At 44.0% G+C, this 144,179-nt stretch overlaps 2 protein-coding genes across 4 annotated transcripts; one reads left to right on the top strand and one right to left on the bottom strand.

The window, feature by feature from the left end:
- Positions 1–3,206: 3,206 nt before the first annotated feature.
- Positions 3,207–39,385, bottom strand: Dtl (denticleless E3 ubiquitin protein ligase homolog). 2 transcript variants are annotated; one of them, XM_041635329.1, is made up of 15 exons: positions 39,182–39,385; positions 33,136–33,261; positions 32,246–32,344; positions 31,486–31,547; positions 31,286–31,406; positions 26,657–26,722; positions 25,382–25,494; positions 23,351–23,424; positions 21,759–21,859; positions 21,421–21,525; positions 17,387–17,499; positions 11,631–11,720; positions 9,250–9,385; positions 5,517–6,355; positions 3,207–4,408 (listed from the first exon to the last, which is right to left on the bottom strand). In XM_041635329.1, the coding sequence occupies exons 1-15, from the start codon at positions 39,231–39,233 to the stop codon at positions 4,310–4,312; spliced, it is 2,196 nt and encodes a 731-aa protein (XP_041491263.1). In that variant the 5' UTR covers positions 39,234–39,385; the 3' UTR covers positions 3,207–4,309. The 2 variants fall into 2 exon arrangements, with proteins under 2 accessions (XP_041491263.1, XP_041491264.1); XM_041635330.1 differs by having other exon boundaries at positions 33,136–33,278; positions 39,182–39,244.
- Positions 39,386–39,589: 204 nt separating this feature from the next.
- Positions 39,590–97,036, top strand: Ints7 (integrator complex subunit 7). Of its 2 annotated transcripts, none has more exons than XM_041635457.1 (20): positions 39,590–39,798; positions 43,688–43,817; positions 44,518–44,664; positions 50,245–50,382; positions 58,448–58,494; positions 60,405–60,604; positions 61,023–61,145; positions 65,956–66,073; positions 69,609–69,743; positions 71,026–71,123; positions 75,259–75,498; positions 80,855–80,992; positions 82,172–82,378; positions 86,453–86,647; positions 87,749–87,852; positions 89,242–89,310; positions 90,964–91,096; positions 92,304–92,342; positions 94,103–94,288; positions 95,830–97,036. In XM_041635457.1, the coding sequence occupies exons 1-20, from the start codon at positions 39,705–39,707 to the stop codon at positions 96,124–96,126; spliced, it is 2,838 nt and encodes a 945-aa protein (XP_041491391.1). In that variant the 5' UTR covers positions 39,590–39,704; the 3' UTR covers positions 96,127–97,036. The 2 variants fall into 2 exon arrangements, with proteins under 2 accessions (XP_041491391.1, XP_041491390.1); XM_041635456.1 differs by having other exon boundaries at positions 39,591–39,798; positions 92,244–92,342.
- The last annotated feature ends 47,143 nt before the right edge of the window (positions 97,037–144,179 follow it).

The raw sequence follows: 144,179 nt of genomic DNA on the forward strand, positions 1-144,179 counted from the left end.
ATAAAACCCTACACGCGAACTGTTGCATGGCCTTTTCTCTCACACCGCTTTTTGTTTGGTTGGGTTTTTGAAACAGAGTTTCTCTGTATTGGAGCCTGTCCTGGAACTAGCTCTTGTAGACCATGCTGGCCTAGAACTCACAAATAACTGCCTGCTTCTGCCTCCCGAGTGCTGGGATTAAAGGTGTGTGCCACTACCACCCTGCCTTCACGCTGCTTTTTAAAATTACAGCAATCTCTGGAATCCCAATGTGAATGTGGTAGGACAAAGCCAAGACCTCAAGCACCTGGTGGGTGGAGTGCACTTCTTTGACTGGAGTGGGGTGTGGGAATCTGGGACTGAGACCAGCTTCCCAGCTGATTCTGCCTTAGTACTTACACCTTTACAGATGGAAACAGGACAGGACTGTCCATCAAATGTGGGCAGTAATAGTTGCCCTTGTTGCCTTTTGAGAATAATGGCGATAGTAACTGTTCAGTAAATGTTTGCTATTGTGCACTAGGCACCATCTTAAAAGCTTTATGCTTAAGAGCCATATAACCCACCATAGAGACAGGACATAGCCCAGAGCCAACAGTCAGGGTTTGGATTCCAAGCTAGGAAGTGATCATGTTATAAAGAACATAATAAAAACATGCAGAAAAAAAAACACATTAGCTTTTGTTGCTGTGACAAAATACTTAGGGCATTTCAACTTTCACAGGAGAAAAGGTTTGACTCAGCTTCAGAGGTTTCAGCCATGGTCGCCTGGTCTACTTCTGGGTCACTGGTAGCCAAGAAGCAGAAGACAGGAAAGGCCTGGGATCTGAGTGTCTCCTTCAAGGGCATGCTCCCTTCCCAAACTTCTTTCCACTAGGCCTGCCCTTTATCTCTTTTGTTTTTCCAAGACAGGGTTTCTCTGTGTAACAGCCCTAGCTGTCCTGGGAACTCAACTCTGAAGACCAGGCTGGCCTCAGACTCAGATCTGCTTGCTTCTGCCTCCCCAGTGCGGGCACTGTGCCCGGCTAGGCCTGCCGTTTAAACGCCAGTCCCACCTCAACAGGACTACAGCTCCACTGCTAACAGCTCAGCCTTGACCATCAAGGTCAACAGGAACATTTCAGGTACACGGACTATAGGTACCATAAGCAGCAAGGAATTGAATTCTAAATTCTTATAGAGAAGAAGAGACCAGTCCTTGAAACTAGCTCTCTCTCTCTCTCTCTCCCTCCCTCTCTCTCTCTCTCTCTCTCTCTCTCTCTCTCTCTCTCTCTCTCACACACACACACACACACACACCCCTCCTCTCCACAATGTATTTGAAAGTCTTAGTGCAGTTTTGCTAAGGGATAGGATAGAGGTTGTAGGCTGACCCCTTTTTTTCAACACAAATGCAGTTACAGTTTTTTCATCAATAGTATGTGCAGCCCACATTAAGAGATATTGCAAGAGACTAATTATTCAATGGCCACAAAAAGTCTTGAAATAGTCAAAAGAAACCAGAAGGTGGTAGCACACACTTTTATTTATTCCAGCACGCAGGAGGCAGAGGCAGGTGGATCTCTGAGTTCCAGGTCAGTCTGGTCGATAGAGCAAGTTCCAGTACAGTCAGTCAAGGCTACACAGTGAAACCCTGTCTTGAAAAACAAAACAAAAAGCCAAAAGAAACTAATATCAACATAGCCAGACTGCTTGGAATGTACCCAAATGGGCAAGTTTGGGACAAAAGTACTTATTTGGACAAAGAACTACTTTACCCATGTTCTTTTACCAAGTGTAGACACTGTTCTGTTGCTGCCAAGAGACACCATGACCAAGGCAACTCTTATAAAAGAAAGCATTTAACTGGGCTTACAGTTTCAGAGGCTTGGTCCATTATCACGGCAGGAAGCAGAAGAGCTGGAACAGTAGCTAAGATCTGAGAGCTACTGATATACAGGCCAAGGTAGGGGGAGAAGGGAGGAGAGCCAGACTGGCCCTCACACAGGCTTTTGGAACCTCAAAGCCCACCCACAGTAACATACTTCTTCCAGCAAGGCCTCACCTTCTAATCCTTTCAAACAGTCTCATTCCCTGGTGTCTAAGCATTCACACAGGAGACTAATGGGGGCCATTCTTATTCAAAACAGTGTACTAAGTAACCCAAGCCATCTTAGAAGTCCAAGTCTGAGGAAAACGTTTATTAGAACCTTTCAGTTTGAATTAGATTGTATCTTTGCAAACAAACAGATTTTATTTCACAAGCAAGCAAAGGGACTCTAGATTATTACTCCTTTTTGTGTGGATTGTGTCTTGGCCAATGTAAAAGGCTTGGGAAAGGACATCAGACAAGATACAAGGCTTATTATTTAGTCAGCTCAAAGTCCGATACTAAAAAAGGCAGGGATAATTACTAATTTGTTCTGTGTGACTTTTGGCACCCATTTGTGGTACTAGTTTCCCAAGCAGAGCCTGCAGTTTCTGACAGCCACTGACTCCAGCTTCACTCTGCGGCGCTGCCGGACACGGAAACAAATCACCTGCTTTCCTGACTACTACTGTCTTTTTTTTTTTTGGTTTTTCGAGACAGGGTTTCTCTGTGGTTTTAGAGCCTGTCCTGGAACTAGCTCTTGTAGACCAGGCTGGTCTCGAACTCACAGAGATCCGCCTGCCTCTGCCTCCCGAGTGCTGGGATTAAAGGCGTGCGCCACCACCGCCCGGCATACTACTGGCTTTCAAAGCAAGAGATATCCAACATTATTAGCAGGGATGCATCATTAAAACTACCTCCCTATTGCTTAACAGTTAACAAGCAAACATCACTGCAGATTCCTCAACACTCAGCTAAAGCTACAACACGTGTGCTTTTGACTGTAATCTGACTTCTTTTAATTTTTTTTTTCAAGACAGGGTTTCTCTGTGTAAATAGCCCTGGCTGTCCTGGAACTAGCTTTGTACACCAGGCTGGCCTCGAACTCAGAGATCCGCCTGCCTCTGCCTCCCAAGTGTTGGGATTAAAGGCATGCGTCAACACTGCCCGGCAAATTAAAGTTTTAATAAAAGATTTAAAAATCACAAAAATAGAAGTTTAACCAGTCCTCTTTCCTAACCAGGGGCCACCTTCCGTGAACATAAAGTTTCTTTCTAAAAGGCTAAAGCACCTCACATAGTATTTCGGGTCATCTGACACAACTTGTGCACTCTTTACATAAAGTGCTATCACATTTTGCTAGAGAGCTGGAGCCTTCTGTAAAAATGAAAAACCAAAACACAAGACTTATTTTTCCAGGTTCTGGATTTTCAGTTCAGAGCTAACATCTTTTATAAAAACACCAGTAAGAAATTATCTTAAAATTCTGATGACATTAAAAAGTCACAAACCTCAGAACTGAGAACTCTCCTCTACATCCCTAGCTGCCAGCCCTGGTTTCAGTGAATAACGACCGATTTTTATTTATTTATTTATTTATTTATTTATTTACTAAGTATACAGTGTTCTGTCTGTATGCATTCCTGCAGGCCAGAAGAGGGCACCAGATCTCATTACAGATGGCTGTGAGCCACCATGTGGTTGCTGGGAATTGAACTCAGGACCTCTGGAACTCAGGCAGTGCTCTTAACCACTGAGCCATCTCTCCAGCCCAATAACGACCGATTTTACAAAGCATCTCTCTCAAGGAAGTGCTTTACAACTCCCTACCCCCACACCAAGAGCAATGCTGGTCTGTGACAGAAATCTGGTTTAAAACAAAATAAAAACCACGGGACCCCCACAGCTTTCACAGAAACAGTCCAGCTTTCTGTTTTCTCCTACTTTCCTCTTAGCTGACATTTATCACTGTATTTAAAATAATCATGACTTCAACTGAAGATACTGTATATTAACATGGAAGCAATATGAATGCAGTTACGTGAATATCACATTTTATACAGTTTGAAAAACACACAAAAGTAGAGTGAACAGATTATATATTTCAGATAGGACCATGCTCACTTAAGGCATCTTGTGCAGAGGATGTCTCCAGATTGGCCTTCACAGGTGGGCCCTGAGCTGGACTACTCTCCACTAAACAGAAGTTTCAGGATAACTAGAGGCGAGCCTTGCTTTCTGCTTCCATAAGCTGGATGTCAACATCACAGACAGCCGGAAAAGGCTACAGATGACAAATCATCCCGTGAAATGGAAACAGCACTCACCCAGGAAGCTGTGTACACTAGACGGTGGGGGGGACCTAAGTCTGCTAAAATTTCCAAAATGAAAAGATGACCACTTTCTTAAAGAGCAGAATTATAAAGTCGCTTTCACCGCCATCGTTGTAGACCCAAGTTTAGTGAACTTTCAGATTAGAATCTATAATTCAGTAGAGTGTTCAGGACTACAGAAGTCATCTTGAGACTTTCTACGAAAGTACGTACAGATCTTCCTCATGGAGCTGGGAGTAATGGTGACCTAGAAGAAAATGGAGAGTTAAGAGACTTCCCAAGTTCAAAATTATCTCAGTAAGTGTCTCAGTTATAGCTGCCATTCTCTTGAGAAAATCAGCCCCCTCCACTGATAAACCAGATAGATAGCTTCTCCATTGGCTCCCAATAAAGCAGCATTGTTCTAATAAAGAAACATTAGTTGTATATAGTTGAACACTCCCATAATCACAGCAACTGAGAGGCTAGGGCAGGAAAGTCTCAAATTAAAATCTACTCTAGACTATACAGTGACAACCTGCAAGTCAATAAAATGTAAAAACAAATCCCAAAACTTAAAAAGATTAAGATTAGCACACCATTCTTAAAGCTTTGAGATTTATATTATTAGTGAAAATAATTTTCACCTCACCCTTGGTCATGAGGGTCAGGGAAAACCTAAGTTCTGCCCTTAATTATGGGCTGTGTTCCCATCATCTTCCTTTGCTAGACAGAGTGGAGCCCAACCCCCCTCCTGTAACTGCACACTGATACACAGCACTCTGTCCCTCTGTTGCTGTCCATGGCTCACCCCATGCTCACTTCCCTCTTCACCACTCTAAGTCATATGCTTTGCAAGGTTCACTTATTTCTGCTACACCATCCATTTAAATGTCATGTCAGTCAGTGAGACTTAAAAAGATCAGTAACATTATACTGAATTGCTGAATGTTAAGAGAGCAGACACAAGTATTCAGAATATTGGTGTATGCAAGACAATCACAAACTTGGGGAAAAGCCATAAAAATCAAGGAATCTGTAATTTAATTGCTTTGAAATACCTAAGTTCCATTTTGATCATAAAATTCATTACAAGCTGAACAATCTACTTATGGGTATTGGCAAGTTTCCTGAGAAAAACAACTTTACTTAAAAAAGAGATGCCATGCTGTATCCCAGGAGAGATATTTCTGAACTGACACCCCGGATGGTGAGAAGGCTTCAGTGAATCAAGCAGTAAAGACCGAGGAGTATGAGCAGATGAAGGGTTTAATGGAGTAAAAGGGCTGCCAAATAATTCAGCACAAAGTTCATCTTGAGAACTGCCTTTGGCCCCCTTCAAATAGGACATATATCCTCCCACCCTGAAGGCTTACCGGGCCTGGTGACGTCTTTCCACTCTGTCTCCTGGAACTGGGTGTCTGGGATGATGGACTTCGTGGAGATGAATTCTCAGCCTTCCGTTTGGCTGCCATGGCTAACAACCAGTTCTTATTCTCTGGGGAGCTATTCTCCTTGCCCACCATCTCAGACCCTTCTCCACAAGGTCTCAGAGGAAGAGGCAGTGTTCCACAGCCTTCTGAAGCATAAGGACTGACAGGCGAAGGAGGCTCCGAGATGCTTGCAGCAGCAGTGCCTTCAATCTTGCTTGATTTGGCAGGACCTGTGGAGTCCTTGCTGAGGGCGTCCTGGTTGCTGGAGAGGCAGCAGCACAGATCCAGATGGAGGCTCTCCACCTGGCCGTCGAGCTCGGTGACACAGCTGCAACTCTTCACACACTTCTGCTTCACGCTCTCCAGACAGCTCGAGTCTAGACGCCTCTTCACTCTATTTCTAGATTCACAGCAAGCATCTGCTTGGGACGACTTCTGGCTCACAGGAATGAGGGCTTTTCTTGGAGATGAGATCTTTGTCTCAGAAGCAGGTGGAGTGACGGGAGGTGACGAGGAAGGTGTTCGGGTCACCCAGTTTCTAAGAGACATCTTGAAAGATGAGAGGGGCTTGGGAGACACAGAAGAGGTGGAGCCTCTTCTGCCAACTGGAGACCGGGTCTTGGCAGGGGTAGTTTTGACTGGGAATGTGGGGGTATTTGAAGGAAGAGGGAGGTCTCCAGTACAGCTTGGAGTACAAGCTGCTGCTGATGGAGAGGAAATGGATGGACTGCTCTTGGCTTTGGGGGCTTTGGCAGGAGTACTCTGGCTATTCGATACCATTACTGAAAATGAAGAGAAGCATGAAAATCAGAAAGAAAATGATGCACAGGCCTTGGATGCTCACCCAGGGAAATCATGTCCCTAAAAATCATCCCATCTCTACCACACCCTCCCAGCATTTTTCCTACGCCTTTTCTAACTGACTGCTCCCCAAACACCCTGAAGTAAAACACACACTTGCAAAACCCAGGAAAGATAAAATCATTAAAGCACCAGCAGACCACTCCGAACAGTTTCAGTGTTTGCAAGTGGTGTGGGAGGTCCTTCTGTCCATGCGCTGCTTTCATTGGTTAATGAATAAAGAAACTGCCCTGGCCTGTTGATAGAGCAGAACTTAGGTAGGTGGGGAAGACAAAACTGAATGCTGGGAGAAGGAAGGCAGAGAGAAACACCATGGAGCTGCCAGAGACAGACATGCCGAACCCTTCCCGGTAAGCCACTGTCACGTGGCGATACACAGATTAATAGAAATGGGTTAAACTGAGATGTAAGAGTCAGCCATTAAGAGGTCAGAGTCATTCCTACACATACTACTTTAGGCTCTGCAATAGGGAGGACGCACTGCTTTTCTCAACAGGCTGTGCACTACTCCACCCCTGTCTCAGTTCATGTGTACTTTTAGCCTCTTTCTTGTTAGGCAAAAATCCCCATGTTTGAAGAATCCAGTAGCCCCATATTCACAGACTCTTCCTAACCCAGCTATCCTGTCACAGAAGACAAGGGTTCTCAGAGCCCTTCACTAGGATGGCCAGGAGAAATGGTTACAGTAGTCACTATATTGTTTTGCACCTGCTTCCTAAGCTAGCTAGTGAGCCCAGAGGAGGGGGGGTGAGGATTTAGTGTTTAGTAAGGAATTATTAAACAACGTGGAACTTCATGGCTGTCAACAATAAGGCAGTGATAGAAGCACTAGGAAACTGACAGTAACTATCCTGCTGTCTAACCAAACGACAACACCTGAGCTTGAACAGGTGAAAGTTATCTTGGCAATTAGGATAATCATCCTGTCACTCAATGCCTAGACCAGTGTCTCAATTTTGGCTGCATAACAGACTTACCCAGAGCTTTACGAAAACACAAACACTTGACCTCTACACAAAACTCACAAAATCCATGACTGACAATGTATACATTTTTCAAAAGCTCCACAAGTGGTTCTGATGCCTACCCAAGACTGAGAACCTCAACAGTGCTGTGAGATCTCCAACTAGAGTACAGTTACACAACAGTAAGCAATAGAGCTGGTGCTGGCTGGACAAAGTAGGTCAGAGGGAAGAAGTTTATGCCTTTGCAGATAGCATTAAAAAAGACAGCATTCTCAAAAATGGTAGCGTGGTCAACAGCAGCCAGTCTATTCTGGAAGCAGGCGTAAGGGCCAAATGGCAAGTGTACCAGCCATTGGCACCTAGATCAGGTTGTTATTCGGCAATCCTCTTTGGAGTAATGTCACCATCACCCAAGGACTGAAGGCTGTTCAACTGAACTGCACTTGCTATGTGGAGTCCTAAAGGAGACAGCACAGCAGAGCAGTCCGTGTCTACACTGCTCAACGACTGGACGGAGAGAGCACTTGAGCACTTTACAGGGTGGAACCGTCAGCAACTCTCATTTGATTCCACCCAATCAAACATCATCTTCTCCTGAGCTGCTCTCCTTTCCTTTGTAATAAACCCCTCAATTAAAGGGTGGCAATCAGTGTCTCGAGATCTTTCCTCACTGTCCTGATAGACCCAGGTAGGCCATCATAGGCCATCATCACTCCAGCAAGGTTGGTTGTTCCATAAGCTCCAAACTGCAAAAGCTCATAGGTCTTTTTTTTTTTTTTAATGTTGGAATCATCTGGTCAAAGCCACGCCCATCATTTCCTTAGTTTACCCTGTTTCTAGCATAACACTCTGCTGGGTCTCCTGCTCGGGCAGTGTCTGTCCAATAGTCTGTAGCACCACCTCCTCTAAAGAAACGCTGGTGTCTAATAGCTCAGGTCCTTCCTTGCTCTATTTGCTTTTCTAGCTACAGCTGTTATCACAAGTTACCCCAAATTTACTACTCCCATCCTAAATTGCAGAATTAAAACTGTCTCCTTGACACCCTTTGGATGTGGAACAATGTCATGGTACATTAAAATCAAACTCTAGCTTCCTTCCTAAATCTGTAGCAATTTAGGAAGGAATCTGAATCTTCCTTCCTAAATCTTATCTAGATTAGGACAATTCCATCCTGTGTAGCTTGAAGTAAAAGCCCTCAAAAGCATCCTTAAAAATTCTCCCTTAAACTGTACATGTTATCCTTTGGCATATTCTGTGGGTTCTTATAAATATTGTTAAATAGATTCTTCTGTGCTTTGCCTTTTGTTCTTGAGACAAGGTCACACCAGCCTCAAACCCACACTTTTCCTGAGTGTTGGGAGTAAGGCAAGTGCAAGTTTGATGACTTCAGCATCAGGCAGGAACTTTCCCGCTGTCCCTCACTGCTTCTGTGCCAGCATTACCCTTCTAGAGGCCGAGAACATGCCAGGTGCACTCCTGCTCCCTAAGTGAGGCCACGCGATCACAGAGACACTTGACAGCACATTTTCATTCTTCTCCTTTACTTGATGTATTTTACTTCAGCTTACTTATCGCCACCCACGAGTAAGATGTTTGTACCTCATTGCTAAACAAAACTAAGAAGAGTGCACAGCCCATGACTATCTGCTGACTAAACCCGTTACTATACACGAGACCTTCCACAGATGATGAACAAAGCAGGGCAGTTCTCTCTAAGAAATGCCAGGGTGGTACTTTCCTTTAAAAATACCACAAAACAAGGGCAAATCTAGCCTCCCATAGCACTCAGTATAACTCAACTAAGAAAACCAAGAAACCTTGGAAAATGCATGCTACCCTTACCCCCTTACCTAGGCCAGCTTTCGTCTCTCTTTTCTTCTGAGAGGTCCAGCCCACCATGGAATGTTTATCGCCTCCGGGTTTCTCTTCCAGACCTCTATTCAAGCGCCAGATTTTCAGTGTATTATCATCAGAGCAGGTAGCAATCTAAGAACCAATAGAAGAATGATGAAGTTTCAAAGATCAAGAACAAAATCTAAAGCAGTTGTGCCCTAAGGAAGGGATCATAAACGACCACTTATTTTGTCTGCTGCGACACAGCACAGACAACGACACCCCTTGTTTCAGAGAATCACACCAGCTTCACAACGATGCAAATTTCAGTTTCTTTTTAAAATGTATTTTCCACTGAGAAACTTATTAGCAGTAATTCATTTTTAAAAAGATTTGTCTTTTTCTGTGTGCTCTGCCTGTACACATGTGTCAGCAGAGCCCAGAAAAGAGCATCCTATCCTATGGAAATGAAGATGCTGTGTGCTGGGTGCTGAGCCTGTGTCCTCTACAGGAACAGTAAAGGGCTCTCAAGTACAGTCAGTAGGCTCATTTTCCTTTTGGTCTCTCAAGAAGCCAGGCAATTCACGTCTTTAACATTCTTTACATAACCATATGTAATTAAGATTTCCTTTTATTCTTTCTGTGAAATGATCAATTAGTACATATCATCACTATTTAATTTCTACAATTTTCTTCTAAATTCTGCGTTCTTATCTTATTGTTAAAGCAATGAGGACATTTCCCAGATCAGACTTAGCTTGTGACTCCAGCAGGCCACAAGAAGAGTACAGTAAACCCAAACCTCTGAGATGCTTTTTCAGATAGGTAAAGGAGAAATGCAGGAAAACAAAAGTTCACTAGGCTGAAAGAAGTTAAAAATAACCTTTGCCCCTTTAAAAATATCCGACTATTCCTGATCTTGGTCCCGAGCCTTTTATGGCAGAGAAAGTCCAGCTTGAAGAGCTAGAGGCAAATGGCCACTGCTGCCAGAGCTGTTCCCCAGCATTTGTTTATATCATTTCTCTATTTCAGTCACTAACACAGAGGAAAAAAGAACACATGTTCTTTTAAGTCGTGGCCCCCAAGAGACAGGCAACATTTTCCTTCCCTTACTGGGAGGCCAAAAGATGACACACACACATTTCACTTCTCAACGAAAAATAATGGAATGCCACAAGTGCTACAGTGACAATAATTATATTTATAGGCATCTTTAATATATATGGGCCTTCACATTGTCTTTGTTTTTTGAGACAGGGTTTTTCTGTCTAACAGTCCTGCTGTCCTAGAACTCACTTTGTAGACCAGACTGGCTTTGAACCTCTAAGTGTTGGGATTAAAGGCGTGCGCCATCACAGCCCGGCTTCCTTTACATTCTTTATCTTATTTAGAAACCCTTAAAAGCTGAGCACAATGATGCACATCTGTAGTCCTAGCACCTGGGAGACTAGGGCAGGGCAGGAAGACAGCGTTCAAAGCTCTGAGCTATATAGCAGCAAGATGTTCTCTCTGAACAAAAATCCACAAAACTGAAAAAAAAAAAAACCCCAAACATAAACAAACAAAATACAATGGTTTATCTGATAACCCATGGAAAAAGCAGGCATTCCGTTAGAAATTACATGGGATTTTGAAGAGAATGTCAGAATATTAATTGACACCTAAAGCAATAAGTTTAAGAAAGGTCTGTATGAGCAAGAACAAGGCTCTAAGTACATGAAAGCATCACAGTGAAATCTGTTCTTGTGTATGCTTATAAAAAAGAGCTTTCCTGAAGCTAACCAAAGAAATGCAGTAGGGATACAAACAAGCAAGTCCTAGGAGCAACCCAGGAGTTCTGAATGCCAACAGTATTCCAATGCACTAGACATAAATTCTCTGGAAGACTAGAAAACACCTAAAGTCAAGAACAAGACAAGCAACAAAACTTTCCATATGCAGACATGGCTTCTATTTCTGGTGTTATTATAGTTTAAGCTGTGTGTGTATCTGCGCTTGTGAGAACAGGCACACATGGAGGACAGATGCATTGGTTCCCCCTGGAGCTGGACTACTAGCAGTCACCTGATGTTCATGTGGATGCTAGGAACCAAACTCAGGTTCTCTTCAAGCTGAGCCACCTCCCTAGACCTTCATTTCAGATTTTAAAATGAATCTTCAGTTCAAAATTTCATTCTATATATAAGAAAAAGAATGACTTAGTGAACTATAAGTCCAACTTTACTTCTTTAGTATATAATAATTCCTCGTACTGGTGAAAACAGCAGGGGAAAAGTGTGTGTGAGTGTGTGTTGAGAAAGAGATACATGTCCTGGATTCTTTTAAATGACTACACATAAAAGCCTGTATCATTTTCAAATAAACCTAGGGAAAATATACAAATCTAGCATGCACAAACCTTGGTGAAGTCCGATGGACACCAGCACACAGACGTGACCTCTTGAGAATGACCCAGGAGTACAGTAGGAGGATGCCAGGGCATGGAAACCTGGCCAAACCAGAAAGAACATGTCAGCACAACAGTGTTAGTCCCCAAAGCAGTCAGGACCTCTTTAACTATGTCTCAGGGCTTTAGGGTTGTCAATAACAGGGGAGCTGTCGAGTTCAACAGTCAAACTCAATTAAGACTATGGGTCCAAACACAGGACAGCTCTTATTTCAACTAAAATGCAATTCTGGCACTGTCCCTCAGCCACTGGGCTTTCTGGGCCAAGATTCAGTTCCAGGTATTTCTCTTCAACCCAGTCCTGTTTATACACCACATAGACATGTTTAGATCTTCTATAGTCAGCCACTTGGAGGAATATTAAATCAACTGAGTCCTGAAGGTACCTGTAACAGGCAAACAGCTCTTTTAGAATAAGAGGCCAGTTTGTCCCCAAGGCAAGACATACTTACTATGACAAAATCCAAAATATCATCCTTCATTTTGAATGTGACAACCTTCAATTTGAAGATGTAAGCCATAATTTTTAATTTTTCATTCAAACTTTTCAGTCAATTTGTTTGAAGGACAATTTAATAATGTCTTTAATGTATTGAGAGGTCAGACTGTACACATCACCGAGAATCCTATCACTGGATGCTTCCAGTGATAGGCACTTGATAGCACTGTACAGCCGACTCATTCCAGAGCTATCAATACCTTTCAAAGCACACAGGACTAGAGGACAAGCTCACATTGCTATTATTAGTACATGTATTTGGAGAACAAGGACCTTAGAGAATGCATTCTCTATTTTCCCAAGGCTCTGAATCATAGATCATTTGCATGAAGTGGAGGCAACTTTAGAAAGAATATTTGTGACAGTGACTAAGTTAGCTTAACAGGTTTCTCAAATTACAGCTAAGAGACTTGATACTGATTCATGGGGTTATCTAACTCAACCATTACTACTCCTTATCTTTGCTACCTGGCAAATGTGCAATGGTTAAAATGGCAAAAACAAAGGACAGAGTTCAGTCTGCCTCGTTTAAGTTAAAGTTTAATGTATTAACAGATTAGGCAGCTTTCCCTCAACCTGCATGGATATTATTGCCAAGTTCTACAATACCATAGACTATAATTCATTCACTCAAAGAAAAATATACTTTAGAAAGGACTATAAAAGATAGTTTCTTACTATCGCAGCAGTCAGAATTTTTCCTTCCTTTCTGAAGACCCTAGTCCCCTAAGTTTCTCTTTACTCAAGGTTCAAACAGATTAAAGGGAGGGAAATCCTCGTCTGTGGACATCTCTGGTGAACATTACTTCTTCCTGCCATCCTATGACCCCACCTATTCCTTAGCTTCTCCATCACAGCACTGAGGAGAATCTAACTGTATATACAAAATATTAAAGTTAAGAAAAACCAAGTGCCTGCCAACAGCATGTACCTAGTTCTGTCTACAGGGCCTCAAATAAAAAGAATCCTTGTAAAAACTTCCTAAAGAAGCAATATTAATAGTAATAAAGTTGGCATTTATTCATTGAATACATAAACCAGGTACTTTACATATAAAAAATAGGTGGAAGGGCCTAAAAAAAAAATCAGACATGTACTTTAAGTATCATATGGTTTACTAACTCTATTCTTTGGCATATACCTCCTCAGAGAATAGAAAATACATGCAAGTAAAAACATACAAATGGTGACAGCAGAGTTTAAATAGCAGAGTGAAAAACTCTGAACATCTAAAATGACCACCAACTGGTAAGCAGATAAAATATGGCTTGCCTATAAAGTAGAATATTCTTCAGCACTTGAAAGAAATGAAGTATTGTGCAATATGTCTGAACCTGAAAAATATGCTAAATTAAGGTCAAACACCAAATGCCATATATTATGTGACACAGTTTATATAAAATGTTTCAAATACACAAAAATCCAGAGAGGAGAGATAAAGAATATACAATGTGGCAATTGTTAAGGAGTGACTATGAAGACAGACTTACAGGATAATGTGGTTTCTTCCTGTGTAACATTCAGGAATTAGTGCAAAAGGTTGCCCAACAGTGTGTATACTGAAGTGTACACTTTAATATTATTTGGTGATGCTAGGGAACCAAACACAGGGTCACATTCATGCTAGGCAAGTATTCTAACACTGTTCTATACTTTCAACTCTTAAATCCGTCTTTGTATTTTCTTGTAAATAGTCTTGCCCTGTCCAAGCTCTCCTCAAACTCAAAATTCTCCTGTGTCTAATTCCTGGGTGCTGCAATTACAGGTGTGCACAACTATACCCGACCTCTAAATTCTCTTTTAATAAAAAGGAGAAGGGACAGAAGTGGTAAACTTTGTGAATTTTGATGACAAGAGCTTCGATAGCTCAGGACTATCTTAGGTACAATACTTGCTCTTTGACTACTTTAAGTAAGATGAATTTTTCCCTTGTGAAATTCAAATGGCTTTGAATTCACTTTAACTCCAGTAACTTTTAAACTTCAATTTACTTTAAAAACCATTACTATAATTATTTCATTTAATTTTTAAAAAGCTTCCATTTTGAGTAGTAAGGAAACTTATTTAAAAAAACAACCTAAACATTTTGGGGTGGTCAATACAGAAAACTGTCCTCTTTTACATATTCTACCTTTTGTAGAATGCTTAAGGCATAGGAACCCCAAAGTTAAAATTATGAGACACCTCTCAAAGCAAATGGCTCTAACCTTAAGAACTCATAGAGCACTTTGAGTACTTAGGCATACAAAAAATCCATCAGCACTTTCCCTCACAAAATCTCCTTACTCTGCCCAATTGGAAACCAAATCTAATCTTTATTTTTGCCATGAGATCATTTACACTTCCTAAAGTGTCAGGCTCAGTGTTCCACTGGTCAGCGGCAGAGTGGCCGTGCCAAATCAGTTTATTTATAACCACTTCAGTACTATTCAGTGGATGAACCAGGGACAGACAGGGGAAGCGGGGGTGGAGGGACAGGAAGAAACTAAAAAGCAGAATGCTCAATGTTTGTGTGTGTGTGTTTCCACAGATGGTAATGTGGCGTGAGGCATCTACAAAGGCCGTCCTCTTTTGCTGGAAGACACAAACTCCTTCCTTATTCTTTCCTTATGGGCAGGCTTCAGCACAGAACAGATGCAGTACGAAAGCCCAAGCTAACCCATTAGACATGAAGCAGAGTCACAAGACACCTCAGCGGTCTGGACACTCAGCCTGCATGGACTCCTGTTTAAACTCCTCCTCCTTTAATAAGAGAAAAGAGAAACGACATCTCACTGGGCAAATTCAATTTTAAGAGCAGTAAGCTTGCCAAGATCTCAAATATCAGGGCCTGCACACTGAGCTATGTGCGGACAGGCAGGAGGACATCCTGTCTGAACCACGACACTCAGTGGTGACCCGGAACCAAGCCTGGGAATTCAGTTAGGGTCAACCATGTGTGGTGGCCATAGATGGGATCTCTAGTAAGAATAGGCTAGAAACTCAATCAAGTACCTGGTGTGCAGCCCCTCGATTCCCATTTTAAAAGGACCCCGTGCTAGAGAAATTTTAAGAACTGGCAAAAAGATTTAAATGTATATATTTAGTTACATACATAATCATGTGTACTTTATGGAACTAGCCATTTTATTATGTTATCTGATACATCTAAAATTTCAGTTGTTTTCTTGCAAAAAAGAAACCCCAAATGACAGGCTTGTGGAATGAGTAAAATTCTGTAACAAAGTAGGGAGTTAGAGAAATAAAAGTAGAAAGACAGTGAGGAAAAAACAGAAAGCACAAAGACTTAAAACTTTGAAACTCAAAATTTTAAATACAAACAAGAGAGAAGCAATTATAACTAGTACTACACAGAGACATTTAAAAAGAGTAAAGAAAACAGGTAAAAACTATTTTTGTAAGATACATACTTATATATACATCTTAAGTATTTACTCATAAGAAAATTCTCATTTAAAACTCCAATAAGAAATATGCGTATTAGAGAGAAGCCCAGCACAGGTGGCATCTCACCTTGGGAGCACTGGGAAGAGGTCACTGAACGCTGTCAGTGGGGAGCAGTCCCTTTCCAGCTCCAGTCTAAGAGTCGTTCGTTTGCACTTTCCCCAGGACTTTTCTATTAACATCATCTAAGTTTCTTGGTTTATGGAAGATTGTTTTAGAATATGAATATATAAAATATGGTTTTTAAGATGAACACAATGACTTAAACAGTAATGGACACTCTATAAAATAAGAAAATGAGGGGACTGGAGAGATGGCTCAGTGGTTAAGAGCACTGTCTGCTCTTCCAGATGTCATGAGTTCAATTCCCAGCAACCACATGGTGGCTCCCAACCATCTGTAATGAGATCTGGTGCCCTCTTCTGGCATGTGGGAATACACAGAGGCAGAATGTTGTATACATAATAAATAAATTAAAAGAAAAAAAACAGAAAATGAATTGTCTTAAAATATCTGCTAAACATTTGCTGTGGGACAATGGTCTGTACCCTGTCACTTGTATTTTAAATAAACACTGATTGGCCAGTAGCTAGGCAGTAAGTTTAGGCGGGACAATGAGAATTCTGGGGAGAGTAAAGACTCAGTCTGAAGTCATCGCCCAGAGAGGAAGCCAGACACAGCAAGATGTGACTGCCTCACTGAGAAAGGCACCAAGCCATGTGGCTAACACACAGACAAGAATTATGGGCTGATGTAAGTTATAAGAGTTAATAAGAAGCCTGAGCTACTAGGCCAACCAGTTTATGATTAATGTAGGCCTCTGTGTGTTTCTTTGGGACTGAATGACTGCAGGACCAGGTGGGACAGAAACCTCAGTCAACAAACATTGAACATGCTTAATGGCCCAAGGGCCAGATATTGCTATAAGAAAAAGGAGTAAGAAAAGCAGTTATTATACCAAAAGTTTTGAGCAACTGTTCTGCAGGCAGCTCTATGGAAGTCCGAGTATGGGATGTGACACTTAAGAAAGTCTGATAAGATAGAGCAGAACGGGCAGTTGTACGTAATGGTTTCTGTGAAGCAGGATTTAGTGATCTTTCATTTGTATTTTAATAAATAAAGCTTACCCGAAGATCAGCAAAGTAAAACAGCCACACTGGTCAGCATTACAGACCAGGCAGCAATAACACACACCTTTAATTCCAGTAGCCACTCTAGCTTGCCATAGAAACCAGGTGGTAGGGGTGCATATCCTTAATCCCAGAACTAGAGAGGAATACAAGACAGGAGGAGACAGCTCTCAGTCTCCGTCTCATTCTGAGGTTTCCTGGAGGCAGGATTGCCATTTCGGACTAAGGTCGAGGTAAGAGCCAATAACTGGCTGCTTTGCTTTTCTGGCCTTCAGGTTGAACCCCAATATCTGTCTCTGAGTTTTTATTAATCGTGCTACAGCAGGACACAGAATGCCATTTTTGAAATAAATGATATTCAGAAAAGGAAGCACAAAGCAAGAAATGACCTTGCGAACAGTTGGTGCAGAAAGTCAGCAGTGTGTGCTTGTACTAAGTACACCTCATACTGGACAAAGGCATCTATCTGTGGATACTTGTACTAAGTACACCTCATACTGGACAAAAGCATCTATCTGTGGATATTTGTACTAAGTACACCTCATACTGGACAAAAGCATCTATCTGTGGATACTTGTACTAAGTACACCTCATACTGGACAAAAGCATCTATCTGTGGATATTCGAAAGCTTACCTTCCAGATGTAGGCAGCTTCATCACTCGAACCGCTGATTAAAAACTGGTCATCTGGACTAAGACTTGATTTTACATAAAAGGTAGAATTCTGGTGTCCATTGAAGACAGCCACTGCCGGAGGAGAAAACCAAATCACTTTGGTTTATATCATTTCCAGTATTCCAATGAATGCAAATGACACGCACACACAATCATACAAGTGTTATCATTGCTTCAGCCTGCTACCATATAATAGGGAGCTAAGTCCTAAACACAGAACGAGAAGGTTGTGCTAGACCAGTCTAGTGAATTCAATAGGAACAAATGACAGATGACAATGTCATGAGCAAGAAAGCTGATGTCTAATCCTATAGTAAATGTAGACTGTGCCCATATCCTTATCCTACAGGAGGATTTTCTCCATTGAAAACACTGATCTTATTTCTCCACTGACTGCAAACTTCTTGAGAGTACATACATCTCACATCATGCTAGATCTTACTTTAAACAGTATAAAACTTCAAATATTTGCTGCACAAAAAGGTAAAAGTCAGTGAAAAGAATTATTTGATTCTGGCTGAGATGCAGTTTTTTTTTTTTTTTTTTTTACCTCAACTCTTTTTAACAGGCAGAATGACAGGAAGACCTAGAGGGGCACAATGTATGTTCATCTGTAAGTCACTCAATTTGGGTTAGGTGTCTCATAGAGAAAGAGTAAGTAACCATACCTTATATAATGTGCTCTTAAGACTGCTGGCATCAACACATTACAGAAAATTTAAAGGGGAAAGCTCAGTTACCAGAAAATTTACAGATATATCAGAAGTAAAAATAACATTTGAATGCTTAACAGAGGGAACGAGGCAGCCGTAGGAACTTCAGTGGCTTTTGGTTGAGTGCTCACAGATATCCATTCTATTTCTAAATAGAAAAACTGTTTACTTATACCTTTTAAAGAAAAACAAAAACAACACATGGTTTTGCAGAAATGGCTCAGAGTTAAGAGTATTTATTGGCTGCTCTTCCAGAGGACCTGCGTTCAATTCCCAGCACCCACACCAAGGCTCACAATTGTGCAGAACTCTGTAGTGTGCATGTAGACATAATACCTATACACACTTAAAAACAGAAACCCTATTATCAAAAATTCTCTGCATCAGAGATTTTTACTATAAAATAAAGTTCAACAGCAATCAATTTAGATATATCCTAAACACACTATGATAGCTAGGTAGTGCTGGCACATGCTTTAATCTCAGAACTCAGGAAGCAGCAGGCAGATCTCTAAGGTTGAGGCCAGCCTGGCCAACAGATTGAGTTCTAGGACAGCAAGGGTTACACTGTGAACCCTGTCTGAAAAAAAAAAAAAAAACCCACACAAAACTAAGAAAAGAAACTCTCACTATGATAAAGACCTAAATAAAGAGGCTCCTTCATTCTGAATACTGTTCCAAAACAGAAATTAGTCATTTTCTATATTAAATTATGAACAGAAAATTATAAATTGAATTTCCCACAAACCACGTTTTTATTACCCTCTGCTGGCCTAGGAAAAGCTGGTATGAAACAAATTGAAAATATTTCAAATATGGCATAAATTCTCCTAAAATCTTACAATAGCTTAAATTATAATTCGATCACTTTGGTTTTCTTGTTGTTTTGTGGTGGAGACAGAATTCCTGCTCCTCCTGCCTCAGTGTCCCAAAGCTGCGATTAAAAGCATGTGCTATTATGCCTGGCATTAACTTAGTTTTTCTATGCTGAACTGGGCATGGGATATAACTATTACTTAATACACTATAATACTAAAAAAAAAAAAAAAAGAAAATCACTCAAGCATGAAGTTCTGGTTCTTTCTAAAGTCTTGAGAAGGGAAGTAATTACCAGATGTTTTTTAAACACACATTTAATATATTCTCTCTCTCTAACACACACACAGAGACACACACTTTTTTTCAGAAAGGGCCTCTTTATTACATAGCTCTGGCTGTCCTCAAATTCACAGAAATCTGCCTAACCTACCACCTGAGTGCTTAAACTAAAAGCCTGTGCCACCACATGTGGCTAGCATTCTAAAAAACAATTCTATCCATAAAATAAAGGGGCAGAAAAAGGTTATCAAACTATTAGCAAGTATTTCATGGCAGAAATAGCAAACTACAGTCAAGATCCTTTCCTGTGCTACACTATAGGAAAATATGCATAAGACTAATATATGCCCGGTAATGAAGCAGGATTAGATTTTACCTTGTGTGCTGTAATACAGTGTCGAGGCAAGGGCAATGACATCAGAGGTTCTCCTCATTACTCCACCTCTACCCTAGCCAAGCCTCTCACTGAACCCGGAGCTCACCGATTCCAGGACTCTTCTACCTCTGCCTCCCCAGCAGACATTAGAGGAGGGTGCTAGAGATCCAAACTCAGATCCTCATGTTTGTGCGGCAAGCACTTTACCAGCTGAGTAGCCATTCTAGGCCATGGCAGTTTTTCTTTCATTTCTTTCTGTGTGGTACTGGGAATTGAACCCAGGACCTTGTGCACATTAGGCTAGCACTCTACCAGAGAGCTAGATTCCCTGACTGATTTTAAAGGTCCACTGCTCCAGAGGGAATAATCCTGGAAGATAGTTAGGAAAAATATTTGGAAATTTCTCTAAAAGCACAACCAAAGTGACCCAAGTTCCACAGTATTTCAAGATTTCTTGTTTATTAGTCCATTTGGGAACCAAGTAGCTCTGGGAATGTCGTGTGGAATTCAGACTTTTAACCAAACTAAACTTGAGGAAGAACCATGGCATTAATACATTTGTAGATTGCTTAAGTAACTATTATCTTAAAATAATGCAATCTACAACCCCTTATGGTATGCTTTAGAAACATGAGTTTCTTATGAAAAATATTTACTAGTCTCAGATTCAATTCTTATATTCCTTTAAAAAATATTTACTTATTTTTATTTTATGTGTATGAGTGTTTTGTCTGCAAGTTTGTATACCTTGTGCATGCCTGGTATCTTACATAGAAGCCAGAGAGGGCATCTCTGATCTCTTGAAACTGGACAGAAGTGAGCTGCCATGTGTGTACTGGGAAGTGAACCTGCGTCCTCTACAAAAGTAACAAATGCTCTTATCTTAACTGCTGAGTCATCTCTTCACCCCCCCCCACCACACTTGCCCCCCTAATATTATATTCATGAGGGAGAGAAAAGAAGAACTAAAAAAGGTAGGCTAGGGAAGAAACCTCCCAGGAGATAACGGTCTTCACCCAGAATTGAGAGGGTGAAAACTATCAGGAAGTCTATAAAACCCAATCCTCTAATTTTAACAAGACAAAAAGTTGAGAATAGTTTTCTTTATTCTCCAAGTTTATTAAACAGAAAATAAAGATAATCTTAGGGGTTCAGTGGTTTACAGCAATGCTTCTTAGAGAGGACCCAGCAACCATTTGGTGGCTGACAACCATCTATAACTTAAGTTCTAGGGGATCTGATACCCTCTTCTAACATCCACAGACACTACGTATGTACTGGTATATAAACATGCAAGCAAAAAATGCATACATATAAATAAGTAAACCTGGGGCAGGAGAGATGGCTCAGCGGTTAAAAGCACTGACTGCTCTTCCAGAGGTCCTGAGTTTAAGTCCCAGCAGCCACATGGTGGCTCACAACCACCCATCTGATGCCCTCATCTGACCTGCAAGGATATATGCAGGCAGAACATTGAATACATAATAAACAAATAAATCTTCAAAAATAAGTAAGTAAACCTTAAAAAGAGGCTAATGATAACCCTAAACATAGGCCAAAGGACATGGCTTCAGGAGATTCACTACTCTCCACACATGGTAGGAGTCTGTTTACTTGTGAAACGGTCACAGGAACATACACTCCTGAAAATACCACAGGAACTAATTAAAGATGGCAGAGTCCATCATTTTGTGGCTAATGTTTATTTTGGGAAAACATGACAAAAACAAAAACCACTACTGACATCATAGCAAAAGAGCAAGTATTAATTACCCGATAAGAGAATCTGAATGACTAATACCTTACCTGGAGAAGTCTTTAGGCCAGTCATGTTGAACATATAGATGTTGTCATCTGTGCAGTTGGCAAATAAAGTAGAGCCAGTAGAATCTAAAACCAAACTTGAATACCCTGGAAAAAGTTAATAGGAAGTCAACGAGGCTAAACTGTGGGGACAGAAACAGTTCATGCCATAGGATAATTATTTCTAAAGCATATAGAAATCAAAACTATATTGAGATTTTTATCTCACAACCATATATTTCGTTTCTTAAGTCTTTGCTGAAAATTAGCCTGGTATTAAAACAATTTTTTTAATTGAAATTCACATTTTACCCCCCAAAACCTACAAAGCAAAGGCTCACCTAGTTTTCGAGTGCTGGTACCTGGGTACAGGAAAGACTTGGACGCTAGGGGTTCTTGACGATTAGTATAATTCTTGCGTAAATCCCATACCTTGATTATCCTAAAAACCAAGATAAGTATCTTATAGATTATCTAGACCAGTGATTCTCAATCTTCCTAATGCTGCAACAGTTCCTCATGTGATGCCCCCAATCATACAACGATTTCGCTGCTACTTCACAACTGTAATCTTGCTAAGGGTATGAATCATGATGTAAATATCTGACATGCAGATGGTCTTAGATGACCCCGTGAAAGGTCATTTGACCCCCAAAGGACTCACAACCCACAGGTTAAGAACCACCGGTATAAACCTATTCCAACAATTTTATTTATGTGAGTGTGAAATGACTTTTAATCTGTCTTCTTGGGCACACTGCCCAGCTGCACTGAGGACATCTCACTGGTAATTCAACTTAACTGTCTCATGCTATTGTTTGCAATGTCAAGCTTACAGCTTGTACAAAACGGAAACAGATGTGATCTGACCCAGTGATGAGTCACTGGCACTTACTCCAGGGTAGCGGGAAAAGGAAAATGGAGTTAGATGCCGATTGTCGCTGTTTCATTGTTCCTCTAGAAAAAAAACTTCCTAAGTCATTTTCCCCTGAAATGCAGGGTGCATACTCCTATGCCCTCTTTCTGCACATAACTCCTTAACTAAATACTTTTTCCTGTGAAAGGGGAAAATGCTTTTCATTTCATCCACTGGGCTGTCTTCATCCTTATTCCTATTTTGTGGGTAATCAGAAATTATACACTTGTCATAAAACGGCAGCATCTTTAGAAATAAACTGCAAACTTTCATATTAATTCACAGACACAGAGGTAACTTTAGGTAACTCCCCAATCTTGCTTAAGAACTTGGTTCATGTAAGGATTTTAATGCCCACAGGAAATAATAGAAGTATTAATTAGTAAGACATTTTAAATCAAAATCTTGAAAGAACCAAGTGGCGGTGCACACCTTTAATCCCAGCACTCAGGAGGCAAAGCAGGCAGATCTGTTAGTTCAAAGTCAGCCTAGTCTACAAAACGAGTGCCAGGACAGTCAGTCAAGGCTACAGAGAAACCCTGTCTAGAAAAAACCCAAAACCAAATAAAACAAACCTTGAATATAATAATGCATTTGGAAATATAATTGGCAAAGAGGTACACTTTAAAGAGTTCCTGCACATAAATAACCTGTTTTCTACAGGACTTTGTAGAAAGAGAAATGAATAAGCACTACAGACTTACTTGGCCATCAAAATTTAGATCAATCATAGATAAGTATATAGAGATAGGTCTTAAGTGTACCATTAAAAGACAAGCAAGCTTTCACCACCCCCCAGCAGCAAACACTGCCCCTATGTGCTAAGCATAGCCCACGAATTATCACACTTATTTGAGGAGTTCTGGCCGTTTATTTTCTACTGTGACTTGTAAACTTCTTCCCAACTACAGCACCCACAATGTTGAGAGAAAGGCACATATATAATCAGTTTAATGAGACTAGGTACTACAGCAGCTCTCAAAAGGCACTGGGGAAAAAGAAGAAATAGTCTCTTACCCATCCACGGCTCCCGCTGAGACTAATGTGTTCTCATCCTGGAAGAGGACCACAGTAACACTCTGCTGGGAATCCTAATAGCACAAGAGAGAAAAAGAAGGAAATTCTGTTTTGGTCATCACAGCTTTCACCAGTTTGAGAAAAAGGTACTTAAAATTAGCTTTCCTGAAGCTGCTGTGAGATTGTGTCTTCTAGAAATGTCAGGAAGCCTCACTGTTAAGCATACCTTTATAATAAATATGACTGCCTAAAGAAGACCCCAAGCACAACACTACCAGACAGGCTAACATGGAAGGAGGAAATTTCACAGGGCCCCACACATAGACAAAGAACAAAGGCAATTAAGGAATGCTGAACGTAGGAGAAAGTCTCTCCTAGGAAGGACTCCTCTTCACAGTTATTCAATACCATGCAGACAGCCCTGAAATCACATACGCTAAACAAACCCAATAGGTTATACTTAAATATATTTAGGTATGTATGTATGTATATATATATACATGTATATATATATACATACATACATACCTAAATATATTTAAGTGCAGCAATAACAAAGACAAGGAAGCCATGATTTTGAGGGAGATCAGGGAGGAGTAGGGGAAGTAAAAGGAAGTGGAAAAAGGATGTCATAATTAAAACAAAAACAAAAAAAGGAAACATGCCTTTAATCCCATTGGGAGACAGAGGCAGGCAGATATCTTTTGAGCTTGAGGCCCACCTGTCTACAGTTACAGGACAGCCAGGGCAATGTAGAGATCCTGTCTCAAAAAACAAACAAACCACAAAAACAACCTTCACCAAACAAACCACACCCACACGTTCCCTAGGTTGGTAAGATGGTTCATGGGTAAAGGCAGCTGCTTGCTTCCAAGCCTGAAGAACTGAGTTTAATACTCAGAATCCACATGGTACAGGAGAACTGGTTCCTCTGATCTCTCCATGCAAGCCATTTGTTCCATGTGCAGGGAAGGTGCAGGTTAGGAGAGCCTTATCTCCCAAGGGCCACTGCCCCACAAGTTCTCTTGCAGTCAATCCAACGAAGGATGCAGCCTTCAGTCATAATAGTATAGCAGTTATACTTTTCGGTAAGTATTTATTCAGACCTTACATACCAGGAACATCAGAAAACTGCATTAATGAAATCAACGGCCATGTCCTTTTCTAGAAAAAAGATGTACCACGGGCATGGCTTGAGCTTCTGTCTACTTCATACCTTGTAGCAGTGTCAGGCTATAAGATGGTCATATTTGCAGGCATGTATGAGCCATCTAAGATAAAAAGGCCAGGCTGCTGCAGGGGGCTGGAGGGGTCTTATAAGCTGAACTTGACTTCCCACACATGCCTGTAGCTGCCCTCAATGCTGTAAGAAGCAACCAGTCACCTTCCAAAGCAGGGCAGTTCCCCCACCCCAATACTACCAGCTCCCGAGTGACTGCGAGTCACTCTTCCTAGGCTACATCCAGGGAACTGGGAAGACCCAGGTAGCCCAGAGTAAATAAGAGAGCTGCAGGCCATTCTCAGAACACTGGGAGACATGAGGCCTGCATACTCTGCAGGGAGCAAGAGTGCCAGCAAAGACTGAAATAAGGCATCATGCATGCCAAGGACTGGCTCTGGGTAGCTGAAACAATGTTAGTCAGCCTGCTTGTTAGTTCTGAGAGCCAGGGTACAGCCCCCACTCCCGGGTGACAATTCACTCACTTCCTCTGGTTTATCAAGCACTGTACCTACATCCTCAAGATTGGGAGAAGATCTTGCAGTTACTTAAGATGTTCATTTTAAGTAGTTAGCAATGACTCAGTTTGTTTTTATTTTTTAACCACTGTTTTAGAGCAGTGGTTCCCAACCTTCCTAACGCTGTGACCCTTTAATACAGTTCCTCATGTGAGCATAACATTATTTTCGTTGCTACTTCATAGCTGTACTGGGAAATGCTATGCTACTGAAGCCATGTACCTCATATTCCAGGCCAGCTGAAACATATACAACAACAAACCCTAGTTATATATATCCTTCTCTAAACCTTACCACAGAAGGAGCAAGTCCTCTTGAATTCTGTTTCTTCTTGGGTTTTGAAGGGGTTTGCTTGTCTGCAGTATTGTGAGCTCCACTGATCTGATTCACTTGTCTATAAAATCCATCTGAAAGGTTCCAAGGAAATTGATTTTAATGTTTTCTAATTTCAAACAGAACATAGCATTTGAACATTTTTACACAGGACCTTAAAATTTTGGCTAACTAGTAAAATATAAAACAGTTAATTAAACCACGGAGACAGGTCAAAAACAAAAATGGAGGCAAGGCTTAGTGAGGAAGCAGATATGAACACCAGAGCACAGACTTAGTTTAGGGTGATGAACTAGTCTATGTATTATAATGGAAGACATATCATCTACTTGTTAATATCCATATCATATATAACATGAAGAATAAACCCTAATGCAAATTATGGATTTGGGGTGATCAAGTGTCAATAAACATTTACCAGTTGAAAAATCTACGACCACCTGCATGTAGGGTGCTGATACTGCGAAGGCTGTGTATGTACAGGTGTTGAGCACTTCAATGTTGCTATGAAGCAAAAACTGCTCCACAAAATAGCTTATTAATATTTTTAAATCAATATGTAAACTAGCAGTAAGCACATCAATGACCACATGCTTTACACCACCACAGCACAATACACGCTTTAATTTCAACCACTTCTTTAAAAGTAAAAGGGAAAATGTATTTTTTAGTGAAGGGTGAGGGAGGGGAATATCCAATGGTGTCAGAGGACAACTTGAGGGACTTTGTTCTCTCCTTCTACCATATGAGAACTCAACTCAGGTAGTCAGGCTTTGAGGACAAGCACCTTTATTTGATGAGGTGTCTTGCCGGCCCCAAAATGAAAATTAAAAACAAACAAAATACCCTAAGCAAACCTTTATCCAGTGAACCTATGCATTAGTAGTTTCAATTCTATCAATAATTTAGGCAAATTGAATTATAATTCAGAGACAATATTAAGATTAAAAACACAAGTTTCAGGACAGCTATAACTGTTACACAGGGAAACCCCGTCTCAAAAAAATAAAACAACAACAGCAAAACAAACAAACAAAACAAAAACACGTAAGTTAATAGCTTTGTAATAATTATTATCTTGAGATTTGAGCAATGAGCAGAACAGTAGGACTGTGAACACAGTGCCCCCTGCTGGTGTCCGATGAGAACACTGACATGGCCATTCTATTGTGAGCATCTTATTATGTTACTATGCATAGGTGATACCACATTCATCAGAATCAATAGAAAACTAACCTTTTTTGTTGCACCTTGTGTCCCAGATCATAATGTTGCCATCTCTCCCACCTGTACAGAATACGGCTGTGGGAAAGAGTTCATCAAGATGTTGGCAAAACTAGTCAAAGACATATTTCCATTTAAATTTCTCCAAAAGTCCTGTATTTGGCACTACAGAGTCTAGTAAAATGATCAAGCAATTGTTAACACAGAGGAGAGCTTACTACCTTACATAATATAAACTATGCTATATGTTTTTCACACATTATCTTGATTTTTTTCTGTCAATCTAGTAGGTGGGCATTACTCTTCCTATTTTACAGATGAGAAATGGGCATTGAAAAAGATAACTCCCACAAGTATTCTTGGCAGCACGACTATAAAGCCCATACTCCAGTTTGGCAAGTGTATTGTCCAAGCATGAGAATATGCAGTATCATGCCATCTGTAAAAAGACTGCTCTGGGCACGGAAGGACGCACTGGGATGGAACAGAACATAGAGCTGACATCGATTTGTAAGGTTTTATTTTTTAAGTAAAAGTGAAAGTTAGGTGCATGGCTTCAGTAACATAGTATTCACCCAGTGTATACACAAGACCCTAGGTTCAGTGCAAAATGTGTGTATAAATAAAAAAAAAATTAAAAAGAAATTCTGCTTCTTATATGGGAAAGTGAGCATTTAACCAACTGACTCAACTATAATAGCTATAAATTGAACAAAGTACCAAAATAGCATGAGAGCTTTGTAGATGATGAACAAAAATACACAATTTTGTAGGAATTAACTAAATCAAGTGACTAGACCACAGCAAATGAGTCCGCCTTCCTTTGGAGGTGGCGAGGGCTCTGTCACAGGAAGAGCTGCTGGAGTAGGAGGCTGGAGACTTCTGTCTCCAGACTCAGTCGCGTCTCTGGATGATGTGATTGAGGTTAACAAACTAAACGAGTCACTGCCTTCCTGTATCAATTACTGTGCAGCTCTCAATAAACTAAAAAACTGTTTAAATAAGCAAATTCTAAGGTATGCGATACAGTTTCCAGTCAGGTAAAAGTGGTGTCCGCCCTCATCAAAGCAGCTCCTTTTTGCAGCAGATGCAAACTATTTAGAAACCATAGCTATCCGAAATGCTGTGTGCCCACCTCAACGGGTACACCTATAGCATAGCCCTGCACACAAGTCTAGTGAACACGACAGGAGCTGGAGTGTCAAAGGGCCAGACAAGCACAACAGCTGCTTTGAGACAGTGTCTTCAAGATATAATGGCTGCTGCACCTTTGAAATCTCAATAATGTGGCTGCCTAATCAAGGAGCACAGGACAGTACCAGCCAACACGAAGCATGTGTAGAGGAAATTTCACAAGACTTCATCCTTAGATGAAGACTACGGGAAATCAATGGTTGCAGAGAGAGGGAAATCAATTTTCTCTATGGACCAGCCCCTGATAAGTTTTTAATCCCCAGTGGTCATTCTTAAATACATGTATATACAAGCAACTCTCAAAGGACTCAGTAGGTTGTACTGTAACTACTGTCAGGTCCAAAGGAAACTCCCCGTCCCCCAAATCCAACAGGAAGAAGTACAAATGGCTGTCTGTGGTGTTATTAGCATGCGAAAGCCCATGCTGGCCTCCTCTTATACATTTTAGTCCATGATAGCATTCTAGCTCTTCTTACCTCCTCTACCCTAAACTTCCCCAGCGCAGGGGCTTCCTTCTACCCCCAGCTCCTCATTCCCCTTGTATCCCTGCTATTTCAGCTACGCTATCTCTGTCCACCCTCCTCTTACTTCACCTCTCCCTCTATCTCTGCTCTTGTGTCTCTGGCCATGTTCAGTCTACTACTTTCTCTGTTCTAGACTCTTCCAGAAGTCTTTCTGGCTGTTCTCTCTCCTATGTAGAATAAAGCTTTCCCCTTAATCATACCACAAAGCGGTCATATAGCCAGTTTGTACATATGGCCCACTTTCCTAGTCAACCAAAGTTCAAAATTCATAGAACTTTTTTTTTTTTTACTTTTGGGTCTTGTCTCCAAATGGCTATAAGCTTTATCATACTCGTGATTAATAATGAGGAAATCAAGAAACAAAATTGTCGGGAGGGTTGCCTATAATCAAGCAGAAATTGACTGTAAGATTAGCAGTGACCACACAGCTACAGAAACCTGACACATACATACATGTGTATGCAAAAATAATTTAAAAGATCATAAATTTGAGAAGGTGGAGTTATATGGGAGGAGTCGGAGGGGAAGGGGTAGAAATGATGTAATAAATGTAGTACTCAGATGAAATTCTCAAAATAAGTTTAAATTAAAAAGCTATAAAAACATTCCTCAACCTTAGCTGTGCAAGGTCCTAAATCCGTGATGAGGTCTTAAAAAAAAAAAAAAATCACCTGGCTCACTTCCCAGAGATTACCCTTTAATTAATTAGCATGTTTAAAAAATCTTCAGCTAGGCCGGGCAGTGGTGGCGCACGCCTTTAATCCCAGCACTCGGGAGGCAGAGGCAGGCGGATCTCTGTGAGTTCGAGACCAGCCTGGTCTACAAGAGCTAGTTCCAGGACAGGCTCCAAAAAAACCACATAGAAACCCTGCCTCGAAAAACCAAAACCAAAACCAAAACCAAAAAAAAAAAAAAATCTTCAGCTAACCAATGTTCACTGGTTGAGAGCCACTGACTTAGGGTGAGGAACTGGCTTCAAACTAAAGAAATGAGAAAGGTTCAAATATATACAAACTTTTAGAAGACTTAGTAATAAGTTTAGGTAATTTTAATTATCTACCAGAAATTCTAACGCTATCTTCTTCTGTCTGGCCAAACAAAGTAAGCGTACATATGTCTCATCTACCAATCTTTAGAAGGTAGCATCCAGGGGAGATAAACTTCATTAGCCATCATCATGGCCAGTTAGGATCACCTGCATCCTGTTCATTTAAGACTGAATGACTGGGCCAAGGAACTTTTCTACTACACTACTATAAAACTTAAAAAACAAAACAAATTCCATTCAAAATCTCTACTGGGCATTTATAGTCTCTAGGTTTTAAAAAGTGAGTTCACACCTCACCTTTTAATGCTCACAATTACTTTCATTAATTAAATGATATTAAATACTAACCAAACTGAATTAAGAAATGAAGACCCAATCAAAATGACATTGCAAAGTCTAAAAAAAAAAAAATGTTAGCTATAAGTCATTCTGTGCAGGCTACCACCTAACCTGTTCCACTGACCAAACTATGAGAACTTGTGGGCAGTTTCCAACTAGGCTAACTCATATACTAGCAGTCAGGAGAGAAGCCCATTAGCTCCATGTACAACCCAATGTCTTTTCTTTTATATGACACTGGCATACACTTATTCACATGTACACTTTTTTTTTTTTTATTTTTGGTTTTTCGAGACAGGGTTTCTCTGTGGCTTTGGAGCCTATCCTGGAACTAGCTCTGTAGACCAAGGCTGGTCTCGAACTCACAGAGATCCGCCTGCCTCTGCCTCCCGAGTGCTGGGATTAAAGGCGTGCGCCACCATCGCCCGTGTACACTTTTAAAAAAAAAAGCAAAGGCACTGAAAGATATAGTGCTTCCCTTTCTCGCTCTGTAGACCAGGCTGCCCTTGAACTCACAGAGATTTACCTGCCTCTGCATCCCGAGTGCTGGGATTAAAGGCATGCGCCACCACTGCCTGGCTGAAGACAGGCATTTTTAACTTCACACAACATACATGTTAATGAAAAGTTATGTGGCTACTGAAACTCATGACATACACCGAGTCTTCAGAATTTCAGCTTAATAGCAACTACAGCAGAATAAAGAAGCTTTGTGAACTGAGAGCAGAGGTGCACGCCTGTAATACTAACTTGGCAGGCTGAGGTGGGGGCATCACAAGGTTCTGGGTAGTCTGAGACTCTGTCTCAAGAAAATAATAAAAAAATTTAACTTTGCCAAAACCCAACTCAATAGCTCAGCTTAATATTCCTGAATATAAATGAAAATATTCCTTTTTTTAAAAAGGGTATTTTGCCAAGCACAATAGCATATGCCTTTAATACCAGTATGCAGGAGGCAGAAGCAGAGGAATCTCTGGGAATTACAGGCCAGGCTGTTTACATAGTAAGGTCTTCATGGCTACATAGTAAGACCCTATCTCAAAAAACTCAAATATTTAACAATAATACTATCTTATCCATCTTCAAAGTTGGCCATAGGAAAAAAAAAATCAAAATTGCTGTAAGACTTTTTAACTTCCTAGGACAAGCAGGAGAAAACACCTAAGAATGGAAACAAGGGGCTGGAGAGAGCTCAGAAGTTAAGAGCGCTGCTTTTCCAGAGGACTTGGGTTTGATTCCCAGCACCCTCATGGTGACTCATAACCTTCTTAGCTCTAGTTCCAGAGGATCCAAGCCCTCTTCCGGTCTCCACAGGCACAGAACATGCAGTGCACAGACATACATGCAGGCAAAACATCCATACACATTAAAAAATAAATGAAAAAAATTTAATGGGCCTTAACCAACTTCATTAAGATTTTTAGTTATACTAAAATCCCCAACCCCTAGCTAGATTAAATAGACAACTTTGACAGGGCAAAGACAGGAAGAACTGTGTCTCCCCACCTTAAGGAGATAAAATGATAAACAACCTACCTTTTTGAAACTTGGAAAAAGCTACAGACTTGAGGCTGCACTGGTGACCTTTGCATGTTCCCATCAACTCACCAGCTTTTACATCCCAAAATTTGGCTGTTTGATCACCCGCTGCTGTAACCTTCCAAAAAATGATATAGTTAAATTTAAGGAAGAAATCTTTTCTCTGCATCTACTCAGGCCTAATAAAAGTCACTTACAAGTTTAAATTCACCAGGGACCCAGGCCAAGTCAAAGACAGCATTCCAGTGAGCCATCCATTCTAAACAAAGAAAATATAGGTGTGACATATCCAGACTGTGTGCTATGACAGTGATACCAACAGAAGTTTCAACACCTTCAAGTGTCAACGATAAGACAGTGGCTAGTACTCTACTGTCAATGCACCAAAGTGCATTATGGAGTCACAGATATCACACGTCTCCCCGATACCTGTGAGAGCTGCCATCTAAAGCCACTGAAGCTGGGGAGAGGGCTCAGGTAGTAAAGCCCAAGTTCAAATCCCAGCACCCACACAGTATAATAAAACTAATGACCTCCAGTTCAATGGAAGACCTTGTCTCAAAAGGAAAGGCAGACTACTACAGGCAAACATGGAACTCCAACCTCTGGCCTCCAACTCAAGTAAACATAGCATGCATTTACCCAAAGCCCTCCCTGATATAAATAACTGTCTGAGTACTAGAAGCATTCTCTAAAGTTGAATCTTTTCAAATATTCCCTAGGCCTAAACCTTCAAGTCCTAACAAGGAAACAACTTTAGTCTGACATTCAAGGTGTGCATGTTCTCACCCCTCCTCCTGTGGAGGAACTTATGGCTCACTGATCTTACATGTGCATGTATTCCACCCAAGCCGGACCACAATCTTAATACTGTGTCCTAAGTTCACTACATCTACATTAATAGTAATTTACCAAAGGCTTTATGAATAAAAAAATGTCAAAACTTAAGAGACTTACCTTTGAAGCATGTCTTTTTGCTAGTTTGTGACTCTGTGTTATATAACCTGACGAAGCCTTCTTCATTGGCAACTGCTAATATATGCTCCATACTGGGAGCTGAATAGAAAAAAATAACACATGACGAGTTTCCAAATGAGCACAAATGTATTTAATGATTCAAAACAGGGTTGGAGAGATGGCTTAGAGGTCAAGAGCATTTGTTGCTCTTACAGTGAACTGGGATTTGATTCCCACATATACATGGCAGGTCACAATTGTGTGTAACTCCAGTTCCTAGGGATCCAAGGCCTTCTTCTGGCCTCTGTGGCGCACAGACATACACACACATTAAAAACAAACAAAAAACAACTCAAAAACCATCAAAATTGTCTCCAGATATTCTGACTTAAAAAGAGCTAAATCAAGAGTGGTACTGGCCAATGGCAAAGAAACGTAAGACACAGACCACCAGCTGATCAAGCCTGCTGGTGGTTTTCCCTTTTATAAACCATATTAAACTATAAGACTGGAGATAAGAATTTCTATTTCTGCTCACATTTTTAAGATGACTGAAAAACTCATTTTAAAAACCTCTACCGCCGGGCGGTGGTGGCGCAAGCCTTTAATCCCAGCACTCGGGAGGCAGAGGCAGGCGGATCTCTGTGAGTTTGAGGCCAGCCTGGTCTACAAGAGCTAGTTCCAGGACAGGAACCAAAAGCTACAGAGAAACCCTGTCTCGAAAATAAATAAATAAATAAATAAATAAATAAATACCTCTACCATATAAACCACAGTTGAACACTTAGAATAATTTTAATATCTATCAAAGTTACTTTTTTTTCCAAGTGTATTTTCCCTCTAAGTAGGAAATAAAGTTCTGCTCCGGTTTAGCGCGGTCATTCCCTTACCTGTACAGAAAGTACATCCAAAAGGAGGAACGGGAACTCCTGTTTCTCCATACGATGTGTGCTCGTCATTACAGTTGCACTGATAACCACTTAGAAGGGATTGCAGAGGGTAATGTGAAGACCACCCTAAAACAAGACAACTCCTTTAAGAATGAAAATGTAAACATGTTTTAGCATTTCCCACGTATCTGGAGAAAAGTGTTGTTAGTTCTGTGGCCTGTCTCCTGTTTCTGCCTCTCAAATGATGGGGATAATTGGTATGAGCTACCATACTTGGCTAAATATTCGTTCATATAGAACTTTACATATTTAACTTAGATCCACTCACTATCTATGACTCTCCAAGAAAAAAAAAGGGGGGGGGAATAATCAAAGCAAACTCTAACTTCTGTGGAGGCCAATTAGGTTAGAGTGTGTGTGTATGTATAGGTTTTCTGAGTCAGAATCTCACTACACAGAGCTCTGGCTGTCCTTGAATTCATAATGTAACCTACGCTTGCCTTGAACTCACAGAGATCCATCTGCCTCTGACTCCCAAGTGCTGGGATTAAAGGCGTGGCCACCAGTTTGGTTTTAGCACCTTAAATGTAGAAAATTAGTTATGATTATCACCAGTGTCCTTGTACATTAAAGAGACCTGACTTGTAGCAAAGAAACAGCCAAAATATTACCAATTAAATTGTAAAGCATTAACAATTAAACTGTTACTCCTTCCATGACAAGTCCATTTTGAGTCTCTAATGAGAAACTCTCAAGTAAATAGAAATCATATACAATCAACATTCACAGAGTTACTGTATCAACCTGCCTACTGTAGTTAGTACCATATTTGTTAGTAATTTAAACTTCTTTTTCCCTAAGAGTGAATTCTAGAATCCTATAATTCTAACAGGAACCCACTCATAGTATCTTAATACATGTGAGAATGACTTAAAAGAAGGTCAGGGAGGCTTTGGAAAATGACTTAAATTTTCATTTCATTCAGAAAGAAAGCAAGTTTCTAATGTACATCACGATCCTAAAATAGTAAGTCATCATCCAAAATTTAGTTTATATTAATATGTAAATTGGTTCATTTTAAGTATACAAAGGTTGAATATTCCTTTTGTTCTCTTACTAGTTTATCTTTTTACTTTCTTTTTATTTATTCAATCTGTCTTTCACATCATGCATCTTGATTCCATTCATTTCTCCGTCCCTTCGCATCTGCCATTTGCCTCTGCAATGCTCCCCAAAATTAAAAGAAAATTTAAAAGAAAAAGAGGAAAAAAAACCCTAACAATCTTGTCATGGAAGCCGCAGTATGTATGACACGACACAGGGAGTCACACAGTAAACCCTTTTGTCCATATATCTTTACTTGTAAGTGTTCACTGAAAAGAGTCACTGGTCTAGTTTGAGGCCTCTGATGCTGGGCACTCATTGAGCCGCCTTGGATACCCTGCTGTTGCCCTGTATTGCGGAGATCCTGAGCTTTGGGTCTGCAGACTGCTCCAGCAGACTACTTCTCCGTCCTCATCACCAAGTTAGTTCTCCAGCATCGCCCTGGCTAGTTCACCCTGACAGCAATGAGTGAGGGGCAGGACCGGTTCTTCTGCATTCATGTCCTCAGGGTTGGCTCTGTTGAATGTTCTTATCCAAAATACTTGAGGACAAGAAATGTTTCAGATTTGCATAGATTTTACCGCTCGGGCTTCTTGAAGCCCTGGAACGTATTAGCAGTCAAAAACTTTGATATTTTGTTTTCTTTGTGTAGTTCATGGCTGTCCTCAAACTCAGAGATGCACGTGTCTGTGCCTCCTGAGTGCTGCAGAGATTAAAGGTGTGCACCACTACCACCCATTCCATGTTCAGCCTCAGTAGGAGAAACATTTATTCAACAAGTAATTAGTAACTAAGGAGCAGAGAAGTTGAGACCACTGCTAAACTCCCATCTTAGGGCATTGCCAATTCTCACGTTTTTGTTCATTTAAAAATCTGTAATGGACACCCAGAAATTTGTAGATCTTGAGACATGCTGCAAGGTCTAAGATGGGGACGTATGACTGCCTTCCTTTGCACAGCAGAAGGACTTGATAAAGTGACGAGAGAGGGAACTCTTCTCACAGAGAAGACAGCTTAGCCCAGCAGGACCTCAGCCAAATCTAGTCTGAGAAGGAATGAGCAGAAAGTAGAAAAGGAACTTAAACTAGATTTAATAATTGCTCATGGGGACATTGCTCCATAATTTTAACAACAAATATCATTGTAAATAATTTGTGAAAGACCACAAAAAGAATGTTAGGTTCACAAACACCTATCTAAAAGAGTAAATTGGAAATTTTCCTAAAGAAATGTACACGCACGCGGTGTAGGATTTTAGAGTCTAATGGCTACAACACACAAATTCAAAAGGAAACCAAGTAAAACTGCAGCTACAGTATGCTCTGGAACTTCACAACTAAGCCAGCCCATCAGATCTGCCTCTCTACCTGCACTAATGTTCAAGCAACAAGCTACAGTGTGCTCTGGAACTTCACAACCAAGCCAGCCCATCAGATCTGCCTCTCTACCTGCACTAATGTTCAAGCAACAAGCTACAGTGTGCTCTGGAACTTCACAACTAAGCCAGCCCATCAGATCTGCCTCTCTACCTGCACTAATGTTCAAGCAACAAGCTACAGTGTGCTCTGGAACTTCACAACTAAGCCAGCCCATCAGATCTGCCTCTTTACCTGCACTAATGTTCAAGCAACAAGCTACAATGTGCTCTGGAACTTCACAACCAAGCCAGCCCATCAGATCTGCCTCTCTACCTGCACTAATGTTCAAGCAACAAGCTACAGTATGCTCTGGAACTTCACAACTAAGCCAGCCCATCAGATCTGCCTCTTTACCTGCACTAATGTTCAAGCAACAAGCTACAGTATGCTCTGGAACTTCACAACCAAGCCAGCCCATCAGATCTGCCTCTCTACCTGCACTAATGTTCAAGCAACAAGCTACAGTATGCTCTGGAACTTCACAACTAAGCCAGCCCATCAGATCTGCCTCTTTACCTGCACTAATGTTCAAGCAACAAGCTACAATGTGCTCTGGAACTTCACAACCAAGCCAGCCCATCAGATCTGCCTCTCTACCTGCACTAATGTTCAAGCAACAAGCTACAGTATGCTCTGGAACTTCACAACTAAGCCAGCCCATCAGATCTGCCTCTTTACCTGCACTAATGTTCAAGCAACAAGCTACAGTATGCTCTGGAACTTCACAACCAAGCCAGCCCATCAGATCTGCCTCTCTACCTGCACTAATGTTCAAGCAACAAGCTACAGTATGCTCTGGAACTTCACAACTAAGCCAGCCCATCAGATCTGCCTCTTTACCTGCACTAATGTTCAAGCAACAAGCGGCTAAAGCGACTTGTTGAGTTTCGGCCATCCCTCTGCAGCTCCCCAACAGGAACCTGTAGTGTTGCCCTGCCCCCACACTCATCTGGAAAAGCCCATTCCTTTCTCAATGGAAAGCTGACGAGGGCCATACAGGAAATACAAGAAATAAGGCCTCTTGTTTCCAGAGGGTCACCACTCTGACATTCCATAGCTTCCACACAGCATCATTTTCAAAACCTGGGAGGGTGGGGACTCCCTTTCCTGGCGCCTTTGCCTCTTCCCCTTCTGTTCTTATAAAGGAAGGTGGTCTCACACCTGCGTCATACACACCTTGCATTGTCGCAAGATAGACTTCTAAGTGTCCATGACATATTTTTAAATAAAAATTAGTGACATCTTAATCATGAGACAATTGATAAGACATATTTCTTATGATATCATAAATCCATTTCTTTAAAAGATGCATTTTTCAATAAATTTTTGCTTTTTGCTTAAAACATTGTAAAATGTTATTTAGCTTCTAACAATTGTCTACTGTTAGTATCTATGGTGATAATTCATACCAATGGAAACTTTCAGGACTCACTAGCATTAAAACCACAGAAAAAAGCACTATACTGGTTTTTTGATGGGGGTATGAAAGGGTGATAAGAACTTTTCAAGGTAGTAGAACACACTAGGGAGGCAGAGGCTGGCAGATCTCTGTGAATTCAAGGCCAGCCTGGTCTAAAAGAGCTAGTTCCAGGACAGGCTCCAAAGTTTCAGGGATACCCTGTCTTGAAAACAAACAAAACACACACACATTAAAAAAAAAACAACTTTTCAAGGACACATTACAATAGGATAAATTGGGGGGGAGGGGAGAATAAGAAATAAATTCAGAAGAAAATACAACCATGTAGTTAGTCTGTTCATTTACTAGGGAACACACCATCAAGTTGCTATGCTGTTTATAGTACCAGATGCAGTTAAAGTTTACTAGCATTTTAAATCTCAAGATGCTAACATTCAAAATAAGATTAGAAATCACACCTTTTTCGTGTTTAAGATTATACTAAAAACCTTTAGATGTGATTTAAAATCCACAAGAGTAATCATATTTCCATTTTACAAACATAAGTGGGGAAAGGAAATAAAAGCACATTTTGGAGGCTTGTTATAATACAGAGAGCAAAGTGTCAGGGTTCAATTTAGAAAAACGGTGAAAACGGGACAGGCTCAGGATGTGGTGGACGGTGAAAAGGAGAGTTTCAAGCAAGCTTAGGGGAAACTCTTTGAACATGTAATAGTAAGGAAAATGGAGTCTTTGAGTGACTCCCAAGCTTTGGCTGGGGATATTAGTTTAAAATAATATCACTCCCCAAAGTAGGTAACAGGTTTTAGGGAAAAGCCAACTCAGTTTGGGGCACTAAGATGTTTGTATGAAAAAAATCAACCCACAGTTTTTACAAAAGTTAATCTAAAATACAGGGAATGTAAGAGTGGGGGCTGCAGCAGAATCCCGAGGTGTGGGAGAAGGCTTAAGGGACCAGCGGTGGCACAGCGACATGGAGGGGAAGGAGAGGCACTGATTTCAGGAGGTAACAACACATGAATTCTGGTGCCTACTGCTGAACGAGTATTTGTGAAGAGGAGAGAAGTGGACAGAGAAAATGTACCACAAAGAAAGTCTGAATAGCCTTCTTTGGTCACATAAAAAGAAGGCGGCATTAAAACTCTAAAGACAGCTCACAGCCATTGTGTAGGGCGGCCATTCCCAACACGGGGAAAAGTCACTTGCGCGAAGTCCTAGGAAGAAAGAGAGGCAGAGCCTAACTACGGGGGTGTCCAGAGAAGAAGGACGAATACAAAGTTTCTGATGGGAGCAGGACGTTAAGGACCTTTTCATCTTCTCAACATTGCTTTCTTAGGCCCACTTCAAAGATTTAGTTTAAGGACACATTGCGTCTGAGCGCTGATGTTCTGTACGACTGCCTTAAGAACTGTAGGAAATGAGCTTTCTATACGCTAACACGAGAATATGGCCGAATTCCACCGTGGAGTGAAAAAACAAACTTAATCCCATTTCTGGATCTACCGCGTGCATCAAAAAAACCCATCTGGAACAATACCCTTCAGTCTGCTACCCGGGGTCACCTCGTGGGTGTGGCTACGGGCATCTTTTATTCCGGAGTTTAGAACTTTCCGGACCCCGCAGTGATGGGACCGGAGAGGGGGGGACTTTGGGTCTGGAAAAGCAGACCTTGCGTCTCCTCCGCTAGACTGAGTTCCCCAATTGGGGGCCATGCGCGCTGGAGCCTGATCTGACTTGCAGGGAGCACTCAAGCTCTGCAGGGACCGCTGCACGGCTCTGGCCCAGGGCGCCCCCCGCCCCCGACTGCCCCGTGCAAGCGCGCGAAATTGACGTCAGCAGCCAGGGGGCCCGGGAGGCCCGATCACGCAAACCGTCCTGACTTCGGCCTCCGCGCCGATTTCAACGAGCTCGCCCGCGGTGAGGAGCGTCCGCAGGGGACCAGGGCACCGTCTTCTTCGGCGGCCCTCGCTCCCCGGGCTCGCTCTCGCCGCGGGAGACCTCGAGGCCCCAGGTGGGCAGTGATCCAAGGGGGAGCGCCCGGGGGAGGTGATTCCCGCCGCGCCGAGCGAGCGGTCGGCCGGCGGCCGTTGGGACCGTTACTCACCGTTCCTCAGGACGCCGAGCTGCGGCTGGCGCAGCACCGAGTTGAAGAGCATCTGGCCCTGAGGAGAAGGCTCCGCCGAGGGAAACGCCGAGAAGATCGCCCCCGAGTCCCACAAGAGCCGCCGCTGGCAGCCTCCAGACAGCGACCCGTTTTTTGCCTCCAACTCCCGCCACTGGAAGCCCCGGCCGCCAAACTCCGCGCCAAACTGACGTCACGCCCTCTGATTGGCTCTCGCCGCCGCGTCCTGGCGCCTCGGAGGCCCCGCCCCCATCGAGGCCCCGCCCCCTCCTCGCTCGGCCGCGGGAACCCAGGGTTCAGGAGCTCCCTGAGCGCCTGCGCGGGGGGCCCCCACCGAGGCGCTGGCGAACCGCGGGGCGACTGGGGCGCATGCGTACATTGCCTGACGGCGCGCGGAGGGGGAGGAAAAAAAAAAAATCCGCGAGACCGCGGCGGGGGAAGATGGCGGTGCCTGGGCAGAGTTTGCGATCTTGGTGACGAGGCGAGTCGGGCAACTCTTCCGGTCATGGCGTCAAACTCAACCAAGTCTTTTCTGGCTGACGCCGGCTACGGCGAGCAGGAGCTGGACGCTAACTCTGCTCTCATGGAGCTGGACAAAGGTAGGGGCAGGAGCAGGCGGACCGTCGGCGGGGGGATGTGGCGCCACCCCGCGGCGGCGGCCGGAGACGCCCGAAGGGCGCGTGCGCTGATGTGCGGGGCGGGAAGCGCGGCGGCGCCTGCAGGACTGCTGGATTGGTCTGGCACAGCTGTACCAGGGGCCCGTGCCAGCGAGGACGCTTTTGACCACTTGGGGGCACAGTCTGCCCATTTCCCAAACAGTCAATGAGATCATTTCTACCAGTGATGATTTTTGAGGTGATTTTTAAAACGTCCACTGGAGATGAGGTCTTCATCGAGAGAGCCTTAAGAGTTCGTGGAGCGTTTTACAGCGATTTGTTTTGTGTGACTGCCAATTACGAGTTCTGAAACAGGTTCCACATGGCTGGGAACATCTGGCAAATATGACAAGTTCCACGAGTTAGCTTCTCTTGTGCAGGTAGCTAAGAGAAGAAACTTCGGGGTTAGGAGTTAAATTCCAGTTCTGCTAATGTGATTATGGAAAGCGACTTTATCATTTAGCCTCCCGAGTCCTACAGTTACAGGTGTTCACCACTATGCTTGGTTTATTCAGTGCCAAACACTTCACTAATTGAGCCGTATTCCTGGTCTGTTCTTGGATTCTATTTTTCCCCAGAATCAGGGAGGGTTTTAAGTGTGTAACAGCCCTGGCTGTCCTGGAACCAGGCTGACCTCGAACTCACAGAGATCTGCCTGCCTTTGCCTCTGCCACCGAATGCTGGGAATAAAGGCATACGCCACCACACCCGGTATTATTCCTAGATTTTTAAAGAAAGCCTTTACTTTCTTTTGATGTACCAAAAAAAAAAAAAAAAAGTCACCACTTTCAAATTGGGTGTACATACTCTTGAAACAAAAATTGATATTTTGCTGTTTTTTTGGCCTTTACTCTTACCGAGCTATAGGTCTTTTTGTCTCTAAAACATAAAGTTATAATAGGAACTTTATTCTTTAAATATTATATAATAATTTCCTTCTCAAAGGTATTGTATATCACTTTATTGTAGTTGGTCTTGTCCCATGCTAAGAGTAGATAACGTAGAACAGGGATCTGGATGGGGCATGGAAAAAAAAGACATCTAGCGTTACCTCCGAAAAATGTGCCGTCATGTCAGTGAGGTGGATTACCAGGTAAAACAGCTTGCTGGGCAAGCCTGACCCCCTGACTGAGCTCTGGAACCCGCATGGAAGAAGAGAACTGACGCCTGTGAGTTGTCTTCTGCCTGTTGTACTCCTGTGCCTGCAGTCACACACGCCTGTGTGCACAGTAAGAATGAGTTTCACGTTTTTAGAAACCTTGCTGGTGCTGGAGGGATGGGTGACTTTTTGAGAGGCCACACTGCTTTTCCAGGGGACAGAGTTCCGTTCCTGCCTGTAACTCCAGGAAGCTGAAAATGCACATGTGTCTCCCACCGCCCCCAGCATACACATAATGAAAATAAGAGTCTTTCAAAGAAAAGGCTGAAGTTATCCAGGGAAAGTTAATACAGCCTTTTTATAAGAAGAGTTGAAATAAAATACATACTTGTAAGCAGTAAATGGTGCATGTTTTACCGATGAGCCTCAAGCTCAGAGAGATAATGTACGAGCCAGGAACAGGGCAATGTGACACGAGCTCTTTTGGGCCCGGGGACATTGCTAAAGGCAGAGTCTCACATATTACTGTAATAAGCATAGCTTTTCCTAATGTAGATTCTTATCAGACCAAGGATTTTTTCCCTCAGTTGATTGGAAGTTGTCCATAAGCAAGGTCTCCTTCACACAGAGAGAAAGACTAAGTGACATTACTCAACCTGTGGCCTTCATGGTCGCTGGGCTCCGGAAAGGTGAAAGTGGGAAGTGGTGGTGACTCATGGCCTTTCTTGCTGCACATGCAGTGGGAGAGAGGGATTGTAGAGGATGCACTGGTGAGGCTGCTGAATTCAGTGACTTGTGAAAGCCCTGGTGGGGTGCCAGAGAGTCAGGAGGACTTCCCCTGGGATGTCTCCACCCGATTTCCCACATCTTAATCCTCCTGTGACAAAGACAACGGTTGTCCTGTAGCCCGTGTCGGCACGAATGTAGTTGGTGTTAGCAAGGGTGTGACTCCACAGTCCTGAGAGAAGGGCTTCAGCCACTGTGTGTGCCAGGTGATTGACTCCCCGGCATAGTAGCTGAGTTTACAAGTAAACAGGTAAACAGATAGGTGTGGTGGTGTGCGACTTTGATCCCAACGCAGGTATAAGCAGGCTGATCTCTGAGTTCAAGGCCAGCCTGGTCTACAAAGTGAGTTCCAGACCGCTAGCATTGTGACACAGAGAAACCATGTCAAAAGTATGGGGGGGGAATAAACATGCAAACCATATGGATTCAGATTATTTTTCTTGAGACTGTTTACCACCAGACTAAATTTACTCTGCCGGCATTGACAAGTGAACCTTTAAAGTTAGTAGAACTGGGACAAAGACAGGGTTCAGCAGCTAGTTCTCCACGGTACAGTCTGGTTGGTGACCCTTTACTGGACTAAATCACATGAAGTAATCCAAAATCCAAGGCCCCTTTTCAGTACTTACTGAAACCACAGCCTCACTTTTATATATGACTGTGATCTGTTTAGTCTCAAAAGCTCTTATTTGCTCTAAACCAGTATTTTCGCACATACAGACTGCATTATTATATGTCAGCATGTTACATTATAGCTTATTGGAATCTCTTCTTTCTTAACATGAGTATTTGATATAAACTGTATTGTCATTTTCGTTCTGTTAAAAAATTTTCTTCTTCTGAGTTGTTCTTTCCCCCTCTTTAGCAATGCACTGTTCGATTACCAAATACTCGGAAGATTTCTAGATCATGTTCTCTGTCTGATTGTTAATTCAGTTCCGTTGTGATAGAGAACATAAACTATGTGTGGTTTTGCTTGCTTGTTGTATTCTTTTGTATTCTCTTTTCTTTCTTTCTTTTTTTTTTGGTGCCAGGGAGTAGACAGAGCTCTGAGAGTGCGTGGCAGGAGCTCTACCATTGAACTATGCCTCAGTTCCCCCACCCCCTTTTTGAGGCGGGGTTTTTACTGAGGTGCTTCAGCCGGCCTGCACATAAGTTAGTTTTTAACTGTGATCCTCTTGCCTCAGCCTGAGCATCTAGAAATACAGACTTATACCATCAAACCTGTCTGACTTCAGTTCTTTTAAATTCACTGATGTTTATACTCTCGAATAGTCTTAAGACACTTTAAAAATTATTTTTCATTGCTGTGTGTCTAAGAGAATCAATTTAAGAGATGGTTCTGTAGCTAAAAGCATATGCAATTCTTCCAGACGGCAGGTTAGGTTGTTAGCACCCAAACCACCTGTGACTCCAGCCCCAGGTAAACAACATCTTCTGCCCTGCGCACCCACTTATGTGGACACATGAAATAAAAAAAAGTAAAGAGAAAGTTTGTGAAATTACTGAAGTATTTATTAGTTGTTGGAGGGCTATTTGGTGTTGCTTTTGGGGGTAGTTTTCTATTAAAGCACTTGTTTGTGTTTTTCTTTTTTTTTTTTTTTTTTTGAGACAGTCTTAAGCATTAAGCCCAGGCTGGCCTCAAACCTTGAACTGATTCTTTTGCCTCTTCCTTCCGCGTGACGTGATTATTGGTATGTGCCACTCTGCCCAACCTCCAAATGCTTGTTAGCCATTTTTATTGTTAACTGTTTTAAATTATCTGAGTTGCAGTCCTCCTGCCTCGGCCTCCTGAGCGTTGGTTGGAGGCACATGCGGTCTTGCCCAGCCTTCCATTTTCAGTTTGAATGGGAGTCACAGAGGTGCTTCTCTTGTGTAAGTCAGTGTTTGCTGTTTCTGCCTGGAGCCGCAGGTTTGTGATTAGTTCCTCCTGTGCTTTTTCACTAGGTCTGAGGTCTGGCAAACTCGGGGAACAGTGTGAAGCAGTTGTCCGCTTTCCTAGGCTTTTCCAGAAGTACCCATTCCCTATTCTCATCAATTCAGCGTTCCTAAAGTTAGCTGATGTTTTCAGAGTTGGGTAAGTCTTTGTAATGCCTGGCGTCCTAAAGAACATGTTTTGTGCTCTCTTTCCTTCTGGCCCATTAGGACCTCCTGCCACTGAGGTACTCTTGGTAGATGCAGATTGCATTGCACCGCACTTTGGTATGAGATTTAATGACATTTTTAGCAAAAATAAAAACCAAGGTTCAGAAAGTAATTTATTGTTTTTTTAGGGAACAAGATAAATCAGAACAACCTTATTCTAATATTGTATGTATATTTTATAAGAATCTGTGGGGTTTTTTGTACAGATTGTTTTAAGAAATTCCTATCTCATTTAGTGGTTTGCAGCATGAGATGCATGTGTGTGCAGTTTTTGAACTATGTAAGCAGCACTGAATAAAGGCTCGTTTCCTCGTTTCTGTTCCCACGCTTACCTCTCCCACTCCTTTCTCCTGTTGTCTGTGCACTCATTTGCCCGTATGTGTGTCAGGTCAGACCTGAGCAAGGAAGGTAGTGATGGGTTACCTGGGCGAGGAGGGCGGCCAGCCGTGCCCTGGCCTGGCATTACAGCAGTGCTGCGCTATTGCAGCTGCTTTAGGTTGGGATCCGTCAGGAACGGTTTAGTGCTCTTAGTGGTGAGGCAGTGACAGGCTGGAAAGCAGTGCCGCTCGTACTGCGCTGACCCTGTTACCCCTTTCCTAGAGTGAGCTCATTTCCTCCTCTGTGTCTTCTAGAAACAACTTCCTGAGGCTGTGTGTTCTCAAAGTCACCCAGCAGAGTGAAAAGCACCTGGAGAAGATTCTCAACGTGGACGAGTTTGTGAAGAGGGTCTTCTCAGTGATTCATAGCAATGACCCCGTGGCAAGAGCCATCACTCTCCGGTACTGTGTCACTGTGTGATCAAAGAAGCGTGGTAACCGTCCCTACCTGTAAATCCAGGTCCACATCTGTAATGCTGTTTTGGTTGTAAATTGCCTTGCTCGTGCTTCAAGCATCCCACTATGTAGGAGCTCTGACGTAAGAACGAGGTGGATTTCAGTACAGCAGAGCCTTGGCGCTTCTGAGCGTCTGGAGTTCCTCAGGCAGGCATTGAACTTGGCCTCCCAATAGCTGGGATTCCGTGTCTATGGCACCATGCCTGTCTTCGTTCTTTCAGTTCTATTTGTATACTCACATGTATAATTTGAGGGAAATTTTTGGAACTTGGTTAGTTGAATTATCAGTCTCCTTTCTAGCTTTCCCTGCCCATACAGTCCTCCTTGTAACCAGGATGTCACTACCTCCCTGAGTTTATTTTTCTGGATCAAAAATTTTTACTTCCTTGTTCAGAATTAGTTGCTTTGTCATTCTTCTGCCTTTTGATTAAGTCGCTTATCATGTGCTATTTTAAAGTCAGTTCTTGGTGCTGGAGATGCAGCTGTCTTGGTAAAAGTGCTTCCCTGTCCTTCTGAAGCTCTGGGTTCAATTCCTGGCTTCACAGACCTTCCTGAAACTGGGTGTGGTGTGCACAGGGTCACCCCAGCACTCGGGAAGTTGAGGCAGGAAGTTCAGGGTCATTACACTTAAACAGTAAGTTTAAGAGCAGCCTGAACTATATGAGACTCCCCCTCAAAAGATTGAGTGTTACCTTTAAGAAACCATCCAGCTTGCTGGACGGTGATGGTACACGACTTTAGTCCCATCACTTGGGAGGCAGAAGCAGGTGGACCTCTGAGTTCAAGGTCTACAGAACTAGTTCTAGGGCAGTCTAGGCTACACAGAGTAACTGTCTCAAAAACAAACAAACAAAAAACCCAAAACAAACTATCCAGTGTAGCATGCTTGAGGCAGTAAGTTCATCCCAGCATCACAAAACAGAAAAGGGCTGGGGAGCTGGAGACTGTAGCCAGTGGGAAACTTAAAATGAAGATATTGGGAGGATGGAGCTCTGAGTTTGAGTCCAGCCTAGGCTACATAGCAGGCGTCAGGCCAGAAAGACCCCATCTATCCAAAGAGAAAAAAGTTACTGTTTAGATGTATATGAATGATTGTCACATTATTTTTGTGTAATAAAAGGTTAGGAAGATTGTATCTCAATAGAATTGATAGAATATTGTGTAAATGAACAGTTTGTCTATATTAACACAGAAATGAATGTATTGTTAAAAATGATTGTGAGATTTTTATATGTATGTGAGTGCCTGTATGTATGTCTGTGTACCACATGCATGCCTGGTACCCTTTGGGCCAGAAGGGGATGTCCAATCCCCTGTGACTGCTGTTACAGTTTGATAGGACTTGAACTCAGGATCTTTTCAAGAGCAAGTGATGGGATCTCCTTCAGGTCCTTCCTGTTAGTGAGTACATCGTCTGTTACTTCAGAACAGTCCTCAAGGAACACTGTCCACAGTGATTATTTGGGAGGGGTCAGTGAGTTAAGGACTGGAGATACATGATGTTGAATTGTTCCCATGAGTATGTATGATTTTAGTTTTTATCAGAAGCAATGAAGGAGAATAATAGAATTCTAAAGTGGATTTTCCACCTCATTTGGAGGTAGTTTAAATATTTTGAGACAGTTGGCACTTGAGTGTTCACTCCATGTGCAGCCTTTCCTTCACTGAGTTCCAGCAGTTGGGCCCGTAGGGACTATTGCTGCCAATAAAATTGGCAATTTCTAGTAAACTTAAAAGAGATACATTTTATAGACATGGTGTAGGAGGGTCTTCTTTCTATGTGTTGTTTTCATTAGTTGAATAAAGAAGCTGCCTTGGCCTTTTGATAGGGCAGCCGTTAAGTGGGTGGAGTAGACAGAACTGGATTCTGGGAGCAAGAAGGCAGTGTGGCAGATGCCATGCTTCTCCTGCCCAAGATGGACGTTCATTAGACTCATGCTGGTAAGCCACAACCTCGTGGTGAACACAGATTAATAGAAATGGGTTAATTAAGATGTGAGAGTTAGCCAATAAGAGGCGAGAGCGAATGGGCCAGGCAGCAATTTAATTAATACAGATTTCCGTGTAGTTATTTTGGGCATAAGCTAGCCGGGTGGGCCGGGACCACCAGCAGCCCACTAGCCCCGGTTTAAGCCAGTCGGGCAGCAGGAAGCAGCCCACTCATTACTCGCCTGGCCCGCATCTGCCTACAACATAGACAAAATATCGCCTTGTAGTCTTCAAGAGTTGCACTTGAAACTTTTTTTTTTTGGTTTTTCGAGACAGGGTTTCTCTGTGGCTTTGGAGCCTGTCCTGGAACTAGCTCTTGTAGACCAGGCTGGTCTCGAACTCACAGAAATCCACCTGTCTCTGCCTCCCGAGTGCTGGGATTAAAGGCGTGCGCCACCATTGCCCAGCTACTTGAAACATATTAAGGAAAAGAAATTTGAGCTGAAATTTTGTAGTAGCCTTGGTGTTTGAAGAGCAGCAGAGGCCCTGTACCTGATCTGGAGACAGTCACTCAGTTGGGACCAGAGAGGCGCAGCTTGTACGCATCAAGGGTACTATGTATGGCTAGTGGCAAAGTCTCTCTCTAGAGAATAATTAATAGTCTTGAATTTTTTTCCACAAATTTCCAGAGAGTTATCTTTTGTCACATCGAGTTCCCCAGAGGAGCCACTGTTGTGACTTTCCCCTTAGGGAGCCTTATGTGTTCTTACAGCATGGATGTCTCTTAGTATAAGACGTCTCCCACTCAGCATTAACCCATCCGGGCATATCAGTAATTTTCCTCTTGGGGTGCTGGCAAGCTGAGACTGGTTCTCCCTTTGTAGCCCAGTCTGACCTGGACTACTACTGATCAGGAACTGCAGGTGTGCACCATTACAGAGTCATGCCTCTTTTGGTGATGAGTATTTAACATTGTATAACTATAGCCTAGTTTGTAGTCTGTTCTCTTGAAGAACACCTACATTGTTTCCAGTACAGCTATAAAGCTGCTACCAGCATTCAGCCTTTTTGTTTATAGACATTGCCTCCTGCATCCCAAACTGTCTTCATCTCAAATGTGGCTTTGTAGTCAAAGATAAGCTTTAACTACTGATCCTCCTGTTTCTGTTTCCCAGGTGCTGGGCTATAGGTGTGCACAACTATGCTGGATTATGCAGTGCCTGGGGGTGGGGTGGGGTCAAACCCAGGCCTTTGGGTATTGTAGGTAATCACTCTGCCACCTGAGCTCTGTCCCTAGTCCCTTGCACACCTTTCTGAGTAAAATCACAGGTTTTAGGTCTTATGTATTTGTTTGCTTTCTGTCTCTTAGACATTCCTGTGGTGCATAGGGGACTAAGTTTCTATTGCTCTGGTGGTGATGATCTGAAGCACTGGGTCATGTGCCTTTGGCCAATCATAAAGTGTGCGTGGATGTTTTATTCTTTCTACTCTTTTCTCTTTTGGGAAGCCCACCACTCAGCTCCCAAACAGTCACACACAGAGTCTCGGTGTTACTTGTAAACTCCCGGCCTTTGCTTGGCCTTTTTCTATCTCATGCCGACTACCTTTTGTCTCTGGGCTATTTCCTTGTCTCACTTCTGTGTACCTTACTTTCAGTCTTGCTCTGTGTCTTGCTCCTTTTCTTTCTCTCCAGATTTCTCCTTCAGTATATTCTCTCTGCCTGCCAGCCCCGCCTATCCTTTCTCCAGCCTCGCTATTGACCATTCAGCTCTTTATTAGACCATCAGGTGTTTTAGACAGGCAAAGTAACACAGCTTCACAGAGTTAAACAAGTGCAGCATAAAGACAGCACATCTTTACATTGTTAAACAAATGTTTGTAACACACCTTAAAGTAATATTCCCAAACAAAGAAGTGTCTGTTCCTGCCTTTTGGCCATTTTCCTTTGTTAGATTGTTTAGATTTTGTGGTGCTGTTTTATTTTAGATTGCAGATGTTTTGTTTCCTTTTGTATCTTGCATACCAGTCCTTTCACATGACTCTCTCACATAAATGACTGTTGCGGTCCTAACACACTGATGAACTGCCACAACTCTGTCTTGATGTAAATAGCACCACACGCATTTTCGTTTTTGTTTCTGTGTAGTTTTTGACAGGGTCTCACTTGTAGCCTTGGTTGGCCTGGAACTTGCCACATAGACCAGGTTAACCTTGAACTCTTAGAAATCTACCTCTTTCTGCCTCCAGATTGCTAAGATTAAAAGCGTGTGCTACCATGCCCTGCCAACTATTTTCTTAAAAAAAAAAAAAAAAGACAAGAAATGTGTGTGTGTGTGTGTGTGTGTGTGTGTGTGTGTAGTACGTACTGCATATGAGTGTGCACTTACACATGCCATGATGCATGTATAGAGGTCAGAGGACAACTCTTAGAAAACTGGTGCTCTCGTTCCACCGTACACGGGTTCTGAAGATGTGCCATCTCACCTGCTTCCATATGACTTTCTCATTGAAAAACAATTCAGTAGCATTAATAGGATTGTGTTAAGGAAGAAACCAAACTCTGTAGAGGACAGATGTTAATGAATGTGTTCTCTCTGAGGATGTCCTTGCAAAAGGTTTTGTTTCATGTGGTTGTTTTGTTTTTTTTTTTTTTTTTTTGACCTTTTTTTTTTTTGACTTTTTGAGGCAGGGTTTCTCTGTGTTGCACTGACTGTTCTGGAACTTGCTCTGCAGACCAGGCTTTAGACTCAGAGATCCACCTGCCTCAGCCTCCTCAGTGCTGGGATTAAAGGTGTGTACACTACCACTGCCTAACTTGGACTTTTTATTTTGTGCTAATAGAAGACAGATTTCAGGATTCAGTTCTTTTCTTCTACCACGTGGGTCCTAGAGACTGACTTCATGTTGCCAGCTATGGTGACAGGTCCCCACTGAGCTGTTTTTTCTAGGCTTTACTTTCCTCACTATTGCAAATACTGGCTTGAACTGCAGGGGGCATCCTCCACCTCTGGAGAAATCTTGATGTGGTAGTTTACAAAAGCATCATGCTGATATTCATTGATGTGGGATAAAGAAGCAGGCAAGTCTGCTGACTTTGTGATTCTGCTTAATAGCAGATACTTTGTGTTCCTAATATTTTGTTAAAGTGGATTTCTTTATGCAACATTGGAAGATTGACATTTGGATGCTTTAATAATTCAAAAGGTTCTTTTTGGGCTCCGATACCTGAGATGTACTTCAGAGTGATTTTTTGGAAATGTGGCTCTATGTGTCAGAGGCAGGGGAAGAGGGCATGTTTCTCAGTGGTGGGGCACTTGCCTAGCTTGGGTGAAGCTCTGAATTCTAGTACAGGGCCAGGAAGGAAGGAGGGGAAGGGGGATGGGGAAGGAAGTTTAGCTTATGTGAGGTGAGCTATTTTAATATTTCTGTTGTACTTAAGCTTTTGGATGTGCTTAGATTTGAGTTGTTGCTAGATTCCTAAAGTCAACCATTTTAGCCTGAAGTTTATAGAATGACCTAAACTTTCTGAGTCGATATCTAGCTTGCCCTCCTTTTCCTTCACTGTATTTCTGATCTTGGGTTTCTCTGTTTCTGTAGGATGCTGGGAAGTCTGGCGTCAATCATCCCTGAGAGGAAGAATGCCCATCACAGTATTCGGCAGAGTTTGGATTCCCATGATAATGTTGAAGTCGAAGCGGCTGTTTTTGCAGCCGCAAACTTCTCTGCACAATCAAAGTAAGTCCAGGCCTTTTAGTAATTTGTCTCCCAGGGGAGTTTTTGAAAGAATAATCAATATCTGTAGTCATTAAAGGATAAAGACATCTAAATGATAAGGTGTGTTTTCCAAGAAGACTTCAAACATATTAGGGAAGAAAATACAAATGTTGGTCCCAAAAAGACAAGGTCTTCGTAGCCTGGTTTGGGGAAGATGCAGTTGATAGCTTTGATGTCTACTGAAGAGCCTTCCACAAATACATCCATGATCCAAAATGGCTACTTTCTGATTGTCTTCTATTGCTCAACTATAAACTGACATTTTCAGGATATCATATGCTATACTTCTGTCTTAGAACAGGGTGTGTGTTGCATGAATGCCTGTGTGTACATGTGTATGGACTAGAGGACAACCTCAGGGTTGTCATAGTTCTTAAGTGATGTTTACCCTTTTGTTTTGAGACAGGGCCATGCGGGCCAGCCAACAGTTCCAAGGATCCTCCTGTGTGCCTTTCCCAACATTTACTGTTTTAGCTGGTAGAGTGAACCTGGGCAAGCAGGATCAGACTAAAGACTCATACAATAACCAACTCTATTCAGAGTATCAGACAATTTATATTCTGAGACTTAAGAGTCACCTGAATAAAGTGCAATCACAAGGACAAGCTGCACGTGACAAAACATGTTTTTCCATAGAGGCCTGTAAATAACAACAGCTGAAGTGAGCTCACTCCTACCTGCCCACTAGTTCCTATTATACACTCTGAGGCTCACTATTAATTACAGTCTGTTTAGACGATGGCTCAGGCTTATTATTAATTTTTACATCTTAAAGTATCCCATTTTCATTAATCTATGTATTGCCACATAGACATGGTATTACATCGTATCTTGCTCCTATGGCGGCTTCTGGCGTCTCCCAGTGTCTCCCAGACTCTTCCTTCCTATTTCCCTGTATTCAGTTGCCCACCTAGTTATATTCTGCCCTGCCATGGGCCAAAGCAGCTTCTTTATTAACCAGTGGTAAAAAATCATATTTCCAGCATACAGAAGGACATCCCACATCGGCTACCCACTAAACCTGGGAGGAGTGTGAAAACATTCCAAGAGCAAATTCTGTGTATTGAAGAAACTGGGGTTATAAGGCTCTTGTCTTGTTTTCTTGGAGTTTTCACACAAGTACTCAGAATTCCTCTCACACGACTCCATTCTTGGACTGTGTCATAACACCCTGTACTAGAATTGTAGGCATACCATGACTGGCTTTTTTTTAGCGTATCTTTAGGGGGTTTAGCTCAGATCCTCAAGCAGGACAGTAACCATCGGAGCTATATCTCCAGTTCAGTAGTATTTATTTATTATTATTTATGTGTTGTATGCCATATGCATGCAAGTACCTATGGAGGCAGGAAGAGGGCATCAGATCTCCTGGAGCTAAAGTCATGGGTGGTTGTGAGCCTCATAATGTGGGTGCCAAGAACTGAACTAGAGTCTTGTGTAAGAGCAATAAGTTCTTTTAACCATTGAGCCATCATAATTTTGTTTGTTGTTTTCTGAGACAGAGTCTCACTATGTAGCTCTGATTGTCCTGGAACTCAAATATATAGACCAGGCTGGTCTTAAACTCACAGAGATCCTCCTGCCTCTGCCTCTGCCTCTGCTCTCAAGTGCAAGGATTAAAGGTGTCAGTCTCTATGCCCAGCCTTGCACTGTCTCACCTGTCTACCACAGGACAGTTTGGGGTCAGGCAAGGGGCTGGAGATTGACACACACACACAGACAGAGACACTCAGGTCATCCTTGAAACAAGAGTGCCCCTTTTATTGTGTTTCATGGCAGCTTATAATAGGGCTCTCCTTGACTAATGGCCACACCCTAACTCTTGGGATTTTTCACTTGCAAGTCCACCAGAAACCACTCCCCTGCCATCAGGGGAAACCACTCTCCTGCCATCAGGGGAAACCACTCTCCTGCCATCAGGGGAAACCACTCCCCTGCCATCAGGGGAAACCACTCTCCTGCCATCAGGAACTCATAAGGGTTTTGTGCTCAGAGCAGCTGCAAGCATAAAAAAATCAAGTTGTTTACTCTGGCAGGTAAGGGGTCACAGAAAATTCAGGGTCTGAGGGTCTGCATTCCCCAACACAGCCTAGCCCTATAAATTTAAAAATAGAATGTTTACTATGGTATTATTACCATGTTGGACTTATTTGTAATAAAAAAAATATGTCGATAATCCCCTGACTGATAACCAAAACTAACTTTTTCTTTTTTTAAAAAATATTTATTTATTTATTATGTATACAATATTCTGTCTGTGTATGCTTGAAGGCCAGAAGAGGCCACCAGACCTCACTACAGATGGTTGTGAGCCACCATGTGGTTGCTGAGAATTGAACTCAGGACCTTTGGAAGAGCAGGCAATGCTCTTAACCACTGAGCCATCTCTCCAGCCCTAACTTTGTTTTCTGAAGACCATTTCTGGTGATATGTATGAAAGGCCATGAACACATGCATTCATTTCTAAGAACTTAGCTAAGAATGAACACGGTGCACTGATAACCTTCAGGGGAGCTAATTGTACTGTTATTTATATGGTAAATGTTTATTTTTATGGCTAGGCATCTCAGAATATATACCAAAGGTTTGTCTCTGTCTGTACTTTTTAAAAAGTTTATTCTTTGACAGCTTCATCCATGTATACAGTTGCTTTGGAAGAGCAGCAAACGCTGAACTGCCCGTCCCATCCCCATCTGTTTTTGTTACTGATGGTGAGTGAGTGATAGAGCAAGAACTTACATTGCATAGGGGCTGTGCTGTGAACACTTATCTTCTGATTAACACTGCCAGGGCAATTGCTCATCCAGTGGCTCCAAAGCAGCTTCTAAGTTCAGTCTGAGTTGGGAGAAGTAGATAACTTAGTGATTAAATTTATGTATGAGGGTCGTTTTCAGGTAAACATTTATTCATCCCAGATAGGACCCTGGTGACAGACAAAAAAATATTTCACAGACAAAAAAATAGTTTATTGGGATTACCTGTATGAGTGAAGGGATTACATACAAGAGCATAGGTAACTCGACTAGCATCCCCCAGAAAGCCCGCCCAAACTAGGGTGATGGTTCAGGTAAGCTGCATCCCTGGAGCATCCTGTGCCTGAGCCAGTAGGAGATCCAGCGAGTTCTGCTTATATAAACTTGATGTGTGCTTATGAATTTCCTGAGTTTCAGGAACTTCCTGATACTTGTCATTTGTATGCCTCCTGAGCTTTGTAAGTTTTGTTTACTTTCTTAGTCTTAAAAACAGACTGTTTCAGTTCAGAGGAAATCACTATATAACACTATTCTCAGTTAAGATATACTTGTGTATAATAGGAAATCCTGAAGCACTTATGTATCAGAGTGTAAATTAAGAAAATACATAATTTTTAGATCAGTTTTTGTCTCTTGGAGAAATTGAGATTATGGTTTTCTTGAAGATTTGAGATCATGTATCTCCATCAACATTGGTGGCTTTGTACTATTTCTGTCCGTTCTAGGTATTGCTGAAATCAGAGTAATGTTATATTTAACCTGGCATGGAGGTGTATGGTCTTTAATCCCAGACCATAGGAGGAAGAGGCAAGTGATCTATGTGAGTTCAAGATCAACCTGGTCTATAGGGCAAGTTCCAACCATCTAGAGCTACATAGTGAAACTCTATCTCGAAAAAGGAAGAGGAGGAGAACTTATTTAATCTGTGCTGCTGCAGCTGCATCTCACTTGCCCTCAAAGGGTTAAGATTGTGTGCTGTAGAAGAGTTCTTCCTGGCTTGGAAAGGAGGAACTGGCCAGCTCCAGGTACTTTTAGGGTTGAGGTGAACATAGTCAGAGTACTGACATCTTCCAGTCACTAGCTAACGAGCCTGGCTTTATCAGAAAGGGACAGCTGTCCATCCCACGGCCACCAGCCCACTGGTATGATACAGGGGTGTCTGCCCTGGTTGTCAGACCTGATTTGGTGGGGACATGGTGGGGTGTACAACTAGGCCAGAACATCAGGTGACTTCTTTAGTCTCAGCAGTTTTGTTTTAGTATTGACACTGAGAGTTTATTATTAGACCCAAAAAGGAAAATCAGCAGTCTCCTACTCTGCAGTGTTTGGGCTCAGAGGGCTGAGCCCAGACTTTTAAAGTTTGGAGTGTTATAAAATGTTTGTGTAGTTACTTCATATCCACTGTCGCTGCTCAAGAAGGGGTGGGACCTGGGAGAATAGAGCCGATAAATTAGGTGGACTGAGTCTCTTGCAATGGCCAACTTTATTCCGAGCTCCACACAGTTTATACCCTGAGGGTTAAAAGTCACCTGAATAAAGTTCTCATGAGTTCAAGCTGTGTACAATCACAAGAGTGAGTCGTACTTGGCTAAAGCCTCTTCCTCCATAGAGGCACATAAAGGATAGTTTAAACATCTAATTGAATAACAATGGCTGGCAATCTCAACTCCTATCTACTACACCTGGGAGGAGCATGCAACCACATTCTAGAAACAATTCCATGTTTTCAAGAAACACATCTCAAGACTCTTGTCCTGTTTTCTTGGTGTGTTCTTACACGTGCTCAGAATTCTCCTCATGAAACTCCATTCCTGAACCATGTTCCAACAGCCCACCATATTTAGATATCGTTCTAAACACTAGTAACAGATTTTTAAAAAATCAAAACTTTGGTAGCACAGTTACAATTAACTGGTGCTGTGGCCGTGGCCCCACAGTGGCCCCACGGGCTGCTGCAGGTCTGAAGCGGTGGCCAATAGCCAAAGCTGAGCAAAGAAGGGCTCCTTTATACTCTGAGACAGTGTCTTACTGTGTAGTCCAGGCTGACCTCAAACTCAGGAACGTCCTGCCTCAGCTCCCAATTACTAGAACTTCAGTGTGTTTGCTTTCATCTGGCCTGCCGCTACATTCTTAAAAACATGTGTTTGTAGATCTTACTCTATTAGAAGTTAAAGGAGCTGATTTTTAAAATGTTTACCCATCTGAAGATACACAATAGGTTAATATAAAATATCTTTGTGAAACTTTATTAAAAAAACATTTTGTGAGAAAAGTGTCCTTAACATTTTTACAAATTTCTTTAAGGCCTGGCTAAATTCTCATTCATCTACTTCTGCAGTACTATCTGTCAAAATACGTTATTTTGATTTAAAGTATGTGAAGAAAATCCAGTCTCCCAGATTGTAGTGGAAAAAGGAGAGATTTATGAAGGCCTTCCTAGGGTTGTGTGTGATTTAATACCTTGTGAGTTGGTCTGCTAGGAAAAATGGTTCACTTGTGTTACTCAGGTTTTGCAGATGTCCCTCGTATAAGCACTGCATTTGTGAAGAGCACCATCAGTTTCTAAACTTTCATGCTTGTGGTGAAAAGTACTTTTTCTGTAGTTGTAATTTTTGCTGAAAGCTAAAGTACTGTAATTGACATAAAAGATTCTCTTGTTATTTGCCTAAAGTTACCAGCTAACTTTATTTTTTTTTAAATATTTATTGATTTATTATGTATACAATATTCTGTCTGTGTGTATGCCTGCAGGCCAGAAGAGGGCAGGCACCAGACCCCATTACGGATGGTTGTGAGCCACCATGTGGTTGCTGGGAATTGAACTCAGGACCTTTGGAAGAGCGGGCCATGCTCTTAACCTCTGAGCCATCTCTCCAGCCCACCACCTAACTTTAATTCATCTTCCCAGAGAATTCTTTGGCCAAAAAGGCAAGTCCCAGGAAAACAATATCATAACCCATACAGTTGGTGTTTACAGTACTGTGCCTGTAGTATACCACTGTGTGTTTTTGAAATTTAATGCAATGAGCTGTTTCAGTCTTGCTAGGAACATTACATAGAGCTGGCTGTGCTCTTGAGTGTGAGTGTGCAGGGAAGAACCGTGACTGTGGCACAGGTGCCGCCTTTGCATCAGGATTGTTATCAGTGGCGTTCACCAGACATGGTGGATGGATGATGCCAGCGTTGTTCCTGGGTAGACCATGAGATTGAAACAATTGTTACTGATTGTGAAAAATTCAACACAAAAAGTGTTTGTTGTCAAGAATGCCTGTGAAAGAAAATATTTTGAAGTCAGGTAGTACAGATTCTGAAAGTCCACAAGCATCCTAGCCCCCAACTGGAGACGGGCAGTGCATGATTTCTTCATGGTGTTTGCTTGCATGGATGGGGCGCCCTGCCACTTTACCCTGCTGTATTCGCACGTGTGTGCCTGGAGCTCACAGAGGCCAGAAGAGGTCATCGGATCCCTGGAACTGTAAACTGCTGGGTAGATTCCGCATGGACTGAGTTAGGAACTCCGTTTCATCTTTACAGCTTTTCTGTCTCTAGTATAACCACGGGCTGAGAAAACAAATCTTTCTCTTTCAAACCAGTGATTCTCCCTTAATCATAACAAAATACTTTGCAGATATGTTCTCTCTTACAAGAAGGTTTTGTTTAATTGTTTTTTTTTTTTTTTTTTTTGGTTTTTCGAGACAGGGTTTCTCTGTGGCTTTGGAGCCTGTCCTGGAACTAGCTCTTGTAGACCAGGCTGGTCTCGAACTCACAGAGATCCGCCTGCCTCTGCCTCCCGAGTGCTGGGATTAAAGGCGTGCGCCACCACCGCCCGGCTTTTTTTGTTTTTTTTTTTTGTTTGTTTGTTTGTTTGTTTTTTTTGGAGTTTTGTTTAATTGTGCAAAGAAAAGTTTGAGAAAAAGATTTCAGTTTAACCACAAAGCAAGGCAAAGTATCTGTAGGAAGTTTCTCTCTGGTGGGGCTGGGCAGCATCTGCCCTCCTGTAAAGTCCCAAAGACAGTCCTAAGTTCGATTTCACCAGAGTCCCCCGAGGAACCACTCAGCTTCTTGGGCTTCCTTACAGAGCCTGGGCCAGGGCGGGACAGGAGTGTGGTGGCCCCAAAGGGACCACACTGAAAAGTCTCATCCAGTGGGGATGGTGGTTTCCCCATACCTGCAGATGGAGTCTCCTGCCCCTAATCTTCTCCCTGCATACACTCTAGCCCCTTGCTGAGGCTCCAAGGTCATGTGCAGTTAGGACAGAATTGAGTGTAACTGGAAGTGGTGGTTGGGTGCTCAGATAAAGATCCCATGGCCTTCCCTGTCCCACCTTTCTAGAGGGATGGCAGCAGGCACAGCCGAATTCTTGAAGGTGGCAGCAGTGGCTGAGTGACAAAGCTGTACAACTTGGTATGTTTTCGCGCTGACAGGGAAAGCTTCCTGAGACCAAATCTTATGGAATGGCGCATACCAAGGCTGTGCAGGTTAGGATAGGTGATCTAAGATAACACAAGTGTGCCTCATCACACAAGACATTTCTAGGACCAGGAATGCAGCTTTAATGGTAGAAGCCTTGCTCAGTGTGTGTGAAGTCCTAGGTTCCATTTCCAGCACCACAAAATAACAAAGAACATTCTAGAAAACAAAAAGCACATGTGGCATTAGCTGCCAAGAGACGAAGTCTTCACATTGTCTAGTATGTAGAGAACTCCACTGTTGGTGTAAATTCGACAGACTGTACCTTAGCATCAGGGAATACTTTGCTTAGTCTTGCATTGACTGCAAACTGTACTCCATGTCCAGCACATCACTTAGCCAAGTTTAATTATATCTTTCCCATATTACATAACATTCTATCCCAAGTGTTCTTGGTATTAAGTTTTTTGGGTGATATTTCTGTTAGAGGCAAGAAGCCAAGACTTGGAACATAGTTTCTTTTAAGTCGTTTGGTGTCTGAAGATTCTGTCTGTGTTTCCTAGTGCATCTCAGCCACTTCAGTGCTAGGGACTGGCTCTTTGTTAAAGATGCATCCTCCAATGTGTGGTAGTAGTGACCTTCATTCTCTGAGACAAGGTTGCTGAGACTCAGACTGAGGCACCGCCCACAGGTCTGTATCTCTCCCTAGAGCAAGAAGAACGCTGCCAGGGCCTGCAGTCTCAGCTGTGATTTTGAAGTATTGCTTCTGTGATAATTGTGTTCTTTGCACTTATAAAACTTAATCACATTTAATTTTTTGATTTAATGTTGTTGCCAATTGTCTCAATGTTCTCTTTCCAAAGGGATTTTGCTGTAGGAATATGCAACAAAATCAGTGAAATGATTCAAGGTATGTACATTTTATTTGGTAATATGAAGAGACTTAATAGGCATCTTGTTAATCATGGTTGTTTGTGTTTATTAGGTATTTACTGTGCTAGTCATTATTTAAAATAATACTAAGTATCTTCTATATGCCAAAAATGCCTGAGGTGCGTAGGGTACAGAAATAAAGCAAGGCCCTTTCTGTCAGGTAACCTGAGTTCTAGTCAGGAGGTTAGGAGCTGTGTGAGCCATGACAGGTACAGTAGACCGAATGTATCAAGTGCTGAGAGAAAACTGGACGGGAGAGAGTACCAGGCATAGGTGACATGGTGGAAGGCAGGAGAACTTGTGCTTTACCTGAGCTGATCACAGAGCCCAATGAAAGGAAACCTGAAGGAAGGAAAGGATGTGACATGTGGAAGGGGGTAGCAGTGCAGTGGAACCCAGAGCCTAGGGTTCTGTCCAGTGACACCCTCCAGGTGTCACTGTAACTAAAATCAGGTCCAAATTCTGTATCATGACCTGGTTTCACCTAAATGATAGCTCATGTGTTAATCCCATTTTATCTTTACAGCATTCTTAAGGCACCTCTGGCTATTGCATTGTGTGTCTCAGGAACACTGTTCTCTTTGCCCTCTGATAAAGGGGCATTGCTGTGCCCTGCAGCTTGGTGGTGCCTTAGATCTTCCCACACAAAGGAAATCTGTTCAAGGTTACACAGCTCAAGAGGATCAAGCCTTTGGTCTTAAGTCTATTACTTTTAACCCTTGTGCTGTCTAGCCTCTCTAGAGTATGCTCTAGGAAAGCTTTATTTTATATGTAATTTAAAGGTGGACAATTTGTTCACTTAAATAATTTTTAAAAGGACTCAGAGAACAAGAGGCATAGAACTTTAGCCTGTCCCTTTATTCTTTTGTCTTTTCTTCCTTCACCAAAATGGTGTTCCTGTGAGTCTAACTTTGTGACACGAGAAAGAATTAGCCATTCACTGAGCAGGTTTTTGTATTTTATATGTAAGAGTGTTAGGCCTGCATGGATGTCTGTGCACACCTGCATCCCTGGTGCCCATGAAGGCCAGAAGAGGGCATCAGATCCTGTAGAACTAGAGCTACAGAAAGCTAAGAGCCTCGTTTGGGTGGTAGGAATCAAACCCAGGTCCTCTGGAAGAGCAGCCAGTGCTCTTACCCATTGAGCCGACTCTACATCCCCTCAGCTGGTGGATATGAAATGCCTGCTGTGTTCCTGTGATCTCATATGAAGACAGGGCATACTTTCTGAGTTAAGACAATTCAAGGGGAGTTTTATAAAACTAAGGTCTAGGTAGCTTATGCTAGTGGCTAATGTTGCCCAAGTCCCAGTAATTGTTATAGCCCTCTAGGGCCCAGGGGCAGGAACTAAGCATCAGAACCATCTTGCTGGTCCCTACTGTGCCTTCCAAAGGCAATGTGCCAGGCATGGTGCACACAGCTTTAATTCCAGCACCAGGAAGCAGGGCAGATCTCTGTGCACTCAAGACCAGGCTGGTCTGTATAGCAAGTTTCAGGCCAGCCATGGCTGCATGGAAGACTCTGTCTCCAAAGACAGTTCCTGAAAAATCTACGGAGCTTACTCATTAGTTCTGGTACAATCATCCTAATGTTACAACCATTTTGATGTATTTTACTGTTTATTTTTTTTTTGAGACAGTTTTACTGTGTAGTCCTGGCCATCCTGGACCTTACACTGATCAACCTGGTCTACAGAAATTCCCCCTGCCTCTGCCTCCCAAGTGCTGGGATTAAAGGCATGAGCCACCACCACCTTGCTGTACTAATTGATTTTAAATGAAACTTTGCTAATTAAATCAGACCTTTCTTATTTTTACTTAAAAAAAAACAAACATGTGAACTGTCATTAAGTGATGATCAGACCCCCGAAACAATTTGTTGTACTCAGGCTTAGCTACGCCCGTGGACCTGAAGCTGAAGCTGATCCCCATCCTCCAGCACATGCACCATGATGCCATCCTGGCCTCCAGCGCCCGCCAGCTCTTACAGCAGCTGGTCACATCCTACCCCTCCACCAAAATGGTCATTGTGTCTTTGCACACTTTCACTCTGCTTGCAGCCTCCTCTTTGGTGGACACACCCAAGCAGGTAATTTCCATTCTGTTTCCCTGCTTATTTATAAATGTACACATTTAGTTTATGATAAACAAGAAGAAGCAACCCTAAGTTTTAGTAATGTTAAGGTCTCTTTGGTAAGGGCCAATTGAGTTTCTCTTTTATATTTATAGTCCTATTCATGTGAGCCCTGGAGGACAAAGCATCGGGAAATATGGGGAAGAATGTATTGTTGGTAGGAAAGAAAGGATGCCAGATCCTCTGCTAGAGCCTACAAGCCAAATGGCGCCATTTATGTATTACTAAGAGATTCTTAGTTTGGTCCTTAGCTGGTGGGGAGCGCTCTGATCTGAGGGGAGTCCTTTCTGTAAAATGTAAAATCTGCGCAGCACTCTCTCTGCTGATAGTCTCGGGCGTGAAACTGTTTAGAGTGACTTTGCTGTCTTTGCAGATTCAGCTTCTGTTGCAGTATCTGAAGAGTGACCCCAGGAAAGCAGTGAAGAGACTCACTGTTCAGGATCTGAAGCTACTTGCTAATAAGACACCACATACCTGGAGTAAGGAGAATATTCAGGTACATAGCACTTCAGAAAAAGAGATACTAAACCACCTGAGCCAGGGTGGCACCATGCTCAGGTGATGTTTCTACCCCTATGACTTCACAATGTGGTTTAAATTTCAACAAGCATAACCTCCAGAGACCCAAGCCAGAGCAAAATCTCTGTAAACTTGGGTCTTGCTGTGTGTATTTTATTCCCTCTGCCATCAGACAGTTGAGTGTTCACATGAGTGCAGATGACATGGGAGGCCAGAAGGCATCAGATCCTTCTGGAGCTGGATGTCCAGGAGTTGTGAACCACCCAGTGTGTGGAACCACACCCAGGTCCTCTGCAAGTTATTCCTAACTGCTGAGCCATCTCTGCAGCCCCACCCTTCCCCAAACAATGAGAAGGAAGGTTTTAACTTTAACATAGTAAAATCACATAGAGTTACAATATTTATATCTACTTTATCTTTCATCATAATGAAGAAAAAACAATAACTATATATATTTTTCAAATCCATCAAAGACTCCAGAAGGATATTATACCACCTAAGTAAACAGGAAGTGCATTGTAAGCAACTTCCAAAACTCTAGAATTGACAGAGACATCTCGCTACCTCGATAGTCACCCAAAGGTCTTCTGTACCGTTGGGGCATCCATCTGCAGCCTACAGGCCCTTAGTGTCCAGCAGATTTTTCCATGAATCAGGAGATTTCAAAGACAGGTCTGCCTGTATTGGCAGTTTGCCAGTCACTTTCTTCTGTGTCCTGCAGAATGTCTAGCAGACTCTTTCCTGAAGCAGGAACCCCAAAGGATCATCTCACCTTTAGGCAATGTTCAGCAGTCATTTCTCTGTGGGTCCTGTATGTCCAGTTCATATAGCATACCATCAAGCAGTCCAGGCAAGAGCAGCTTCTTGCCCAAATGGCTAACCAACGCCATAAGGAGCCTCTTTGATGCCCATCATCCTCTTGAAGTAGATTGGTGCTGCCAGGAGCAGATGTGTCTCACTGTCATGAAAAGTCCTAAGTTCTTAAATGTTTTAAATGTCATATTCTGTTGTCTTGAAGATCTGAAGAACACTTATCTATCTGAAATACATCTCTGTACATCTAGAAAAATCTAACTAACATGACTATAAGCTTGACTATTACACATGATTATCTATTAACTTATGTTTCTTAGTTATGCATTACATTTTTATTTTATTTATTTATTTATTTATTTTGGTTTTTCGAGACAGGGTTTCTCTGTGGCTTTGGAGCCTGTCCTGGAACTAGCTCTGTAGATCAGGCTGGTCTCGAACTCACAGAGATCCGCCTACCTCTGCCTCCCGAGTGCTGGGATTAAAGGCGTGCACCACCACCGCCCGGCATACAAAGCTGTCTCCTAAGTACTTGACTTGAAATATACTCTTGATTGGCTGCCTCCCCTTCCCCATCTATGCCTCCCCTGGTATGGCACCACTGGTCCGTCCTGGGGCCATCACATCTCAGTGTCTGCATTACATTTTTAAATGAACTGTACAATCACAATCTTCTTATTCAAGAGCAGAAATATACATATAACAAACTTGACCTAAAACTTGTACCAATAGAGCAATATTCATACCAATGCAAATCTCTATGACATATCCCCCTTTAAATGTAAAGAAACATTTATAAACAATATTTGAGGATTTGGATGTAGTTTTCTCCTAACTGCTTCCTGGTGAAGTAATTTTTGGGGGTGCGCACGGCGACCTTTCAGGAGGTCTTTTTTTCATCAAACCACAGTAGCCTAGAAGGATTCCACAGGTTCTCATCCTCTGTAGAAGCAAAAGACCTCTTTTCCAAAGCAACATATCCTTAGACTTAAATTTTGAAGTCAAGAAACCTTTAAAACATATATGTTGGTTTAGCTTAGCAGTCCCCAGAATCAAATGTCTCTCTGCAGTCAAAAAATTCAAAGAAAACACAATAATATACATAATCTAGTCTCTCTGTATATGTTCTTTTTTTTTAGACAGCTTATTTTTTCTTTACTCCTTTTAATCTATGACTGTCTGTACTCTGTCTCTTTAAAGACTTTACCTTTTTAAACCATTTACTTCTTTTTATAACTGTCTATATTATTTTCCTTCTCTCTCCCAAGCCTACGTTTATTTATTAACACTGTGACACATTTAAACATCTTTTCCATCTGAAGCTGTCTTTGTTGAGTATCTGTAACTCTTTTCTGACCAGAACGACTTCTTAAAATGCTAAGCACTTCTTAAAAATGTAAGTGGCGGCATTGCTAGGGGAAATACGGCCCTGCCTGCTTGCTCTGCCCAGTCCAACATGGCTGCACTTGCCAGGAACTTGGCTTTCTTGTGCTTTTCAAGTGTTTTATTTTCATTCTTCTTGCTTAATAATGAAAGCACTTAAAGCTATCAATTTCCTGTTTCACATGTTGACTGTATCCTAAAAATTATGTTGTGTGATATTATTGTTGCCATTAATTTGGAATGCATTTTTAAAACTTACTATGGTATAATTTATTTATAGATTGCTTTCTGGGTCCACAATTTGATTGCTTTTTTATACACTTACTCATTTCTTTTGCCACTGCTACAGACTGAAATACATAACATTTTCTTCTCTCCACTTCTTCCTCAGATCTGTCTCTACAGCCAGTCTTTCTCCAACCCCTGATAATATCCAATTTGATGTCTGTCCCAGTGCATAAAGCAGTTGTCTTGTAACTCTGACAACCTGAGTTCAGCCCCCAGAACTTGAATAAAGGTAGAAGGTGAGAACAGACCCTACCAAGTTGACCTCTCACCTTCAGACGTGTGCTGTGACACGTCCCATCCTTCATGTTACACATGTATGTACGCACATAATAATAAAGTTAAAACAGTTTTGTTATATATTCTATATAGGTGGGATTATGAGAAATGTAGCCTTTTAAAATATGTATCGGGGTGAAAGCTCTTATGCCATGGCATGAATGTGGAGGTCAGGATGGCTTCCAGGAATTGGGTTACCTCCTTCCACTGTGGGTTCTGGGGATTGAACTCAGGTCGTCAGTCTTGCTGGCACGTGCCCTTTCTTCCTAAGCCTTCTCACCAACTCTGATTATGATCTTTTTTATAAAATGTTTCTGGAACACGTCCCTGGTGGCCAGTCCCATTCAGGATAGAAAAGGGACCTGCATTTAGAGACTGATGCAAAGAACAGCAAATTCCACACAGGGCCTCTGCTGGAGCAGGGAGTTGAGCCAGAATAGAGGGGGATTCAGACCAGATCATCAGGAGAAAGGGAATAGGGTGAGTGAGAGATTCCATTTAAAGAGAATCGATTGTTTGACCCCTCTGTGGATATTAAAAATGATCCTGGTGAGAAGTATAAAGAATGTCTTTGAACTAGATATTGAACCATATTTTATCACTGAAATGTGATTGACGTGATATCTCTAAGGCACTTCATGATTTGCTCTGTGGAGCTGGTTTTTTTTTTTTTTCAATTTGGATCAATGAAGCTATAAGATATTTTGTACTTACTAAGACCATGGTAAGTATCTGATAAAGTGCTCCATAATAGATAAGATGGTAATATTGTAAGTCATTTTATCACAGTATATATTTTCTCATGTTTTCTCTTTAGTTTTTCAAATGATAGAATTCTTTTTAAAAATACATAAAATACGTCACTTGTCATGTTAATAGTTACAAAAGGTTAAATGTCTTCTATACACAGACAGAACTTTAAGGCATAACTGGTATACATACTAAAGCAAAATATAGTTTGTATCTTCTGGCACCCTAAGCTACAGCTGATGAGCGGGGTAGCGGGCAGGGCGGTGCAGGCAATATCAGTAAATGAGTGGGAATGCTCTAAGGGTCTGGATAAATAAGAAATTAAAACCATAGTTTTAAGCAGTAGTCACTTTTAAAAGTGTTTGATTTGGACTTCAAAAGCAGTATTTGTAAATTACTTCCTCTTCTCTTCTATATATTTGCATTTAGATCTCTTTCCCTGTTACTCTTGTTGAGACATTTAAAAAGGCCACCAGTATTCATAATATTAAATCATCTTTTCCTACCTTCGTCACTTTAGATTTTTAATGCGTCAACACAGCCGCTGCCCCTTCCCTTTCCTGACACTCGCGTGTTTATAACCACACCGTCTTCCCATTCTGTGACGTGTGCTTCCTCTGTACTGACTATCCCCTTATCTAGTATGAAGTTCTGTGGTTCTGATGGGTCCCAATACCGATTCTGACGGCCACTGGGCAGAAGGGCAGTGACACAGCCCTAGTTCACTGCAGTGAGAAAAAGATCTACATCATGTTTGTGCAGCACCCAGGCTGCTGCTGTCAGCGGAGTGATGGCCAGGCCAACCTGAGACCAGCAAGTTTTTCATGTACTGAATTATTGAGAAGGTAGTGCCCATACCCAGTGCCCCTTTATTGGTAATTCACATTAGTACAACACAGTTGTTAGGACTGGGCCAGTGTGGAGTGGAGTGGGAACTCAGCAGTAGAACACTTGTTTAACCTCAGCGCTGGAAAACTCTAATCAGCAAAAAAGAACAAAGAGGAAAAGAGAGATGGACTAATACTGACATTATCCTTGCTACCACACTGCGTTCTCTGGGTGTCTCTGGTTTTTACTCTTGTCTTTTTTCTGTTGTAGATTATCATGTCTTCAGAGGGTCCTCTAAGGGATTTTATAGTTTGATCTATTTTGTTTTTTATCATGAAAAAAAATGCCTTTATTTTTTTTAAGCTAGCAAACTTAGATAAGTTTGAGAGTATAGAAATAGGCATGTGTTGATGTGTTAGATTTTATGTTCCCTTCTCCCTTGCTTTCAGGCGCTCTGTGAATGTGCGCTCCAGACTCCGTATGACAGCTTGAAACTGGGGATGCTGTCTGTCCTCTCCACACTGTCAGGGACGATCGCCATCAGACATTACTTCAGTGTGGTTCCAGGTATGGCAGAGACGATGGCAGGATTTCTCTCTCTGTGAAGACTTCCCTTTGCAGCTGTCGCGTGCTAGGGATTTATTGAGGATGGCATCTTAACTAGCACCGATAGTAATAGAAACCTGTGCCTGGATCGGGCCTGCGCTTATTAAGACCTAGGGAGGGACTGCTTACCTTTTCTAATCTGTTGATTTGAACTGAATTAGATGACTCTAATATACACTTACTTGTTCCAGTCATGACTACATGGGTAGTTTGTTGTAAAGGGAGTTCCTGCCACACATCCTGACAGAAACGGAAAGCACGATGTTTCTGTTGCTCTCTGGGTGTTTGGCATCTCCTTTGCTGTGCTGATCCATCTGTGGTCTGGACGAGTGCTTCCCACAACTGTTGTAGAAGGGTCCCTTCGTTCTTCCCAACCACCCAGCTAGCTTAGCCCCTGAAATAACCACACAGGAACTGTATTAATCAAATCACTGCTTGGCCCATTAATTCTAGCTTCTTATTGGCTAACTCTCACATCTTTATTTAACCCATTTCTAATAATCTGTTTATCACCATGAGGTCTTGACTTACCAGGAAAGATTCGGCATGTGTGACCTGGCGGCTCCATGGCAGTTCTCTAACTCTGCTTTCTTCCAGAATTCAGTTCTGTTTTCTCCACCTACCTAAGTTCCGCCCTATCAACTAGGCCAAGGCAGTTTCTTTATTCATTTACCAATGAAAGCAACACACAAACAGAAGGACCTCCTACACCACACAATAGACTGAATTGGGGACCAGTAATAAGCGGAAGTGTGAGAGAGAATCCATTATGGCCATCGACGGTGAACATGAGACATTCAATTTCTGCAAGGAACTTCCATGGAGCCTGTGTGTCTGTATAAACCATGACCTAGAACCAACAGTGAGGCCACAGTGTGTTGGATGGATTATGTATGGGTCTGGGGGCTTTGATCTCGGCTGTTCTTTGGCCTCCCCTTCCACGTTCCAACCTTAGGGTTGCAGTCTTTCTAGTGGCCCTGTGAGCTACTTGCTGTCACCTGTTCTGTATAACAAGGTCTACACTGATCTGTGGTTTAAAGCTATTAAGCTGTCTTCACACCTCTTCTGTCAGACAGCAATTTTAGTTGGATTCCACCAGTAGTTCTGGTGTCTTCAGAGTTGCTCATGGCGCAGTCCTCTGGACACTTGATGGGACTGGAGAGTCAAAGGCCACCTCATTAATGGTCGAGAGCAGTGGTTCTCAGCCTTCCTAACACTGCGACCCTTTAATGTTCCTCATGTTGTGGGGGCTCCAACAATAAGATAAATTTTCTTGCTACTGTAATTTTGCTACTGTCATGAATCATAACATAAATATCTGATATGCAGAATGTCTGGTAGGTGACCCCAGTGAAAGAAAGAGGTCATTGGACCCCCTAAAGGTTCTAGAAGGTGAAGGCTTTTAGCTGAGGGGCCTGAGGGTTCTTTCTCCTTTGTTGAACTCTCAACTAGTGTTGTGTTTCATTCATTGACTTATAAGCCAAAGCCCAGCTAGGTGTGAAAAAATAAGTAAGCCTTGATAAAAATAAAACAAGAAAATCACATGGGGTGGGAGAGATTGTCGTAGGTTTCTCTACGAACGGCACATCAGTACCCAGTATGCTTTCAATAAATAATTCTTTTGTTTTCCTTGAGTTTTTAAGACAGGGTTCCTCTGTGTGGCTCTGGCTATTCTGGAACTCACTCTGTAGACCAGGTTGGTCTTAGACTCACAGAGATCTGCCTGCTTCTGCCTCCTGAGTACTGGAATAAAAGCATGGAATAAAATTGCCTGGAAAATTATTCTTTTTAAATCAGTTACTCTTAGTTTTTTAGCTGACAGGTAACATCTTTCCCTCTGGAATCATGTGACTTTGCCTAGGAGAATTGAATGAATTATAATTAAATTAAAAAAAAAATCACCAAGCATGATGGTACACACCTTTAACCCCAGCACTTGGGAGGCTGAGAGGCAGGGGAATCTCTCTGAGTTCAGGACAGCCAGGGATAAAAAGACTCTGTCTCAAAATAAATAAATAGGTAGGTAGGTAAGTAGGTAGATAAAATAAAAATAAAATAGATCTTATGCCTTAAAAGCATGATAATGGCCAATGTCTGCATATCCTTGTGATGTGAAGAATCTCAGGTTCCATAGATGTGCATAAAGGGTACTAAAGTTCTACAGGGAGTATTGTAGAAGTCAGCAATAGTTATGCCGGCTTAGATGGGAGAAGCTTCTATTTTCTCTGGGCTTTTCTGCCTCCCTCATCACAAATTTTCTTACAGTAAATTTTAATAGAGGGGGGAAAAATCAAGTTATAAAACATCACATGAGCAAGAAAGAATAGCTCATCATTCTAGGAGTTCATTTTCCACAATTCTGAAAAAGAATCTGTAGTTTTGATTTGTAATATATTGTCGATCTTAAAGCACAAGGATTTTAGCTAACTAGGATTGTCACATCCAGTCAGTAAGTGGTTCCATATCTTACATTGTCTGGAACTGCCTTGGCTCATGCCTCTTGTAATTTTCAACAATGTCAACTTCATACTCAAGAAATGAGGTCCTCTTGGTGTGAGAGACAAGTTGAAGTGGGCAGGGGTCGTAAGAGGAATGAGGAAGACAGAGATCTGATTTTTCTTGAGGCTCACCCACTTACAACCAAGAGCTTCAAACTTGTAAATTAAAATATCCACTGTGGCCGGGCGATGGTGGCGCACGCCTTTAATCCCAGCACTCGGGAGGCAGAGGCAGGCGGATCTCTGTGAGTTCGAGACCAGCCTGGTCTACAGAGCTAGTTCCAGGACAGGCTCCAAAGCCACAGAGAAACCCTGTCTCAAAAAACCAAAAAATAAATAAATAAATAAATAAATAAATAAAGCTACTGTGTAGGACTTAAACACAGACTCGGGAATCTGAGTTTTAAGAGATAGTGTGGAAGAGTTTTCACATGGCTAGCTAGTTTTATGACCCTGCTAATGGCTACTGGAAGTCTTTGAACTGGTTTCTTGTGTAAAAATAGGGTTGATTCATAGAATCCCTGTATCCTTGACAGCTGCATGTGTGATCATGGCATGGATTCTTATGTGAACCTTTTGAGGTAAAATCAGAATTTAGGGCAAGAAAAAGCAAGCACAGTGTTCTTTGACCTTGCTGTATCTGAGAGGACGATGGCAGTGGGGTCGTCCATTTGGATGAGAATCCAGCTCCGGTAATGCAGCCTGCAGTTGTCTTGGCTTCTGTGCTGTTTCTCAGTCAATTTTCATTAATGTTTTTATGGGGAAAGTCCTATATTGATTTTAAATGCAGTCATTGAAAAATGGATGGCACACCCCTACTTTCCCCCACCAAGCATGAGGAAATGGTCGTGTTGTATTGTTAATAGAGTTGAGGCAAAAAATACTGTTAGCTTACTAGAAATTTTCTCATAAAACAGAAAATTGAACCTCCAAGATGACTGCTTTCTTAAGCCATATGAATGAATTGTAATCTATGTTGCTCTTTTATGCTCATTTAGGAAATGTAGGTTCTTCTCCCAGATCTTCCGATTTAGTCAAATTAGCCCAAGAGTGCTGTTACCATAGCAACAGGGGCATCGCAGCTCATGGAGTGAGAGTGCTGACGAATATAACCGTGTCTTGTCAAGAGAAAGGTAAGTGCGCCCAGTCTGGCAGAGCTCGTGGATGTGGTTGCCTCCGTTATTTTCAGCCTGTGTGCACTGATGGGCAGTTGCATCCATCCACAGTGTTCTAATGCAAGTGTCCTAGGGCAGCCTGACCCGTGTGAGCGCTTGTGATTGCACTGTGGGGTTGGAATATCTGCCTGCGCATTGCCCGTTTCCTTCCTCTGTTTACTGTGGTGTGTGGTGCTGGGGACAGGGGTAGCCCACATAAGATTCACTTACACAGCAACTGGAAGAGTACTCAGATTATCCAGGTGGCAAGTGCTTTCAGTTAGTGGTGGTTGAGCTCTCAGGAACATGATTGCATTTTCATAGAACTCATCTCTAAGGACATGCAACATTGAGCTGACTTGCACAAATAAGGAAGGTATATTGTATTATCTTCCTGGCACCTTTTTAACTATAAGACTAGAAATTCTTCATGCCTGCATTCACGAATGGGACGTGCATTTTGAACAGTGTTCATACTGACCTTTTGGGGGGCCACAAACTCACCATTCCTCCTCCTGCCTCAGCAGTGTGTACTCCTAGTCCCAGTGATTCTTCACAGTTTGCCAAGGTCCTACAGTAACTTGGGAAACATCTCAACCATTTGGTTGATTTGAATAACCGAGTCTAGTAAAAAATATTTCTTGTATGCGATGCATAGGAAACTGCAGTACGTTCTCAGTGACCTAAGTTACCTGTGGTGTTTACAGCCCAGGGACCTTCAGGCATTTGGTGGTGCGGTGCTGCAGCTGCAAGACACACCCAGAGCTTGCTTCTTAGGGTCAGGACTTTGTAAGAGTGGCTGACTTTCACGAGAAGCTAAAGGTTGTTAGACTAACTGAAAATACATATGTCTGATGGAGCATGGGTCTCTGCTCCCAGTGTTTTCCTTAGTTGAGCTGGTAGTAATATTTCAGGTTCTCGTGATTTATAGCTTCGTGACTTTACCTGTTGATTTAATGTGAATATTTTATAATCGTCAATAATGCAGTGGAGTTAAAGAAGGTATCTGAAGGTAATCTTTATATTTCAGAAACAATGTGCTTTTGCAAAGTTATTTTTTAAATTTTTCATGCAGGATATTCGTATTTTGATCATTCTTTCTCTCTCCAGGAAAGTTAGATTTACTTTGTTTCCTATCTTAAACTTGATGTTTCTTTCTCTCTGTGTGTGTGTGTGTGTGTGTGTGTGTGTGTGTGTGCGCGCGCGCGCGTGTGCGCGCACTAATCTTCTGATCACCCTAAAATCCAGTGTTTTCTTCCAGATCTCTTGTCACTGGAGCAAGACGCTGTCTTCGGCTTGGAATCCCTTCTGGTGCTTTGTAGTCAGGATGACAGCCCCGGTGCTCAATCCACTGTGAAGGTGAAGATGACATCACTTAGTATGCTTCCTCTTTCCATAGCTTCACTAGGAATAATCTTTAAGACACAGCACCAACTCTGTCATAGCTCCTCAGTCACATGTTACAGGGCAGAAGCAGCATAAACAAAATGAAAGTTGGAGGGGATGATGCCACTGCTCTGACTCAAGTAGGGACCTAGACTTAGCCCACAGGTCATAGTTTGTCATCCCCTGGTTTAAACATTTGCCGTTGGGTCGGTGATGGTGGCGCACGCCTTTAATCCCAGCACTTGGGAGGCAGAGGCAGGCGGATCTCTGTGAGTTTGAGGCCAGCCTAGTCTAGCTCCAGCTAGTTCCAGGACAGGAACCAAAAAGCTACAGAGAAACCCTGTCTCGAAAATCCAAAAAAAAAACAAAAAAAACATTTGCCGTTGGTCTTCACTTTGAAAATTGTCACTATTAGCCTGGTGGTGATGACACCCCTGTGATCCAGCACTTGGGAGGCAGAGGCAGGCGGATCTCAAGGCCAGCCTGCTCTGCAGCACAAGTTCCAAGACAGCTAGAGCTGTTGCCTGGAGAAACCCCCCTTTTTTTTTTTTTTAAGATTTATTTATTATGTATACAGTGAAACCCTGTCTTGAAAAACAAGTCACTATGGCTGGGCGGTGGCACATGCCTTTAATCCTAGCACTTGGGAGGCAGAAGCAGGTGGATCTATGAGTTCCAGAACAGCCAGGATACACAGAGAAACCCTGTCTTGAAATCCAACCTCCACCCACAAAAAAAAAGTCACTTTGTACTCAGGCTGGTCTGGAACTTACTGTGTATGTAGCCCAGGATTCCCTTGAATCTGAAACCATTCTCCCATCCCTGCACTCCAGAACACTGGAATTAGAAGCATGTACTACCATGCCTAGCTTGGTTTGATTGGTAATAGCCCAAAAGGAAGTCAAAATAGAAATCTGAGATTTGCTGCATCTTGTTGTGAGCGGTTTATTAAATTGCTGTGAACTCTTGTGGTGCTCACTGGCAGCATAAATAGGCAGAACTCCAGATCTCTTACACATTTTAATCTAAGGTACCCCTGATAAGACCATGAAATAAAAACTGGGTGAAATTACTAGCCATTAATGTCTAAGCATTTATTAGTGTCCAGAGCATAGACGATTTAGTCCCTTTAAGAATTTTCACCTTGGGGCTGGAGAGATGGCTCAGTGGTTAAGAGCATTGCCTGCTCTTCCAAAGGTCCTGAGTTCAATTCCCGGCAACCACATGGTGGCTCACAACCATCTGTAAAGAGGTCTGGTGCCCTCTTCTGGCCTGCAGGCATACACACAGACAGAATATTGTATACATAATAAATAAATAAAATAAATATTTAAAAAAAAAAAAGAATTTTCACCTTTAGGGCCTGAGGAGATGGCGTAGCAGTTACAGTGTTTGCTGTGTAAGCAAGAACTCATGTGAATGCTGGGTTGATGTAGTGGCCCACCTGTGATTCCAGCTCAGAAGATGAAAACTGGATCCCTGTCAGCAAGCTGGCTAGCAAAGTAGCTGTGTCAATAAGCTGTTTTTGTGTTGTTGTTACTAATTTTATTTTTGAGATTATAATAGAATTACACTATCTCCCTTTCCTTTCCCCCTCCAAACCTTCCATATACCCCTCCTGTTCTCTTCAAAATTTATGACCTCTATTTTTCACTAATTGTTGTTGCATGCATATATGTATAATGTTACTTATGTGTGTCTTTTCAAGGCTGATCATTTGGCATTAGATAGCTGATTGGTGTGCTCTTACCTGGGGGAGAGTATTTCTCCTGCTCTCAGCATTCCTTCGCGCCTATAGGTTTAGGTGTAGGGCTGAGGCCTCCTGACTTTCCCCATTTTGTGTTAGCATGTCTGTTGTTGTCCCTGTTCAGGTCATGTTTAGGCAGGCATGTTGGTGAGACTTCATGGGTGTAGTTTCTGACCTTCTTAGGGGATACATTCTTATAGCAACTCCCTGATCCGCTGGCACTTCCTCTCATCCCGCCCCTTTCACAGTGTTCTCTGAGCTCTAGGTATGGTAGTTGTAGATGTATCCATTGAGACTGGGTCCATAACTCTGCATTTTGATTGTTGTTTTTGTTGTTGTTTCTGTTATAAAGAGACGTTCTCTTGGTGAGTGATGAGAACCACTCTTATCTGTGGGTATAAAGATATCGAAAGCTAGTTAGGGATTGTGCTGGTTTAGTAAAGTGGTGGTTATAGGTTCTCGTCCAAGGTACGTGACTTTACTAGCTGGGTATTCGGCTGGGTTTCCCTCTTGTTGAAGGGTCTCAAGTTTAGTTAGAGAACCCGCAGGAACTGAAAAGGTGGATCTGCCACTATTGCACCCTAGGTGTATTGAACCCTGTTGGTTGTTGCTGTGGTTCATAGGTGTCACAGCTGAGTGATTGCTTCTGTACTTTGGAAGTTTGTGTGTATTTTTATACACAGACTTACATGTATTGTAGGTTTTTCTGTTTTATTTAGGTGGATAATTGGCATGGCCTATTTTCATTAATTGTTGGTGCATGCACATATATATTTATATATTTAGGAATATATAAGAATTATAGTATATATATAAATTTATTAGGAATATGCATATATTTATATATAGAAATTATTATATATTTTATATGTATATTCCTAAATATATAAATGCAGTCTGCTCACTTAGGACTGGTCTTTGGTACTCAGTAATCAGTCGGTGTGTTTTCCCTAGGGAGACCGTTACCTATTTTCGTTTCTCTCTGTCCAGAGCCCTGCACCCTTGTTTTCTATTTCAGGATTTCCTGAAATTTCCTATTCTTGATCAGATCACTTGTATCCTGTTATTCTCCTCTCTGTAGTTTCTCCGGGATCTGTGCTCACCTGTGTTGATCTTTATGGTCCCAGTTTCTCACTCGATATGATCCTGTGCCATCCCTTTACCTGTGAAGTTCAGGATGTCGTTTTCTTTACAGCTGAGTAGCATTTGGTAGCGCGTATACACCACACTTCTGTTCCATTTCTCAGCCGCTGTGACCAGAGAAACAGTGACTGTGGCTGAGGTGTCCACGGGGTAGGGTACTGAGTCCTTTGGGCATCTGCCAGGGAGTGGCTGAACCAGTCTACATACAATGCTACCAACAGTCAGTGAGGGTGGCCTCATCTACAGAGTACGTTCTAAGCCAGCCAGATTACATAGTAAGAGTCGGGCTTTTAAAAGGGGTTTTTTTCCCACTTTTTTTTTTTTTTTTGAGATAGGGTTTCTATATAGCCATGACTGTTCTAGAACTCACTAAGTACACCAGGTTGGTGTCAGATCTAATGAGATCTGCTTGTTTCTGCCTTATGCTTGCTGGGATTTAAGGTATGTGCCATCATGCCTGGAAATTTTCATCTTAAGTATAGAAACCATTAAAAATATATTTATATTTTTATATTTATTATTATTTAAAAGGTTCATAAAATGTGAGATGAGACCATGTAGAAGGGAGCAGCAGGCCGGCCTGCTTTTCTTCCCGCCCGGCCTCTGCACGGCTAGCTTTATACCCATAATAACAATATACAAATTGTATTCTTTTAAACATTGCCTGGCCCATTAGTTCTAGCCTCTTATCGGCTAATTCTCACATCTTGATTAACCCATTTCTAATAATCTGTGTAGCACCACGAGGTGGTGGCTTATCGGGGAAAGATTCAGCATGTCGCCGGGCGGTGGTGGCGCACGTCTTTAATCCCAGCACTCAGGAGGCAGAGGCAGGCAGATCTCTGTGAGTTGGAGGCCAGCCTGGTCTACAAGAGCTAGTGCCAGGACAGGCTCCAAAGCTACAGAGAAACCCTGTCTCGAAAAACTAAAAAAAAAAAAAATAAAATAAAATAAAAGATTCAGCATGTCTGACCTGGTGGCTGGCTCCATGACGTCTGCTTGACTCATTTTTCTTTCTCCCAGAATTCTGTTCTGTCTACTCCACCCACCTGTGTTCTGACCTATCAGGCCAAGCAGTTTCTTTATTAACCAATGAAAGTATGACCCTCCTCCATCAAGACCACCATTGAAATCAAACATGAAATATCTGTGATGTTAGGCAGCCCCTCTACTAATAGCCTCAGCCAATAACCAGTGTGTTTTCTCTTTGGTGTGCAGATTGCTCTCAGCTGTATGGTGAAGCTGGCCAAGGGCCGGCCTCATCTGAGCCGGTCAGTGGTCGACACTCTACTAACTCAGCTGCACAGCTCTCATGATACTGCCCGCATCCTCATGTGCCACTGCCTGGCAGCCATTGCCATGCAGCTGCCAGTACTGGGTGATGGAATGCTTGGTGACCTTGTGGAACTCTACAAGGTGATTGGACGATCGGCCACGGACAAGCAACAGGAACTTCTGGTAAAGAACTGCTTTTAAACCTGCTGTAAATGACTAGAAGCCGGTCTGCTGGGCACTTAACAATGCCAGCGGAAGCAAACGGCAGGTTAGAGTCAGCATGTAGGTACAGCCATGTTCAACATGTGGAAGGCCCTGGCTTCCGTCTCACCACAGAAGTACTTAGAATAGGACAGTACATTTGTTTGTTGGTTTCTTTTGAGACAGAGTCTGACTGTAGCTGGGCAGGCCTTGAACTCATGACAGTTCTCTTGCCTCAGACTCACAAGTGCCAGCTGGGATTACAGTTATGAGTTTCTACATCCAACTAGTTACCAGGAACTTGTTCTATAAGTCAAAAGGAGTCTAGCATCTGAACTGCTCAGAAGCCAAAACTTTGTGAGCACCTTTGGACTTCTGAGTAAGGAAAATCGGTGAGCAGAGTCTGTGCTAAAGTTCCCTGGATCTGAAACACAAGCACTTCCAATAGAAACACTGAGCCTGTACTTTGATTTGGTTTAGAAGCCACGTCTAGGTTTAAAACAGCTTTCTTAGGTAGGCATGGTTGGAACATGCCCATAATCTTAGCATTTTGGGAGGTGGAGGGCTGGAGTTCAAGGGTAACCTCAGCTGCATACAAACAACACAAAACACTGTTGTGAACTTAGAAAATGTTTAAAATTCAATAGTGAACATAAACTCAACCAGATCAGTTTTCCATTACAGGACCTCTCTAGCTGCTTGTCACTCAATTCAGGCTTTCACGCCTTGATATCAGGACGAGGAGATGTAGAAAGGGACAGGAGCAATGGCAGTCTCCAAGGCGGAGTGTTGTTGTACAGTACATAGAAGCCGTACGGTGGGGAAGCAGAATGAGATGACTTTCTCGAGCCTCTGTGGAGGGTTGACACCCACTTCACCATGGGCTGTCACAAGTGGTTACCTGAGAACTCGGTGGCAGTGGTCATGGGGGGACATCATACGGTGACCACAACAGGGATCAATGATACATACATACAAAGAAGCATTTGGGCAAGTTTGTTTGTTTTTCCTTTTATTGAAAGTAGATTTTTTTCTCACATAATATATTGTTTATGTCCCCCCCCCCCCCATACACACTCTTCCTGTTCCTTCCCCATTTCCCCTCCTATCTGGGTCCACTCTCTTTCTGTCTCATTTAGAAAACAGGCTGCTAAGGGATGATGATGCACTAGGATATAATAAACCAACACAGTGGAGTTGGACAGGACAAACAAATAGAAGCGAAAGAGCCCAAGAGAAGGCACGAGAATCGGAAACCCACTACTCACTCAGGAATCCCATAGCCATAATGTCAGGAGCCGAGGTCTTACGATAAGCCAGGTCTCTGGCATAGGACTATGCCTTAGGGGACCAGCCTTGCGCTTCCCTCAACCATTGCAGTATACCTGCAATCAGACACTTATTGTCAATATTTCTTTTTCTTATATCTGCACCTGAAGGATTCTATTTTGCCTATTCCTTGGGCCTCACCACTTATATAGTTACCATTAACTTTTTGATCAATGAGATTATTGTGTGCTAGTGCGGTTGGTACCTCATCTGACGATACATGAGTCAGAGAATCTCCTCCACTTTTGGGAACAGGGTGCTATTATGCCCTGATACAAGAGGGAACCTATTTCAGCCATTACCTTGGCTGTTGTTTTGGGATTAGGAGCCACAGGTGCAGGAACAGGGATTGCCTCTCTTATCACCTCCCAACAGCAATATGCTCAACTTAGTCTGGCAGTAGACAGAGACATCCAGGAATTACAAAAGGGTCTGGAAAACCTAAAAGATTCATTAGTCTCTTTGTCAGAGGTGGTTCTGCAGAATAGACGAGGCCTTGACCTGGTTTTTCTTAAAGAAGGGGGACTTTGTGTTGCCCTTAAAGAAGAATGTTGCTTTTATTCAGATAAAACAGGCTTAGTACAGGATAGCATACAGAAGGTAAAAAATAGTTTAGAAGAAAGAAAAAGAAACAGAGAAAAGCAGGAGTCCTGGTACCAAAACTGGTTCTCCACTTCCCCCTGGCTGTCCACACTTTTGCCTAGTTTATTGGGCCCTCTTATGGGACTATTACTACTATTATCCTTTGGCCCTTGGGCCTTTAAAAAACTAACCCCGCTTTATTAAGACCCAGATTGACGAAATAACAAAGGATTCCATAGCTGTTCATTACCATCGCCTGAACACTCGAGGCTCCATGGAGGACCTCAGAACTCCAGAGACAGAGCAACCTGCAGCCGCTCTCCAATTTTCCACCCTTGCTACACATCCCAAACCCTTTAGGTCCTGGAATCCCTGGAAAAAAATGTTTGGCAGGCAGCACTCGTAATCTTAGGGTGGAGTAGGCATTTAGGAAGGAGGATATACCATGGGCCAGACTAAAGGTGAATACTGGGTTTGGAAAACGCCCTTACTTCTTGTCTGGAAGATGGAATTATTGGTGCCCAAATTGTATCATTATATCTTTTGTTTGAGGAGCTCCTCACAGTCTTTTCATTAATGATAGACGCAGGGGCCCAATGACGGGAGTTAGTGTGGACCCTCGCCTGAATAGCACACCATACAGAGGTTGTAGAAACCGGCTCAACATGGCATGGTGCCAGGCACGAGGAGTGCCCTCCACATGGCCTAAGACAGGGTGCCCTGTGGTCAAAGACCTGCTTACTTTAGGTCTTGCTAGATACCTTTTATTTGAAGAGCTCCAAGGACGGGCGACTTGTGGCAGGACATCCCCCAACCTAAGACAGGGTCCTGGGAACCCTAGGACGGGTAAGGGGGAAAAAGACCTGGTCCCCACTCGACCTAAGAATCATAAGGCACTCCTCTGTTCCCAGGAGAGGTAAATTGCTTCACCATTTGAGAGGAGGGTCTCTCCTTGTCCCAGTCCCTTCTCCTTTAGATCTGACACCGTGGTTGGACTCTGACCTGGTGCCTTCCACTTAATAGCTGCCTGTCTTTATAAAAGGAAGGGGGATCTGTCAGGAGCCGTTTCCTCCTAAAATTATTACACAGGAACCATCGCCCTGGGGTGTCTGCAGAGAACCCCACACCCCTAATGTGTTAAGAAACCGTTCTATTGACAGAGCCTACCCCACACTCAATTAGCTGTTAATAGAGAGCTATCTGTTAGTGGAACCCGCCCCACATTCCAAACTATCTAGAGAACTAGGTGTGTCAACTCGTGGCTTCCTGGCCTATGTGACCTGACCGAAGGTAACCTCCTGGCCTACGTGACCAATGTGAACCACGTGACCAACGTGAACCACGCGACAAGAGTCTAGGCCCCTGTGCCCCCCCCCCCCAATTCCTTATCCTATATAAACTGTAAACCTGTCTCTAATAAACGGAGGCTTCGACAAATCTGCCTAGCCTCCTTCTTCTCTCTTAGCCCATTATCTTCCAGATAGTACCTCTCCATGACCCTGGAATAACTGAACTGCCAGGCAGGTTACAACCCCTAGACTGAGTAACCCGCCAAGGCAATCAACACCATAATCCATATGTAGAGGACCTGGTGTGAACCCATGAGACCTGTGCATGTTTCCTCAGTCTCTGAGCTTTATGCCTTCTGATGTAGAGGGTTGTCTCCTTGGAGCCCTCCGTCCCCTCTGACTGTTACTCTTCTGCCTCCTCTTCCAAGGGTACCCTGAGCCCTAAGATTTGATAGTGACATCCCATGTAGGGCTGAGTGTTCCAAGGTTTCTCACTCTGCAGAATGCCATGGCAAGTCTATTTTGTACTGAAGTGGCATTTGAGTTTTAACGTCTCTCTCTCTCTCTCTCTCTCTCTCTCTCTCTCTCTCTCTCTCTCTATCAGCATTACTAAAAGAAACTTTAAAATGCAGAACATAATGGGTATTTTTGTTTGGAAGGGTTTTTTTGTTGTTGTTGTTATTGTTGTTTTTAACCTGGAAGAATACAGTGAAACATTTGCATCTATAACTTAGATGCACTGAAGAAAACAGTGCTAGGCCAGGCATGGTGGTGCATGCCTTTAATACCAGCACTAGGGATGCAGAGCAAGGGCAGCCTGGTCTACACAGTGAATTCTAGGACAGACAGGGCTATATAGAGACCCCGTCTCAGAAGAAAACAGTATTATTATATAGTTAAGATCTACCCCACCTTCACCTTATCTTAGTTACTTTTCTTGTTGCTATGACAAAATATCTGGCAAAAACAGCTTAAAGAAGGAGGCTCACGTGTGAGAAGCCATCCAGTCCGTCACGGTGGGGAGGGCATGGCTGCCGGAGCCAGAGAGGATGCTTACCTAGCACTATTCACTCAGGATCCTGAGATGTGATTCCGTGCTGCCTTAGATAGGGTTTCTGTTGCTGAAATGAAACACCAAAAAGCCCGTTGGGGAGGAAAGGGTTTATTTATTTGGCTTACATTTTCTTATCATTGTTTGTCATAAAGGAGGTCAGGACAGGAACTCAAGCAGGAGCTGACATGGAGGCAGGAGCTGACACAGAGGCCATGGAGGGGTGCTGCTTACTGGGTTTGCTCCTCATAGCTTGTTCAGCCTGTTTTCTTACATAACCCAAGACCACTAGACCAGGTATAGCACCGCCCACAATGTGCTGGCCTTTCCTCTCAGTCACTAATTGCAGTAATGCTCTATAGGCCTGCCTGCATTGCATAGAGGCCTCTCTCAGCTCCTGCTCTTCAGTGTGCATCGAGTTGACATAAACCATCCAGCACACAAGGGATCTAAACAAGTTGGCAATCAGGGTTAGCTGTAGCATTCCCTGTGTTAGCTCCTCCTCCGTCTCTTTGTGTGCTGTACGTGGATAACCTCAGTAGATGCCCCAAAGTGATATATGCATTGCTTTAAATATCTTAGCTCTATGTGAACATCATGCTACAATTCAGCTTTCATGGTTTGCCTATCTTGCTAGTGATTTATAGTGATCTCTGCATTTCACTGAAATATCTTGCTGTGTGAACGTATCATAATTTATTTGTTCTCAGTTGTGAGCATTTTTTTCTAATTTCTTGCTTTATAAATAGTGCTCTGAGTTAATTAAAAAGGTCGCTTACTGGCTTTAAAATGATAAATAATGTCAACAGAGAACCCATTTTGTCCCTTTTTGCCACGCTTATTCAGTTACTTTGTGTAGGTGTGCGCATGCATGTGTGGCGGTCCAAGGGCGTCTCTCAGAAGTCCATTCTCTCCTTCCACCATGCAGGTCTGAGGTGTTGAATTCAGTTCATCTGGCTTGACAACAGACATGTTTACCTGCTCGGCCATGTCATTGGTCCTAAATTCTGTTCTGTTTTGGTGATCTCTAATTTTTGTCTTTGTCTTTGAGTAAGCTTACATGTCTTTCTTATTTGTTGTCTGTTAGGTAAGCTTGGCTACTGTGATTTTTGTAGCCAGCCAGAAAGCATTGTCTGCGGAAGTAAAGGCAGTGATCAAGCAGCAGCTTGAAAGCGTGTCCAGTGGGTGGACCGTCTACCGGATCGCCAGACAGGCTTCCAGAATGGTACGGGCTTCCTTCCCTCCAGAATGCTGGGTGTCAGTGCACACTCCTTAAATGATGTGGTCATTGTCGTAGTTAGAGTCCAAGTCAAGATGGGAGTTGTCCTGGTCACTGTCCTACTGCTGTGAAGAGACACCGTGACCTAGGCAGCTCTTACAAAAGAGCATTTAACTGGGGGTTTGGTTGCAGTTTCAGGGGCTTTGTCCATTATCATCATGCAGGTGTCTGCAGGCAGGAAGGTGCTGAGGAAGTAACTGGGAGCTTTCTGTCCTGATTCACAGGCAGCAGGCAGAGAGACACTGAGCCATGACTTCTGAAACCTCAGAGCCCACTCCCAGCATCTACTCCAGACAGTAATCTCTTCAGACAGTTTTGCTCCCTAAGGACCAGGTGTTTAGGCTGAGCCATGGGGCCATTCTCAAGAAGAGCTTGTTACTCATGGGCTCTTAGGGTTCCAAAGGAAAGCAACTTTCCTTGTGAGCAGTGGTCTGTCGTGTCGGTGCTTGTCAGTGTGCTATCAGTGGCGGTGCACACTGTCTGGAGCGTTTTAGAACCACTGTGCTGCTGCAGGTTGTCGGAACCAGGGCCACTCCCCCTCCTCTTTCTGGCCCACCATTCTTTCTCCAACCTGATCATTGAATTTTTTAAAGAAATACAAAGTGTAATCGGACCAGAAACCTAAGGCAGAGTGCAGAGAACAGAGTGAGGGGCACGGCTCTCCTCAACAGTGGTTGAAGCAGTGCTCTGCTTCCTGCCATCTTCCACAGGGAGGAACACTGTTGGCCGGATGTTCTGTGTGATGGCATGGCATGCTGGCACCGCAGGCAGGGTCGGACATCTCTGCCTTCAGGTCACTGAACGCGCATTCCCCGACCACCAGGTGACTCGGCCCCCTCAATGGCTCCTGCAGAATGACACACAAGCACTCGGGTTTCTGTGTTCGAGACCAGCGTCTAGACTTGTTACAGTCCACTCCGTTTATTTTCTCTTTGGAACTGTTTTAGTAAAGAACTCGAGGCGTTACGTTATAAAAGCAGCTGGATGTATTTTTTCTGAAGAAGTGTTTAGACTGTCTCAGGGAATTATGTAACGAGATGTGATATTTGGACTTGTTCTGGGTTTGCTGTTACTATAGTAATGGTGTGAATGCCTAGCCTCACTTCTGGCTCCTCCCTTCCTTAGGGCAACCATGACATGGCCCGAGAGCTTTACCAGAGTTTGCTGACTCAGGTCGCATCGGAACACTTCTACTTCTGGCTGAACAGTTTGAAGGAGTTCTCGCATGCCGAGCAGTGTCTCACTGGGCTGCAGGAGGAGAGCTTCAGTTCAGCACTTTCTTGCATTGCTGAGTCTTTGAAATTCTACCACAAAGGGATCGCCTCCTTGACAGTGAGTCCCCATCCTGTCGTGATTGGTGTGGGTGCTATCCTTTCTGCTTTGGGTTATTCTCTTTTGACAACCTTGTGAGGCCTGGTTGTAATCTCAGAATAATACATGTGCACAGAAATAAAACTCTTGCTAGTGTTCTTAGGCTAGTGGAAGCTAATGTTTTGTTTTTATAAAGCACTGGTATCACACATCCTGACAATTGCCGAATTAAGGCAGACAAAGTTAAGTGGGGTAGAAATAGCCTCTTCCTCCAGATTTTCAATTGGTAAGATACTAGCTGGCCCAGTGCCACCACCAGGCACAGGCCCATTCTCCAATCCTGTCTGGCCACTCATAAGTAGAGGTTTGCAGGGTATTTTGTAATGTTAAGGCTTGAACCTGGAGCCTTGTGCATGCTAGGTGAATGCTTTGTCATTGCAATGACCTGGGAGTCTTACTTGACAGCGGTTCTCAACCCTCCTGATGCTGCAACCCTTTAATGCTGTTCCTCATGCTGTGGTGAAAGTATTTTCATTGCGACTTAATAACGGTAATTCTGCTACTGTTATGAATCACAATGTAAATACTTGTGTTTTCCAGTTGTTTTAGGTGACCCTTGTGGAAGGGTTGTTCAACCCCAAAAAATGGTTAGTGATCACCCCACAGGTTGAGAATTGCTGTTATATACTAAGAAAGAAAATGTTGAAAATTCTAATGTGACACTGTTTTAATCCTCTGTGGTTTCGAAATTAACAATCTCCTACAACGCTTACTCTGTCTACCAAGAAAGGATCTCAGAAAGGAGATCCTTAATTTTTCTTACTTTTTGAAATTTCACCAGTTTCTTGAAATGAGCTGCATTCCTAAGTAAAAATGTATTCCCTAAAGTAGTACTTTCTGTATTAGTCAAGGGCATTTCTCCCTAAAAGTGAGGAAGTTATTTATTCAGCATTAAACATTTTTAGAGCATTGTGACACACTTAAAAAGGTGAGTATATTGAGCTGGAACCTATTTGCATATGTTTATAACATATTTTAACTATTATTGAGCCTGAGCCATTCCAAAAGCAGTGTTCCAAATGAAACTAAGAATCAATGTCATAGAGACTGTAGCTATGCAGACTATGTGGTACCTTTGAGATCTACTAAAATTGATTGGCAGGTATTTAAAACAAGCGTATCTAGAGACCCATAACCCTTCCTCCCTCGTCCCCACTTGTGCTTCCCTCTCATGCCCCAGACCCAGCTAAGCCCTGAGCTGCCTCTCCATTCCAAAGGGCAGCTCTTCTGTCTTGACCTTCTGGAGAAGGAAAAGGTTGATAGGCTTTCATCAGGTTAATGAACGCCATAGAAAATTTAAAGGTAAAATTACTGGTTTGGCTCAATAAAATTGTTTCATTTTTTTCTAGTTTATGTAGAATGGGACATTATTCAATGGTAAAAAGTGCTAGGCAGTGTCTTGATGCTCAGTGCTGGCAGCTCTTTCAGAGAATCTAGCTTTGGTTCCTAGCACCCACCCACACAGTGGCTCCTGGCCCTCTATCATTCTAGTTCCAGTGGATCTAACTCCCTCTTCTGGCTTCTGCAGTCATTGCACACAGTGCACAGACATGCATGTGGGCAAAATACTCATTCACATAAAAATAAAAATGATTTTAAAAAGTCTGCTAGGTAAATAGATTCACATAACAGTGAGATGGAAATAGCAGGGCGGGAATAAGCACTGAAGTGAGCTGAGACCATCCTGCCAACTTTGGCCCAGGATGAGAGGAAGTTTGTTTTTCCTTTTCTTGGGGAGCATTTGGGGCAGTTTTGACTATTCCCGGTATTTGCTATTTCTGCTGACCTTAAAACCCAGCTCATCTAAGGTTTAGCCCCAGAGTTGAGAAGAGTAAATGACGTCCCCTTCTCTCTTTGACGGTAGTCAGACTCCCCCTGATATCTGTCCTGCAGGCGCTGTGGCCGTGAAGAACACTGCTCTTGGCTGTGTGTTCTGCAGTAACGTTGCTTTTCGCTCCGCATAGTATACAAGCTCCTCACAGTGGCTTCCTAGGCGCCCATCTTCCTAGCATGGCCAGCGTTCTCTCGTCACTGCATCTGGCTTCTCCTTTGGTTTTAGAATGCATGTTAGAGTCCTAATGTCAGGGCCTTTTGTTTTTCAGTTATTTATCCATGTCATATATACTTACTTGCGCTCCTGTCTCTTCTAAAATAAGTAACATCTAGTAAGTTGATAATAGTAGGTAGGGGTAAGAGAGATAACTTAGTTAAGAGCACTTGCTGCCCTGCTAAGGGACCCAAGTTTGGTTCCCAGCACCCACAACAGGTGACTCACAACTGCCTGTAATTCTAGCTCTAGGAGATCTGAAGCCTTCTAACCTCCTTGGGTACCTCGCACATATAGGGCATACACACACTAATTAAAAATACTAATTTCTGATTAGGTTTATTTTTATTTTATGTGTTTTGCCTGCATGTATGCCTGTGCATGCCTAAGGAAGTTAAAAGAGGGTGTCCTGACCACCTGAAACTGGGGCTACAGGTGGTTATGAGCCGCCATGTGAATGGGTCCTCTGGAAGAGCAGCCAGTGCTGCTGACCTGAGCCATCTCTCAGATGAGCCCATTGGTACGTTTTTTAAATTTGCAAGTAGTAGTAAAGAGGCAGAAGAAATAGGGGATCTCCTTTAGTCTTCCTACAAGAGCAAATCAAACCTAAGACATTAAACACAATTGAAATAGTCTCTGTAGTGTCTTGATGCAAGCTGTTTTGTAACTAGAACAAAATATTGAAAGGTTGAAAATGTCAGCACAGCCTAACATTGAGGATAGATATTTTTCCGTCGCATACAGCGCCTCAAGGGTCTTTGCAGTTGGAGAAGGGTGCAGGCAAATGTGTGCTTCCATAGAGGATGCAGGAGCAGCTGTGCAAGCTCCGTTTGTCATTTGTAAGTAGAGAGCTCCACTGAGGACATTGTGCGCAGCTCAGCCCGATGGAAATGCCATGAGAGACTCCTGGAACCCAGCTCCCGTGCCCAGCACATCAGTGTATTCGAAACAGACATCTTGTAGAGGATGTGCCCACCGTGCCTCTGTATACTATTAAATTAGCACATTTCTAGGATATGCCTTTTATTGAAAACACATTGCTGTGTTCTTCACTAGGACGGTTGCTAACCAGTTGGAGGCTGTGATAGCTCTGCCTGTGCTCCTGGGACTTAAAGCCCCTACCCAGTCTGTGGCTGCTACTTTGTGCTCTTGCACACTTCCCTCTTGTGCTTCTGTCCTCCTGAACGTCTGTGTGTGATAAGCCACTCTCTGGTGTTCTCTCTACAGCATCAGCTCAGAAACTCTTTAAGTTACTGTGGGCTAGCAGGCAGCTTTGAGGCAGTGAGGCTGTCTAGAAACATGTTTCTGCCCCCTTTGTCTTCCTTTCCTCACTGTCCAACTTTTTGGCACACTAGTAACGGTTTTGGTAATGGGAACCACAGACTGGAAAGGTAGGAGAGTGTTAAGATTTAGGGAGATGATGTCTTTGAACCTTCTGAGGTGGTGTCTTAGTGATAATTTATTTAGCAAGCTGCGTGCTAAATGCAGGCAGCGAGGAACCTCTGAATGTCAACAAGGTTTTCAGGCGATGCCACAATGGTGAGTTTCCCTGATGTTGTTAGATCATTCTCATTGTGGTGTAGGTATTTCCCCATCAGTGTTACTATGACCTGTGCATGAACTGGGACAAATGCAGTCCTCCCTTGGCTTTCAGGAAGACAGATCCGAGACGTTCAAACAGCCACAGGTGTCCAAGTCCTTGGATGCTCACGTCCCCCATTAAACAGGTGCAGCTCTTACACGTACTCCGTGCACGCCCCTCCTGTGCCTTCATCATCTCCAGGTCTCTTACAGTCCTAGCGCAGCGTAAGTGCTGTCTAAATAACTGTTGTGCTGCTGTGCTGTCCTGGGGTGTTTTAAGGAGAAAAGGCAAGAAGCAGTCCGTTCATGTTCATTCAAGTGCATTTTTTACTGGGCATTTTTTAATTAGATTTGGTTGAGTCTAGAGTGGCGGGTTACTTTGTATTAAACTTCTTCCTTTATTCCAGGCTGCCAGCACACCACTGAACCCCTTAAGTTTTCAGTGTGAATTTGTAAAACTCAGGATCGATCTTCTCCAAGCCTTCTCGCAGCTCATTTGTACTTGTAACAGCCTGAAGACAAGCCCTCCCCCTGCAATCGCCACCACAATTGCCATGACCTTAGGGAACGATCTGCAGAGGTGCGGCCGGATCTCCAATCAGGCATGTCTTGATTTCTCTCTATTGTGGATATTATTTGGATTTCAGAAATTTTTGAAGATGAAAGGTTGTACAGTTAAAATCAGTGGTGTGTGTCAAATACTTACTCGTCTGTATGGCAGATTAATATGATGTGCTGTTTAGACAGCCTTGGTCCTGAGAGAAGGAGTGACATTGGAGAGTTGGGAATGTCAGTCATGGTATTAGTTATCTCAGTGACACTTGAAGAGACTGAAACACAAGTGTCTTGTTTCTAGACATCGTTAGCAAATTATTACACACCGTGAGCATGTATAGACGTCGTTAGCAAATTATTACACACCGTGAGCATGTATAGATGTCGTTAGCAAATTGTTAACACACCGTGAGCATGTATAGACGTCGTTAGTAAATTATTACACACCATGAGCATGTATAGACGTCGTTAGTAAATTATTACACACCGTGAGCATGTGTAGACGTCGTTAGTAAATTATTACACACCGTGAGCTTGTGTAGATGTCGTTAGTAAATTATTACACACCGTGAGCATGTATAGACATCGTTAGCAAATTATTACACACCGTGAGCATGTATAGACATCGTTAGCAAATTATTACACACCGTGAGCATGTATAGACGTCGTTAGCAAATTATTACACACCGTGAGCATGTATAGACGTCGTTAGTAAATTATTACACACCGTGAGCTTGTATAGACGTCGTTAGTAAATTATTACACACCGTGAGCATGTATAGACGTCGTTAGCAAATTATTACACACCGTGAGCATGTATAGACACTGTTAGTAAATTATTACACACCGTGAGCATGTATAGACGTCGTTAGCAAATTATTACACACCGTGAGCATGTATAGACACTGTTAGTAAATTATTACACACCGTGAGCATGTATAGACATAGTTAGTAAATTATTACACACCATGAGCATGTATAGGCACTGTTAGTAAGTTATTACACACCGTGAGCATGTATAGCTTCCTTTGCCATCTTTGTTGATTTTATGTAATAAAGTTATGAAAATGATAACACAATTTCTATTTGAACTGTTACTGAGGATGAGTTTTCTGTGCTTTAATTTTTATGTTTTTCCTCCTTTTTAGATGAAGCAATCCATGGAAGAGTTCCGAAACCTTGCTTCCCGGTACCGAGATCTTTATCAGGCGTCCTTTGATGCCGACTCAGCAACTCTGAGGAATGTAGAACTGTATCCTCTGTCATTTGGAAGACCTTGTTCTTGGGACGTGTTCTCCCAAATACAGAGTAAATTTGCTCAGTCAAAAATACAGATTTGCTAATCCTTATGTTTGTTACAATTAATTAGCAATTTCTTCCTTAGAAATTAAATAGGAGCACATAGCTTCACTCTTAAATTTAATCTTTTTAAAAGGGCTGGCTTCCTGGTGGTCCAGTCCACCTTTGGAAGATCTACCACAGCCCTGAGTCGTGCCCAGGGCAGTGACACAAGCCTGTTGTCCCCAGTGCTAAGGAGACTGAGAATTAGTTGGCCCAGGAGGTGGAAACCAGCCAACAACTCTGGAAGGCCTTTCTCAAAACAATGCCAGTCAAGCCCGGGTCCCATCAGCCAGGAGCCTTGTGCTCTCTTGAGCAGCTACATCACAGTACATGGCTCGTAGCTAACAACCCTTGGTGATGGCCACCACCACCTCCGTTCCCTCGATCCTCCAGGAACCATCCATCTTTTCTTATTTACAACTCCCAGTCTTATTGGAAAGAGGGGAAAACTGTTCTGAAGTTGTTAGGCTTGTGAGTTCGCAGTTGTTGGAGTTTTAATTGATTGATTGATTGATTGAAGCTTAATGAATGCTCAGGATCCTCTGCCATAGGAGTGCATACAAGAGAGTCAGATCACAGCGGAGGAGCCATCCAAACAAAAACTCGGCAGTTGGCTCTCCTCGCTTCCTTCCTTCTCTCTGATACCTTCTTCCTTCTTTCCTTCCTCCCTCCTTTCCTGTATCAACGGAAATTCATTGTTGTTTCATTGTTTGTTTGAAACTCCCAGGAAGTGCTGCTTTATCTAAGGTAAAAATCAGCAGGGCTGTAATTGGCCATGAAAGGGCGTGCCTGTAGCCCTAGCTACTTGGGAGGGAGGCTGAGGCAGGAGGATTGAGACCTTGTCGTCCCTCCCCCCCCCCCCCCCCCCCCGCAAAAAAATGTTTAAGACAGGGTCAGGGTCTCTCCGTAACCCTGGCTCTCCTAGAACTCGCTGTGTAGATCAGGCAGGCCTCAAATTCACACAGCTGCATCTGGTTCTTTTTCCTGGGTGCTGGGCTAAAGCTGTGTGGCACTACTGGCTCCTTACGAAAGCAGTTTAAAGGCGGGGGTACATCGGTAGCTCAGTGGTGGGAGCGTGTGTGCAGCATGTACAAGGCCCGGGGGTCAGTCCCTGGGGGGTGGGGTCCCACGTTGAGCTCTGAAACACCCTGCCTGGAAAGGGTTTAAATTGCTGGTGTAGACAGCGTGTACTCTGTAAAGAAAAAAAGCACAGTGTTCATGTTTACTCATTTAATATTCTAATAGCAAAAAGTGTGAGGCAGGTCTTTATGTTCTCCTGTGTGACTTAACGCTGCTCTAGACAGCAGCAGAGCTGCTTACTGATATCTCATGCCATAGAAGCCCTGGTTTTGGATCCAGAGTCAGCAAGGTGAGTTGAATGATGCTTGCTTTATAAAATTGCAAATACATTGTTACCTGATGATCAGTCGCAGTAGTGTTTTGGAAAGAAAAGAAAGGAGAGCCGGAGAACTCTTCCTGGTTGCCTAAGGTCACAGAGCTAGGACAAAAAGATGTAGAGGAACCGCTTCCCTCTGCATTTACAGCCTTGACCTGGAAAGAAAACTGAGAAACAAAATTGGCAGAATATGCTGTGCTGGGGGAATTGAGTTAATAACTCAGAGTTGAACTTCATTTGTGTATGTATGTATGTATTGCCTATATATGTGTCTCTATGATGGTGTCGGTTCCCCTGGAACTGGAGTTACAGACAGCTGTGATCAGCCATGTGGATGCTGGGAATTGAACCTGGATCCTCTGGAAGAGCAACCAGTGCTTTTAACTGTTGAGCCATCTCTCCAGCCCCTGAAAGTCGAACTTTCCCCAAACCAGAAGATCCTCCTTATTTGCTTTATTTTTTTTAAATATTTATTTATTATATATACAGTGTTATATATGCCTGTAGGTTGGAAGAGGGCACTAGATCTCATTTTGGATCTTTGTGAGCCACCATGTGGTTGCTGGGAGTTGAACTCAGGACCTTTGGAAGAGCAGCCAGTGCTCTTAACCTCTGAGCCATCTCTCCAGCCCCTTATTTGCTTTATTAAAAATTCCTTTTCCTTCCCCCAATAACTAATTATTCAGAATAGTTATGTTCACTAAAGACTGTGGGAGCCCTCTGTTTCACTCCGCACTTGGCTCACCAGGTGGTCAGTGCCATCTCTGTTAGAATGTCCGTCTCAGTGGTGCAGCTATTTTTCTTCCACTTACTGCATCCATTGTAATATGTTTATTTCTTGATGAAATTTAAAGTGTAGAACAGAGCCCTGGAGTCGGGCAGATGTGACTACAAATATCTCATTCTTCACCACTCACTCTGAGAAGGTATTTGTTCTCACTTAGGCACAGTCTCTCTTTCCCAGGCCCTGAAGAGTGAATGAGCAGCTGTCTGTGTGCCTCACTGAGTGCCGTACACATAGCAGCTCCGAAAGGATCTACAGGAACAAGTGTGTGCCTGGTGTAATCACCTGCGCTGCACCCACTTCCAGGTAGCCCTCTTCAAGTTTATATAGGACTCGGGAGTTTTGCTCCTTACCTATCAGAAATATTTCAGAGGAAGGACAGGAAGGAATCTGTCTAAGCTTTCCTAGCGCGCTGTCCCAGAATCCCCTGCTCGTTCAGTGCTTTCCCTTCCAGGCTCTGTGCTGACACCGTTCCCTCAGCCATGGCTGAGTCTGGTGGCATGCTGACCTATGGACCTGTCTGTGTTCCTGTCTGTCTCTTAGATGATGCCTTTTCAGTACGTTACTTGCTGTCCCTCCAGTGTCTTTTTTCTCATATGCTAACAAATTCAAAGACCTTCGTGCTGGTAGTTAAGAATTACATTTGTAGTCAGATTTGGGTTTAAATTCCAGCTTGTCGATGAATAGTTGTACAAATGGAGGCAGGTTAGCCTTTCCAAGTCTCATTCCCTCATCTGTGATTGGAAATAACTTCAGTTTTTCAAAGATGAAGTGAGAACGTGGACCATGTTCAGCAGGTGCGTGCGGCATTGAAGGGTTAACTGTGCTGGTCTCTGCTTCAGCTTCCAAGAGTATGGATCCGCTGGGGCTGCCCACGCTGACAGTGAGTACGAGAGAAGAATGATGGCCGTTTACAGCCACGTCCTAGAAGAGGTGGAGGCGCTCAACCGGAAATATGCCCCTGTTTCCTACATGGTAAGTGGCATTTGTTTTGCTAAGTTTTTATCATTGAGGAAGTGGATATTTAGTTAAATCATCTCTAACAATGTTTTATTAAAACGTAATTGTAAAGAACATGCAGATTAAAAATGTCACACAAAGAGGTTAGCTACACCCACACTCTGTGCCTGTCATTGGACTTCTGTGCACTTAGAGTCCCTGTTCTGAAGTCTCAGGGCTGCTTGTTGAGTGTATTTTATGCATTCAGCCAGCACAGATATCAGTGATAAGGATTAAATAGTCCCATCCATGGCAGCACTTAGCCCATCTCCTGACTTGATGACCACACTAACATATCAAGTCTCATGTGTCCAGGTGCAGACAACTTTGATCAAATCTGACTTGCCTAGGTGCAGACCAACTTGTTTGTTTTATTTACTCTTTCGAAACAACCAAATTGAAGTTGAGGTAATTCTTAACTCTGTCACCAAGCTAGAATCACTTTGGGAGCTTTTAAAAATTCATCCCTCAGACCACCCCCAATGACCGTTGACTCTAAATCTGGAATGGAGGCCCGGCACACGTATTGTGATTCCAGAGTTAGGTGCTGGGTTTGAAGGTGTGTGCCACACCCGGCCTGCCTCTGGCAGGTTTAATCAGCATGATCCTATCATAAGGTAAGGGAGGACACTTCAGAAGCTTCCATGTGATTCTGTCATGCTGCAGTGGTGAAAACACACAGAAAATAAAACTAGTAAGTCTAATTTGAAAAAAATAAGAAATTAAAATGTAAGGTAGAAATCTGTGATTGTGTGTGTGTGTGTTGACTAATTTGTGTACTGCATGTGTGCCTGGTACCTGAAGGAAGCCAGAGGAGGATGTCAGATTCCCTGGTCTGGAGTTACAGATGGTTGTGAGCTTCCATGTGTGCAGGGAATTGAAACCAGGTCCTCTGGAGAAGCAGCCAGTGCTTTTAGCCACGGAGCCATCTCTCCAGCCCACTGATCGCATCTCTTGACATGAATGATTGAGTTCATGTGGGTTGTGGACGTTGCACCTTCTTGCTGAATGGTGTGTGCTCTTGAAAGCATTTGTATGAGCACATGTGTTTCCAGCTCTGCCCTGAACATGCTAAGTTGTAAGTTTGCAGGTTTCTTTTCAGCTGACTTTCTCTTTCCCACAGCACACAGCATGCCTCTGCAATGCCATCATCGCCTTGCTGAAAGTTCCTCTTTCATTTCAGAGATACTTCTTTCAGAAACTGCAGTCCACCAGCATCAAGGTAGGGCAGAAAGAACACGTAATGTTTAAAGACTAGCTAAGTAGGGCTGGAGAGATGGCTTATTGAGTAACAACAGCACCTGATATCCGAGCTCAGTCCCCAGGGCCTGCACGGTGGAAGGGAATGACTCCTACAGGTTGTCCTCTGACCTGCATGTGTGTGCATGGCACCCATACCCCAACACACACACACACACACAAATACACAAATGTAGTAAGAATCAGCTAGCTAGCTTCTGAAGATGTAATGGGACTTAGCTAAGGTTTATCATCTTCACTTCGGCATAGATAAAAATTTAGTTTTAAGACGTTAGTTGGCTGCTTTTACTCCCTTTATTGGATGATTTGAGGAAGGATAGGGGCTTGAAAGTTACTGTAAGACAAGCCTTGGGGTAACGGGAGTCCATCGTTGTCTCTTACCTCCAGAAATAAGTTCTTAGAAGTCTGTTGTAGTTGCCTGCCCACGTCTTGAACTGAGTCTGTATGAGAGAAGATCCAGCTTTGGTCAAAGCAGGCCAGTGCAGCATCACCAACCTAACTTCCAGGCACTCTTGCCTTTGGAGGATGAGTTTGGAGAACTAACCCACAAAGAGAGTTAGTGTATTGAAAAACTTCAGCCACTCAGAATTGAAAAGCTATTTTTGAATGATTGGGAAAAATGGAGATTGTCCCTAGAGAAAGCTTGGATTCTGCCTGTCAGTGAACTTTTGCATCCATTTAATGTTTTTGGTTGGAACTAGCATTTCAAAAAGACCTTAATCATCAGAAAAGCTGATTATGGAAGGGAGCAGGCCTAAGGCAAGCTGTCTGCACAGTCGATGACAAGGTCAGCGGCTCAGTAACGTCAGGAAACTCATTCCCTTCACCTTTAGCCAAATTTGAGCTTTCTACAGTTGAGGCGCATCTGGGGTTTACACTGCGCTTTTAAAGAAAAGCTGTAAGTTAGAAATATTACTCAGCAACCTTGAGGCCTTGGGATCAGTCCCCAACACCCAAATTGCTTGCGTTCTGTAGTGGCATTTCATTTGTATTTTAGTAAATAAAGCTTGCGTGAAGTTCAGAGAGAAAAACAGTCACCCTTGTCAGCCTTACAGACTAGACAGTGGTGACACACATCTTTTCCCAGTAGCCACACTAGTTTGCCATAGAAACTGGGCGATAGTGGTACATGCCTCACTTACAGTCTCATTCTGAGATTCCTGGAGACAGGATCACCTTTTCGGACTGAGGTCGAGGTAAGAGCCAGTGACTGGCTTCTTTGCTTTTCTGACCTTCATGTTGAACCCCAATTTCTGTCTCTGGATTTTTATTAATCGTGCTACAGGGTTCATTGTGGAAACTTTTTTTAAATAACATGCTAACTTAGTTCAGTGAATTATCTTAGAATTTTAAGTTTGTTTGCATTTGAATCCAGTCTATTTAAATTACTTGAGACAGTTGCCCAGAATTTTTTTTCCTAGAATAAAGATGTCTCCAGTGGACATGAAAATCATGCATAGCCTTTCACCTGAGGAGTGTTCATTGCATCCCCTCCCTGAGCAGAGCCCTGGCAGACAGCGCCTTTGCCTGTTTCCCTCACACGGCCTGGCCGAGTGAAAGCTCAGAGCTGTTGAAAAGGAGCCTGGGGGATCTTGACTGGGAAGTTCATCTGCAGGGTGGTGCCTCCCCAATGAGGTCCTGGAGTGGCTTATGTGCTCAGTGCGCCAGGTGTTGGAGTAAGCTTGGTTCAGGCTGTCATCACTTATGCTACTGTTTCCCCAGCTTGCTCTGTCCCCGTCTCCCCGGAACCCAGCAGAGCCCATTGCTGTCCAGAATAACCAGCAGCTGGCCTTGAAAGTGGAAGGCGTTGTTCAGCATGGCTCCAAACCAGGACTCTTCCGCAGAATTCAGTCCGTGTGTCTGAGTGTTTCTTCCACACTGCAGAGTAAATCCAGCCAAGACTACAAGGTAACTCGCGTGAGGAAGAACTGTGTGCAGCATGCTGGCCCCAGGTGGGGCTCTCCTCTGCTCAGGCAGCTTCATTTCCATTGGACAGGGTCATAATAACAACAGCACAGCTGAGGCCTGGGCAGAAAGTTACTTGGTGTTTCTCTTTTCTCTGCTTGAACCAGATAGTGGGCAAAGCATTCCAGCAGAGATCAGAACACGAGTTCTGTGATTCTGAGAGCAGCACAGAACTATGTGACCATGTGCCTCTGATCAGGTTTCCCACCCTGCCTAGTCCCATGCAACTCAGAGACCTCACCCCCTCATGCCTACTTCCTTTCCTGAAACCTTGTTCATAAGACCCACCTCCTCTCGAGCCATCTTGGGGCTCCACCTCCTCAGGAGGAGGGCTGCCTGCTGTGGGCTTAACGTACAGGGAATCTTGGGACTTCGTTTCCTTGAGGTGTCAGGAAGTAGGTAAGTGTTCACTAGCATCAATCAGGCTGTGTGCTGTGTGACCGTCTGCCCTGATAGGGTTCCCCATCAGCATCGCTCAGCAGTTGATACTGCCATCCAAAGCCAGGATACTGCGTATGGTCACGTGCAGCACCACTGTCTCTGCTTAGACATTTCATCCACAGTATGTGCCCAGGTTACTCTGGCATATTTAAATCTATGTAACAAGAAGTAAGGTTTAAAAGGAGCATTTCAAGGCTGGGGAGATGGCTCCGTGAGTAAAGTACCTGCTTGCAGTCACGAGGACCTGAATTTGGAGTCCCACAACCCATGTAAAAAGCTGACCCTGAGTGAATGCCTGGAACTCAATGACCAGCCCCCCTGGCCAAATCCATGAGAACCAAGTTCACTGAGACCCTGTCTCAGAAAATAAAGGTGGAGTGTGATTGAGGAAAAACCCCAGCATTGACCTCTGGCCTCCACTATGCGTATGTGCTCACAAGTACATGTTTGTGCACATGTATACACACACCCAAGCATTTCTTTATCATCAGAATTTTAGGCTAAAAAGCTGCAGGAAGGACTGGTGTGGTCACCTCTGTCACTTCATTTTCTTGGGTGATTGTAGGGATAGCCCAGCCCCTTAGAGGGCGTGTTCGCCTCAGGCTAATGTTTACATATAAATCTGGTGAGCATGAGCCCCAACGCTCTTTTTTTTGTATTTCCTGCTCATCTGGATTCCTGGTGTTGTAAGCTATCCCTTCATTAAAATTTGCTGTTTCATATAAAGCTAGCCTGGTTATGGTTACAGGTGATATCCTCTCACCCTGCACCCTGACTACTCTGAGAAGGCCCAGCCTCCATTCTCTCCTCATCTTTCTTTTGATTGATGACTCAGAACAGGAGCCCTTAGCCTCCCCATAAGTACTTCGCGAACGACGCCCGGAGGGCTGTGTGGGCTGTGTTTAGAATAACCATATGGTTGAGTGGTCTCAGCCTGGAAACTGGAATGAGAATTCATGTAGCTTGTCCTTAGACAGGGCCTGGCTCCTAGAGAACACTGAGCAAGCAGCTCGTGCTGATGTTTAACAATTCTTGTGTTGTAGATCCCCATTGACAGCATGACCAATGAGATGGAGCAGAGGGTTGAGCCACACAATGATTACTTCAGCACCCAGTTCCTGTTGAACTTTGCTGTCCTTGGAACACATAGCATTACAGTGGAGTCCTCCGTGAGAGACGCCAATGGCATCGTGTGGAAGACCGGCCCCAGAACTACCATGTTTGTCAAATCCCTGGAGGACCCCTATTCCCAGCAGATCCGTCTACAGCAGCAGCAAGCCCAGCAGCCTTTGCAGCCACAGCCACAGCCACAGCCTCGAAGTGCCTACACCCGGTTTTAAGTGTGCTCCAAGCACACTGCACAGCCGTCAAGCTGCAAGAAGAGTAGATCTTCGTGTGCATCGAGTGTAAATGTCGCAGTGTAAAATCCATGGCTCACTAATGTCTGTCATGTGGCATTCTGGAGGTTGTTTAAGAAGTCCCCGGCTCCCAGCCAGAAGATTACACCTTCTTCATTTCTTAAACCCAGTCTTCTGCCTCGCACTTAGCATTTCTGTTGTTCTTTCTGGCTGGTGAGCTTTTCTTCCAAGGAGCGGTCACAGATCAGTGGTAGATTTGACTGGTCTCTACCAGAATGATTGTGCTGACCAGCCCAGACCTGGAGTGGGAAATTCTGTCTAGTGCGTGCAGGGTTCATTCAGGGCCAGAGACTGAGACCTTCTCGACCGGGAACCTGTGGTCCACAGTCCGGCTTCCTCCTGCATCGTTGCCACCTCCTATCTGTCTCCTACACTAGAGCAATGCTAGTTTTGGTCTTTAATTGATCCAAAATTTAATTTCTATGTAGTGTGTTGTTTTTTGTGGCATGTGACTATAACACAGATGTTTTACATTTTTTTCTCGAAGTGAACATGGCTCCCATATAATGTCTTCCTTTTAATGTAGAAGGGACAGATCCTTCCCTGTGGTCTCTACTGAAGGAGGTGCGGACTCTGCACTTGATGTCTACATAGCAGTTTGCGTGGCCGGTGCTCAGGGAACAGCGATTGATGGTTAGCCAGAGAAGCCCTTATTCTGTTTTAGTCCTAGTTGAAAACTGTGTGACAACATACTTGAACTTTATACCGGGCATGTTTAACTGTCCTTGTGTAAGTGCTCAGTGTTTGGAGACCACGGTTAGTAGACAGGAGCAGTGCAGCCACTGAGAGCGGGAGCCCTGGATTCCTATGTGAATAAATCTCTTCATTTCTATGCCTGGGTCTTACTTTGTTCTCTCCACAGACATTCTGATAGAAGGCTTGAGTTGCTGTTTTTAAACACTGTTTGGTTTTTTGTTTGTTTTTCCTGTCACATTACCTCTGGGGCTGAGAAGTGATTGACAGCTTGGGTTCCCTGAGGTCACTTTGCTTTATGAGATGTTGCTCCTGAATAGCAAATTCTGCTTGTCATAGCATGTGCGAGTCTACAGTTTCCACTGTAAGTGATGTCCCCCAGAGCCACCAAGAGCACAGAGTGCACAGTCTGCACTTGGTCAGCGTCTGGGGACACTTCCAGAGCTCCAGGGAAGACCTGTGTGGAGCCCGCTGTCCTTTGCTGAGTCAGTGTTCCGCTTTGGCTCTACTTTAGTCTCTACAAAATGACTGAATCGGGCTAGACTTCTCCAGTCTAATTTACCAGGTGACTGAAGAACTAAAAATGAAAAAATTGGGGAAATAATGTCTTCAATGATGATTCAACTAAGGGCCAAGGACCCCATCCACTTATTCTGCCACGAGCCTGACTGAGTCCTCAGAAAAAGACTTTGTGGTGGTGCAGGCCTCTATTTTTTTTAATTTTATTAACTTTTATTGAGCTCTACATTTTTCTCTGCTCCCCTCCCTGCTTCTCCACTCCCTTTCAACCCTCTCCCAAGGTCCCCATGCTCCCAATTTACTAAGGAGATCTTGTCATAGAAAAAGACTTTTTATGTTTGCTTGCTTTTGTTTATCTGTTTGTTTGTTTGTTGGTTGGTTGGTTTTTTTTTGGATACAGGGTTTCTCTGTGTCGCTCAGACTCACCCTGGAACTCACTCTGTAGACCAGGCTGGTCTCAGACTGCCTCTGTCTCCTGAGTGCAGGGATTAAAGGTGTACACCACCATGCCCAGCCTCAAAACCTCTTTTAATAACATAAAATTTGGGGAAGTCATAAAAGAAATTGGTGGCTTACTATATTTGTTTTCTTTCTGGAGAATTCTACCATGAAACAGTGCTAGAGACCTGAAATTCACTCTGTAATACAGGCTACTTAAAAGCAAAAACGATAGGGTGAGCATGACGGTGCACAACTTTAATCCCAGCATGGAGGTTGCAGGGTTGGGTAGAAGCAGGCAAATCTCCGAATTTGAGGCCAGCCTGGTCTACAGAGAGTTCCAGGACAGCCAGAGCTACACAGAGAAACCCTGTCTTGAAAAACACAGAACAAAACAAAAAAGTGGTTTTGATAGTTGTGGTTATAAACTCTTGGGTTTTGTGTACTGGGACTCCCTACAAGGTTGGAAAGCATTCAAAATAAAAGCAGGTCCAGAAAGTCGAGAGTGGAAAAGTAACTGACTGTGGAGCGGACCCAGGAGCAGGGTTGCCTGCTCTCTGTGCAGGGCAGCATGCGTTTATATTTTTAACACTAATAAATGAAAAGAATGTTTTAAAAAAGATGAGCATGCTAGTTAGGAAATAAGCATGTTTCCCAATTTGGTCATAAATATTGTGAGCCTTGTGGCTGTGAGGGCATAGTCCCTTGTGCCCACACTGCCCACATTCAAATTTACCTAAGTTTGTGACCTTAGTACTGGGTTATTGTTGCTATGATGAAACACTATGACTAAAAGCAACTGGAGACGAGAGAGTTTATTTGACTTACTTATCCTGAACCACCGTCTGTTTAGGGAAGCTGAGGTTGTAACTCAAGCAGGGCAGGAGCCTGGAGGCAGGAGCTGAAGCTGAGGCCATGGAGGGGCGCCACTTCCCAGTGTGCTTCACAGGGCTTGTGGCTTGCTCATCCTCTTAGAGAACCCAGGCCAGGACCACCAGCCGAGGGATGAACCACACACAATGGGTTGGGCCCTCGCTTGTCAATCACTGATTAAGAAAATGCCCCCAGGCCTGCCGACAGCCCTGTGGGGAAGACAGTTGGTCAGGTGAGGCTCCCTCCGCTGCTGGCTCAAGCTGAAGTCAGGCTGGCCTAAACCAGCACACAGCACGCCGTGCCTCCCTTTCTTGGGTCCTGAGGTAATGACTACTCCACCTTGCTCTGGGCATTCTTGCTGTGTTGTCACTGTCCTCCCTGTCGTTTCAGTGTGAGGGTCACAAAGCGTTCAGGTTGGCCTTGAGCTTTCCCTGTGGCTGAGGTGGCTGTGGCCTCCCTCCTCACCTATCCGCACTGCAGATGCGCACTTTGCCTGGCTGGGTCAGTTCTTAAATTTCCTACCAACACACTTCAGGCTCCATTGAATAATAAGATAAAATAAAGTGGGATTTCTTACCATTGCCTGTTACAAATCAAAGCATTTTAAAGCAAATATACAAAGAAGATCATACAGAGCAGTTTCTGCTGGCCACCTTCAGTGGCCATGATGATGATACATTGACTGGTCTATGTGTAGATGGGTCTTCCTGTGTGACCTGCGGAGCTCAGAATGACCTAGGTGGCGGCCACTCTTAACCTTAACACGTGACTATGGAGAATTGGGTTACTGCCTGTTGGTATCCAGAACTCAGCCAGCCCTGGGTGGTGATGGTGGGAATGTTCTGGATGTGCTCCATCAGCCACTGGTCACAATGGCTACTCAGTCCTGAAGAACAGCTAGATCTGAAGAGGGCGCTGGGATCCCTGGAACTGGAATTACAGGTGGTAAATGGCCTTGTGTGGGTATTGGGGATTGAACTTGGGTCTTTTGGAAAAGCAGCCAGCTTCTAACCATTGAGCCATCTCTCCAACCCGTTTCTGAAATCTTTATAGCATCCTCTGTATAGTAGGAGATGATCATGGGTCATTAGGAAATCGGCCATTGGTGACATTCCTTCCTTTGGCTTGGAAAGTGGCTCTCAGAGACAGCTGGGAGCCCCTCTCCTGATGCAATGCCCGCTGTGCTTGCCAGGCTGCCGGGTGACTTGAGTCCTTTAATGTCACACTGCCTGAGACTAATCACAGGCTCACGTGGGCATCATCAGATCTATCAATGCTTGCTGTGTCCCCTGGGATGCTCCAGAGTCTGTTAGCTAAGATTGCACTGTCAGGGAAGAAACGCACCTGGGCTCAGTTGAGGGCCCTTGTTAGGGAAGAGCCTGCCCTCAGCTCTGCCCCACCTCAGCACCTCAGTGACTGATATGTGCACCTTTCCTCCCGCTGAGCAGGGAAAGTAGCTCACTGGCATCCCATGTCTGCTGCTTAGACAGCAGCTTTATCCAAGCAGAAGTTTGTGAACTCAGCTAGTTCCCAGATGATGCTCAAAGCTTGGCCAACAAGACCACAGCTTTGAATTCATTAACTACTGAGCACTACCAAGTACCGGATGCTGGAGGTACAGTGGCTGACCGACTCTGAGGTCAAGGCCATGCCATTTCCTGCTTCTCACCCTCGGGTGAGCCAGGTGCTCACAAGAGGCCTCCTCTGGCCTTGACCACAGAATAAACCTGCTCCCCCAGAACCTGGCTGGTTTCTCCCTCGGGATGGGGATCTCCAGGTAGCTGCTGGTCCTTCTGGGACACCGCACTCAGCTAGTGCCTTTCCTTCAGTGTTGCTCAGCCCCACATGCTCTGGGGCTGAGCCATTCCTAGCTCTTAGCATGCCTCTGACCTGTGTTTGGGGAAGATGGGAAGTCCTTCAAAGCCTGGGTTCTCTCCCGTCTCCAACTGTCCCACGGTGGACATTCCAAGGCCTTTCTGCACCTCCCGGAAGACCTTCAGCCAAATCCTCCAGACAAGCTCTCTTGTTAGCCTCTGTGACTAGCATCATGCCTAAAGTGTAGAGTCAGCTACTGAGAGGGCTGACTTGAACATGGAGTCTTGGGTACATGGTGGTGCAGGTCAGTGATATCCCCTGATGTCCTGAGCCCCTCAGCAGCCCCTGGCACTTCTTGGAGTCTCCCATCTCACACCCCTGACTCTTGGTGTCACCTGTCTCGTGGAGCAAGTAACTACCTGCCATAAATACGTGGAGGCTTTGGCTAAAGGCTTCTTCCAGAACTGCCTGGGAGATTGAGTGTGGTCTCCCCACCGAGTACCTGCCCCCCCCCCCAGAGGAGTCTATAGACTCCTATAGATACAGATATAAATAACCTAAATAACCCAAGAGACTACTTTTCCTTAAAGCAAGTAGCTAGGGCTGTGGCCCAGAAGGGAAGGAAGGACTCAGAGAGGACGCAATGAGCAGCCCTGGAGGTAGGGTGAGGTGGGGAGGGCCCCTGACTGCTGGGGAGGTAGGGTGAGGTGGGGAGGGCCCCTGACTGCTGGGGAGGTAGGGTGAGGTGGGGAGGGCCCCTGACTGCTGGGGAGGTAGGGTGAGGTGGGGAGGGCCCCTGACTGCTGGGGAGGTAGGGTGAGGTGGGGAGGGCCCCTGACTGCTGGGGAGGTAGGGTGAGGTGGGGAGGGCCCCTGACTGCTGGGGAGGTAGGGTGAGGAGGCTGTTCCTTGTTGAGTTTCTGTGAGATGTACCCTGACAGGGAGGAATGGCCTCCTTTTGGAAAGAAGGGTCTGTCCACAGCACTCCCTTCCCCCTAGTCCCAGCATCCCAGTTCCCAGCCTCACACCTTCCTGTCCTAATTCGTTCCGGTTTGGGGCTGGGGGATTGTGCCCACTAGGTCGCTGGTGCAGCTCAAAGATAACTCTTTCAAGAGCTTACACACTCAGACCCAGCACAGCAGTCACACTTGCTCTTAACACCCTCCAGGTGGGAACACACTGCAAAGTAGCACCCTGGGTACAGCATGAGCGTGCTGTGTGTCTTTGTTCCACTCTTTTTCCAGCCCAGAAAAGCCAGGTTGTCTGTCCATGTCACCTCTCCGTGTTCCTCCACAGCCTGCTTCGTTCACTTTTGCCCAAACTGCTCAGACCACCGGGTTCTGGAAGTTGTCCTCACTGGACAGAGTGATAGCTAATATTACTATTTCCTGTTACTAGACACAGACTTCTCTTGCTCTCCACGCCCCTTCCCACACCCATGCAACATGCTTGTTGTTCTGTCCTGAGTGAGCTGCTTGCTACTCCCCTCACCATCAGAGGAAGAGAGACTTTAAGGGTGACTAAGGAAGAAAACCAACATTGACCTTTGGCCTGCTCAACCATACACTCGTGTACACAACGCAGGCACACATACAAACACACACATACAACCACACACTCGTGTACACAACACGGGCACACATACAAACATACCCAAGAGAAGCAGCAGGCAATGATGCTTAGTTGACCCTCACTGGCCTCGGGCAGCAGCATCCTCCTGGTCAGAATGTAGAACGTTGTCTTTGGAAGTCCGGTGACGTTCTCATGAGTTGACGGAGGCCCTGCTACATCAAGGTCCTCAGGGGATTAGGTGACACACACAGAGACCCATGGGACACTCCTGATATTGGGAATCTGTTCATCCATGGTGCTGAGGTCTGGGAGGCAAGAGAAGGACACCATCAATCAAGAAGGTCTGTGACCCACCACTCAGAAGACCCTGTGGAATATGGGGAGGACAACAGTAAGCAACAACGCTGTGGGAGGTTTTGATCACTCTTGACACTCCCAAGACTGACAATAAAGTTCACTTTGAATCAGAGGGTGGAGCCAGCTACTAGCCGACCAAAATCAGCCACAGAGGCTTTGGAAGACCAAGGACATACAGAGAGACACAGGAAGTTGTAGGAAGGGTCTGAGAGAAATGCTCTGCTCTTTCGGATCCAGAAAGGAGAGAGGAGGTCACTTGGCCCCTTTTCCATCGTTTCTCTGATCAATCAGGTTCTAACCCTGATAGCTGACTCCCGCATTTTTATTGATAAAGAATAATTAGATAAACGCTTTATAATAAGGAAGAAAGTCAAGCAGGGGCTTCGCCTCATCTCTGTAAGCCTAGCCCATGAGAACCGATGAGAGGCACCAAGATTCCTAAGGCTCCAAGCTGTTACTACCCCATTACTGCACTCCCCCTCAGACCCCTACTGTGCACCCCCTTGAGCTCCTAACCCACCTGCTTTCACCTGAAACTTCTGCAAAGAACTGTGGCTCTCAGGACCTTTGTCGGGGTAACTAGCCCAGTAGCGGGGAACCTTGCCAATACCCCAGCTCCTATTCTCTGCCTGTGCCAACAGAAGGTAGTCCAGCACAGTTCCTGCCCAAGGCTTCCTGAATAGCCTGGTCTCCAACACCAGGTCTTCCCAGCCTGAGGGATGCCTGGGGGAGTGGAGGGTTAAAGCAACAAGGCAAAGAAGGGAAAACAGCGAGCATTGTAACATCCAAAACACTGAGAAATGCCAGGAGTAAATGTTGGCTGTAGAATAAGGCGGCAGTGGACTGGACATGGCCACTTGTGATGTGTTGACTCCCAGTTCATTCCCAGAATCCCAGGACAGTGCACACCCCGAGCCTTTGGGCCACTTGCGTCTCAGTGTTCAGAGGCGGCTCCCTCTACCTCTTTCCAGCACGATGTAGCAATCTTTTCTCTTTACCAAATCCAAAGTCCTTTCCAGAAGCCATTCCCCATACCCCCAGAGCTGGAGCTGCCCAGCCCCCACCCTTCCTTGACACTTCCCTGTGTGTCCTTTCCTAGACTACCCCCCACAGAGGTGTCGGGGACCCCCACAGAGGTGTCGGGGATAGGTCTTCATATTCTTGGGTGCCTGGTATGGTGTCTGGCACATAGCAGGGCTGTTGATGATATTATATTACTTAGGAGTCTGATTCAAATGATCTAGCATTTAACGTAGTTTCTGGTCCTCCATGCCAGGCCCCTGACACCTGGCTATAAATGTGAGAGCTATTATTGCCCAACTATTTCCTGGTACTGTTCTGCCGGGCCTCAAGTCAACAGCAGCTGATCCCAGGCAGGGCCACAAAGGCACATCATCCCCTGGGGTGGCCCTGGCCGTCTGAAAGGCAGTGGAAGTTGCTCCTTGAACAGCTGGAGTGTCTCTCCTCTGCCCTGAGGTTGTGGGTCGTGATTAGAAAGCTCTCGGAGATCCCTGAAAGGACTTGCACTGTACTGTAGGACAAAGGGCATTGTGTCAGGGTGGTGTAAGAGCGAGGCAATTAATATGAAGGAGGAAATAATGAGGGCTGATTCCCAGAAGCACATTGATTTAAACCACAAAAGCTCTTTGGAATGAGGCTTGAGAACTGTAAAAGTCTGAGCAGTCAGCAACCCCAAGGGAGGGAGCCACACACCAGGCCCTGCCTGAGACTCACTCTGTGTTCCTGGGGGCTGGGTCAGCGCTGACGGTGCTGCAGTGCTCCTGGGGGGACCACGGTGATTGCCACCCTTTGATACTTTTTCTAGAAAGAGTGAAGAATTGGCTCTCCCACCACTCAGTTCATTCTCCACGCTCAGCAAGACGAAAACATCTGTGGGTGGAGGAAGCCATCCCACCACGTTTGTCTCTGAAAAAGCGGACGTGAGTTCCCACGCTGTTTAGCAACCACAGAGCCACGTGGGCACTCTGCCTCTTTGTGAAATAAAATTCATCTGAACAGTCCCATCACCCTGGACTGCACACACGGAACTGCCCATGTCTTCACGCGTGGTCCACACAGCAGGTAGGCAGAACTTGTAAGAAAAGGAATAGAGCTTCTAAATGGTAAAAATCACCACAACCAACACAGGAAACAATTGGGGAAATATTTACAGTGTCCATCACCCATCAAGCTAGATGTGATCGCACACGCCTGTAATCCCAGCACTTGGAAACTAAGACAAAGCACTCATGAGTTCAAGTCCAGCCTGAAAACATAGTGATGTTCAGACTAGCAGGAGCTGCCTAGGGAGGCCCTGTCTCAAAAACCAAAAGCAAACAAACAAAAAAGACAAAACAAAACAACAACAAAAACCTCATCAATAAATAGACATGCAACCCAACAGAAAAATGGGCTGAGTGCAAAAATGGTCAATGAACAGTGTGCAGGAGCATGTGTGTGTGTGTGTGTGCGCGCGCGCGCGCGCACACACACACACACACACACACACACTATAAGAAGTACAAATTTAAACAAATTTAATTTTTAATTATGAGTGAACTCAATTATAATTAAAAATGCAAGCCTTTTTAAAAGTAAGTTATATAAGAACATGTAAGTGTGGGTCTGTTTTTATGCAGGAAGCAATACAGTACTAAGTCACACATTGTTAAATGTGTCCAGAGAAAAGAGGGGCTGGGGGGATCCAGTTCAGGAAGGTGGATCTGAGCAGGGCAACTGGAGCTGTCAAGCCACAGGGCCTTCTGGGGCAGTAGCGGTGTTAAATTGGTTGATGACTTCACGGGTATTTTATTTTTCTTGTGTGTGTGTGTGTGATTTATTATATAAGGTAAAAATGTCATATTTATTTAATACTTGATGAAAACAATTATTGAGTTATTTTTAAAATTCCAGTTCTGGCCAGGCATGGTGGCTCACACCCTGAGTGTCAACCCTCAGGAGGCAGAGGCAGGTGGATCCGAGACCAGCCTGGTCTATGTGGTGAGTTCTAGGACAGCCACGGATATGTAGAGACCCTGTCTCAAAAAAGAAATAGAATAAATTTTTTAAAAATAATATTTTTTAAAAAATAATGAAACCCTTAATGGTACATGTTTACTTAAGTAAAGAAAACATTCATAAGATTTAATTTTTAATAAGCCTGCAGTAAGAAATGAACTCACACCGACTGCTTACTTGCTGAGATAGGCCACAGGGATGGAAAAGGCATATTTCTTGTGACGAACGCCCTGAAACATAAGTGGAAGCCACAGTGTGCCGGGCCCTTTACATCTACATAGCAGAGCACACAGCCCGAAACAGGCTTGCAAACTCCTGTTCAGTGTGTCTGGGGCTTCCCCTTCTTCTCGGTCCAGCCTCCTTCTGGGATGATGTCAGTGGGGAAGGCACTGGAAGCCCACAGCCCTCAGCTGGCCTCTGTCAACACCTCCCAGCTGTCTTGGGGTCAGACAGCTGAGAGGATGGACAAGGAGCCATGCTGGGGGGTGGAGGGCTACACTGAGCTACACTTCTGTGGAGGGCATGAGCTGGCAGATCTGAGCGTGAGATTGCTAGTCTTTACAAAATTCCATCTTTCCCTTCTCTCTAAGTCCATCACCCAGGCCTTCAGGAGAGCTTTTAGAGACAAGCAGAGTGACCAGCAGGTTCCCCAAGAAAAACCTCATGAACAAAAGCTGCTTAGAGCTAAACAGTCACTGAGGAGCTCCCTGAAAGGCTTGTGGCTTGTGGGACATCCCACGAGCTCACCATTGTGTGCTGGGTCACACGGTCCCCCTGGTTCCTGTCTCCTCTTCCCCGATCTTCTGTACTCTCCATAAGGTCCTGTGGTCCTTTACTGGGCTTAGCATAGACGCTGGGGCTCTGATGGATGTCTATTCCATGATGAGAGGTCTAAAGAAGCAACCATGGCTCCCCTCAGCAACCTCTCCAAATGGTATACATCCACCTGCCTCTGCCTCCCAAGTGCCCTGATAGTATTTTCTAATTGGAAATCTGTCTAGGAACTTTCTCCTGACACCAGCCTGTGTCGCACCTTCAGACCCTGCCAGACACAGAGCAAGGAACTGTGGGAAAGGGAACCAGGCAGAGGTCGGCACACTCGGAGGGGAGGCAGCTGGTGAGGGGGGACAAAGGACACAGAGGGCCTGGTGCCAGCAGAAAAGAGATGGAGCCCCCCTGTAGGACCCACCCGGTTCTCTCCCAGTCCGTCATCACTGAACCGTGGGAGCAGAACCTGTATGCCAGTCAGGTGCTAGGGAGTAAGGGATTCAGGACAAGTAGCTGGACAGGGAGGAGAAGACAGGGATGCAGCGGTCTGAAAAGGGGGATGAAAAGTCACAAGCATCATGTGTCACCACGCTCAGCCTGGCCTGGGTGAACATTTCCCAACAGCAAGGCAGGGCGGGCTGCCCTCCTGGACCTCCTTGGGAAGAGTGTGTCCTGCTGCCGCTGGGAGCTCCAGAGGCTTCCAGGAGTGGCTGTGGAGTCACAGTTGAGATGAAGATCTCTCACCATCTCTCACCTAGCGACCCAGGTATGCAATGCCTGGCTTCCTACTGCTTCCCACGTCACGTGGCCCTGTGTCTTCAGACAACTGTAACCTACAGCCTCACATCTGGGGCAGGTCCATGTAATAGAGTCTAGCACAGTCGATGCTAAGGTGACAGAGGACAGTCTGACGCTAATCAAGGGAAGATGGGGAGAGAGAGAGACAATTTTTAGATATAAAGAGCCTGAGGGATTTGTTTGTTTGGTTTGTTTGTTTTTTTCTTATGTCTTTTTAGTCGAGTATATCGCATAGAGGGAGGCCATTGTACCGTATACAGGGAGGCTGTTGTACCATATAGAGGGAAGCCATTGTACCGTATAGAGGGAGGCTGTTGTACCATATAGAAGGAGGCTGTTGTACCATATAGAGGGAAGCCATTGTACCGTATAGAGGGAAGCCATTGTACCGTATAGAGGGAGGCTGTTGTACCATATAGAAGGAGGCTGTTGTACCATATAGAGGGAAGCCATTGTACCGTATAGAGGGAAGCTGTTGTAACGTATAGAGGGAAGCCATTGTAACGTATAGAGGGAGGCTGTTGTACCATATAGAGGGAAGCCGTTGTACCGTATAGAGGGAGGCTGTTGTACCGTATAGAGGGAAGCTTTTGGAGGGCTTTTGTTCATTAAGACTCCAGGTTGGGGATGGAGAGATGGCTCAGCAGTTAAGAGCACTGGATCTTTTTACAGAGGACCTGATTTCAGTTCCCAGCACCCACATGGCAGCTCACAATTGTCTTTAACTCCAGTTCCAGGGGATCTGACACCTTCATACAGACTTATATGCAAGCAAAACACCAATGCACCTACGATAAGAGTAAATAAAACATTTTTAAATGTATTTTTAAAAAGATGCTTGGTTGGTAGAAAAACTAAATCCAGGGCAATGGGGAGAAAGAGAGATGGGCAGGCAGACAGACAACTTCTGGGGAATTCTGGAGTAGCTCAAAGAAAGAAGGGTTGGTGACAAATCCGGGATAGTCAAGATGTGAGAACCTGGTGGCACAAACCTTCTTTCCTTACGTCCATGTGGAAGCCTTGTTAACTATTATCTTTAAGAGGTGGGACCAAATTAGGGTTTGGCTTTCTGGGACCCTGAGAAAAATGGGCAGACAGCCCAGATGCGCTCTCTCTCTCTCTCTCTCTCTCTCTCTCTCTCTCTCTCTCTCTCTGTGGTTCCCTCGCCGCACAGCTGAGCTTGGCATTCTCATTCCAGTTTCATGAATTTTCCCCTTATAATAAATAAAATATAATTGTTTATCTTTTAGCTAGCCTGGTTATTCCCTGAATTGAGTTAGCTTCTACAGTTGGTGCCCAGTTTGTGGCGCTCTGGTCTCCAGTGGCTCTAGCCAGAGCCGTCAGACTCCATGCCATTTATATGGGTATAGAATTCCCGCAGTGGCCCTGAGTAGCCTCTAGATGCAGTCCTTCATGTTTTCTCATTAAACATCTCAGCTGGCTTCTGGGTCCAGTTTTCCAGCGCTCACACATGCTCAGGCGGGATGTAGGCTTCCACGGTTGTCTCTGTTCAGCATTTGTGCTCGTGTGGCCATCGACCCAGCAGGGACCTCCACAGAGCACAGAGTCTGTGTTTACACTAAACAACTGTCTTTAATCTGAGCATAGCTTTCAGCATTTAATGCTAAAATTCATATTCAAGCTGGCTATGCGGCTACAAATGCACCACAACACCTACTAGCAGGTAATGGTTATAGCACCTACTCCAGCTCAAACACAACCACAGGTAAGATTTATAATTCAAAATATAACTTATAAATTTATAATTTAGAAGGGCAAGATGATGGACAATTTAACCATCCAGGAGTTCAATAGCCTTTTTGCTTATACCATGTATGATGTTATGCAAGGTTGATATGATTTTCTCTTACCTCTATTTGATTCTGGGGATTAGCTTTGTCCTTCATATTTTCTCCTTAAAAACATAATAGGACCACTTTTAGAAATGATACAGTCTTTACAGACTGATAATGACCAACTAAAAGGGAAATTCAGCACTCTGGAGAAGGAGACAACCAATTTGACAAACAAAACCCAGTCAAATGAGGCACTTTTAGAAATGGCACAGTCTTTACAGACTGATAATGACGAACTAAAAAGGAAATTCAACACTCTGGAGAAGGATACAGCAAATTTGACAAACAAAACCCAGAGGGTGCAGAGACATTGTCTGAGAGAATTCGTACTGTTGAATGTAGTAATCAGACTCTGTCAGAGGGTTATGATAGATTGACTGATAGAATGTCTCTCTAGGAAGGTAATATGCATGCTATAAAAATTATGTCCAAGGATGAGACCTTATCTTTACTGGAAAGACTTCATACCTTGGAATCCTTAATGAGGGCATTAGAACAGAACACCAGACAGGAAATCCAGACTTTACAAAAGGCAGTGGTAAAAAGATTTGAAAAGATTGAGGAATTTATTAAAATGGTACAAAGGCAAAATGTAGCCTCATCAGTATGTAACAAACTCCAGGATAGTTTACCCACAGTAATACCTCCTTTTCTGGTGATATCATCAGAAAGAGCATCTGGTGTTGCGGGAGGTCCTTCCGCTCCTCCAGCCTATAGCCCCTGAGATATCAGCCCATTGGGGCGTGGTCTCTCTCCCTTTAAAAAAGCGGCTACTTCCCTTCTCTCTCTCTTTGCTTCCTGCTCTGTTTCCGGCAACTAGACTCCTTCCTGATTGCACAGAGGGCTGTTGTCTGGGACGGTTATCTGTAAGTTTTTTCCCCTTTAAATAAATATCACCCTATTAATCATAATTCCAAACTGGTGTGGCATTGTTTATGACTTACGCCTTCACCTGGCGCCCAATGTTTGGTTTTAGGACCACTTCAGGAAAAACTCATTGTTCATTGTGAAAAACTTAAACATTAATCATATATATATATATATATATTCAATGAAAGGCATGATAGATATATTCAATGAAAAGTATGATAGATATGAAGAAAAGCAAAGATGTTTTCTAAACTCATATTTCTTTCTGTCCCATATCATGGCTCTTGACATGAGACAGAAACTCCAGAAACTCTGGGTTTTTCTCTTACTAACAGGCTTGGAATTGGAGAGGGACTGAGCCAGAGTCCAACTTCAAAACCAGCTTTATAATTTAGAAATATGGTTTAATATATTTTACTTACACAACCCATTCAGTTTTCTTGATATTTCCTATTGGGCAGGTATTTTTCCATTTGTCGGTATCCAAACATCCAGGGTCCCTTGAATTTTTCAAAGATGAGTGTTTTCCTGTGGAGATAAGAACAGAACCCTGCCCCCATTCTATATGTTTTTCTTACCACCTGTATGAATATCATCATTGTGGATGAGTTGTCATTTCTCCTTTCCAAGAGGTTTCTCCTCTTCAAATAGAAACTTTATTAATTTTGATGGTATCCACAATTTTTCTTCTCCTGTGGAAACAAGAGCAAAACCCCTTCCCCAACGTAGCACATCTCCTGGCTTCCATTGAGAGGTCAGCACATCTTTGAAATAAATCGGTTGATTTAGTTCAGCAGACTTTTCCATTATCCAATGTCTTTCTGCTGCTGTCGTTCCTTTCTCATTAGCGTTAAGAAAATTCAAGGTTAATAAAGCATTATGTAATCTATTTCTGGGGGTATTTTTGGTCCCTTTCTGTTTGTTCAGCATATCCTTTATAGTATGATTTGATCTTTCTATAACTGCCTGACTTGTAGGATTATTTGGTATACCTGTAATGTGTTTTATATTATAATAATCAAAAAGCATTTCATTTTCTTAGATACATATGCTGGACCATTATCTGTCTTTATTTGTGCAGGTATACCCATGATGGCCATAACTTCCAATAAATGTGTGATTACTGAATCAGTCTTTTCTGAGCTCAGGGCAGTAACCCATTGAAAACCTGAATATGTGTCTATGGTGTGGTGTACATATTTTAATTTACCAAATTCCATAAAGTGGAACACATCCATCTGCCAGATTTCATTTCTCTTAGTACCCTTTGGATTACTCCCTGCAGGCAATGGTATTTGATTATAGAAAGAACAAGTAGGACATCTCTTTGTAATGTCCTTAGCTTGTTGCCATGTAATGGAAAATTCTTTCTTTAGGTGTAGTAGGCCATTCTGTAGTAATAGGAGCGGCGGGGCTGCGTCCCCAGCACCTCGGCCGCCTGCTAGCTTATGCCTCGAAATAATTACACGGACACTGTATTCTTTAAAACACTGCTTGGTCCATTAATTCTAGCCCTTACAGGCTAATTCTCATATCCCGATCAACCCATCTCTAATAATCTGTGTAGCATCAGTCTTACTGGGAAAGATTCTAGCCTACATCTATCCTGGATCCGAGCTTCATCGATCGCGTCTGCCTCAGAGAGCAGAGCTATCGTGTCTGCCAGGGAGAGGGGAGCATAGCGTCTCTAAGCTCGCTTCCTCTTCTTCCCAGCATTCTGTTCTGTTTACTCCACCCACCTATGTTCTAACCAATAAAATGGGCCAAGGCAGTTTCTTTATTTTTTAACCAATGACCTTCCTCCATCATTTAGGCCTTTACTATTGACATGATGCTTTTTATGAAATTCTGAGGCCTGCAACATGCTTCCAATCAATAATTGATCAATCTCAGTGTTGCCTTGTGCTAGAGGACCAGGCAGACCTGTATGGGACTGGATGTGTGTTATGTACATGGGACAAAGCCTGTTCCTGATTATGTCTTGTACCTGGATAAACAATGAAGTCAACTCTGTGTCATCTGGTATAAATTCAGCGGTTTCAATATGCAAGATAACTCTTTCTGCATATTGTGAATCTGTAACTATATTAAGAGGTTCTTTAAAATCCCTTAGCACCATAAGAATGGCATATAATTCTGCCTTCTGGACAGAATTATAAGGGCTTTGTTCCACCTTACTCAATTCATCTGACTTGTAACCTGCTTTCCCTGATTTATTTGCATCCGTATAGAACATACGGGCTCCAGTTATTGGAGCATCACGTACAATTCTTGGAAGAATCCAAGAAGTTCTTTTTATGAGGTTAAGTCTACCACTTTTGGGATAGTTGCTATTAATTTCTCCCAAAAAATTAGCACAAGCTCTTTGCCATGGTTTATTGTCTTCCCATAACTTTTTTATTTCTTCAGTAGTAAAAGGCACTATAATTTCTGCTGGGTCTATACCTGCTAGTTGACGAAGTCTCAGCTTACCTTTTATAATTAATTCAGAGACTTTTCCACATAAGTTTTTAATTTTTTACTTGGTTTATTAGGTATAAATATTCACTCTAAAATAATATCTTCCCTCTGCATTAGAATCCCTGTGGGAGAAATTCTGGAAGGCAATATGACTAGGATGCAGCTAAGATTTGGGTTCACCCTATCCACATGTGCCTCCTGTAATTTTTCCTCAATCATTGTCAGTTCCTTTTTTGTTTCAGCTGTCAGTTTTCTTGGACTATTCAAATCTTTATCACCATCTAGGGTTTTGTTTAAATGAACTATTAGATCAGGTGTTATCCCAACAGCTGGTCGTAGACTGGAAATGTCTCCTAACAATCTTTGGAAGTCATTAAGAGTCTTTAACCCGTCTCTCCTAATTTGTGCCTTTTGCGTTTTAATTTTCTCTAACCCTATTCTGTAACCTAGGTAATTAATAGAATTTCCTCTTTGAATCTTTCCAGGGGCAATTTGTAATCCCCACCTAGGCAAGACTTTCTTTACTTCTTCAAACATCCTTTCTAAAGTATCTTTATTTGAATCAGATAACAAGATGTCATCCATGTAATAATAAATTATGGACATGGGGAATTGTTTACGAATTATTTCCAATGGCTTACTTACAAAATATTGGCACAATGTAGGACTATTGAGCATACCCTGTGGGAGGACAGTCCATTGATATCTCCTATTAGGCTGAGAATTATTATAAGTAGGCACTGTGAAGGCAAAATTTTCTCTATCCTTTTCTTGTAACGGTATAGTGAAAAAACAATCTTTCAAATCAATAACTATAAGAGGCCATCCTTTTGGTAACAGAGAAGGCAAAGGAATTCCAGATTGTAGTGGGCCCATAGGTTGACTTACTTTGTTGACAGCTCTTAGATCTGTCACCATTCTCCATTTACCAGATTTCTTTTTTACAACAAACACAGGAGAATTCCAAGGACTGGTTGATTCTTCAATATGGTGAGCATCTAGTTGCTCTTGCACCAGCTGTTCTAATGCCTGTAGTTTATCTTCAGCTAGAGGCCACTGTTTGATCCATATTGGCTTCTCAGTTAGCCATTTTAAAGGTAGGGCTGTTGGTACCTCTAAAGGTTTGGTGTTTGCTGTATGTTCTTGTACAGCCTGAATGGCTGGTGACCTTTTTCCATAATACCTCATCAGATCCTTCCCAGAATTATGAGTTCCTGGAACTACATGAATGTTAATCTGGGTATTCCATTGCTGTAGCAGGTCATGACCCCATAAATTTATGGCAATATTGGCTTATATATGGCCTTAGTCTTCCTATTTGCCCTTCGGGCTCTATGCATTCAACCCATCTTGTGCTTTGTTTTACACAAGATAGGGTTCCAATTTCCAGGAACTGAACATCTACCTCTTGAAGAGGCCAATTCGGATGCCAAGATTCTGGGGTAATGATACTTACATCCGCACCTGTGTCTAATAAGCCTTCAATAAAAGTGCCATTTATACAGACTCTTAGCTTTGGTCTTTGATCATTAATAGAAGTCTGCCAAAATATACGTTTACTCTGTCCTACTGGGTTTTTTGACTCATCCTCCACACATAATTCATCATTTTGACCAGTATTACTTTTTACAGCAGAAATTGGAGCTTTTCATTTCCTTGGTGAGGCACGTTCTCCACTGTGACTGGGAATGACTGGGCCACTGTTGGCTCGGGGGCCTGCAAGAGGCCCCCCAAGGAGTTTCCAGATGATAATCAGATTGCCCCGTCTGTCTGTTGCTGACTTGGATTAGTTGGACCAATGCCGGCTTTTACTGCATCTCCTACATATACCTGAAGGCCGAGGTCTCCTATTTTTGTCATTCCCAGAAGAGATATTATTCCTAGAAATTCTGTGCCTGCAATCCCTTTGCAAATGTCCTAATTTACCACAATTAAAACACCTGGCAGTTTGATGTCTCCTCATTGCTTTGGAAATCGCTTCTCCTACCCAAGATTCATCATTATAGCTAAACGTCTCAACATTCATCGTATGCTGAATCCATTCATCCATAGGTGCTGATCTAGACTTTAAAGGCCCAATTATCTTTTTGCATTCTATGTTTGCATTCTCAAAAGCTAGAGATTCAAGAAGTATTCGTCTAGCTTCTGGGTCTGTTACCCCTATGTCCAGAGCCTTAATTAATCTTTGCAAAAAGTCAATAAAGGGTTCTCTCTGTCCCTGCCTAATTCTGGTATATTATTCAAACCTTTTTGCTAGATCTTGAATCCTATTCCAAGCATTTAAAGCTGCTTGGTGACATAGACACAGTATTCATCGTCATAAAGAGCTTGGACCTGTGGATCAGCATATTCTCCTGCACCAAGAATTTGATCTTGGGAAACCTCGACACCTTTTGCTCTTCCTTGCTGTTCCATATGTTTGGATTCTTCTCTGAAATAAATTCTAAACATCAAGGAAGGTCCATTATCTAAAACTGCAGACACCAACTGATGGAAATGATGGGGGGTAGCTCTAGCATTAGAAGCCCAAGTCCTTATCATTTCCTTTACATATGCATTGTGCAAGCCAAAAATAACAACAGCTTGCTTAATTTCTTTCAGATCATTCATTGCTATTGGCGTCCATCTAGCTTCTCTGACTCCCTTTGAACCTTTAGAAGTTGACACTTTGTCAGAATTAAGTATAGGGTATGTTGCTAGAACCCTGGGTAAGCCAGTTCTAATAGCTGGTGGAGGCATTGTATCCTGTCCTTGTGCCTCCTTACTCTGTTCACCAGCTGCAATAATTTCTCCAATCTTTTCAAATCTTTTTATCATTGTCTCTCTTAAATCCCGAATCTCCTGACCTGTATATATTTCCAGTGATTTCACTGAGGTATCAATTTTTTGGTCCCCATTCTGCACCTGTGATTCCAAAGCTTTATTTTTTTCCTTCAAAGATAACGTGTCCTCCTTAAACTTTTCTTGTATATCATATAGATTCCCATCTTGGAGGTACATTCTGTCTGTTACCTTATCAAAACTTTGTGATAAAGTCTGAAGGTCAAATTCAACAGCCTGAACCCTTTCAGGTAACTTTCTAATACCCTTGGATATGGAGTCAATTTTGTCTGTCATAGTATTCACTTGTTCATATAACCTCTGATTTTCAATAATTTAATCCTGTCAATTAGTTGTTCATTATTAGTTCGTAAAGATTCTATTGTTCTTAGGAGTGCCATATTCTTCTGTTCATTATTAGTTTGTAAAGATTCTATCGTTCTTAGGAGTGCCATATTCTTCCTTAATGATAGAATATGGAAAAGAAAACTGAAACCTAGTAACAAGCAAATTAAGGTATCCCCATAATCATATAAACCTTGTATTATGTAATCCATTGTATTAGTAAATATAAATTTACTAATCCATTATATTAGTGAAAACAAAGCAGTAAAATTTGCGTTAGAAATGAAAACTGCCATATTACCTATTATCCAGCAGGTGGCGCTGTTGCCGAGTCGCGATGAAAATGGGGTCCTATTTCAGTGCCTTAGTAGATGTTAAAAACTGGAAAATGCAAGTTTCTCAACAAAGTAAATGTAATTAAATCAATTCCAGAGACGGAACCAGAAACCCAGAATCCAGAGATAGAGAAGAGCAACCTGGAAGCCGTTTATGCCTCCACGTGACAGAGTCACCCTGAGGGGTTGCAGCTTTCAGCAACCGCGTGCTCTGGTTCACATCACTTAAGAGCTGTGCTTGCAAGGGAGATTTAAAAACGACTCAGAAAAGAGCAAACCACATGGACAGCGACTACGCAGGCCTGTGGAGTTTAAATCCACGTGGGGAGGCAGACGATAGGGTGCGTGGGGACTGGAAGTCAATCTGAGGTGTCTAAAGAGAAAATATAAAGAACTGCAGCAAGAAAAGCCAGTGTGTGATGATTTATATTAAGCTGCTGGCTCCACGCACAAGACACAGGCCACAAGGCCGCCGTAAGGCACAGGCCGCAGCTGAGGAAGGGAGGCTCACGCCAAGCCAAACTCGCGGCTGGCAGCCCATCGGGGGAAGGAGAGGTCCTAACACCAAACGTTGGGTGCCAACTGAAGGCGTAAGTCACAAACAATGCCACCCCAGTTTGGAATTATGATTAATAGGGTGGTATTTATTTAAAGGGGAAAAATCTTATAGATCACCGTCCAAGACAACAGCCCTCTATGCAACCAGGAAGGGAGTCTAGTCGCCAGCAGAGCAGGAAGTGAAGAGAGAGAGGAGAGAGAAGTGGCCGCTTTTTTAAAGGGAGAGAGACCACGCCCCAATGGGCTGGTATCTCAGCGGCTATAGGCTGGAGGAGTGGGAGGACCTCCCACAACATGCTGACAGAAGGAAAAATAACTATCCAATATGGATCATCAAGAAAAACAATATTACTTATGAGGACAGGTGATCAAAACATATACATTTAAATATACATAAATATATTTATGAATATATAGAGCTGGATTTGGAGTTGGACAATGGCTTTGTACTTCTCTAAATTCAAGCGGGTTGTTAAAAGGAAAATTCAGAGTTTCTGTCTCATGACAGGAGCCATCTGGTATGGAACAGAAGGAAGACTTTAAGAAAAATTTTACTTTCTCCATGTCTATTTTGTCTATATTGTATTCTTCATTGAATGCATGTCTATATGAATAATGTTTAAGTTTTCCATGATAAACAATAGAATTTCCTACAAATCCTTTTCCTGCAGTAATCTTTGAAGTTTCCAGGAAGAAGATGGGGCTCCCCCAGCAACAACTCCACCTGGTTGAGGTGACATCATGATGCTGATAGCACTGGTATAAGATCCGTATTTGGGTACCAGTTGCTGACATGGTGCACCTTCTCATGACGTTCTGGCCAGAACTCCAAATAAATACTTTGGAAAAAACCCTATCAACTACTCAGAAATCATTTGCAACTATGCTAGACAGTAATCTTGAAATTTAACCACCACTTTACTTTTGCAGGATCCCATAAAGAGAACATTGCCCCCATGACGGCGGGAAGCAATTCTAGAGGACAACATCCCCTCTCACAAAAAAGTTTGTCCTCAGGGTTGGGAACACCGTCTAGGAGTTGTTGATTATTACTTGTATAAGGTGGAGGGTTGGGATGGAAACTATGTAGGCTCAGAGATAAAAAAGGGGGGATAATAATAGTGAGTAATAGAGTGAATACTTGTAAGCTATTATTTATGAATAATTTGCATTGGTATAGTTTTTATATATTAATACAACTTTGAATTATATCTTTTATTTGTTTACAATATTTGTACACCTATGCAAAGTTATTTTATCAGCTTGTATATATGCATGTTCCTACCTCTGTTTAGGACATCTGTATATTGATACAACTTTTAGGATATATTTTCATATTGCATTATATATTACTCCTACCTCTGATCAAGATACATATACATTGTTTACATTTTGAGGTCGTTGTCCTCATTGGCTGCATATTTGTTTACAGATTATTTAATATTCTGGCATGAAGTCTTAGTCTTCAATTGTACAAGTACTAACTATTGTAGGTCAATAGTTGTTCATGTTTATTATACATATGGTCAGATTATAGATTCTTTAGATACGTAGAGATTGCCTAGATAGGTAATCTTCAACCACTTCAAGAATCTGTAGAACATAGCATTTAAATAATTTAAGGTTCTGTTGACATGAGACATGATTGCTCCTGACAGCACTAATCTATTTCTGAGAGAATGTCGAGCACTGAAGACACTCCACTCAGAGTTTGTTTTCTTCTTGGCACAATTGTCTTTTGGGCAAGGAACTGCTCATGCCTCAACCACTGATAAAGTACATGGTATCCGGACTGGAAAAGAAGGACACAAGAAAAAGGACTGCCAAACCTTGCCAAGACAGGGTAAGACGGTTCTGAAAAATTCCCTGCCTCTGAAAATAGTCTGTCAGTTATCCTAGGCCTTGGCTAAAGTTGGTTGCTTCAACGTTGCAAATGAGACTTTGGGTGATTGCCCAGGTAGAAAATTGTCTCCGTCATATACTGCAAGCTACTTGAATGCACTTCCTGCCTACTCAATATTATCTCCCTTCTCAGGCCTTTGATGAGGTTGAAGATTAGATAATCTTATTTACCTTCCTCTTATGATTTAGCCAATCTTATTTCTGATGCAAGACTTAGGCTCTTTGGAATAGAATGTTTATTAAAACATTTGTCATGTGTTCCTTGCTTAATATTGTTTACGTTGCTTGTAATTTTATACTTGATCTTTTCCTATTGTATGTAATTGTATTGGGTTTGGATTGCTCTTGTTTAGACAAAAGGGGGAGGTGATGGAGAAGCCTTGTTAATCACTTATCTTTAAGAGGTGGGACCAAGTTAGGGTGTAGCTTTCTGGGATCCAGAGAAAAACAGGCTTTGCACTAAGGTTAGCTAGCCTAATTATTTCCTGAATCAAGTTAGCTTCTGCATCCATGTTTGCCCCTTCCTGCTCTATTTCTTTTTCTTCTATATTTTCTTTTCTCTTAAGACAATGTTTTATCATGTAGCCCAGGCTGACCTCCAATTTATATCCATCCTCCTGCCTCAGCCTCCTGAGTGCTGGGATTTGCAGAAGCAAAGTCACCATTCCTGGCTCTCCAGTTCATTTCTTTCCTCTGGGAAAGCCTTACCCTACCAGGGTCTCATGAGGTGGCTCTTTGTGGTCAAACTCATATAGCTACTTGACAAAAAAGTAAAGAATATTTTCCCATAAGCTTTGCCGAGAAAAAAAATCCTCAGCTTTTCCCTCCTTTGGCATTGAACCTTGGCTGACTTCCCATGGCAATCATTGGTCAGGTGAGTAGGAGGTTATTATGGTTGTCATGGATGGCCTTCCTACACACCACAGAAGGAAAGGACCAGGGAACTTTGATCAGCAGCCTCCTCTGAATAATTTGGAAGAGAAAGGAATTTCTCCCAAGGAAGAAAGTGTAGTCCCTAAAACATCATTGCCACAGCAATTTTCGGGTGACAATTGCTCGCCCACAGAGCTGTCACGAAAGACGGAAGACTTGCAGGTGAGAGACCCGGACAGATTTGTGCTGCCAGTCAGTTATTAAGAAGGAAAACCAGGACTCTCCAAGATTAGCCTCCATGGAATAAATTTATAGTCTGTTTCATAGCTCACTCCGGAGATTTGAAGTATTATCCATCTGTCTTCCAGGGAGCAACTGGACTGTTTTCCTGGAGCCAGGGAGATTTCTCAGAGGTTAAATGATACAAGACCTGAGTTGGAATCTAATAAAAGATGAGCACGCAGGAAGAAGAGCTGAGTGTGTGTGTGTGTGTGTGTGTGTGTGTGTGTGTGTGTGTTAGACTACTAGGAAAGAGAAACAACAGGAAGTAATATGCCTCTGAGGATTGATTTCACCTTGAACTAGCAGCTTTGGTGGTATCTTGGATAGGTAGGCAATTTGATTTGCCTCAGTCCTTTGCTTCTGCCCCAGTTTTTTTTTTTTTTTTTTTTTAGGCAGCTTGGAGATTATCTCTCTAGTTTCCCACCACTCCAAGTCCAGTAGTCCCTGGCCATCAACACCCTGAGTGAAGGCGACACCGCCACTGGCCACACCAGCCTGGCCACATCAGCCTGGCCACAGCAGCTAGAGGCTGAGAACTGAGTTCAAAGAGAGACCCAAACTTCTAAGAATGGGTCAGAAAAACCAAAGCCCCCACAGAGGCAGCCCAGCCCTCAGCACATCCAGGACAAATTGGCCAACTGGATCATGTTCAGACCTGGAAGATGGGCTAGTCCCACGGCTGTGGAGCAGCATTGTGTGGATAAGGGCCAGGCAGAGGCCATTCGGCCTTTCAGCTCTGAAGGCCGTGTCCTCTTTCCACCACTGGAGGACAGTCCTCTGAATAGCCAGGCTGAGCTCAGCCAGAGGTGCAGAAAGAGTATCAGAAGTGTTCGGTGAAGAGGAGAGAGGACGATGAAGACACTCTCTTCACGACCAAGATGGTAGGTGTCTTAGTTAGGGTTTCTACTTCTGTGAAGTGACACCACAACCCCAGCGACTCTTATAAAGAAAACATTTAATTGGGGTGATTGGTTACAGTTTCAGAGGTCCAGTCCATTATCATCATGATGGGGAGCATGGCGGCACGCGGGTAGATGTGGTACTGGAGTAACCGAGAGTCCTCCATCTTGCAGACAACAGACAATGGACTGATAGACACGCTGAGGGGAAGTGAGCAGAGACCTCAAAGCCTGCTCCCCACAGTGAAGCAGGGCCATATCCACACCTCCTTATAGTGCCACTCCCCTTGGGGGCCATTTTCTTCCAAACCACCACAATAGGAAAGATCCCAAGAGGCTGTGCTATCAGTTCAGTCCAAGTCAAAGGCCACTGTGCTCAGTTCCCTAGAAAACACTCATGGACTCTGAGTGCAGGAAGCGTTAGGCACGCCCTTGGGACTGTTACAAGGGACTAGAGGGATGGGGAAGGGATTGAGGTTCACTGAGAGGCAAGGAAGGTCTCAGGTGAGTCTCACAGGGCAGCTCTTTAGAAGACCAGGGGTTGAGTTCCAGTACTTCCTCACCAGGCAAAGGCTGCTCACACTTCCCCTCCTGGAGAGGACACCTGGGGCTGTCAGGAGCAAATGCCTCCAAAGGGGCACGAAAGAAGTCTTCCGTGTTGAAGGAGGGGGCAGATCAGTACACCATGGCAGCAGACATCACCTGGAAGATGACTGGGCCAGTGATTCCCCATTGTCCACCAGAGGATTCCATAGCCTTAGCATACTCTAGAAGTTGGTCCAGGACTCGACAGAGCTGTCAGCATGGATAAGAAGGAATGGAAGTTAGATCTGGGTCCCCAGTCTACCAACAGGACCACATAGAAGACAGAGGACAGATTCTGGGCCTGTTTCAGGGATTCTTGAGAGTCTGAGGCAAAGTCCTGCAAATCTGTGCTTGTGCAAGGATCTAGGTTATCTATATGTGACCGTCTGTAATCTGTAGCATCTAGTGACCTGGATGACACACCACTGTGCAAACTGTCAAACAGGTTTGGCAGCATCCAGATCCATTCATAACACTTGGAAAGCTGGGGATCCCGAGTTTGGAGCCAACCCTGGTGATACGGGAGTTCTCAGATGGTCCCAATGGAGCTCTACTTCTAGGTCACTACTATTCAAAGTGTTATTTATTAATAACGTTAAGAAAACATATATCCCCTGCAGGTAATCCCCAAAGAGAAAAGAATGATACTACTTGAAATATTCAATAGTTTCAGCATCTTGGGTGTTGTAGAAAGGGTCTGACTAAGCAACCCAGGCTGGCCTCAAACTTGAAATCCTCCTCCATCTGCCCACAGATGGCTGGATTATAGGAATGAACCATTATGCTTGACTAGATTGATATTTATTGACAACAAAAGCTGTTTATGGCTTTAAAAATATTTTACGTGTATGGGTATTTCACCCATACACATGTATGTGTGAGTACCATGTGCATTTGGTGCCTACAGAGGCCAGGAGAGGGAGGGCATTGGGTCCCCCGGAACAGGCATCACAGACGGCTGTGATCTGCCACATGGGTGCTGGGAAGTGGATCTGGGACCTCTGTAAGAACAGTCTCTTAACTGCTGAGCCAACTCCCAGCCTGTTTCTGGTTCCCTAAAAGAGAAATCAGCAGAGAGGCACTGGGGTGTTCTGGTTTAGAACAGAGATTCTAGATTATAATGAACCGCCTAGGTTAAAATCCTTGTCCGTCACGTGCTCACTCCGTGACCTCGGTAAAATTACTCACTTCCCTATGTCTTGGGCCCCTCATCTGTAAACTGGGGGCACTGGCTTACGATCAAGGCCAAGGGTTATTCAAGTTAAAACATGCTTTGGGAGTTACAGCTGTGCCGGCACATACCGAGCTCTGTATAAACATTCTGTGGGTTATTTCGTGGTGTTTGTGAAACGCCCCTTAAACTTAACAGCCTAAACCGTGATGGCTCTTATGGTTTTCGTATTGTTCGCCTCACTTGATATTAACTGTGCCCTGGGGCGGCTGGCAGGTCCCAAGGGTCCTCGTGTGCAGGGAAGTGCACCATATGTGTGCTCAGCCGAGTGCTCATCTAGCTTGCCCCCTCCAAGCAGGACCCCCCCCCCACGTGGCTGCAAGCCTCCCCCTCATCTGGTGACTGGGCTCCATGAGGAGCTCCATGGCTACTTCCACTATCTTCTCAGGGCCATAAAAGCTTCAGACCTTGGCCAGATGAAACTGGGGTGGAAGTGTGCCCCACCTTCCCACTTTCCATTGACGGGGGCGGGGGGTAAAGCATATTACCATCTATCTGTAATCTATCACACCTTAATACTACTTCTGTAAAAGTGTGTGTGGTCATGTGTCTGCATGAAGAAGATGTTTGATAGAATACTTCCTAGTAACTGAATGAATAGCACATCCATAACAAGAAAAACAAGGAACTTTTCCCTTCCTTCAGAGCCACGACATGCAGTGCTGGACTCTGAGTGCTGAGCATCACACAGGGTGATAGGACATAGCAAGACACAAGTGAGGCACAAAAGTGTCCGAGGACAACTGAGACAGAGAGGTTTGATATAATGAGTATTCTCAGGAAGGGACGCTTGGGAGAGAGGCATGGGTTCCACTGAGGGAACTTGGCAGGGGAGAGTGTCTGCGATTCTTCACACAAAGAAATTATAAATTATCATCTAAATGATAAATCAAAGTTGCAGTATACTTCCCTGAGAGGCCACGGCTTGCAAGTGGACGGGAGACCCATGTCTCAGAGATCTGGGAGAGCATGACCTCCCCCCGGGGAGCTCACTGGCACAGATGACATGCCAAGTTCCTCCCAAAGCCCAGGATATATCACGTTGGCCTTCGTGGGAGTACAAAAATCAACACATGGCCATTTTCTTGAAGAGCCTCTGCCTTTTCCTGGTTGAAGGCAGTGGCCCGAGCTAAATGAGCTCTTCATAGTCCTTTGCTGGGTCTCCGTGTGGATACTGCCCTTCCTGCGAAGACCTAATAAATGGCAGATGTCCTCAGGAGAACTCTAGCCACACAGAGATACCCTGGGTGTTGTCAGCCTTACAGTGTGAGAGTACAGATATATCCTCACCATATGGATGTGTCCTACTTAGCTTTGCCGACTTGCCACAGCCTACAGTCATCTGACAAGAGAGCCGCGGTGGAGGAATTGCCAAGATCAGATTGGCCTGTGGGCATGTATGGGGGAGATTCCCGTAATTATTACTTCTGCAGGAGGGCCCAGCCCATTGTGGGCAGCACCATCATAGGTAGGTGGTCTTAAGCTGTATCCGAAAGCTGGCTGAGCATGAGCCCGTGACGGAGTCAGAGAGTGAGCCGGCCAGCAGCATTCCTCCATGGCTCCTGTCCTGACTTCCCTCGGAGGTGGACTATGACCTGGAACTGTAAGCACAGAAACCCTTTCTTCCTCTAGTTGCTTTTAGTCATAGCGTTTTATCACAATGACAGAAAGAAAATTAGAACAAGACGTAAGCTTCCTAGATCTACTCCATGGATGGGTGTCTGTGGATGTGGCAGGGCCCCAAAGAGTAAACGACAGGTTCTTGACAGCAAAGAGTAGCTCAGGAAGAAGGTGGGAGTGTGAGTTTTAGCTTTCAAGAGAGGAGACATGGAAGCGACGGGAGGAAGGGGTCACCTCACACCCTGTTACCGTGCACAGCATGTCTGTGGGATGAGAGCTGTATGCCAGTCTTAGGAGTTGAGGTTTCCTAAAAATAAACCATATTGTCCCTTTGCTGATGACCACGGAAAGAACTTGCTGATCTGTGTGTTCACTTATCAGTTTGAGTACCAGCCCAGCCGTGACTTCTCTTCTGGGACCAGGGTCCAGAGATAGCAAGTGCTGTGTGTGGTTCTTGTCTTCTACTCCTTGCCCACAATGGTAGTTCCTAGCAGCCTTCTATCTGTTCAGCGTGAACCCTCTTCTCTTACCCTCAACGCGGTCAGAGATCATACATGAAATTGTGTTCAAAGAGAGACCCAGGCTCTCAACCGGATGGGAGACCAGATGGGAGCTGTAATATGGAGACAGTGGTGGCTCAGCCTGCTGTGTTGTGTCTGCGATGGGGAGGGGGAAGATGCCCAGAGAGGAGCTGAGATTGGGAGAGGCACCTCCACAGGGGCCGGTGAGCTGCCCACTTCCCTGGTTGTCATTGTTCCTGGAGTCTGACACCTTCCTGCCCTCCTGGCATTAAGAGACAGCCCTGTATCTTTTCACTCAGTGGCTCTCTGACTTAGGGGAGCCTGTGTGACTCTCACTAACAGTGTCTGACCTCTGTTCAGTGAGGAGAGACTTCTAATATGTTGACCTGAAAAGACCAGCTCGGGCCCTCAGCTCCTTCCGGTCTGTCCTGTGGCGGCTTTGGGGAGGTGTAGTGGAGGCTGCTCTCCGCCTCATCAGGCAGCTTCAGACCCGAGCGCCGCTGAGGCGCTTGGATTCGCTGGTGGAGTTCAGCAGCCCGCATTCCTTGTCCCTCCTCCACAGGAAGGTGGCGCCGACGTCTCTAAGGCTGTTTTCGCATTGCCAAAGAAGCAGGTCCTTGGATGGCTGGGGCTCAGACTCTGGCAGCGACCCCAGAACAGTCCCCATTTTTGCTCTGCACAGGCCCAGTGGTCAGAGTCACCTCCCCACCCCCTTCTACGCCTTCTCTTGCCGTCTGTCCACAGATTCTCCATCTGGCTGGTGTCACCAAGAACCTTGCCCCAGTGTCTGGGAGCGCCTTTGGGTTACAGTCCAACTTTCATTTGCTTAGGTGTCTGATCCCAGGTTTGAGAGCCTGGTCCCGTATCCCACTTGGTTTTGTGTTCTAGGTCCCTACTATAGTGGGCAGCATGCTTGTTCCTGATAACATCTGGGGAATGAATGGCTGAGAGAAGAAATGAATAATTAAACCAACTCATTTCCTCTCAACTCTATTTTCTTTAGTGTTTTTCACTCTGACACACTGAATATGCTGATTTTCTTTAGTAATACTTGTGGGGAAAGAGCGTATGCATATATGTGCGCGTGTGGTGCAGGTGGACAAACTGTGATCCACATGCCTGTGGAAACCTGGAGCTCACAGTGTGGGTCAGTGAGCCCGCGGGCCCCACCCGGCTCCGCCCCCTCGCACCAGAGTTACAGCGGTGCTGGAGAGCTGAACTCAGGTGCTCTGATTTGCACAGCAAGCCCTTTGCCCACTGGGCCGTCTCTGCAGCACCTGGTTGCTTTCCCTCGTTAAATTTTCAAAATTTATTTATTATGTGTTTGTGTGATGTGGGGGTGCACAGCAGAGGGCATGCTCGTGGAAGCCGGAGGGCCTCTTTCCCGTGTCTCTCACTCCATGTGTACATGTGGTCCTGGGATCAGACTCTTCAGGCGTTCATGGCGTTAGCCATCTCCCTGGCCCCTACTGTTTCTTTTGCGATAGTTGTATCTTTTGTCTTCCTTATCTGAAAGACTATGAACCAAAGTCCTTTCTTTTAAAACCTACTAGCAGCAGGCTGCACACTGTAGGTGGCCATTCTTAGGTGTGTGTGAGGGTGTGCGGGTATGCACATGTGTGTCAGTGTGACTGTGTGTGTGTGTGTGTGTGTGTGTGTATGTGTGTGAATGAGTATAGGCGTGTAAGAGGGAGAGAGAGGGAGATTTGTTGTGGTTCCCACAAAGCTTTAAATAGCAGCCCTCCCTGCACTCCTTCTCCAGCAGGGATTACTTTTCTGCCCTGTCCTTGTCCCTTCTCTCCTGTCCCTTCTGTGGCCTGTGGTCACCACCTCTTATCAGTGGACACCCTTCAACACTGGGCTTTAGATTTGACTCAAACGACCTCTGGCTTGGAAATTCCAGAAAGGAATTTACTCAGATATCAGGGAGAGAGAGGGAGGCAGCTCTTTAGCTGTCCTGGCCGCACACAGGATGTCCTCCAGGACACATTCCTGCGCTTTCTTACTTGCTGAGAGGAGCAAAGAGGACTGAGTGACTGCTGGGAGCTTACCAGTGTCCTGGCCAGTGAGGCAACAGGTGCACTCAGGGCTATGGTGACTTCCCTAGGGGACACAGGCCCCTGCCATTGCTGTGTCTCTGTGGTTACAGGCTGCTTTTCTCTCTCACAAGGCAGTGTGGCCCTGCTCTGGCTCCAGCACAGCCTGTGGAGGATAGAGGGAGGAGAGAGGAGAGTCAGACGGGGGAGGCCCTAGGGAGAGCCCTCTGCAGGGTGGCACGGGCCCCAGCATCTCATGGCACTCGGGGTTCTCCCCACACGCCACCCATCTCGTGGTTCCTGGAGGGGAAAAGGTATGTAGCAAGGGAATTCACAGGGAGGGGAGTTAACACGTAAGGGCCTGTGTCCTGTCAAGGACCTGTCTTTCTTCTCTCCTGTCCCCCGCTTCTTCCTGCCCATTCACAAGCATAACTAAGAAGCTTTACAGACTTTAAATTAGTAATAATCCTCCCTAAACAACCTCCTTTTCTTGTGTCTGGATTGCTGAGAATTGTTTAATCTTTCAGTTTCCCACCCATTCAGCAAGATGTGAAATTGATGGTATATTATTCGGACTTTAAAAAGGAGGAAACTGGCGGGGTGTGATGGTGCACACCTTTAGTCCTAGCACTAGGAGGCAGAGGCAGGTGAATCTGTGAGTTCAAGGCCAGCCTAGCCTACATAGTGAATTCCAGAACAACCAAGGATACACAGAGAAACCTGTTTCAAGAAAAAAAAAAAGATAGAAAGAAAGAAAGAAAGAGAGACAGGAAAGAGAAAAGAAAAAAGAAAAGAAGAGAAAGAAAGTAAAATAAAATACAAACCAGAAAGGAGGGAACCCTGTTATTTGCAACAGCACCTGCCCAGTGACACACGCCAGGTGCAGGAAAGCTAATTCTCTGCACGACTTCTCTTACATGTAAATATGAAACCAGTGAAAAACTCACAGAAACAGTAGAAGGGCGAATACCAGGTGCTCGAATCAGGAAGGGCAGGTGCTTCTGACTCAGTACACAGTACGTAAGCTCTAGACGCGACAGACAGAATGTGATTATGGTAATGGCAGTCACACTGGAGACTCTCAAAGAAAGTAGTTCAGGCTTTTGTTTTTGGTGTTTGAGGCAGGGTTTCTCTGTGTAGCCCTGCCTGTGCTGGAACTCACTCTGTAGATCAGCCTGGCCTTGAACTCAGAGATCTGTCTGCCTCTGTCACCCGAGTGCTGAGATTAAAGGCGTGAGTCACCAAGGTCTAGCTGTAGTTCAGTATTGTTAACATGTGGAGATGGAGGTGGAGAGGGAGAGGGAGAGGCAGCGAGTGAGGGGACAGGGGCACAGTATGCAAGAAGATAATTGTGTTAAGTATCTGGCTGTGACAAACATGTCATAATGTACACACAATGTAAAGCCCTCTGCCCACCACGCTGTGACAAACATGTCATAATGTACACACAATGGAAAGCCCTCTGCCCACCACGCTGTGACAAACATGTCATAGTGTACACACAATGGAAAGCCCTCTGCCCACCACGCTGTGACAAACATGTCATAGTGTACACACAATGGAAAGCCCTCTACCCACCACGCTGTGACAAACATGTCATAGTGTACACACAATGGAAAGCCCTCTGCCCACCACGCTGTGACAAACATGTCATAGTGTACACACAATGGAAAGCCCTCTGCCCACCACGCTGTGACAAACATGTCATAGCGTACACACAATGGAAAGCCCTCTGCCCACCACGCTGTGACAAGCATGCCATAGCGTACACACAATGGAAAGCCCTCTGTACCTACCCACCACGCTGTGACAAACATGTCATAGTGTACACACAATGGAAAGCCCTCTGCCCACCACGCTGTGACAAACATGTCATAGTGTACACACAATGGAAAGCCTTCTGCCCACCACGCTGTGACAAACATGTCATAGCGTACACACAATGGAAAGCCCTCTGTACCTACCACCACGCTGTGACAAACATGTCATAGTGTACACACAATGGAAAGCCTTCTGCCCACCACGCTGTGACAAACATGTCATAGTGTACACACAATGGAAAGCCCTCTACCCACCACGCTGTGACAAACATGTCATAGTGTACACACAATGGAAAGCCTTCTGCCCACCACGCTGTGACAAACATGTCATAGTGTACACACAATGGAAAGCCCTCTGCCCACCACGCTGTGACAAACATGTCATAGTGTACATACAATGGAAAGCCCTCTGTACCTACCCACCACGCTGTGACAAACATGTCATAGTGTACACACAATGGAAAGCCCTCTGCCCCTACCCACCACGCTGCACTGTGACCTCCCTCATGCTCCTATTGCCAGACCAACCTGTTCCCTGCTTTCTTTGCCATACGGACCATACCTTCTAGACCATAATCCAAAATGAGAGCCTCTCCTTTAAAATAGACACTTAAAATATCAACTCTTATTGTCAATTACACCTCTATAACCTACGAACGCCAACTGTGATATCATATAACAGTTGTCCCCGCTCTTGAGAAACTAAGGCAGGAGGGTGGGGGTTTGAAATCAACCTTATCTACACAGTTTGAGGCCAACCTGAGCTGCATGAGACACTGACAAAAAAAATATAAAAGTAAAACTCCCCCTTGACTCAGTGGATAATAAGCACATAGACAATACAGACAATTTTAAAATAAAAATAAAGGCATAGGTTTAATCATTTAAAGATATATGAAATTGCCTATACTTCTATAGAGAAAAGACAGGACAAAAATTCTTCTATTTCTGGTCTTCTATCTAGCTCTGAGTTTCTGGGGAGAAACTGTCTCACCCTATTCTCAGAGCTGCACAGGAATTTGAAACAGAAGACTGAAAAGTTGGGGGGTAGATAGGACCTGGTGGCCCAGGCCTCTAATCCTGGCTACCCGAAGGCCCCACAGATCACAGCACAAGGCCAACCTGGCCAACCTAGTGAAAGCCTGTCTCAAATAAAGAGTAGACAGCGGGGCAGAGCACTTGCCCAGCAGGAAAAAGCTTTGGCTAACCCCAGCACTGCAGATAAATCAATTAAAAAGACATTGGAGGATAATATCGCTCACACTGGCCCATCATACACACTCCCTTCCTGCTGGCTGGAGGGGTGAGCTCCCGACTGACCCATTATATCCCCTTCCCTGCTGGGTGGACGGGTGAGCTCCCTACTGACCCATTATATCCCCTTCCCTGGTGGGTGGACGGGTGAACTTCCGCCTGACCTAGTATATCCCCTTCCCTGCTGGGTGGATGGGTGAGCTCCCGACTGACCCATTATATCCCCTTCCCTGCTGGGTGGATGGGTGAACTTCCGCCTGACCTAGTATATCCCCTTCCCTGGTGGGTGGAAGGATGAACTTCTGCCTGACCCATCACAGCCCACTTTTTTGCAGTTTTATATGGCTGAAGGGTGAACTTCTGCTCAGGGAATGTGTGTGGATGTGATTGTGACCTCTTGGCTATATTCCTTGCCTGTGTCTCCTCCTCAGTCTTCTCCCCCTTCCCACACAGTGCGACTCCGCCATGGAGGTGACTCAGCCTTGACTTCAAAGACATCAAGGCCTGGTCATGGAGGAATCACAAGATGGAAGAACTATGGATCCTTCTGTAATTGGGGTAACAGGGCACCTCAAGGCCTGGAAGGCCTACCTTGGATGATCCTGTAAGGAAGAAGTACCCTAAGATGCAGTACTGTTAACGGGACTCTGTCGGAGCAATCGGACTTGTTCTTATGATTATGGAAAATGACACAGAAATGCCATTGCTGTTGAAAAGCCTATAATATGTGGCATTGTCTGAACAGCTGGGAGACGAAATCAGTGTTTACAGGAAAGCTGGGTCGTTTTTCTGTGCCATAACATTTGGAAGCCACTTGCAAACAACTGGAGGGCATTGTACTCACCTATTAAGCTCGTGGGTCTAAAGGAAGCATTTACATAGAAACCACATTGCTGATGTGTGCTGGCTGCTGCTTCCAACATCCCCCCCCCCCCAAGGTATCACAGACAGAGTGCAGGTTACAGCTGGCCTGACTGCAGTGTCCACAGATAATACATTCAGGATGCAGGTCTCTGCAGAGTTAGACAAGTCAACTATTTCTATACCCTAAACAAGAAATCAACCAGGGTTGCCCAGAGCATTTTCCAAAGGCCACTCAGGTTTCCCAGCCAAACTAAGAGGCACACTTAAGATAAAGGTGAGGCTAAGGATTTAAGAATTTGTACTGAAGCCTAGAGCTCCAGACAGACTCCGGCGACCCACTCTTAAGGAGGTTGTTGAGAGATGGAAGCAGCTTAAGAACTGGGTCTGTGAAAGACAGGTGAAGTTGACTGACTCATGGAGCAGAACGAAGACTTTCGAAGGTGCTATGCTGGCAAAGAAATTACAAGTCTCAATTTTAAAAAGTCTGCATGTGTTTAAGCCTTAAAGCACCTGGGGGACCTTCCTGTTATCACCAGAAAGTAGTGTGAAGCCTTGACAACTCCCAGAGGCGTGGCCCAAAGCTGGCTTTACATGATACTAGGGGGGGACAGTGGTACAGAACCTCCCAGAAGGCAAACTATCAGCCATGATGGACAACAGACACAACAGTTCCATGACCACTTCCACTGACCATGCCATCCCATGGCATTGCTGGTCATCCATATTCATGGAAAGGTCCTGGTGCTCCGAGTATTGCTGGGTGGACTTAAGTGCGCACGCGTGCACACTCCCCTGTGTTCTGCTGAGAGCAGTGGGAATCACGAGATGCTTCATTCAGAGTGCCAGGCTCACTCCTTGCTCTAGTTCCTCTTCTCCTCATGGTGCGTCAGGTCATCTTTGGGTCAGTCTTGTCCATATTGACCTCCGGATGTTTTGATTTTTCCCGTTCATGGCTGTCCACGGGTACACTGCTTGAGTTAAATTTATATCAGATTACCAATTGAACCAAATAGCTTTTCATGTTGTTTATTGGTCACCTAAATTTCCTCTTTCGTGCCATTCAAAGCTTTGGAGAGAGCTATTGTATCACTTCACGTCATTTTCTTCTCTCTGTGTGGCTTGTCTTCTTGCCGTCCCGTCTCTGGGAAGAGTGCTACAAAGTCATCTGGTTAGACCTATAAATAGTTCCATCAAAACCCTGGTCTTAAACCCTTCCTGTCAGCAGTTCACACACGGCATCCGGTTGGTTGTCCAGATCCAGTAGGGACGATGGAGTTGGGTAATACTTTCATATCAGAGAGTTTTCGAGGTTAGGGCCACCTACAGATGTCTGCAGTGGGGTAAGTGCCAGGCTGGCCCTATTGACTAGGGCTAGTCGTAAAAGAACAAATGGGGGCAAAAGAAATCAGACAGAGCGGATGATACGCAAGCCAAGAGACAGTAACACAGTACTCTTAGATAAAGAGAATATGGTATGTACACAAAATTGGAAGCTATTTAACTTTTACACAAAAGGAAACTTGCCATTTGCGACAACACAAATGAATCTAGAAGACGTATAAGTGACATTAGAAGGTACAGAAAGAATCTGGCACATGGCCCCACTTAGATATGGAATTTAAACAAGTTAAACTCATAGAAATGGAAGAGAATGGAGGTTAGCAGAGCTGGGGTAGGGCTGGGCTAAGGCTGGTCAAACAACACATTTCAGACAGGAGGAAATGCATTCAAGGAGCCTATTGTACTTTGTGAGACTATGATTAATGAAAATATATTGCGTAAAATGTCAGGAGGAGGAACAGGGATGGGAGAGAGACAGGAAGTGAGGGGAGGAGGGAAGAAGGACCCAATAAGGAAGGTGGGAGAAGGGAGGGAGAAAACGTGTATTCACAGACAACAAAGCTCTTAATCCACACTCAGAAAAGAATACAATCAGCAGACTTCTGGGCAGTGGCATCATCCCTTCTTGTCTTTCCATGCTGGGATGACACTTTTCATCTCAAGTATCTGGAGACTAAATATCTAACAGCAATAACTCACCCTACATGTAAATCACAGTTACTGATTGGGGTAATTATGAAGATATCACCATGGAGTGATAAATTCCAAACTCCATGCATGCTGAGATCGTTCTAACTGCCACCTGAAACGTGGCAGTGCAAAGTCTGGAGGAAGGAATGTTAAGATGTACCAGTGTTCACCAAGAGTCCCTAAGAACTGGTCTGGCAGATGTGAGCTTTCCCGTCACTCCGGAAAGCTGTTTCCACCCAGATGGAGGACTGGGATTGGGGAACAGGAAGTAGATGGGACCTGTGTTGAGAATTGTTAGCAGAGGAACGGCAAGGGAGAGCCGAAGAACCAGGAAAGAACTGTTCCAGAACCTTGGGCTCATCAAAGCAGCAGACATTTCTTGAATGCCTACTGTGTTGCCAGTCACTGTGGTGGGGGCAGAATTGAATAGAGAGGAAACTGGGCTCTCAGGTCTTCTGGCCCATGGAAATGGCAGGGCCGTGGTGGGAAAAGGCCTGGGGAATGGAATCACTTCAGGGGTCCTGTGTTGGTCTCGTCTTTAGGCTGGCTCTCTGGCATTGTGCCCTAATAGTTCCTCTGGACACCAGGATTTACCAAAGAGAATAGATACCTTTAATACAAAAATATCTAGCCATTTCTGCCTTGTGTATCCCTGATCCAATCTGGATGCTGTAGTTTGGAGTTGTTTTATCCCCCAAGAGTCCATATTCAGGGGGCAGGAGTAAGAGTAATAGAGCCTAGTGGTTGGAGCCTCATGCAAGATGGTCAGGTTATTGGGGACATCATCTAAGGAAGGAATTGTCGTAGTTCTAGTAGAACTCTGATTATTAGGAAAAAGAAAAGATGGTGACGTGGTGATAATACACTAGCGCTTGGGAGGAAGAAGCAGGAAGATCAAGAGTTCAAGGCCAACTTGGGCTACGTGAGACCTTGTCCCAAAACAAAACAAAATAAGAAGAAACGTGACTCACTGGATAAAGGGCTTGGTTGCAAGTCCAAGGACCCGAGTTTAGATTCCTGGCACCCATGGAAAAGCTGGGCATGGTTGGGTCCGTTTATAACACCTGAGGGGCCAAGTCGCTGGGCTATGACTGATGGATTTAGTTTTTTGTTTGCTTATTTGTTTGTTTGTTTGGTTGGTTTTTGGTTTTTCAAGACAAGACAGGGTTTCTTCTGTAGTCCCTGCTATCCTGGAGCTCCCTCTGTAGACTGGGCCTCTGCCCCCCAAGTGTGGATTAAAGAAATGGGCCATCACATCTAGCCAACAGTTGAAGTTCTGAGAGCATGGATGCCGAAGTGTGTCCTAGGCTAAGGAGCCTTCACTGAGACCCAGGGCACAGCACCGCCCGGCAAGGACAATGGCAATTTAGGAGCGGAATGACCCCACTTAGATATCGTGATGCTAAATCGTCCAAGTGAAAATATCTGAAGAAAGACAGACGGAGCTGGGAAGGTGCTGCTGGGGGATGACAGACAGACAGACATGTTGAGATAGGCGCAGCGGGGTTGATTGAACAGAGCGGCAGGCTATGTTCCTGGCACCGGACCGCCCGCACGGCTAGCTGCTTCCCGAAATAATTACATGGAAACTGTATTCTTTTAAACACTGCCTGGCCCATTAGCTCTAGCCTCTTATTGGCTAGCTCTTACATATTGATCTAACCCATTTCTAATAATCTGTGTAGCCCACAAGGTGGCTCACCAGAGAAGATCTTAACCTGCTTCTGTCTGGAGTGGGAGAATCATGGCGACTCCTTGACTCAGCTTCTTTCTCCCAGCATTCTGTTCTGTTTACTCCGCCTACCTAATTTTATGTCCTATTAAAGGGCCAAGGCAATCTCTTTATTTAACCAATGAAATTAACACAAGCCAGAAGACTCTCCCCCATCACAGACAGACAACACTTGTTAAATGCTACACACGGGCTGCACCAAGCACTTTCCTCACACTGCTCCTTAAGACCTCAGACTCTCCCAGAGAATCTCCTTTTGTTTTGTCTGGAGGCAGAGTCTCTATCTCCTCAAACCTGTTATTTAGCTGAGGGTGACTTTGAACTCCTCCTCTTCTTGCCTCCACTGCCCAGGTGCTCGGATTACAGGTGTGTGCTTGTGTGTCCTACCGCGGTATCAATACTTCTATCATGGCTTCATTAAAAAGGAAATAGATACACAAAAAAGTTATTTACCAAGGCAGTCCAGCCAATCAGTGGGATTCAGACCTGGCACTCTGGAGCCTGGACACTGGCTGGGTAAAGTGGTTCAGGAAGAGAAAAAGCCAATTCCTAGTGTTGCTAGCTCTGAAAAGCAACCATCCTCGATCTACATGGCTGCTCTGACCATATATTTGCTCCAGATTTGTTTGCTGTGCAAAGCCCTTGTCCTTATGTCACCTGGGGTCCTTTTGGCTACAAGTGCCTGGAGATGCTGACTCAGCAGACTAAAACCATACTGAGAAATGCCACTGTGTAACAGGCGTGCCCAGTGGGCATCTCTAGAGTTACTCATCCACTGGCTCCAGGTCACCAAGAACCTTGTCACCCTATCTACTCTGCACCTTCAGCTGGTTACTCCTGGAAGCTGCTCTCCCGACGAACACAACGCAGCTAACACAGCTGCTGCAGCTGCCAGAGTTCAAGTTCCAGTCAAACCACAATGGACTGACAACGCCCTCGGGGGAAAGGTTGGACCTCTCTGTCATGTCTGTCTTTATTTATGAAGAGGCCCAGAGATCTGCCTTCATATCTTGGTGCCTGTAATTGTGTTACACACCCATCCGTAATCAGTCACTAGCAAAACTGCCAGCAAAGGGACTGGGATCGCCTGATTGGTTCAGTGAAGTTCATGACCTTGTGGAAGACAGCAAACCAACAATAGGAAAATCAGGGTTCTCTTAGGAAGGAGGCAGCTGTAGTGGGGCGAGAATGGAGCAGACTGGGGGGTGAGGTCACCCCAACACAGGCCAGCAGTACGCTGTCTCCTGCTTGCTATGTCTTCTGTCACAGTGGTGTCCTCCTTTAATGTCAAAGCTGTGGTGGGAGAGGATTTACTCTTTGTGTGTTTGGTGGTTTGAGTAAAAATGATCTTATATATCTGAGTGCTTATTCACCAGAGAGCGGCACCGTTTGAAAGGATTAGGAAATATGGCCTTATTGGGGTGGGTGTGGCCTTGCCGGAGGAAGTGTGTCGCTGGGGTGGGTTTGGAGGTTTCACTCTCTTCTCCAGCCTGCTGACCAGGATGTAGCTCTAGGCTACCGCTTTAGCTCCTCGCATGCTGCCATGCTCCCTGCCATGATGATAATGAACTAAAATTTCAACCCTCTGAAGCTGTAAGCAAGCCCCCAATGAAATGCTTTCTTTTCTAAGAGTTGCCTTGGCCATGGTGTCTCTTCACAGTGACTAAACAATGTGTAAAACACAAATACATATAGAATTTGTGAACAAAATTATGTACATCTGTGGTGTTTAAACTTTACAAGGAGGACTGGAGAGACAGCTTAGTGATGAAGAGCACTGACTGCTCTTCCAGAGGACCAGGGTTCAATCCCAGCACCGACATGGCTGTTCACACCTGTCTGTAGCTCCAGTTTCAGGGGACCTGACACCTATAGCAAAATACCAGTGCACTTCAAATAAAAATAAATTTTAAAAAAATTATAGGAAAGTGGTTGGGGAACAATATGTAAATAAGATCCCTGGAGTCAGGAGTGCTAATGGAAGAAAAAGGTGCGGAACTTTGACACACACCCACGCACTTCTCTCGGGTGGCGGGGCACCAAGCACACATGACTTGCAGTGCAGAGAGCTGAGCTGAGCTTAGGGCAGCATGTTAAGGACATACACCAATCATACTCTGACAACCTGTCATTTCTGTCTCCTCATGGCTCCAGACAGAGTAGCCCATGTTCACGCCATCTTCTGCTGCTGTCGCTCACCCTGCTGAGGGTGTGGCGGGCGCTAACCGGCTAACTCTCCACAAGTGCACAGGATGCAACGATGTCTTTTTGTCAGCTGACAGAAGGGTCAACGATTCTTGTAGGGAAGGGGCTGCATGGAACTTAAGGAAAAAACCAAGAATTTCAGTGATGGGAGTCTTTACTTTCCACAGGAGAACAAGATTGTAAAGATGAGCTGGGCGGTGGTGGCACACGGCTTTAATCCCAGCACTGGGAGGGGGGCAGAGACAGGAGGATCTCTGTGACTTCGAGGCCAGTCTGGTCTATAAGAGCTAGTTCTAGGACAGGCTCCAAGCTACAGAGAAACCATGTCTTGAAAAACAAAAACAGCAACAATAAAGAGAAAACAAACAAAAAAAGGAGATTGTAAAGCCAGCTGAAGCCAGCCGCGCTGAGACCAAAAACACATGCTCCACGCTCGTGCTCCACGCTCGTGCCCCACGCTCGTGCTCCACGCTCGTGCCCCACGCTCGTGCTCCACGCTCGTGCTCCACGCTCGTGCTCCACGCTCGAGCTCCACGCTCGTGCTCCACGCTCGTGCTCCACGCTCGTGCTCCACGCTCGTGCTCCACGCTCGAGCTCCACGCTCGTGCCCCACAGGACACACTGCTTTGTAACCCCTAGTTCTCCCTTTTTTCCAAAGAGGAAGCATTCTTTCAGTGCTGGGAGACACAGGAAGACAAAGGCAGCATCAGCTCAAACGCTACTGCTCAGTTAATCCATTATAGTTTACAACATTAAAAACACTGAAAGGAAACAGCTTTTTAAAAAGCAAAACAAACAAAAAAACTTCTCCGAAGCAGTGTGAACAGCGCAGTGCTGTTCAGTGGCACCCTTGCTCTCGGGAGTTTGAATACATCTCATCCTTGCGCCCAGGGCACCGTGAATTGTCACCAGGTATGTCGGAAATGTGGGGCTTCACTTTGATGTCACTTCTGTGAAGCATGATTAGTAAAACTCAGAGAGAGAAATTCAACCTGAAGACCCAAAGAGCAAAGCAGCCAAAAATGGCAACCTGCCTCCAGGAATCTCAGAATGAGACTGTGTGTGGGAACTGTCTGCTCCTGTTTTATAACCCTCTCTAGGGCTGGGATTAAAGGCACATACTGCCTGATTTCTATAGCAAGCTAGCTAATGTGGCTACTGGAATTAAAGATGTGTGTCATTGTTGACTGTCTGTAAGGTTGGCCAGTGTGGCTGTTTTACTTTTCCGATCCCCAGGTAAGCTTTATTTATTAAAATACAAGTGAAATGACACTGCACTTTCCCTTTCTGTCTAAAATAAAAAAGGCTATAACTAATATAAGAAAACTATACAATAAGTACAATAACTACATACAATATACACAGGCAATAAATACATCAACAATGTCTAGACCATTTACATTTGACAAATTAGGAGAAAATATTTCATATCTATTCTATCTTGGTGAGTCCAAAGTCTTATATCTAATTTACTTTCTATCATAACTTGCTTTCGGTGTCTGGTAAACTATAACTATAACTATCTAATCTTCAACTCCCTCAGAGACCCAAGGAGGAAATAATATTAACTGAGTAAGCAGGAAGTGCAAGCAAGAAATTTCCAAAAAAAATGTGAGAAATGACAGAAACAGCTGGCTGCCTGGACAGTCACCCAAGGTTCCCCTGAAATGTTGGGGCATCCATCTTCGGTCTACAGGCCTAGAATATTTGACAGACTTTTCTGCAAAGCAGGATATTTTGTGTCCTGCTTGTCCAATTAGGACAACATACTGTCAGCAGTCAAGGCAGGGGCATTTTCTTGCCCAGTGGCTTACTTTTGCCACAAAGAAAGTAAGCTCCATGTGGAGTTTTTTGATGCTCATTATCTTCTCTGAAGTAGACTGGTGCTGCCAGGAGCAGAAATGTCTCACTGTTATAAGAAAGAAGAATCTAGGTTATCAAAACATCTTAAATACCATATTCTGTCTGAAGTGTTCAAAGATTACTTGTCTATCTAAAATATATCTTTGTTTGGCCTTGAAAACACACCTAATGCAACTACAAGTTTGATTATAATAGGTGATTAATTATTAACCTGCATTTTCTTTTCATCCTAAACAGTTGGTAATAATAATTTTCAAGGTCTAGAAATTTGCATTACATTGTTAAATGAGCTGTATATGTACAATACTGTGAACAAGTTAAAAATGTATGTACAGTATGTTTTAACAAAATTAAGCTCAAATTTGTATCAATATTCAAAATTTGTATACAATATTCAAAAGTCCAATCCAATATAAAACATATAAAACTAGTAGTTGCTTTTAAAAAGTAGATTCAATAATCTACCTTTTTATCTTATCATATCTAGATCCTCCCTTTCTCTTTTCAGAGTAGATTCCATAATCTATCCTTTTATCCTATCATATCTACATTCCCTTTTTTCCCCCCCGAAACAAGAACCTTGAATCTAGTTTCTTTTGTTTAGCTTTTTCCCGTTACCCATAACATTACCCATAACAACTTTTAACCAACACTCTAAACAAAGACAAAGATCCATGATCCATTTTTAAGGAATGTGGATGTAGCTTTATAGGATGATTGGGGGTGCTGATAATCTTATGAGGATCCAAAGAAAATTTAGGATTATGGCCAAGTCCTTACTGGAGTATTCTGTGAGGCAGCATCATCTCAGCCAGCAGTCTTGAAGCTGTTCTGGAGTAGAACTCAGGGGAAGCTGCAGTGGAGACTCATCAGGGCTATCTGCTCCTATCAGAGATTTCTCAGGGGGTCTTCCTTGATCAAACCTTATTTTTCTTAACCAAGAATAAATCTACAGCCTCTCATATCCTCTGGAAACAAAAGCAAAACCTCTTCTCCAAAGTGACATATCTTTTGACCTAAATTTTGAAGTCAAGGAATTTTCAAAATATATAGGTTTGATTAATCTGGCAGCATTTATAATCAAGTGTTTTTTAGCAGCTGTTGCTCCTTCTTCAGCAATCAAACACAAAGACAACACAATAACATGCAGTATCCAGATTCTCTGTGTATTTTCCATCTTTACATGGAAGCTAAGCTGGGGTGGATGGGAACTGGGAGCACTAGATTTTCTCACGGACCAAGGCGGCTAGGTTTGGGTCACAGGTCCTACCGCTGAAATTCCAATTCCAGCTCTGCCCTAAGCTGGTAGCTAAGAAGCCTCAGGCAAATGGCTTTTTCATAAATGCATGCCCCAAAAAGGTGGGTGCCAAATGAAGCACGATTAATAAAAACTCAGGAATAGATATTGGGGTTCAACCTGAAGATTCGAATAACAAAGCAGCCAGTCGCTGGCTCTTACCTCAACCTCAGTCTGAAATGGTGATCCTGCCTCCAGGAACCTCAGAGTGAGACTGAGCGTGAGAGCTGTCTCCTCTCTAGGGCTGGGATTGAAGGTGTGCACTGTCCAGTTTCTATGGCAACTAGTGTGGTTACTGGGATTAAAGGTGTATGTTATTGCTGGCTGGTCTGTAAGGCTGGCCAGTGTGGCTGCTTTATTTTCCAGATACCCAGGCAAGCTTTTTTATTAAAATACAGTTGAAATGCCTCTCCACTTCTGGGAACTTCATCTGCACAACAGAACTGCTTTTCCCTGTGAAGTCAGTGTATTGCCTTCCCTGAACTCCCAGGCTACACAGAGGAGCCTCAGACAGTGGTAAGGTCTGCATTCCCATCTATGTCTCTCTCTCTCTCTCTCTCTCTCTCTCTCTCTCTCTCTCTGTATCTCTATCTCCTTACATCTATCTCTATCTCTGTATCTCTATCTCTATCTCCATATCTCTATCTCTCTCTTTGTATCTCTATCTTTGTATCTCTGTATCTCTATCTCCGTATCTCTATCTCTGTCTCCGTATCTCCATCTCTATCTCCATATCTCTCTATCTCCCATAGATAACCACCTATGCTTGGCTACAATCTCACTTCTAACATTGCACTCTCCTTGCTTTAGCACACTGCCATTTTCAGAAGACCAATTCTCCTTTTGAGATTATCTGTGTCTGTCAGATGTCACATGGTTTCATCATGAGGAGAAAAAGGGTCAACACAGCAGGTTTCCTGTGTGTGTTAGTGAACTAATATATGGATGTGATCAGTCAGCAGATGGCAGACTGTGCAAGAGGTGACGTGACTGGCCGCTGATAACGGTGTGCATTGGTATTTATGCAGTGGTCTGCACACAGAAGAGCCATTCGTACCTGGTGCAGTTAGTTAACAAGCTGGCATGTTACAGAGGTGGAATGGTGACCCAGACACTGTCATCAGGTTGCTGTTATATTAACTAAATCATGGAAATTGAAATCCACGCATTCTAAAACCATGCAAATTGAGAGATGCTTGCTTAGAAACAGGCAAATTAGTGTAATAACCACACACAGCCTACCTGTGCTGAGCACCGAGCTTCAATCCTCCTGTACCCAAGTCAGTTGATCGTGCACTACTGCAGCTGATCGAACCTTCCTTTGTTTTAAGTCAAACCCTGGTATCTAATGTTTAAAAATATCTATTCTCATTTCAAACTCAACTCTGTCAAATCTCAGAGTCCAAGTTCTTAATATGGTCTGTAGCTATTGAGAAGCATGGATGACAAGGAACACAAATGACAAAGAGCACGGATGACAAGGAACACGGATGACAAGGAGCACGGATGACAAGGAGCACCAAGGACAAGGAGCACGGATGACAAGGAACACGGATGACAAGGAGCACGGATGACAAGGAACACGGATGACAAGGAGCACGATGATAAGGAGCACGGATGACAAGGAGCACGGGTGACAAGGAACACGGATGACAAGGAGCACGGATGACAAGGAGCACGGATGACAAGGAGCACCAAGGACAAGGAACACGGATGACAAGGAGCACGAATGACAAGGAGCACAAATGACAAGGAGCACGGATGACAAGGAGCACGGATGACAAGGAGCATGGATGACAAGGAGCACGATGACAAGGAGCACGGATGACAAGGAGCACGAATGACAAAGAGCACGGATGACAAGGAGCACTGATGACAAGGAGCACCAAGGACAAGGAGCATGGATGACAAGGAGCACGATGACAAGGAGCACGGATGACAAGGAGCACGAATGACAAAGAGCACGGATGACAAGGAGCACTGATGACAAGGAGCACGGATGACAAGGAGCACCAAGGACAAGGAACACGGATGACAAGGAGCACTGATGACAAGGAGCACGAATGACAAGGAGCACGGATGACAAGGAGCACGATGACAAGGAGCACGGATGACAAGGAGCACGATGACAAGGAGCACGGATGACAAGGAGCACGGATGACAAGGAGCACCAAGGACAAGGAGCACCAAGGACAAGGAGCACGGATGACAAGGAGCATGATGACAAGGAGCACCAAAGACAAGGAGCACGGATGACAAGGAGCACGGATGACAAGGAGCACAGATGACAAGGAGCACGGATGACAAGGAGCACTGATGACAAGGAGCACGATGACAAGGAGCACCAAGGACAAGGAGCACGGATGACAAGGAGCACGATGACAAGGAGCACCAAGGACAAGGAGCACGGATGACAAGGAGCACCAAGGACAAGGAGCACGGATGACAAGGAGCACCAAGGACAAGGAGCACCAAGGACAAGGAGCACGGATGACAAGGAGCACGGATGACAAGGAGCACCAAGGACAAAGAGCACGGATGACAAGGAGCACCAAGGACAAGGAGCACAGATGATGAGCACCGATGAGTCTTTGGTCTTTTGTTCTGACAACATCCCTCCCTGTAAGTTATTACTGACTTTTTTTCAGATGTGGCAATTGAGGCACAAATAGGGCTAAGTGGTTTAATCATGATCACACATCAGGTAGTTTGTTTGAGGTATCAAATTCAGATCTCCGTATTCTACATCCAGGTTTCTGTTGTAAATGTCACTACACAAAAGGACTTCTTGCCCACTGCTGACTTTCTCTTGCTCAGGTCTGACCATCTCCCTTTACCATGGAGTATTATGGCTCCCATTGCAGGCATCTATTCCAGGGCAGTACCTGCTGCACACTGAGGAGGGTACAGAGGAGCCTGCTCCAGTACAAACCCCACCCCAGAAGACTTTCTCTGTGTCTCCAGCTCACAGAAAACCTGTACTGAGCAGATCCTTGCCTTGAAGTCTGCTAGGCCTTCAGCTTGGCACTAGCTGCACCTAGGATAAATTATTCTGCCCTTGCTCCAACCCCCCTCTGGACGCCAGCCTCCAGGGGTGGAAGTCTGGTCTGAGAAGGAATGCTGCCTGCAGAGATTGGTTACTGTGAAAACAGAGGAGAATGTGCAGGTGGTTGGGGGAGAGAGTGGGAGGAAAGGTCTCGCCTTTCTTGTGTGGGATTATTCTGGATGTCTAGTAATTCTGATGGCTGGGGAAGCTTCAAGCACTAGCAGAGAAGGCCTTAGAATGGCTTCTCCTTTTCCTTTCTCTTCTACAGTACCTTTCCGACTTCCCTCTAAGTCTCCTATCAGAACTGAAACCATGCCCTCTCCTTTCTCTAAGGGAGTCGCCAGGTGGAGTCCTTTCAGCCCCTTGGGCTGGAGTTTCCCAGCAGTCTCAGCTGTGACTGTGGGTGAGTCTGGGACACAGACACTAGAGGGAGGAGGTCAAAGGCTCTGAGAACAGTGGGACTGAAGGCTGTTCAAAGAAGGGAGGAAAGGTGACCCAGTTTGCTGTTGACTTAGGTTCCAAGCATCCAGCCTTGTTCCCAACATCCCAAGAGCTGAAAAGGCAGTCGTGTTTCACGTGCCCAAACTTTCCTTCACTCTCAGATACCTACTTTGTGAGAGCATTTACATACTCTTCCCTTTGGGGAATTACCTAAATGACCCCATGGCAACAGCTAATCTTCTGGGGGGCATGCAACCCAGAACTGGCCAATCAGATCCTTCTCCTTGGCCTTGTAGATGCAGATACCAGAAAAGAGAAGCCTTCTTTTACTCCAGGTTGCTAAACAGAGGTTAAACTGTTTGCAACAATTACCACCCCATGTATAGAGGTTACCCATTTGCTGTAAGAGACGTGTGTGTGTGTGTGTGTGTGTGTCTGTCTGTCTGTCTGTCTGTCTGGATCTGGTACCTTTATTGATCTTCTGGATTGTCATAATGTTGACATATGGTTAGAAATACTTCTGTGAATCAATTTGTGTGTGGAGTGGGTGGAAAGCTTACTCAAGTTGAGTTCTCAATGCTTAGAGTCCTTCTGTCCTCCTGACTATCCTCTGGGGCAGTTGAGGCACAGACGGACCCAGGCAGCTAGAGGAGCAAAGGTTCACAGCAGACCCCTCTGATCCTCAAGTTCTACAGCAAGTCCCTCCTCCAAGCTGCCTCTCAAAGACCGGTAGCCCTGGTCCTACCCCAGAGAAGCACAGCTTGCGAGGAAATCTAGAGCTTTGTGGTGTGAAGGCAGCACAATGCTGTCACAGATACAAGGAAAGATCAGCTGGCTCCACTGGGGAGAATTAGTTTATACCAAATTGTACCTTATTCACCCCAGCCCAATTTGGAGGATTCCTGTTTCCTTGAACGCCAAATGAAACCCCAAAGTGCCCAGTCTTCCAAAGGCACTTCAGGCTGTCAGGGACACTGGCGGTTGTATAACAAGCTTTCACAACTTCAGCAGAAGCTGCATCCTCTAGCTCCCTCCTGCAGAGCCCAGATTCACAGTTGCCCTGAAACCTTTGCTCCCAAGAGCAACTGCCTCACCCTGTCCATTCCCAGTCACTGCTGTGCTTGTTCACTGAATCCGTTGACTCCTACTACGGCTACAGTGAGCCTGCAGCTGAGTGGAAAAAAGTAAATACGTATTTTTATTACCCAAACATCTGCTGAGAGAAATTTATTTGTCCAAGTCCCTTGCAAGCCATTGTAAAGGTGTGCAACACACTGTGTTGTTGAATCTTGGTTTTCTTTTTCTTTTTCTTACTCTTAGATGGCTTTCAGGTTGGGCAAAATAACCAAGTTGTTTGTTTCCTGGCTGCCCAGAAACCA

The sequence above is a fragment of the Microtus oregoni genome, unplaced genomic scaffold (genome assembly GCF_018167655.1).
Source record: "Microtus oregoni isolate MIOR12 unplaced genomic scaffold, Mior012 000047F_ref0000412, whole genome shotgun sequence".
Taxonomy (NCBI): Eukaryota; Metazoa; Chordata; class Mammalia; order Rodentia; family Cricetidae; genus Microtus; species Microtus oregoni.

Coding starts and splice junctions, on each gene's coding strand:
- Ints7 (XM_041635456.1), top strand. CDS start 39,705: ATGGCGTCAAACTCAACCAAGTCTTTTCTGGCTGACGCCGGCTACGGC. Junction 44,665..50,244: donor GCAAGAGCCATCACTCTCCG/GTACTGTGTCAC, acceptor CTGTTTCTGTAG/GATGCTGGGAAGTCTGGCGT. Junction 61,146..65,955: donor GGAGTAAGGAGAATATTCAG/GTACATAGCACT, acceptor CCTTGCTTTCAG/GCGCTCTGTGAATGTGCGCT.
- Dtl (XM_041635329.1), bottom strand. CDS start 39,233: ATGCTCTTCAACTCGGTGCTGCGCCAGCCGCAGCTCGGCGTCCTGAGG. Junction 33,262..39,181: donor GCTCGGCGTCCTGAGGAACG/GTGAGTAACGGT, acceptor GTCTTGTTTTAG/GGTGGTCTTCACATTACCCT. Junction 11,721..17,386: donor AAGCTGCCTACATCTGGAAG/GTAAGCTTTCGA, acceptor TGGTTTGGCCAG/GTTTCCATGCCCTGGCATCC.